This window comes from Neomonachus schauinslandi, chromosome 5 (genome assembly GCF_002201575.2).
Source record: "Neomonachus schauinslandi chromosome 5, ASM220157v2, whole genome shotgun sequence".
In the NCBI taxonomy this organism is placed as follows: domain Eukaryota; kingdom Metazoa; phylum Chordata; class Mammalia; order Carnivora; family Phocidae; genus Neomonachus; species Neomonachus schauinslandi.
Window position 1 is genome coordinate 48243469 of NC_058407.1, and position 137072 is coordinate 48380540.

General features: G+C 39.1%; 1 protein-coding gene and 1 pseudogene across 1 annotated transcript; both read right to left on the reverse strand.

Moving 5' to 3' along the window:
- Nucleotides 1-29990: 29990 nt before the first annotated feature.
- LOC110570507 (40S ribosomal protein SA-like) lies at nt 29991-118446 on the reverse strand. The gene is made up of 2 exons (XM_044914878.1): nt 118197-118446; nt 29991-30440 (listed from the first exon to the last, which is right to left on the reverse strand). The coding sequence occupies exons 1-2, from the start codon at nt 118444-118446 to the stop codon at nt 30040-30042; spliced, it is 651 nt and encodes a 216-aa protein (XP_044770813.1). The 3' UTR covers nt 29991-30039.
- On the reverse strand, nt 30581-30721 carry LOC123324996 (annotated as a pseudogene).
- Nucleotides 118447-137072: the final 18626 nt, after the last annotated feature.

Consider the following 137072-nt stretch of genomic DNA (forward strand, 5'->3'; position numbering starts at 1 on the left):
TATTTTTATTTCACAAACCTTTCTATCAGAAAAATACTGAAATAAAGATTTCTCGGAAATTTTTGATATGTTTCAAACATTTCGAAGCCATTTAATAGAACTTGGTGAAACTCAAATATTAAAATCTGGCTGTGTGCGTGTGTTATATGTCTTGTAGGCAGAATTTCCTCCTAAGATTTCAGTATGACATATGTGGGTTAGGTGGCTCATCACTTCTGTTTTCCAAATAATTCTTAGCTTTAGAAAATATCACTATAAGCACACAGCAGCCAATAGGTAAACTTTGTGAGCTGGATCGAAATGTCATCGCCAAGCTGGACTTTCCCAGGCTGAAGGCCCATGTGCTAAATAGAAACTTCAGTGTCTACCTGTGAAAAACATTTACGTGTCAGAATTGACTTTATATGTGGATGGGGTTGATAATTCTCTACAGGGTACTTACTTCCTTCAAAAAAATCATCTCTCTCCAACCACAAAGGAGCCATATACCATTGCATTATTCTTTTAAGAGTGTTAAAACGAATTAAATCATTATGATGTAGAGCACTAAATTAGGCATTACTGGATTATATACATTTTTTTAAACCACTTAGTACAAATGGCCACCCCAACCCTCAAACATATTCCAGACTCTTTGTAAAAGAAAGCTCTATTGTGTATTCCATATTCACAACCTTACCCATGAACACAATCCTGATTCCAACTCCTCCTCAGCATAAGCTTGTTACTCACTGGTGCTTCACGTCTTGGACTTGATCTTTGGTTCCATTTACCTGGTTGTAGCTTTGGCTCTATTTTCTCAGTCTTTCTGGTTCTCTACTTCCTGAAAGGTTTAAATTGTCTCTGGCCTTGTAGATAAATATCATTTCCAATCTCTTAGGCCCTGGGAAATTTTGTGTTCAGTAGTAGATGGAGCTTCTTCTGGATTACTCTGGCACAAGTAGGAATTAAACCCTACAAGAGGTCTCTGACCATCAGTCAGGGGAACAATGACTGTAGGTGGATGGTTTAAAGGAGACCAGCTCTTTGGAATAATGTTAAATATTGTATATTTCTGGCCATCACAATCAAGTCAGGACCAAGCACATCACATTACGGAATGCCATATTATTCTAGCGTCCTATCATTCAGCATGACATTTTGTTTCTGACAATGAACAATTAGCTTCATAGTACTTCAGTACACATCCAAGCCGGGTTCCCCACATTCCTCTGTGAGCCCTCCCCACCAAAATGTATTTTATCAAAAGACTGTTATTTATAAGAAGTCTATGTAGAGCAGCTTGTCGGAAATGGTACACCAAGACAATGACCATTACTGCAATACTGATTATTAATATTGACTTGTTTCGTATTTACAAAATACTTTGCTTTACATATTATTATTTGGTCTCCCTGATTCTAACCTTACTCTATGAAAATATGTTCTCAACAAAATAGACTGTTAAAACACAAATGATGGTATATCACTGTTCTGCTCTAGACCCTGCAGTGGCTTCCCAGGTACCTTTCCCAGGGATTGAAAATCCAAATCCTTAGGTTGACAATTCTCTGTGATACTTATTCTACCCCCCAAATCCTCCCTGTCTGCCTATAAAAGGGTCTCAAGTGCTTACCATTAGTATTGCCTGTTTAGTTCAGGCTCATTGGAACCAATTAAGTCAGATGATTTGGAACATATGCCCAGGCCTCATGATGATCTTCCTTTTACTGCTCAGATTTCTTCCCACTTCCCAGCTCATTCAGTCCAGCCACAGTGGCCTTCTTGCCCTTCTAGCACTGTACTTCTGGGATGAGCCCCACTTGGTCCTGAGCTATGGCATTTTTTCTGTATTGTCACATTCAACTTGCTAAAGTTTTGTTAAGGATTTTTACATCTGTGCTCCTGGGGAATATTGGTCTTTAGTTTTTATTACTGTCTTCGCCTGGTTTTGGTATTCGACTAACGCTAGTCTCAGAAAATGAGTTGGAAGGTATTTCCTCTTCTTCAGTTTTCTAGAAGAGTTTGTTTAGATATTCTCTCTTGCTTAAGTGCTTGCTAGAGTTCACCAGTGAATTTTCTTTGTGGAAAGGATTTTCATTCAACTTCTTTTTTTTTTTTTTTCTTTAGATTTTATTTATTTGACAGAGAGAGAGATACAGCGAGAGAGGGAACACAAGCAGCGGGAGTGGGAGAGGGAGAAGCAGGCTTCCCGCGGAGCAGGGAGCCCGATGCGGGGCTCGATCCCAGGACCCTGGGATCATGACCTGAGCCGAAGGCAGACGCTTAACGACTGAGCCACCCAGGCGCCCCTCATTCAACTTCTTTAACAGATTGCAGTTAAAAAGTAGATTGGGGAGGGTATGTGTTATAATGAGCAGTGGGTATTATATAAAACTGATGAATCACAGACCTGTACCCCTGAAATTTTTTTTTTACTCTTGTCTTTTTCTTAGAGTAAAAAGAAAAAAAAAAGAAAGAAATCTTAAAGCAGAAAAAAGTAGATTTAATTTCTTAATAGATACAGGGCTATTCAAAATCTAGTTCTTCCTTCCTGAATGAGCTATGGTAGCTCATGCTGTTCAATATACTTGTGCGTTTTATTAAAGTTGAGTTATTGGCATAAAGTTCTTCATAATATTTCTTTTTTTTTTTTTTAAAGAGTGCATGCAGATCTGCAATAAGGACAGGTGTAAGCAGGAGTTGATGATGGTGGGTTTTGTTCTAAGTATAATGAGAAGCCATTTGGGTGTTGAAATCAGGGAGGTAATGATATCTAACTTACTTTTAAAGATACCTCTGGTGGATACATGGAAAGTAGACTGTGGCAGGGCAAGAAAGGAAGCAATAAAAACCAGTCAGGAGACTATTGCAGTAGAGCAGACATAAGATGATGGTGGAACCTGGAGTCTGTAGTGGAGGTGGTAGGATGTGGAATTGGTAGAGTTGACTAAGGACCTGGATATAGGGTGTGAGGGAAATTGGTAGCCTACATGATTCCTAAGGTTTTGGCCAAAGTAACTGGTCAGTGGTGGTGCCATTTCCTGAAACGGAGGACAACTGTGGAAGGATTAGTCATGGGCTGAATTGTGTCTTTCCTCAACCCCACTTCCTGTGTTGAAAGCCAAATCCCAGTGTGACTATCTGTGGAGACAGGGGCTTTAAGGAGGAATTTAAGGTTAAATGAAGTCATAAAAGTGGGGCTGGAATCCAACAGGGCTAAGAGGAGGAAGACAAGAGTGATGTGTGTACATAGAGAAAAGGCGTGTGAGGGCACAGCAAGAAGGTGGTCACTTGCAAGCCAAGGAGAGGAATCTCAGGAGAAACCAACCATGCTGGCACCTTAGACTGCTAGTCTCCAGAACTGTGAGAAAGCAAAGTTCTGTTGTTAAAGCCTCCCAGCCTGTGGTATTTCACTGTGGCAGCAATACTACCCTAGCAAACCTAGCAAACAATACAGAAATGAAGATAGTGGGGGGGGGAGGAATAATCAAATTCTCTATTAGACATGTTGAGTTTGAAGTGTCTATTAGACTTCCAAGCAGAGAGGCTGAATAGGCAGGTGGATATATAAACTCAGGGAAGAGATGGAAGCTGGAGATGTAATGGAAAGATATTAGCATAAACATGATACTTATTATAGGGAGAACACATATACCCGGTTTCTGTGTTCCTATGAGGAACCTCCATTAGTGTCACAGTCCTGACTTCTCACTGTTTTTGGAGTCCCACTTCCCTAGGAGGAGTATTGACATAACTTGATTGGTGAGTTTGGGAAAAAGAAACAAATTTCATTAATTTTCTTGTATCTTTTTGGGATGTCTGCCTTCAGAGAGTATAAATTTTCTAATCTTCCAGGTTGTGAGTTTTTCAAGATGCAGTTTGCACTGGGAGAAGCCTGTGGTTATACAAATGTTCCTATGATTGAATGAGATAGTCAGCAAAATATTAGGAAGTCTAGTTACCCTGTGACTCAAGGGGAAAAATAGTTCTACAGAGTTCCAGGCAGAAGGACAAGAACCACCACATGCAATGGTTTAACAGAATTGAGCTTTGCCTGGAATTATGTTCTGCAATATAAATATATCAAAAACCAGTAATAGAGGTGACATTTTGATCTTTCTTTAACCCTATATCTATGCTAAAATTGATTGTGAACTTTAGGGTTCACTAGATAAAGTCACCTATCTAATGAATACCAATAGAGAAAATCATAGGGTCAAACATAGAAACTTGGGGCTTTCCAACAATTAGATGATGGGAGAGGAATCATTAAAGGAGATTGAGAAATTAAGGCTAGAAGAAACCAAGGGAGTGTAATGCTGGACACCAAGTGAAGAAAATATTTTAAGAAGGAAAGAACAGTCTTCTGTTTCAAAAGCTGCTGCTATGTTGACCTGAATGAGGGTTTATGAAATTGGTGGTATGACCATCTCCTCTCTTTCGATTTAATTTCGTGAAAAGAAGAGAAAAGCCATAACTCCAGCTGGCTTCACTGGAGGCAGGATATCAGCACAGCCTCCTACATTCAATCACTTAGTTAAACACCTCCCTCAAGAAGGGTGACCAGTCGTCCTGGTTTGTAGATCAGGGAGTGAGTAGTTTCCTGAGATGCAGGACTTTCAGTGCTAAAATAGGGAAAATCTGGGGTAAACTGGAATGAGTCGGTTAGCCTGTCTTCAAGTAACACCCCCTGCAAACACACAATTACACACATAATCATAATCATACCACTGTGGCTAACTATCTTGTACCTCTCAAGCTAAGCTATTCCGCTGAGAATGTATATTCTTCTTAGTAGCGATGTAGACATGGATTGGGGGAAAGAAAAAGGAAAAAGGAAAATTGCTGACCCATTCAATCACAGATAAGGACACTAGCAACAAGCCTACATGCAATTGTGTAAGATAAATACCATGGTCTCCTGACGTGAGGTGGTGGTAGGGAGGTGGATGAGAGAGCATGATGCCATACGATGTGGTTTCTCCTCAAAGGTGGGGGAGGTTTTTTTGGGCATGTAAGTAAATGGTAATCCGTTATCAGAGTAGGGAATAGGAGGAATAGGAGATTTGGGAGAGAAGAATGATGATTTTTGTTTTGAACATGTAAGGCTTGGAGTGCCTGGGGACCACTAGAGAGTGTAGTGCAGCAGAGTGTAGTTCTTAAGGGCATAGACTTGAGCCTTCCTGCTTGGATTCAAATCCTACGTCTTCACTCATGATTAGCTCTGGGACTTTGAATAGACTTAATCTACTGGACCTCAGCTTTCTCATATATAAAATGAGCAGAATAATGGTGGCTCTGCCTCATAAGGTGATGGTGAGGAACAGTCTCTGACACATAGTAAGCAATAGCTACTCTTCATAGACTGGAGGAGCTGGATCTATGGGAAAAGGGCTAATTAAAAAAAAACTGAGCTGGCAATACACCAATATGGACACTGAGAAATGAGATGCCCAAAAGAGATGAACAGGGCAGGTGGGAGATTGAAGAGAGAGAAAGAGAGAGAGAGAGAGTATGTTTGTGTGTGTGTGTGTGTGTGTGTGTGTGTGTGTGTAGGAGGAATAATAGTGGAAGGGCAGTTAGACAATTTATAAAACTTTAAAGGTGATTGTTAAAAAGATAGTATGTTGTATCGTGGTAATATATGAGGTATTTGTTTCTTGTCTCAATTTTCATTTGGAGTTTTTATCAATTCGCTGTTTCTTCAAAACAAACCTTGTCAAAATTTATTTTTTCTGCTCATAAATTGCTGTTTTAGCAGTTTGGGCAGGGCTCAGCTGGGTGATTCTTTTGCTGGTCTGCCTGGGGTCACTGATTTGGCTGCAGTCATCTGGCAGCACAACCGAGGCTGGAGGGCCTCCCTCACATGTCTTGAGGTTGGATCTACCTGTTGCCTGGGAATGGTCTCTTATCCTCATGGAGTCTGGCCCAGGATTCCTTATGTGGTGGTCTCAGGGCAGCAAGAGCCTGAGAGCAAAAGCTGAAAGGCCTTTTAAAGCCAAGGGTCTGAAGTCATTTGATGCCCCTTCTGCTTAAGTGAAGTCACAGGGCCATCTTATAGTCCAGGGGAGGGGAAATAGCCTCTATGTCTTAATGGGAGTGGTGACAAAGTTACATTGCAAGGAGGCACACACATAAGACTTGGAGGAATTGTTGTAGCCATCTTTGTAAACTTTGTAAACAGATCAGACAACGATCTGATGTGATGTTTTTCATGTCATTACTGAAGGTCTACCAAACAGGACCTCAGATGCATAACAATCTCCCTACCCCAGTTATGCCCAGAATAAGCCTTGTGCCTGATACATGAGGGTAAGTGATGGGTATGATAAGGGTAAGAATGAATAAAGGTACAGCTTGTTCTACAGTTTGTATTCTGATGTGATATTACCTATTGTGAAACTCTCCTTTCATGAGAATTTGGGTAGCTGGCCAAGTGGACAACAAGTGATCATAGGGATAGAACTAAAGAAGAGAGCATTCTGAGACCTGAGAGCTGGAGAGAAGCCAGTATATCTTCAATATTGGAGAAGTCAAAGTAGAAGCACAATGAGTAGACCCCAAAGAAACACAAAGTCTCAAAGGACCAGGACAGAATGGAGCAATACCTACAGCACTCACAGCTCAGCCCTACTTTCCAGTGGGGTTTGCTGTGGGGGCTAACAGGACCCAAAGGCACATGAGTACTTACTGCAGTGGTTGACAGGGGGACTTGGTACCAAACAACGGTGCCGGGCTAATGCTGCTCTGTTCTCTGCTCTGAAATCTTCTTGGGTCATTGAAGTCCTTCCTCCTCCTTCTTCTCACTGGCCAGTCACAGCTATGAGCTAACCAGAAAGTGAGAGAAGAGGTCACGGTTTCAGTAAGGAATGGGTATGTTTTCTATTTGGGGTGCTTCTTCTACTTACCACCACTGTATCTACTGTATTCACATTATCTTCAGATCCCAGTATGTGGCAGCACATTAGGATAAAGGCATTGCAGTGGGGGCAGAGGTCTAGGAAGCCATGTTGATGTCAAAGATGACCCTGGACTAGGATGGGTCACAAAATCTTGCAGAGATCATAGGAAGATTGTTACCCATATTTTTAAAAAGCCAAACCTTTCCTGATCCAATCTTGTCTGTAGTTCCTAGCGAGGGCCTCTGATTTTCATTTTTTTTCTGTTTTCCTTTTGGAATTTGCATTCAAGGAAAAAAAATATTGAGGGGTACATTAGAGCACAGTTCTGATGTCAGACTATCTGAGATCATACACTTACTGACTATATGAGTGTGGTAAAGATAACTAACCTTCCCATGCCTCAATTTTTTTCAGGTGTAAACTGGGGGCGATGACAGTAGCTACCTCATGTACTTGTTGTAATGAGTTAATGTAATTAAATGAGTTAATACATGTGCAGCTTTAGCAACAATGCTGAGCACATGGTTAGCATTCAAAAGGTCTTAGCTATTATTGTGACTGTTGTTTTGTTGGTTTTAATTTTTACATGCCATGTAAGCCATGATGATAAAATTACAGAAAGATACCCAAATATTCCCATCTTAAAAATGTTTGCAGTTAAATTGAGGAAATAAGGTATGCATACATAAAATATTTAAAGATGAGTTAAAAGGCCATGTTTGAGAAAAACACTTAGACTAATTACCCATACAAGTATTGAGGATGATGAGTATGGGGAAAGATGTTTAATAGGGGACCTACAACTTAAAAGGAGGGACCTTGAAGAAATGGTGTTTAGTTTGGGGTTCTGTGGGAGGATCACTGGCCAGCGTGGACAACCACATTCAATCTCCCAGCGCCCATCCCCTCAGGTCAAATGTGGCTGGTGGGGAAGTAGCATGCTCTTTTCTACTGCTCTCACTTGACTCTTCTGAAACATTCTTTCACTCCACTTTTTTGGGTGTGTGGGTCAAAAGTTCAGGAACTTGTCGCTCTCACATAGTACCAGATTGCTCCGGTTGAGTTGTATTTTTCATCGTGATTTCAGAAGTCGAGTTTTCCACAACACTCTATCAGCTTATCTTCAAGGGCATATGAAAGCTGATTTCAGGGAAAACAACGTTGGCCCTTCTTGGTGAAAAGTAAAGGCACTTCTTGAGCTTTGAACATTTTGTTTACTCCTCTGCTTACTTCACATACTTTGTCCAGATTCCATTATCTGGTGGAAATATATGCGTAATTCTATAATTGCCTTTCTTCGCACGTCTGAAATTTTATGTGGCAGTTTGTTAACAACTACAGTGTTTTAGTTTGGTCTTCCTTAGTGGTTGTAATCCTGTATTTCTATTTTTAGTCCAGTGACAACTTTTGGCCCTTCTCTCTTAAGATTTTAATATATTGGTGTATTTTGGTGTGTATTTTATTATATTGGTGAAAAAGAAAATCAAATGTTCCCTTATACTGTCTCCCTCAAAATCGGTCTCCCTCATACCTCTGCTCTTCACTTTAATCTACACACAACACTACACAAATTGTCTTGCTAAAGCACAGGTCCGAGGATATCCTTTCTTTTAAAAAACCCCCGATGACTTCTGTGGCACACAGAGTCAAGTCTGCGGTCCGTCATGTGACATTCAAGGCCTGCCAGAGCTTCTTCCAGCTCCCAGGCCTCCTTCACTCTTGCTGTTGTTCAGAGCCCACTCCCCCTTCGCTAACCCTGTGTGAAGGGAGTTCTCATGCCTCAGTGCCTTTGATCATGCAAATTCTTCTCACGACATTGGCCTTTCCTCTTCTCTTCCTGGAAATGTTCTGATCATGTTTCAAGGACTTTTCTAACTGGCCCCTCCAGCTCTAAACAATTGGTCTCCTTCTGGGTTTTCCAAGCTTTGGACTCTTACTTCTGCTGGTCATTACCTGTTGGTGGACTTCTGTCAGTAAAAGCCACAGTTTATTTAGAAGTGTTGAGATAGTTGGCTTCAGAGACTGACTGCCTTCTGAATCAATGTGAGTATTGGGAAACTCAAATTTTAAGACCTCTAAATTGTCCATTCCAGCCATTACATTTGTTGTCCATAGGCCCTCTAGATTCTGACTTTTATTAGAATTTTATTAGAATTTACCTAGAATTCTGATAACATCTAATGAGCAAGTTGGAAATTAAAGGCACTTGACCTAGTATGGGTGCCCCTTTGGTGTCTGGGGTTCAATTTACATTGTCTTCTTCAGGCCTCACTGAGTTCAGCCTCATTAGACCCACTTTTACAGACAAGGAAGCTCAGATTCTGAGAGTCCAGTGATGTGCTCCTGAAGTACATGGGGGCTGGGAAACGCAGTGGATATAGGCAAAGGTATCTGGAGACAGACTACATGGGTTTAGAGCTACACTTCTTGGGTTTGAGTCCTGGCTTTGCTGTTACCTAGCTTGTACCAGTTACTAAACCTTTCTGTGCCTCAGTTTCCTTCACTGGAAAATATGATAGTAGTATCTTCCTTGTGGGTTTTATTTTTCTTAAGTCACTGTATATAAAGCACATAAAACAGTGTGTGATGTGGTAAACACATATGAGTGTTAGTATTAGTATTATTATGAGCACAGAACTAAAAAGTGAATGAATCAGGATTTGGACAAGGTCTGTTTGGCTCCAAAAACTATCTGCTTGTACATGTCAAACTGCCTCCTGCTCTGTCCATTTGCCTTGAGATTAAAAGGTAGAGTGAAAAGTTCTTTCATCTTTTCTCTTAGGAATTCAAACTCTTTATCAAATTATTGTAGTTTAAAATGCATGACTAGTACCTCCTGCATACTTTCTGGAGATTGAAGGCTTTAGCAACCTTAGCATGAGAGAGACCAAATTCTGAAATTATTTTGGCTTAAAATGCACAACCAGTATGTCACACTTATTTTCTGGGGTTTGAAGACTCCAGAAGCATTAGCATAAAGGAGACCAAGTTGTGCTTCCATACAAGAGCATGGTAAAAACCATAGGTCCTACTACAAAGTTTGTTCCAGGGTGTTTTGCTACAGTATTAATATTGGTATCCGCCTACTGATATCTGGACTGTCTACACCAGACCACATGGTAAGAAGGGACTCAAACCAGACTGAGCGTGCTTGTTCCGGCACATGCAGTAGCAGCTCTCTCTCTACCTTCTTTCCCTCATTAAGGGGTGAAGGAAAGTTTTGTAAAGTTGTAGGAGTGTGTCTTCCTCCACACCCCCCTTCCCCCTTCTTCTGTTCCACAGAAAGGCATGGGCCCCACATTGCTCAGGAAGAACAAAGCAGAGGTGAGAGGTAGATAAGAAAGGTGTTATGTTTGGCATGACTGGTTTAGGCTTAAGGTTGGGCCTAAATAGACAGTTAGGGTGAATTTTTTATATCCCTTGGGTGTAACTTGCTGTGTCTGCATCCATATGGTACCATATAATTAAACAAGAGACTTAGTTTGTGAGATGCATTCCGTAAGAGTATCCTGCTTTTAATTTAGCTAAATTCATTTAAATCCAACAAACTTATTCTGGGCTTCGAGCCATGACATCAGACTAATTTCTGTGGGTATAAATTTGTATAAGATAAGGCCAGCTACTTCCAGGAGTCCTAAGTCTTTTTCAGAAAACAAATAAGTATAACTCTAATATGATGTGTTAAGTTTTGCGATCATGCAAGCAGGAGAAATGGCCTGGATGATTGGCTGGGGTCAGTGGTGGTAGGAGGAGTAGTCAAGGAAAGCTATACATGAAGAATATAGGAAATCATCACATGGAAAAAGAGATGAATCCATCAAGCAAAGGGCAGGGCAAGACCTTAGAGATGTGAAAACACTGGGTTTTGCTGATCTAAAAATGGTAGCTTGAAAGTGTTCCAAATGTTTTATAAGATGACCATTTTATGGCACCTATGAGGCAGGTTCTATTATTATTTTCATTTTATAGATGAAGAAACCAACTTGCCCAGTAATATAGCAGGGAAGTGACAAGACTTGAACAAGGCAAACCACCTCCAAAGAAAGATATGATGGTTAGCCATTAAACTTGACTACTATTCTTTATACAGCCTCTCTAGGTTGCCTCTTCTCAACAAGGGCTAGCCATCAGAATCACGAGGGAGATTTCTACAAATGTACAGATCTTGGCACTTCCCCCAGGGGGACATTTCATGCCTCTTCTTGGTAAATGGCTCTACTATTCTGCTAGTTGCTCAACTTTGAGCTTCAGAATAGTTCATGACACCTCTTCTTTTTTTGTTTTCCACCTTCCGTTCATCTCCAGATTTTCTCAATTTTCCACTGAAAATTTATCTTAAATTCTACCATTTGTGGGTCCACCTCCACTTTCAGCACCCAAATCCAAACTATCCAAACCAACTGTACTTTCATCTTCTCTTCTGTCCCCTGTCTAATCCATCCACTTCACAGCCACAGTGATTATATTATCCTCTGGCTCACAGTCTTCCAGTGGCCCCAGGTTGCCCTAGGGATTCATTCCAAACCTTCATGATGGTTTACAGGGCTCTGCATGGCTGAGCCCATGCCTGTTCTCTCAGTTTATTTCCTATCGCCCTTCCTCTTGTCCAGCCACATGGATGTTCTCTTACTTCCTCCACTGCAACAAGCTCATTTTCTACCTCAGCGTCTTCCCACATGCTGCTGTTCCTTCTGTGAGAACTTTTATTTATTTATTTATTTGTTTTTAGAGAGAGAGCATGCAGGAGGGAGGGGCAGAGGGAGAGGGAGAAAGAGAATCTTAAGCAGGCTCCACGCCTAGTGCGGGGCTGAACATGGGGCTCCATCTCAGGATGCTGAGATCATGACCTGAGCCGAAATCAAGAGTTGGATGCTTAACTGACTGAGCCACCCAGGCGCCCTGAGAACTATTATTTTCATACCTGGCTCCTTCTCAGGTTTCAGACCTTCCCTGACCCTCTTTGACAAAATGTCCTTTCTGTCATTTTCTTTCAGGACAAGCTGTTCTTTCATAGCACCAGATGATTACTTACTGAAATCAGTGTTACTAGCATAGGCTTAAAGGTCTATGAGGGTAGATATTGCACCTGCTGTATTCATCATTGTATACCTTCTACCTGGCCCAATGTCTGGACCAGAACCGATGCACAGTAGAGTTTTAATGAGTAGTGATGGACAAAATGGATTCAAAGCTGCGTGAGATTGGAAAAGAGGTCACTGCATTTAGCAAGAGGCCACTGGTAATGTTCACTTGGCTTCTTTCAGTTAAATGATGGGGAAGAAAACAAAGCTAGTGAATCCCGAAGTTGAATGAGGAAGCAGAAAGGAAATCAAGTTAATGTTATGTGGAGGAAATAATAATTACCATGTTCCAAACCTTGAACTTGGCACTAAGCATTTATTTAATCATTGCAGTATTTATTTATTTGGGGGGGTGGAGAGAGAGAGAGAGAGAGAACGAGCATGAAGGGGGTGGTGGGCAGAGAGAGAGGGAGAAGCAGACTCCCCGCTGAGCAGGGAGCCTGACATGGGGCTTGATCCCAGAACCCCAGGATCACAACCTGAGCTGAAGGCAGTTGCTTAACTAACAGCCACCCGGGTGCCCCTCATTGCAGTAACCTTATGAGCTTCTATTATTTCCATGTTTGGGACAAGGTAAAAAAATCTCAGAAAGGTTAAGTAATATGCCCAAGGTCACATATCAAAACCAGGGCCAGGCCTAATTTCAGAGTCCATGCTCCTGACCAATAAACCAATGGCTCTTGAGTGTGCAGAAGAATCATGGCAATGGGTGGCCTATTAAAACCACTATCATCAAGAAATTGAAATTCTGCTACTATCAAGAGAATGAAATTAAGTAGATCTCAGTGAGAATCTAGGAACAAGCATTTTGAGTGATTTTAAGGCAGGTTGACCTGGAGATTCTGCTCTATGGAGCATCACTCCATGCTACGCTTCACAAGAGAGTAGATTTTAGGTCACTTGCAGCTTCTGATCTAAGTTCTAGGATCTCTAAGACTTCATTTCATCTGTAATTGATAAAAATGTTTTCTAGGGCCCCTGGGTGGCACAGTCCATTGAGCAACCAACTCTTGGTTTCAGCTCAGGTCCTGATCTCAGGGTTGTGAGATTGAGCCCCGCATCTCCGTGCTCAGCAGGGAGTCTGCTTGAGATTTGCTCTCCTTCCTCTGCCCCTCCCACTTGTGATTTCTCTCAAAAATAAATAAATCCTTTTAAAAAAAAGTTTTCTCACAAGCTTTGGTGATTAAATGAGCTCGTTTGTGAGGTGCTAACATATAGTAGGTGCACAATAAATGTTGGCCCTCTCTCAGACTTTTCTTTCAGGAACTTTCCCTAGGTTAGGAATGGGAGAAATAGGCAGTAGTTTGAAGTTTTGCTAATTTCTGGGAAAGTTTTATTTTTCCCCCTGTTACCTCCATTTTATAGATAGAGAAATAGAGTCACAGAGTTAAGTAACTGGGCCCAAGGTCAGAGCAGATAAATAGCAGCCTTCCTAACTTCTGTGTGATGCTGGTGAAGAAATTAGACTTGGAGAGAAGTCTATAGTAAATGCTTATTGAATTGAATTTAAAATCTAGCTATTCTTTCTATGGCTTTTCTCTTAAAACAGAATATAATCTTCCCTTTCTTCTTTATTTGTTGACTTTTGTCTTTCACTCTTTTTAAATATATGTCCTTGTGTTTTTATTATAAACATCAAATTCTGTTTAGGAGACCACATAGTATTGACATCAAATAAATATAGTGTGTCAGGTAATAGGTGGACCATAAGCACAGTTAAGGTGAATTGTGGTGTGGATGCTTAGAATTTGTTAATAGAAGCTCTAATAACTCTAGAGCCTTCAAAGTAGCATGTGTGAGAAGAATGTGAAGCCTTTGCCCAGAAGGGTGGGATGACTTGCTTCTGGCTCCTTGCCTCACGCTGGGTGAGATCAGTAAGGACCCTGGTACCTTGTCTTGGGCCTTTCCCGCCCAAACCTCACCGATTCTATGCTTTGGCTTTTCTTCAATTTTTCTCTGGCTGTGCCTTTATCATGCAGAAGCCTGTGACTCCACTTCCCTCCTTCTGTGGATTTGCTTTTGGAGCATGAACACATATGCCAGAGTTGAAGCCTCTGCCTGCATGTCAGCTAAAAGCTTTAGGTCTGTCTGGCTTGCCTTAGATAAGAGTAAGAGTCCAGGATTTTTTTCATTTGATGTTTTGATCCCTTAGTTCTTATATCGGTGCTTTTCCTTTTAAGATTCACTTTGTTCTGACATGTTTCATATTTGGTCTTAGTGCCTGGGTTTTTAGATGCCCTTTATCTCAAAATCTGTTTGTATGGTGCACTAGAAATATGTATGTTCCTCTTGCTCTTTGTGCCATGAATAACCGTTAATCTGACTACTTGGGAATAGACTCCATTCTATTTTCCAAATTTACAGTAATTTAGTATCTGAGTCAGGGTTCTCCAGAGAAACCGAACCAATAGGAAGTATAGATACAGAAATTAGATATAGACTCATTTTAAGAAATTGGATCATGTGACTGTGGAGGCTTTGTGAGTTGAAAATCTGGGGGGCAAGGTTGGCAAACTGGAGACTCAGGGAAAGATTGCAGTTCGGATGTAAAGGCAGCCTGCTGGCAAGCCAGAAAGAGCCAGTACTGCGGTGAAGTCTAAAGGGTAGTCTACTGGCAGAATTCCTTCCTGCCCAGGGGAGGTCAGCCTTTTGTTCTATCCAGGTCTTCAACTGATTGGATGAGGCCCACCTTCACTAGGAGGGCAGTCTGTTTTACTCAAAGTCTACTGATTTAAATGCAAGTCTCTTCCACACATCCTCATAAAAGCATCCAGAGTAATGTTTGACTAAATATTTGGGCACTGTGGCCAGCCAAGTCAATACATAAAATGAATCATCATGAGCTTATTGTTTTTCAAACCGGTTTCAACAGAACACTATTATATATGTTAATAGATTGGCATGAAAAATAAAGGAGTTCAACGGTTAAATATATTTGTGACATGTCACCTACTGTACCTCCCTCTTGGAGTGTCCTATTGCACATTCATCTCTTAAAGACTTTGAGAATTCCTGAGGTTAGGAACATTGCTTATTTTGTGCACTGTTGCCCAAGGAAGGCAGGATAGCCCTGACTCTGTGGTGCTTCCCTTGGCAGCTGCCACCTCCACCAACACATTGGGGGGGGAAGTTGTTTCCCTAAAATTCCAAAACTTGAACCCTGGTTCTCAGACCTAAATTGCACAGAAATGTTTGTCTAAGTGCTAAAAATATGTGTTACCAACTAATCCAATGAAATAGGACCACCATTTTATGTTTGGCTGTCCATGGGCTTTCCAATAACTGCTAGGCAAATGCTTAACATGTCTGTGCTGTGGTGCGGTTGAGCTATCATGAGCAATGCTTGGTTATTCCAGTTCTGTTGTTTTCTCCTTTGATAGCACCTTCCCATTTTGTTTTCACTTCTCTGTCCCATGCCATTTCACCTCCCTCTTTTGCCACTGCATGTTTCTTCCCTATGCCTCAGGGAGCTCTAACCCAAATGAGTTCTACCACAGAAAGAGCAAAGGTTTTATTGTTTTTATTAATGCGTGCTGTTTTCCTTCTATACTTGGTGGCAAAGTCTTTTACTCTGTGCTATGTGCCAGTAGTTGTCTTTCCCTAATTAAACTACCCACAGGCTGGAATTATATTATGCACATGAAGTGATAATAGATATTGTTAGTGATGTATAAATATATGCTTGTTGAGTTTGATGGGGTTTGTAGAATTAAACCAGCTGGGAGAATCTAGACTTTCCACCTCCTCAAACCATGGGCTCAGGTTAGATACATGGCTTTGACAAGACTTACCTTGAAATGCTTTCTGGAGGAAGCTAGTTGCACGTGTTCTTCTCATTCCTTCCTTTCCCTTTATTTTAGGGAGATGTGGAGACGGCATTTCCTTGGTTTAGCATAGCCTCTTCCACCCCCCAATAATCTTTCCTGTTGAGATGGACACATATACACCTTTCCTCTGCCTGTCCAATGGTTGTCATGTACTGAACTCAAGGTGACTCCTCTGAATGCAGAGAACCTTGATGTTTGTCTCATGAAAGACCTTCCATCCCAGCTCTGTTCATTGACCTGGACGTTTCATTATGCATGAGGATAAGTCACCCAGCCCTGTGGTTCCTGATGGCTCCCATTTCTACACCATAGCAACCCACTCCTGTGATCAACCCTGCTTTGTAAACCACCTGGAACTCTTCTATCTCAGAAATTTAAAATCTTTCTCACTTATTATAGATTGTTTTTCTTGTACTAATTTTTCTTTTAAGAATGTAGATACTCCTAAGTGTTTTAAAACCTCAGCTGTTCTCAAAGGATCACTATTGTTCTTTCATTCTCCCTAATTCCAACCTCCTCCAGGATAGGTGAAGAAAGAACCATTGAAGACTTACAGTGGAGACATTGGAATGAAAATCCTCTGTGCGGTGGAAACCATTATTGATAGCAGTCTAGGAAGACGAGGCTCATGCCTTCCATTGCCTTCTCTTGCTCTGCCCCATTTTTGTCCCCAGGCTAGGAAAGGGTGGTGTGGTGCATGTTGTTCAGAGGCCTGAGGGTTGTAAGTAATAGATAAATAGAAGGGGTGAAGAGATCGTTTGGGGAGCTGGTTTGGGCCAGATCTAGGGCTGGTGCTGGCTGGTGCCAGGGCTAAGACAGAACAGGGCTCCCCGACACCAGAGCCTGAGAGTACGACACTGAAAGGAAGAAGCAAGAGGCTTGTGGCTTGTTAGTTTTTTGGATCAGGGCTTTCAGGGAGAGCTAGAAGCAAAGTATGTTTCCTTTTGGGTCATTCTATATAGTTCACCAGGGTTGAACCAAAGGCAAGGATTCAAGACTGACGCCTGGCTCTAGAATCAGGAGTATGCTACTTTGGGAGATTCTGGAGACAACCTAGCATAGTGGTTACGGTGTGGACTCTGGAGCCAGATAGTCCTATGTGACCTTGGGCAAAGATCTTTACCTCTCCTGGCCTCAGTTTCCTCCTTTGTAAAATGGAAATACAAGTAGTAATGAGTAGGGTATCATTAAGATATGTCAAGTGCCTTGGCCATTGTTGCTTTGCATTCTTTTTGTTCTCTTATGGTGGTGATGCATCCAAAGAAGGCAGGTGATAAATACTTGCTAAATGAGTTAAGCAGTGTTATTTGATTGAGAAGACTGACATAGACACAGAAAAATGTATGTGTGTGTGTGTTTGTTTGTGTTTAAAACAAGCATTGACCTTCAACATCTAACGTTTCCAAAGATATAATTGCTCTCACACCTTTAGTGGTCATGCAAACTACTTAGGGTCCCAGGTAGAGGTAATTGCCAGGGGGACATGACCAGAGTTGAAGCTCAAAGCCTCGTATATCAGGTACTCCCAGGATAGTCACTGTTGCAAGGGTCGGAAAAGAGAAGTTGGGGAAATCTGGATAAGTCTCAAGCTTTCCCCGAGAGATAAGTAGGTGGCAGTGGTTTCAACCCTTGGAGATTAGGAAATGGAAGCCATGGAGGTATGGGGCAATGCTATCAAAATCCACCACTCCAGGAGGATCAGCAAAAGGGCCTCACACAAGGCAAAGCATTTGTAAATCCATCTGTCCATCCTGGTAGGAGGCTGATACCCGCTTTCCCTGTTACTTCAAAAATATTACGGGGGCGCCTGGGTGGCTCAGTCGTTGGGCGTCTGCCTTCGGCTCGGGTCACAATCCCAGGGTCCTGGGATTGAGCCCCGCATCGGGCTCCCTGCTCAGCGGGGAGTCTGCTTCTCCCTCTCCCACTCCCCCTGCTTGTGTTCCCTCTCTCGCTGTGTCTCTCTCTGTCAAATAAATAAATAAAAAATCTTAAAAAAAAAAAAATTACGTCTTTAATTAATGTGACTTAAGACATTTGGCATGAAGAGTAAAGCCAATTAGAAAGAAATAAAAAGCAAAACAACCTGGAAACCACAATCTAGCGACTGGGGCTCAGGAGGCAGAAAAGAAATGTCAGAGTAGGATGTGCTACATTTCCACACTACACTGCTGACAGCAGGAGGCTGGCTTTTTTTTTTTTCCTTCTTCTTCTGATAAGTGAACACCCCCACATAAAGGAACATCAGACCTTTCCAAACTCAAAACAGATTGTTAGTTCTAACATTCCAGAGTAGCTGAAGGAGGCCTGTGACCCAAACAGGAAACAGGAAAGCAACAGCTCACTCTTGCATTGGAATCTGGTGTATAATCCTTGTCTATTAATCAAAACATCTCCTCTCCTGCCTTATAGACTGAGCAGGGGTGTGGCCAGCAGGGCAGAGATGAGTCTTGACTCCCACAAAGTTGAGCCACCTCTGATCCTCTCACTTCAGCCCATGGTACTGGTAGTGGAGGGAATCACAGCCAGTGAGTATCAGCTTGCTGTGGTCTGACCATCCTTTTGACACCAGCAGTCCTGAGTTCAGTCTGTTTTCCCCTCTCCACTTGAGTCTGTCTGCTCCTTAAGTGGGAAGTAAATAATAGAGACCATTACTGAAGAAAATCAAGGTTCTAATGCTACCAGTCCACTGCAGACAAAAAATATAAGGGCTGACATTTGGGACTTGTTGACTAGGGGGAATGTCATCTCAAGATCTATCCCATGATGCCTCTTTAATTCCACACCTTGAAATATGGGGTCTGTGGTGAAGCAGCTCCCTCTGCATTTTCAGGTTACTGGGGAGGAGTTACAGGGTATATGCAGCAGTGAGAAATGACAACCTTAGTTTCTGAGAGAGACCACAAGAGAAAGACTACATTTATAGTGGTGGTTAGACACTTTAAATTCTTAGTAACCAATTGTCAAATAATTGAACCACAACCCACATTTTGATTAAACTAGGTCAAATTTAAGTTTGTGTTGCTTGACTTTTGGTGAAATGGGCTGGTGTGGCAAAGAACCACCACAGAAGTGCTGCTCAAGTGAGCACACAGTGAGACTATGTATTTATTGTAAATGTGCTTCTAGTCATAACAGTTTCTGTTGTTACTGTACTTCAGGAAGCAAGTAAATGAACTGGGTTGCTATCACCTGGAAACTCTAAGGCTCCAAAGGCTATTCCCAAACTGATTGAGCTGCTTAACCTTCCTTTGCCTCAATTTCTTCATCTAAAAATGTGGGCATGATACTAAGAACCTACCTCCCAGGGATGGTATAAGGATTAAATGAGATAATACATTTAACACTTGACAGAGAACCAGGCACATAGTAAGAACCTAAATAAACAGTAGCTATTATCTGAGCCTAGGAAACTGTTACCATCCCCACTTTGCAGAGGTGGAAAGGAAGCTGAAATGCTCCAGTAATTTCCCAAGGACACCAGGGTAATAAATGAAATGATGCCATGAGGCTTGGCACATGGATGGTACCCCGAGTGTCCTTCCTACCTTTTCCCTAATATGTGGTCCAGCCAAGGTAAGCACTCAGAAGCAGGGAAACCTACAGAAGTGAGAACATTGACTACCATATTGTGAAATGAAGCACATGGGATGGAGGGCACTGGTTCCGATAGGTTTATCAGGTCAGCAAGAGTTCATCAAACTATAACAAGGCCTAAGAGGTAAACTTGGGTAGAACCAAGGCAATCAGATGGAGGGGGGTGTGTTCCGAGAAGCTTATTGGAGAGGACAGCACAAAAAGTGTGTGAGTGTGCCAAGAGGGTACAGGAAGTAGGATTTGAAATCAGATAAGTTGGAATATGATAGAGAAACCAAGAAGATGAGGCATGCAGGGCCATATTTTGCTCTTAGTTATTTTGATTAAGGTTATATTCTTCAGATTGGAATCTGAAGACCAGAAGACCATGGATATATTCTTGGGGCTTAGTGAAAATTAATTTTCTATAAAAGAAGTCTGTGTATAACTCAACTTTGAGAAATGCTGAACAAGGGCTGTTCTCTGCTTTTGGTAACTGCATTGGTTAGACAGCATCCTCACAGTAATCCAGACTTCAGAACCACTCTGTAAATTAATCCTTTCAATTATACAGAATTCAGCTTATCAATGATAGTGTTACTTGCTTCAGATGATAAGCAGTGCATAGCTCAGGTCCAGTTTTGGACCTGAGTGTTCATGGAGTTCCTTAGGTATGGTGGTACACATTTATATGTGGCAGAAGTTAAACCTAAAAATATTTCAAACAACCTGAATCTAAATATGTGATAACCAGATTATTATGTATCTCAGCTCTAGAGCTACACTACCAACATTTTCAATTCCATAATATTTTAAGGTTGCTTTCATTTTATTTTTAAATTAGAGTAATTTTTCTCTCTGTGAGCTTCAATTATTCTAATGTTGAAACACTTAATTCTTAGTTCAAACCACATCACATATTGCTTCCATAGTGTATCTCTACACATTGGATAGAATGATGATAAAACCCTAGGGATTGGGCAAGCCCCGGACGGACAAAGACTGGATCTCTGAATGACTGCATGGAAGATGCTTGCTAATGTGAACACTTGCCCAGGAACTTTTACAAGAGCAAGAAATGAACTTCTATTGTGTGAAGATTCTACCTTTTAAAACCTTCTCAATCCAATAATTCGGTTGGAATAATATATTCTGATTCTGTACATTTGATTTCTTAGCTCAAATAATAGGACATCTTGCTTCTTTGTCTTCCCAAACCAACAATACAGTTAGAATGAAATATTTATAACTATTGATAACAATAAATGCCAATCATTATTTTAATGAGTTTAAACATATTATCTCATTTCAATCTCCTAAGAATCTTAAGCTGTAGGATTTTCAAATCCTCATTTAAAAGATGAAGAACTGATAAGATTAAGGCACAGAGAAGGGAGATATTTTGCCTAAGATCAGACAACTGTCAAGGGGCTAAGTTTGGAAACTAGATTTTTTTTTTTTTTTTAAGAGAGCAAGAAGGCATGCAAGGGTGAAGGGTGGGTCAGAGGGAGAGTGAGAATCCTAAGCAGACACCCCGCTGAGCATGGAGCCTGACAAGGGACTCGATCTCAGGACCCTGAGTTCATGACCTGAGCCAAAATCGAGTCTGACACTTAACTGACTGAGCCACCCAAGCGCCCCTGGAAACTAGATTATTTTGACTCAAGAGTTATATTTTCTCCTGTAAATTTTCAATCATGTACTAGCTGCACATCCAAATTGCATGTGTACTTATGGCAGAGACTGCTTCCTGTACACTGAAATCCACTTCCTCCTGGCATAAGACCACACTGTATTTTCCTTTCTCCTTTGCAGTTAGGTATGGCCATGTGACTGAGTTGTCCTTAATAGAATGAGAGCAAAGGGAAAATTCATGCTACTTTCAGTCTGGTCCATTACAACTTCTCACATGGGCTCCCTCGTGCCCTCTGTCCTTCTGTCAGGTGGAAGCAAATGACAATGAAACCATAGGGTAGGGAGGATCCTACAAGGTGGAAAGAGTCTTGGTTACTGAATGATTTTATGGAGAGGAATTTCCCTACCAATCTCACTTTAAACCATTTTGTGAGCAAGAAATTAATTTCAGTTGTGTTAATCTGCTTACATTTTTGATATTTTCTTTAAAATTCAATGCATTCGACCCAGGGAATTCATGTATCTTCTCATGATTAGGATTCCAGGTCATCTATTTCCTTCCTTCCTTCCTTCCATCCAGCCATCTATCCATCTACCTACCAACCTACTAACCTACCTACCTTTCTACCTACCATAGCTAAATAGCTTTCCCCAAAGTAATTTCCTTCAATTTTCTTGTATAGATATGGAATATTTGCATTGTACAATTCCTTGGAAATAACACACAGCAATTATAACACAAGAATTTAACGGCTGCCCACGTGTTTTAGTGATTACTTTGGAACTGTGACTGATCCCCAAATCTTAAGGGAGCACAAAGAGTTCCAGATATGGTAAGGCCTCCCCCAGCTATTTTTGTAGTTTAAGATTGAGACCATGTTTTCTTATATTACTTTATCCTTTATTTATTTTTTTTTCTGATTGAAATTGACTATGGAAACACAACACAGTGATAAATTTGATCCTTTTATCAGATGCCTTGAACATTTATAATAGGATGATACTCTTATTTGTTAAGGGGAGTATATGAAGAAAGCCTTTGATATATCTAGATCCATTGATAATTAGTAGAAAAACATCATATGAAGATAGCTAATGTTTTATAGTGTGCTTACTGCATGGCAGGTACCCTTATAGGGACTTGGCATAAATTAAGTCCTTTAATCCTCAGAATGATCCTATGAGGTTAAGCCCTACCTTTATCCTTCTTTCATAATGAGGACATCAAGGCATGGAAGCATGAAGAAAGATGCCCAAATTGCATAGCAAGTAGGTGGTAGTGTTGGGATATGAACCCATGTAGCCTTTAACCATAACCACGTTGCCTATTTTAATAGGTAAGTATTAATTCTGTTGTGATTTTCCTTACCATTCTATAGGTATATTAGTTTTCTATTGCTTCATAACAAATTACCAGAGATTTTGGAACTTAAAATAATATATACTTATTATCTCAGTTTCCATGGGTCAGGTGTCCAGACTTGGCTTAGCTGGGTCTTTGCTTAGGGTATCACAATACCTGTAGTCAAGGTATTGGCCAGGTCAGGGGTCTCATCTGAGATTCAAATTCCTCTTTCCAGCTCACATAATTGTTGGAAGAATTCATTTCCTTGTAGTTGTAGAACTTATTATGGTGGCTTGCTTCTTCAAAACCAGGAAGAGAATCTCTTTGTGACCTCCTTGAAGTCCAAAATCCTTTTAAAGAGCTTCCAACTGATTAAGTCAGGTTCACTCAGGATAATCTCCTTTTGGATGAATTTGTCAACTAATTTGGGATCTAATTACATCTGCAAAATCCTTTCACTCCTGCCATATAATGTAACCTAATCAAAGATGTAACGGAATCATGCATGTAACACTAGGGGCATAGATCATGGGGGTCATTTTAGAATTCTGACTACCACAATGGCACAATGTCTGATCCCTTCTTTGGGTGAAGGAGATGGATAAGTAATACCATCATACAGTGAGATGATATCTCCATTAGAACTGACTCATCAGCTTCAGCTTATAAAAATATCAGGGGTTTGTTAAAAGTTTAATACATAAAATTTTCCTTCTTTAACCCCCTTCTAGAAGAACTCTTTTCACGCTAAAAGAAGGTTGATAATATACATAAATAACTTTTTTGAATTTATTATAAGTTTACCTTGACTAGTTCTCCAGGACATTTCTTAAAACCACCTAGTTACTTTTGTACTACGATCACCCATTGGATAAAAATGAAACTGCTTAGTGTGGCACACTAAGATCTCTCATACACTCACCAAACATACAGTGTTGCCTTCATTTCTTCTCACTCCCTTCTCCTCCCATCATTCTACTCCAAGTCCCTTTCATGCCTCTGGATCTTCACACATGATGTGCCTATATATGCTCAGTTTTATCTGGAGTACCTTTTATATCTCATTCCCACCCCATCCCCTACCACCAGTCTGCTGGTAAATTCTCTGGTTCTTCAAGACTTGGCTCAGATGTTATTTTTGTGTGTGTGAAACTTTCCCCAATTTCCAAGCTGAAAGATAAGAGTAAACGCTGCAGAAAAAGGATCTGAGTTCTAGCTTCAGCTGGAGGGTAGAAATGGGGGATAATACTGATCTGAACCCCTTCTGAAGGGTTCTTTCTCATTCTGGATTTAAATATGTTGTAGAAAGAAATACTTCAGAAGAAAATAAAATGAATTTAGGAAATCAAAGCTAAACTAAAAATATACATGTATACTCCTAACATGTTCTATCACTAAAGAGGTTGAGATATAAAATGTCAAATGTGCTCTGTAATGTCTGGGACTTCATTCTTTTCTAACTCTCCACTAAAAGGAACCCAAGCTCTTTGAAGACTAGGGGGACCTTTTACTCTTGTCTGAATGCAGAGTGGCTTTAAAAATACCTGGAGTAATGCTGACAACAGAGTCAGCTTTGAGGGATTTCCACTATCCAGCTCAAAACCATTTCAGTATAAAAAATTATTTATAAACAAGTTGAGTTCTTGATTCCATGAATCCATAATGATAATCAAAATGGGAAAAGATGAAGTTCACAAAAGACATTGTGATGTGAAAGAAGATTGAACATAATAGATATGCTTAATTTTTATTAATTTTAAGGGAATGGTTGTGTTGACATATGTGAGTGTTCTGTTTCTTTTATTGGATATATGGTCCTTTATTAAACATAAATATATACTTTTCCTGTATGTGGGCAAGGTAAAGAGAATTATGAGTAATCCCAGGAGTTCTGAAAAAGTAAGAGGTATACCAAGAATAAGAAAGATTGTGACCAGCAGTGTAGGAATACAAGTGTAGAAATTGAGGGTTGAAAGAAGATAGATTCACCATATTAATCAGAGTAAACACAATCTCTCATCTTCTAGGAAACAAAACCTCTTGGATGATTGGACTAATTATCAAGAGATGCTAACAAGGGGTCATAAGTTGATCATAATGCTAACAAATCATTCCAAAAGTATTTATAATAATGAAAGGACAACAGTGTGTTTTGCTGGCCAAGTAAACCTTTAAGAACATATCATTTCAGAAAAACATGACAGATTGCCAGAAACCGGAACAGTGTAAAAGATGTAAAAAAAAAAAAAAGAAAAGAAAAAGAAAGAAAGAAAGAAAGAAAGAAAGAGAAAGAAAGACAGAAAGAAGAAAGAAAGAAAGAAAGAAAGAAAGATGTGGTCTTGAAAAGACCCACTGACATTGTAAGTACCCTGTGACGCTAGAAAGAGGAGAGGGGGCAGACAGGGAAGGCAAAAATGGCCACTGGATAAAGTCTGAATCACTCTGGAAATTTCAACAAAGCCCCAGGTCTTTTGTTTTTTTTTTTTTTAATTTTTATTTATTTGACAGAGAGAGAGACAGTGAGAGAGGGAACACAAACAGGGGGAGTGGGTGAGGGAGAAGCAGGCTTCCTGCTGAGCAGGGAGCCTGATGCGGGATTTGATCTCAGGGTCTCTGGGATCATGTCCTGAGCCGAAGGCAGACGCTTAACAACTGAGCCACCCAGGCGCCCTGCCCCAGGTCTTGATTAAGGATTAATTGATCATAACCTGCAAACTGCAGCATTTGGTGTTCTGAGATAATATTTCTTTCTCTGTTGGTTAAAGGTTACTTTAACACTGGAAGGTATAAATTAATTGAGAAATATGAATAAGTGAGTCAATAATCTTTAATATGCTAAGTGAGGGTAAAACAATAACTACTTTAATCATTGTAATAATTTGTGTTCCACTTTTTCTATTAATCTACTTGTCTGCTCCTAATGTACAATATTATTTACTTATATATATATGTATACCTTAAGTATATTGCTTATCTGCCTCCTTTTTTCTCATCCTTTTCCCTTCTTGTCAAATATGAGAGCAAGGGTCATAGTCTGCTTTTTAAACTGCTGTATTGATGGATGACTGTATTTAATGTATACAACTTGATGTATTTGGAGGTAAATATACACCTGTGAAACCATTGCCACAATCAGTGCCATAAACTCCTACATCATCTCCAGAAGTTTCCTCCTGCCTCCTTTGTTTTGTTGTGGGTTTTTGGGTCAGTTTTGACCGCTGATGCATCCAAGAACCCAGCACAATACCTGTCACATAGTAGATGCTCACAAAATATTTATTGAGTGAACAATTCTCTTAAAGGTTCTTGTAAGTTGTGTTTTTAAGGTTTTTGAATCATTTAAGAAAAGTCAACTCACTAGACTTGTAACTATATTGAAATTTTAATCAGTGTCTTCTGTTTGAGCCTAACACAGATTGAAGGACATTTCCAAAGAGAGGGAGGGTATGAGTAGAAAATGGTTCTGTGTGTGTGTGTGTGTGTGTGTGTGTGTGTGTGTGTGTGTGTGTGACATGCTGTCTTATGGCTAATCTGGCAGGTAGAATTGTGTACTAGCATAGACTTCTTGAGAGGGCAAACCCTCTATGAAATATAGATCTATAACATTCCATTTCCTAGAGTTTTTATCCAGAAGGATATCAAGAGTGAGATAGAGCTCTTCATCCCTGGAGGGTGGGTCCAGGTTTATTTTCTCCATTTTTTGGCTGAGGAAACTGAAGCTTATATACAAGTTAGGTGTGACAGAGAGAATATTTTTGGAATCTCTCCAGATGCATCTTTCTTGGTGGGTGAACTAGCTTCTCTCTCTGCATCCTGTCCACTGCTATGACTTTAGAAAAAAAGACAAAATACCACCTCAGAAAGGATATAAAAAGAGAGGGTATGCAAAGAGGATATAAAAATAAGTTCCTTACAGGTAATGGGATATTTTTCCTTCCATGCTGTGGACTGCTGAGGAAGAAAGGAAGGAGAATCAGAGACGCAGTTTTTTTAGTATATGTATCCTGCTTAGAAAGTTCAAAGAAGAGTCCAATTTTTCCCCTATCACTGCTTGAAACTCTGGAGGAAAGAGCCTTTCAGACATGTGAAGTGATGGAATAATTGTGGCCTTGGCAAGTGGCTATATGGATGAGACAGAACTTTGACTTCTAGGGGTCTCTTATGCTTCAATGAGTGGATGTGTTGGCGCTTAGAAGACCAGAGAATTCGCAGAGGCCTGAGGATGCACAAATTGCTGCAGTGTGAGAAGACACATCAGAGGCAAATGGTCAGGACTAGAGTATGTGCCAGCATAATGTTCCAGTGGCCAGTGTGGACCCAGTGACACATCAGCTGGGAGGGGACCAAACCATTCACTGGGGATCAAGAGCGCCGTCATGCCTTGATCTTGCTGCCATGTGATCATATCAGCCCCATTCTCCCTATCTTTGGAAAGAGCAAAGGAAGAGAGGAAAGATTTAACATTTATCCAAAAGAAAATCATCATAGAAGAGTCCATTTAAAAGAGAAGAGACAATAATTCCTATTATTGGCAAGTTTAAAAGAGTGTTTTCCATCCCCTGGTACCCAGTTAGGTGGATGTTTATGAGGAAGAGTAAATCTATGATAGAAAATAAAGAAAGCTGCATATTCTTCATATATCTAGGTAGTATTTGATGTTTCCACCCCTGCTACCTGGGGGACATATTGAAGCCTACCCAGGTGTGAGGGTGTAACCTCAATCTCAACCTGGATCCTTAGGGTGAGGTTCTATCCAGTATACCCTAACATTCTATTCTTGGATGTCAGCAAAATCTGGCTGCACTACAAACAGTTGCTACATATAAACTAACTTAGCTTTGGATATTCCCCAAAACAGTATAATTCATGAGCACACAAATGAGTGACTGGGGATGGGAAAGTGAACTCTGTTAAGCTTATGGTATGGTCTCTTTCTCTCTGTCATGTCCAATATGGACTCATAGAGGTTAGTCAGATGCTCAAAGCAAAAGGGTAGTATCAATTTCCATGGGCTTCACACTGAGCAGGGCCTGGGCGGGGGGGCAAAATGTGATGAAGGCAGGTTTGCTTTTAAAACCCACTCAACTTCATTAAAGAAGAATTTGGTTCTCAAAGGTATCGCAGCAGTAAGAACAGTCAGAATTGGCAGATTCAAAAGATGATTTTCGTCTATCAGAGCTAGGGCTCAACACTCACATCTAAAGAGGAACACTAAATCTTATAATAAAAGACTGATTAAAAAGCTGAAGGTGATAAAGTAGGAATGAATAATGAGCTATATTAGCAAAAAATAGACCAGTAAATTTTAGGCAATGCAGAACATTTATATAATTATTTCTGGGACTATTCTGAAAAAATAAAAAAGAAACATTGCAATTATCTCAAACATGTTAGAATAATATAAAACATTCCAGATAATGCACAACCATCCTTCTTGATATATCACAAATACACAGTTTTTGGCTAAATTAGCCAAGAAAATTAGCTCTCTAGTTTGCTTTTACCTGTTTAGAGAGATTTGGAAGCATCGTGGGAGAAAAATGTGGTGCACTGGTATTTCAGCTGTACAAATGCAGTATTAGTCATGACCATCCTCAAACTAACATGGACTGTTTTAGATATAGAAATATCCTACTGATTCCAACTAACATGCACAGTTTCCCTCAAAATTGCTCATCTGTGAAATGAGCATGAGAGATTTTTATGCAATGTGGAGGAAGTGACCTCAGTATAATGACTGAGTGAGGTGCCATTTCATGCAGGGACCAGTTGGATTCAAGTCCATGCCTAAGATCACCTGCCCATTCAGACTGTTTCAGCACAACTATTAGCAGAATTGAAATAAGTTTTAAACCATTAAAATCAATAATTCATCACTTTTTCCATGTACGTGCCAATCAAAGAAAAAAGGGGGGGTTGGGGCTTAGGTGAGAAAGGAAATAGAAATAAGAAAGGGGGAAATGGGAGAATGATGGTAGGAGGAACAGGGAAATTTAAATTGTTTTTACTCCAAGTAATTTCTAACTTCAAGATCAAAATACCATATATTTGTAAGGAGATCTCATCAACCCAACATCAGTAGAATGAGCACTCATTTTGATTCATGGGGCTGGCCGGATGCTCGTGCATATGCACTCTCTCTGCATGCCCTCCGTGACCCACGATGTACACCTACTGGTCACAGTGAGGGGGTGGACCTGATTTACAGAGATGTTCACTGACCCATATGCAAATTGAACTCAAAGACCTTTTGGCCTCATTGATTCTGGACTAGCTCATCCCTCATTTTCTAGATTCCATTGCATTAGCCAGCCAATATTTTTCTTAAACATCACCAGGAGAGGAAACATCACAATTCATTACTGCCAGCCTTTTGCAATATTGAATGGAGTGTTTAACCTAAATCAGTAATGTAATTAATAAATGAATGTAGGTGAGCACTTTTGAGAACAAGGTTGAGGATTATATTCTTATAAAAAAAAGTGAGTTTTTCACTCCTAACCTCTTCTTGTCCTCATCTGCACATATGTTACTTGTCTTCTGAATGAGTTTATTTCTGGACGTGGCTAACTACAGATTGCAAACCATTAAATCAGAGAATCTCAGAAGCAAGTGGACTTTGTTGACCGTATTTCTTAATGTCATATGCCCTCTGGTGGTAAAATCAGGGGACTTGCTGTGGTTTTATTTGAGTTCTCCAAAGCAAAACATTTCATTAAAATGAAATTTAAAAAGCATTCATCCTAATTAGCTGCTTGTTGTAAATAAATATATTTTAAGAAACTAAAGCACGCTTCAGCATAAGCTGAGACTAAGAATGTGAAAAAAGCACAGAGTAGTGAAGGGTCTTATAGTTGACAAAACTGTCCTCACCCTTTTGGAGCAGCAGGGATTCCAGGCCTTTATCCTGTTCTCCAGTTCTTCACCTTCCTTTCTGAAATAGAGAAGAAAACTTCATAATTGCACATGAGTACTTGTCACATGTGGGCCAACACTTCTTTACTGCTAAATTACAGCTGATAACTTGGACAGAAAAGGAACTCCCTGACATCTGTTGCCTAGAACAATATATACATAAAATTAGACTGTAAGACAATCAATGACCATTGGGTACAATCACTAGGAGTTTATTCATAGAAAAATTATATCATTACTTAGATCATATCCTCTGAAAATATGAGTAATACTTGGAAAATTAAAATAATGAGTCAGAGAGAGGGAACATACTGATCTGTGGGAGAATTTATATAAAAAAATATCTTTCCAGGGTCACCTGGGTGGCTCAGTTGGTTAAGCGTCTGCCTTCGGCTCAGCTCATGATCCCAGGGTCCTGGGATGAGCCCCGGATCGGGCTCCCTGCTCAGCAGAGAGCTTGCTTCTCCCTCTCCCCCCGCCCAGCTTTAAAATATATCTTTAAAATATATATGTATTTTAAAAGAAAATCTTTAAAATATATGTGTATATCTTTCCATGTATATTTTTTAGCTTTTCATAAAGCAAATGTTTAACATTTTTATTTTGAGTGAAAATATCCTTTTACTTTGAAAGGGTGTCAGGTTATTCCTTTAAAAACAAAATTTTATATAACCATAGATGGCAGGATTTTATTTTATTTATTTATTTTTACAAACTTTATTTTCCGTCAACCTTTTCCATTTCTATTTCCATTTTGTTTGCCTTTGTGGAAGAGCAGCTTAAGACCACTCAGTGGTTGTTCCTACCCATTCAGTGGCCTGAGCAGTGGGAGCTGCAGACCAGTCTTCAGTGGCCGGCTGGGCGCTCCAGTTTTCAGTAGGGAACTGCTGAGTAGGCATCGAGGGCACCTGCATGCCTTCCGACCAGTCTGCGACTTCAGGCTGAGTAGCAGTGAACTCAGGAGCTGGAGCCGTCCATTCACCCTGAAATTCCTCCTTGGTCACAGCCTTTTCAGCAGCGGTCTGCTCTTCCTTTTCAATCTCTTCAGGATCTCTGTAGAAGTAGAGATCAGGCATGACCATCCATGGGTGTTCTCGGCAAATGGTGCCACGCATGCGCAGAACTTCCCTGGCCAGCATCCGCCACATCAGACCCACTGAGTGAGCTCCCTTTTTAGGACCTTATAGCAGGATTCATCAAGTTGCTTTGAAAATCGAAAAGGCCCAGTAACGTGTGAGGCCTAAGCAGTTAAGAAATATGGAGAAAAGAAAATACCATTTAAAAAAGGACTTCTCCTTAAAGCTGACACATTTGAATTATACTTGTAGCAAGAATTACTATCAAAGTCCACTCATTGGGCCAGAGACCTTTGTGGTCTTGCCCCTCGTGTAGCACACCACCTCACTTGTGAGTTCATCAGCCAGCCAGCAGCCTCAACTCCAAGCTCTAACAATGTGCAGGATGGCAGGATTTTAAAATGCTTTTTTTTCTTTAGTATTTTTTTTAATTTTTATCTTGAAATAGTTTCAGATTAATAATTTGCAACAGTGGTACAAAATATAGTATAAAATTTCCATATACCTTTTATTCAACTTCCCTAAATAGTAATATTTTACTTAAATACAGTACAATTTTCAAAATCAGGAAATTAACATTAATACTATACTATTAACTAATCTACATACATTATTCAACTTTTGCCAATTATCCCATAAATGCCCATTTTATGTCCAGGATCTAGATTATGATTAAATCAATAATGATTAAATTCATATTATACATATAAATGCCACAGAAGTGACATTGTAATTTTCTCAATTCATTGTATTTGGAGTCTATGATGTTGATGTAGCTTATTTCTGGTGATGTTAATTTTGATCACTTGGTTAAGGTAGTGTCTAATGGATTTCTGTACTATAAAGGGACTATTTTTCCCTTTGTATTTAATTAGTATCTTATAAAGAGATACTTTAAAACTATGTAAATACCCTGTACCTTATCCTATGTTAACCCACTAATTTCCAAATGAATTTTTTTATTTCCATCATTTTTTGACATTTATTAATTAAAATTTTGTAAAGAAGAGAGGTTTTCTTTTTTTCTCATATATATATATATATATACATAGAGAGAGAGAGAGAAAGAAAGAGAGACATAGATATTTATTTTATTCTGTATGTTCTAATCCTTTACTATCATTTATTTTGTTCTTCAAATTGACCCAGATTTGACCATTGGGAGTCTCTTCAAGTTGATTTCTGTGTCCTTTCAACATTGCCCATTATTTTTTTGAGCACATCTTTTTCCTGCACCACAAGATGTTTCAGGCTAATTTTATACTTTCCCTGCTCCAACCCTGGGGTCATTTTTCCAAGGATAACCCTAAAAATTAAAATAGTTACTTACGGTTATACTTTTTCTTATTTGTAACTCCTTTCTCTGACAGTAAGAAGTCTGCTTTTCATTATTCAAAGTTTATTTACTTGTTTGCACAGTCCTAAAAGATACATGAACTAGTTTCAGAATAACTAACTCATGCCCCTTTGGGGGGTGGAGGAAGTGAGTAACTAGTATACAATGGTTGTGTACATTTCCTTTTGTCTTTAGTCTTAAGACCACATAGTCAAAATACTGTTTTCAAACTTATTTAGGTTTACTCTTTTCTTCCCCAACCCCTTCAGGGTAGTGTAGTTTGTAATAGAGTTAGACTCATTTGTTATTATTTGTATGAATTTTGGGTTCTTCTCTCATCCTCTTTGATTTGAATCACTCATTTGTATTTTTGGTGGATGAAATATTATCATGGTTTCTAAGATTCAGAACTGTACAAAGAATTATACTCAAAGAACTGTTTCTTACCCTGTTGCCATCATCCCTTCCACCTCATGCCCCTCCCTCTTATTTCTATAAGTAAGTAATCTTTAGTTTCAGGTTATCTTTTTTGGGGGAGGCAGAAATGAGTAGATACATGTATATTTTATTTCTCTTTCTTTTATAAAAGATGGCACATAATAGGTACTCCTTTGCACTTGTCTTATTTCTACTTAATGTATCCTGGAAAACAGTCCATCTTAGTTCATAGAAATCCTCTTGTAGTTTTTTCTTCCTACAGCTGTGTAGATGTATGTAACTTATTTAACCACTCTCTTATATTTATTTTTTTTTATTTTTTATTTTTTATTTTTTTAGATTTTATTTATTTATTTGCATGAGAGAGAATGAGAGGGGGGAGGGTCAGAGGGAGAAGCAGACCCCCTGCCGAGCAGGGAGCCCGATGCGGGACTCGATCCTGGGACTCCAGGATCATGACCTGAGCCGAAGGCAGTCGCTTAACCAACCGAGCCACCCAGGCACCCTAACCACTCTCTTATATTTAGACATTTGCATTGTTTCCAATATTTGCAACAGTGAACAATGCTGTGATTAATAACCCATGCAAATATATTTTTGTATTATTGAAGGGGTATCTTCTGGATAAATTCTTTTTTTTTTTTTTTAAGATTTTATTTATTTATTTGACAGAGAGAGACACAGCAGGAGCAGGAGCACAAGCAGGGGGAGTGGGAGAGGAAGAAGCAGGCTTCCCGCAGAGCAGGGAGCCCGATGCGGGGCTCGATCCCAGGACCCCAGGATCATGACCTGAGCCGAAGGCAGACGCTTAACGACTGAGCCACCCAGGCGCCCCATCTTCTGGATAAATTCTTTTTATTTTATTTATTTATTTATTTATTTTTTTAAAGATTTTATTTATTTATTTGAGACAGAGAGAATGAGAGAGAGAGAGCACATGAGAGGGGGGAGGGTCAGAGGGAGAAGCAGGCTCCCCGCCGAGCAGGGAGCCCGATGCAGGACTCGATCCAGGGACTCCAGGATCATGACCTGAGCCGAAGGCAGTCGCTTAACCAACTGAGCCACCCAGGCGCCCTGGATAAATTCTTAAAAGTGGACTTGCTATGGATAAAACAAGACCTGTCTATATGCTGCCTACAAGAGAATCATTTGAGACCTAAAGACACATGCAGATTAAAAGTGAAGGGATAAGAAAACATTTATTATGTAAATGGAAGTGAAAAGAAAGCCAGGGTAACAATACATATGTTGGACAAAATAGACTCTAAAATAAACAAAACAGAGGATCATAGAGGAAGAGAGGGAAAAAATAAAACAAGATGAAACCAGAGAGGGAGACAAACCATAAGAGACTCTTAATCATAGGAAACAAACCGAGGGTTGCTCAGGGTTGAGCGGAGTGGAGGCATGAGGTAACTGGGTGATAGACATTAAGGAGGGCATGTGATATAATGAGCACTGGGTATTATATAAGGCTGATGGATCACAGACGTGTACCTCTGAAACCAATAATATATGTTAATTTAAAAAAATAGACTCCAAAACAAAGACTGTAATGAGACAAAGAAAGACACTATATAATCATAAAGGGAACAATCCAACAAAAAGATGTAACAATTATAAATATGTATGTGCCCATTATGGGAGCACCCAAATACATAAAGCAGCTAATAACAAGCATAAAATATTTGATACTAATACAATAATAGTAGGGTACTTTAACACCCCACTTAACATCAGTGGAGAGATCATCCTAACAGAAAATCAAAGTAACAGTGGCTTTCAATGGCACATTGGGCCAGATGACTCTAACAGATATATTCAGAATAGTCCATCCTAAAACAGTAGAATACACATTCTCTTCAAGTGCACATGGAACATTCTCCAGAATAGATTACATATTAGGCCACAACACAACTCTCAACAAATTCAAAAAGACTGAAGTCATACCATGCATCTTTTTCAACCACAGTAGTATGAAACTAGAAATCAATCACAAGAAAAAATCTGGAAAGAACACAAATACATGGAGGTTAAATAACATGCTACTAAACAATGAAAGAGTTGACCAAGAAATCAAAGAGGAAATAAAAAAGTACATGAAGACAAATGAAAATGAAAACACAATGACCTAAAATCTTAGGGATGCAGCAAAAGCTGTTCTAAGAGGGAAGTTTATAGCAATATAGGCCTACCTTAAGAAACAAAAAAATAATCTCAAATAACCTACCCTTATACCTAAAGGAGCTAGGAAAAGAAGAACAAACAAAATCCAAAATGAGCAGAAGGAAGGAAATAATAACAGAACAGAACAGAAATAAATAGTATAGAAACTATAAATAAATAAATAAATAAATAAATAAATAAATAAATAAATAAAAATAGAACAGATCAATGAAACCAGGAGCTGGTTCTTTGAGAAGATCAACAAAATTGATAAACATTTAGTCAGACTCATGAGAAAGAACGAGAACTCCAAATCAGAAATGAAAGAGGAGAAATAACTGACACCAGAGAAATACAAAGGATTATAAGAGAATACTATGAAAGGGCACCTGGGTGGCTCAGATGGTTAGGCGTCTGCCTTCAGCTCGGGTCATGATCCCAGGGTCCTGGGATCGAGTCCCGCATCGGGCTCCCTGCTCCTTGGGAGCCTGCTTCTCCCTCTGCTTCTCTCTCTCTCTCTGTCTCTCATGAATAAATAAATAAAATCTTTTAAAAAAAAAAAGAGAATACTATGAAAAATTATATGCCAAAACAAATTGGATAACCTAGAACAAATGGAAACATATAATCTCCCAAAACTGAATCAGGAAGAAATAGAACATTTGAACAGACTAATTACCAGCAATGAAATTAAATTAGTAATAAAAAAAAAAACTCCCAACAAATAAAAATCCACTACCAGATGGCTTCACAGGTAAATTCTACCAAACATATAAAGAAGAGTTAATGTCTATTCTCAAACTATTCCAAAAAATAGAAGAAGAAAGATAGTTTCCACATTAATTCCATAAGAACAACATTACCCTGATACCAAAACCAGATAAAGACACTACCAAAAATGAGAACCAAAGGCCAATATCTCTGATTTACATAGATGCAAATATCCTCAACAAAATAGTAGGAAACTGAATCCAACAATACATTTTAAAAAATCATTTACCATGATCAAGTGGGATTTATTCCTACGATGCAAGAGTGGTTCAGTATTTGCAAATCAATCAACATGATACATCACATCAACAGGACAAAGGATAAAAACCTTACGATTATCTCAGTAGATGCAGAAAAAGCATTTGACAAAGTGCAACATCCATCCCTGATAAAAACCCTCAACGCAATAGTTTTAAAGGGAACATACTTCAATGTAACAAAGGTCATATATGAAAAATCCACAGTGCACATCATAATGGGAAAAACTAAGAGCTTTCCCCCTAAGGTCTAGAACAAGACAAGGATATCCACTCACCACCTTTATTCAACATAGTATTGGAAGTCCTAGACATGGCAATCAGACACAAAACGAAATTAAAGGCATCCAAATTGGTAAGGAAAAAGTACAACTGACTATTTGCAGATGACATGATACTATATATAGAAAACTCTGGAAATTCCACCAAAAAACTTCTAGAACTGATAAATGAATTCAGTAAAGTCACAGGATATAAAATCAATATACAGAAATCTGCTGTATTTCTATACACAAATGATGAAGCAGCAGAAAGATAAATATGTGTTTTAGTAATCTAAATAAATTCAACCTTAAAACAAAACAAAAAAGCCCATTTACAGTTGCACCAAAAATAATAAAATATCTAGGAATAAACTTAACCAGAAAGTACAGAAAGATCTGTACTCTGGAAACTATAAAACATTGATGAAAAAAGTTGAAGATGACACAAAGAAGTGGAAAGACATTCTTTGCTCATGGATTAGAAGAACAAATGTTATTAAAGTGTCCATAATACTCAAAGCAATCTACAGATTTAATGCAATCCTTATCAAAATGCCAAGAGTATTTCTCACAGAACTAGAACAAATAATCCTAAAATTTATACAGAACCACAAAAGACTCCAAATAGCCAAAGCAATTTTGAAAACAAAAACAAAACTGGAGGTATCACAATCCCAGATTTCAAGATATGCTACAAAGCTGAGTAATCAAAACAGTAAGTAAGGTACTGGCACAAAAATAGGACACATAGATCAATGGAACAGAATGGAGAGCCCAGAAATAAAACCATGATTATATAGTCAATTAATCTTCAACAAAGGAGGCAAGAAAATGCAATGGGAAGAAGACAGTTTGTCTCTTCAACAAATGTGTGGGAAAATTGGACAGCCACATGCAAAGAATGAAACTGGACCACTTTCTTACACCGTATGAAAAAAGAAATTCGAAATGAACTAAGGACCTCTATGTGAGACTTGAAACCATAAAAATCCTAGAAGAGAGGATAGGCAGTAATTTCGCTGACTTCAGCTATAGGAACATTTTTCTAGATATGTCTCCTGAGGCAAGGGAAACAAAAGCAAAAACAAACTATTGGGACTACCTCTAAAAGCTGCACAGCAAAGAAAACAATCAACAAAACTAAAAGACAGCCTACTAAATGGGAGAAGTTATTTGTAAATGACACACCCAATAAAGGGTTAGTATTCAAAATATATAAAGAACTTATGAAAGTCAACACTGAAAAAACAAATCAATGAAAAAAATGAGCAAAAGACATTAACAGACATTTGTCCAAAGAAGACAATACAGATGACACATGAAAAGATGCTCAACACCACTAATCATCAGGGAAATACAAATCAAAACCACAATAAGGTATCACCTCACACCTGTCAGAATGGCTAAAATAAAAAACATAAGAAACAACAAGTGTTGGCGAAAATACGGAGAAAAAGGAACCCTTGTGCACTCTTGGTGGGAATGCAAACTGGTGCAGCCACTATGCAAAACAGTATGGAGTTTCCTCAAAAAATTAAGAATAGAACTACCCTATGATCCAGTAATTCCACTACTGAGTATTTACCCAAAGAATACAAGAACACTAATCAAAAAGATATATGCAGCCCTGTATTTATTATAGCATTATAATATGCTATGTTTATTATGTTTATTATAGCCAAATTATGGAAGCAGCCCAAGTGTCTACCAATAAATGAATGGATAAAGAAGGTGTGGTATATATACATACAATGGAATATTACTCAGCCATAAAAATGAATGAAATCTTCCATTTGCAACAACACGTATGGATCTAGAGAGTATAATGCTAAATGAAATAAATCAGAGAAAGACAAATACCATATGATTTCATTCATATGTGGAATTTAAGAAACAAAGAAAAAAAGAGATGAACCCAAACCAGACTCTTTAGAGAAGAAACTGATGGCCAACAGAGGAGAGGGGGGGTGGGGGGGAATGGGGGGAATAGATGATAAGAATTAAGGGTACACTTACCATGATGAACGCTGAGTAATGTATAGAATTGTTGAATCACTATATTGTACACCTGCAATAATATAATATTGTATGTTAACTATACTGGAATTAAATAAAAAAGTGGGCTTGCTGAGTCAAAGGGTAAATGTAGATGTAACTTCTTAGGTATTGCCAAATTTCCCTCCCAAAAACTTGTACTAGTTTGCATTCCTACCAGTAATGTATGAGAGTGCCTGTTTCTCTACAGAATGTGTTGTCATATTTTTAAATTGTTGCCAATCTGATAATTATATACCAGTATTGTTTTAATCTGTATTTCTCTAATTATGAATGAGGTTAAATACCTTTTCCTATATGCAGAGGTCATTTTTATAAGTTGTTTGTGAATTGCCTCCTCTTGCCTTTTCTCCATTTTAATGAGTTTTTAAAGATTCTTTTCCCCTCAGTTTTTAAGTTCATTATATATTAGCAATATTAGTATTCTATCTATATTTAGAGCTATGTTGTAAACACTTTTTCAAAGTTTGTTATCTTTGACTTTATTTATGATTTTTTTGTCATACAGGTAAATTTTTATTTTTATATAGCCGGTTTTCAATATTTAAAAAATTGCCTCTGAGTTTGCGTCCTAGTTAGGAAATCTTTTCTTACACCAAGGTTGAGAAGGAATTTACCTATTCACCTGTGTTTTCTTCTAGTAAATAACATTTTTTTTTTTTTTACATTTAGATCCCTGTTACATTTGGAGTTTATGCTCATGTATGGTGTGTGAAGTGTGATCTAATTTTATTTTATTCCAAATGGCTATCCTGCTGTCTCAGAACAATCTATTAAAGTTACAGTATTTTTCCTGGTAATTTGTGATGCCGCCTTTACCGTATACTCAATTTCCATATGGACCTGGGTCCATGTCTGGGTTTTCTTACCTGTTCTCTTTGTTGGTCTGTTCATGCACCAGTACCACACCATTTTAATTACAAAGACTATATAGCATATTTTATGTTGATAAGAGCTATTCCTTCTTCCCAGTCTTTCCTTTTCAGTGTATTCTTGGATTTTCTTGCATGTTTGTCTTTCCACATGATTTTTTAAAAATATTTTATTATGTTAATCACCATACATCATTAGTTTTTGATGTAGTGTTCCATGATTCATTGTTTGTGCGTAACACCCAGTGCTCCATGCAGAACGTGCCCTCTTTAATACCCATCACCAGGCTAACCCATCCTCCCACCCCCCTCCCCTCTAGAACCCTCAGTTTGTTTTTCAGAGTTCATTGTCTCTCATGGTTCATGTCCCCCTCCGATTTCTCCCCCTTCATTCTTCCCCTCCTGCTATCTTCTTCTTTTTTTTTTTTTTTAACATATATTGTATTATTTGTTTCAGAGGTACAGGTCTGTGATTCAACAGTCTTGCACAATTCACAGCACTCACCATAGCATATGGTGCCTTCCCAGTGTCTATCACCCAGCCACCCCAACCCTCCACTGCCCACCGCTCCAGCACCCCTCAGTTTGTTTCCTGAGATTAAGAATTCCTCATATCAGTGAGGTCATATGATACATGTCTTTCTCTGAATGACTTATTTCGCTCAGCATAACACCCTCCAGTTCCATCCACGTCATTGCAAATGGCAAGATCTCATTCCTTTTGATGGCTGCATAATATTCCATTGTGTGTGTGTGTGTGTATATATATATATATATATATATATATATATATATCTCACATCTTTATCCATTCATCTGTCGATGGACATCTTCACTCTTTCCACAGTTTGGCTATTCCACATGATTTTTAATATCAACTTGTCTACCTCCATAAGAAAGCTTATTTGTGTCTTTCTTGGGATTGTATTAAATTTTACATTAACTTAGAAAGAATGGTCAATTTATGATATTGAGTCATGCTACCCCAAAACTGGGAGTGTTGGGGTGCCTGGGTGGCTGAGTTGGTTAAAGCCTCCGATTTTTAATTTTTGGTTCAGGTCATGATCTCAGGGTCATGAGACTGGGTCCCGTGTTGGGCTCTGAACTGAGCGTGGAGCCTGCTTAAGATTCTTTCCCTTTCCCTCTGCCTCTCCTCCTCCAGCTTGCACACTCTCTCTCTTAAAAAACAAAAACAAAAACAAAAATGGAGTGTCTTTCCATTTGTCCAGCTCTCCTTCTATAGCTTTCAGGGGTGTTTTCCTCACATCGTTTTTGCACCTTTCCTTTTACATTTATTCCGGAGTATTTAATCTTCTTTGTTGTTAATGTAAATGAAGTTTTTCTATGATTATGTCTTCTCATCAGTTATTATATGTGCATATGAAAAATAATTTCTGAATGCATTGCTTTTATCCTGCTACCTTTAACTTATTTTATCATCTGAGTTCATGCCTTTTCTTGACTTCAGCCAGAAATAAATTTTTATTGTGATAAGCCTTTGAGATTTGGTTCATTTGTTACAGTAGTTAGCCAGTTTTGACTAATACAAGGCAGACATGATTTTAGTCCTATCTCGTAATAAAGAAACTGAGACCAGAGATATTGACAAATTTACCCAAAGTCACTTAGAGAGCAATGGGCAAAACTGGCCTTTTAATCAAGATCCTGTGCTATTAACCACTGCATAATACTCCCTCCTCAAGGTATGGGCTCCCCAAGTGTCTGTTAGTTTCTATTTGAAAAAGAGAAAAAGCAAGTTCATTCCTCATCCTCCTTTTCTTCATCTATTGTGACAGCCATATTAATTACAGGGAACTGAGTAGGAGTATGAGGAGGACTGATGATGAATGGATAATAGCACTAGACTGAATCAGCAAGCCACACAGATTTAAGAGAAAGGGAGTTTCATTGAACTTCACAGACTTCATATAGATAGAAAACTATACAAGATTTTTTGGCTACAAAATTCATAAAAGCTCAGTTCTGGTCCACTTTCCAATTTGCTTCCAGTGTACGAGTGTTATTTTACAAAAATGAAAATAGTTAAATCATTCCCCTTCATTAGATCTTTCAATGGATTCAGTTTGGTCTCAGAATAAAGGCAGAACTTCACATGGCCTGGACTTCAGTCTTCAGGCTTAGCTCCATGCCATGCTTTACCACACTGCTGCTCTAGTCATAGTAAAGTACCTGCAGTACTTCATCCTGCATCCCATCCAGAAGCCTCTTCTCCAGGAGGCCTTTCCTGATCCCTGCCTTGTATACCCCTTGCATGCCTTCTGTAGGGACTTGTTCTAACCTTTATCACATTGCGTTTTATCACTTAACTGTCTTCAAAAACTCTTGATGGTATGGACTATTTTAATTTTAGATTCTAGATCCCAGTGCCATGTCTTATGTAATAGGCACTTAATATGTTTGTTGACTGACTGACTGACTGAATAAATATTATTTTCTTACCTTTTTTGATTTCATGGCACACTCTTATCTCTTCTTTAGATAGTTTCTTCTTCTTGCATGGGAAATGATTTTCCTATATCCTCAGGATTGTCATCACTGTGAGCTGTGGACTTCTTCAAACTTTCAAGAGAAACCTCAAATCTGTGATCTGAGATTTTTTTTTAAAGAAAATAATCAACTGACATATTTTTTCCACTTTCTCTCCTGTCTGGGAATGATTTGTAGCTGTCATTGGGATGAATAATCCTTGGCCTTTTATAAAATGCAAACCTGAAAATGTTCTTTGAAATCTGATCGTGCCATTTCTAAAAGGCATCACTTTCTGTCAAAAGTCTGGTCCAGCTCTGGCAATTGGTATTTTACAAGTATCAGATGTATTCTCTGAACTATTTTTCTTTACCTATGGTGGTGATAAGAGCTAGTTTTTATTGAGCTCCATCTGTGTATTAGACACTCTTCTAAACATATGACATATAGATTACTTTATGCAGCAGATTTAATTTTTCACCATATTCTCATAGATGAAGCTGACGCATGCAGAGCTTAAGTAACTTGCCCAATAGTAATAAAAGGAACGGAGATTAGATTTTCAGGGGAGCCAAATCCAGAGTTTTATTCTAAAATTGCACTTTCTTTGTCTATACTTCACCCTACTATGTCTCCTAGAATCTGTAAGGTTGTTTGTGTGCTACATGTATGCCTATTATTATCTCCCCAATAAGATCTGAAGATCTTTCTTTAGAGGGAGTGCCTTAGCTCTTTAGCCTCTACAATATGTCATATAGTGCTAGACACATTGTGTGGCCATTTCATAAACACATGCTCAGTTGCTTTGAAAAGTTTATTTAAATTCACCCCCAGTCTTATGAAATTGTATATAGGGATTTTAACAAGTTAGGATAAAATAGCATATTTTAAAAATCTCTAAATTTGTTGATCTAAGAGATGAATTTATGATTATTATTATAATAGATGCAATAGGAACTGAAGAAGGGGGAAAGAGCCTCATGACATCATCCATCGACTGTCTCTCTTTCCTATCAGGCTTCTACATGAATGTAATGATGCTTTGATGAATATTAATGAAACTGAGTGCCCTGTGACCTATTTGCTTTGTATCAACACTGATTAATAAAGCATTAATTTAACTTCTCTTTCATAGCTTCCTCTCCTGAGGGTCACAATTGTTTTCTGAAGGAGTAGGAAGCTTGTTATTACTGTATGAAGGTCTAACTGAATTCTTCTTTACCCCAAGAACACTCTCAACTAAGCTTGTGTACTCCATCTCTACTATAATGATGCATGTCTTCCTCAACTGGAATGCCACCCAGTGCTTGGAAAGTTTAAATATTCCCCCATGCCACAGTGAATGGGGTTTTGGGAGGGCGTAGTGGTATCAACCATCAAGAAAATAATAACTTTTCACTACCAAGACCCTCTTTCCTTCACACAAATAGATCCCAGCAGACTACCAAACTTGCCTGTACATGTCTGAATTTGCTGAATGTTTGTTTACAGAATAGATCTGGTAAGCTACAATTCCATTATTCTCTTAAACCAATGTCAAACTCAAGAAAGCAAAAGGGAAAATAAGTGTATATATCACTGCCTCAAAGCTTCTACAGTATAAGATTAAGTCTTCCCAGAACTTTTGCCACATTATCTTTTTTATTAATAACTTCTTATTCTAATCATTTTGGATTATAAAAACAATACATGTTTTTGGTAGAACTATTGCAAATCAGAAATCCATTTTTAAGTGTTTACTAATTCATAATCTCTTCACTCAAAGATACCCACTGTTGATATTTTGGTATGTGTATATGTGTGTGTGTGTGTGTGTGTATACACATATATTTTACACATATTACATATATATATTGCCAATAACTCAACTTTATATTATGGACATTTTTTAGATCACTTAAGATTCTTCAGTGACTTTTTTAAAAAGGTTTTATAATGTCTGTCGATAACTGTATAATGTTCTATTTAATGATCTGACATTGCTGGATATTTTGATGCTTTCACTGAGTTGAACACCACCTTGTATGCTCTCTGAATAAGAGCGGAAAGTCAATCATGAGCTGCATAAATACAGAGGGAGATTTTCTAAAGGAAGGAAGCAACAACCTTCATCTTCCCAATAAAATCCTGGAATTAAAATATAAAGTTCTTTTTTTGTAAAAGGCCCCAGAACTCAGGTGCTTATCTGAGATTTTTTTCAAAATAATTCAAGTCCAGTGGAGCTCCGTTCATGTCTGAAATCCCTCACCACTGTGCAAGAGTAGGAAAGTGACAGGAGTACATCTTTATCAGACTTACAACAACTTCATTTTCTTAAGCCAAGCTGCGAATATCACAAATACAACCTTACATGCAGTGCTTTGTTTGGCTGCTCCCAGTGGTTACCAACTGGTGGAAGGACTTAAGAGAATGAAAATTGGAGACAAAATCAAGAGACATTTTCACAACCTTAGAACTGGCACAGCCATATCACCTCTACTTAGGCAAATAATTTACCTTTTCTGTTACTGTGTGAAGTAAACACCTGTTTTGAGATATATTTACCCAGAAAAAACTGGTGACTAATTTGTCGGCTAAAAGATCACAAACTAAAAGGAATTAGATTAGTCCTAAAAGAAATTAGATTGGGGGATGGAGCAAGAAAAATAAAAGAAAAACTTCACTTGAGTATTCTCTACAATGAAGCATACAAGGCTTTTATAGCATGGAAGAGCAAATTAAAATATATACTATTTTATACCTGTTAAACTGAAAAGGATTAAAATAATGAGTATGGGCAAAGATGTGGAGCAATGGAAACTCTCACACAGTGCTGGAAAATCACAGAGCAGTTATGTACAATCTTGTAAGCTAAAAGTATATATGCCCTTCAGTAGAGCTTAGGGAAAGCCAGAGAAAAATTAGGGTCTTTTTTAGTCTTGTCTTTTAACATAATGAGGTATAAATGAAGATGAAACTTCAAGGTGAGATGTCTTGCATCCTTGCTAAGGCTCAGGAGAAAGATTCTGGAGCACTGGCATACAAGGACAGAGCAGTGGGAACATCTTTCTCGGGCACAGGTAGTGAGGGGTGCATTGTCTATTGAGAACTTAAAAACAAATATAACCAACTAAAAGTCTGCTTGCTTATTATCATCCTGTGTCAACATTTCTAAATAGTATTCCTCCCTGAATAAAAGTCTAAGTTCTTTACAATTATCATGATTATTGTATATTTTTAAACTACCTCATCCTTTCAGTATCGTTGTTTTCTACATGGAAGTTAATTCAGAGAACTTTCAGTGATGTAGTCAATCCCTAATACTCAGCTGAATAATACCTCAGGGGATAATGGGATTGAAGGGAGGTTTTCTAGAACAGAGTATAGCCCACCAAATTGGTAGATAAAGGGAAGGAGTCAGTGGAAAGGGATGGATTAAAGAGAAGGGGTAGTATATAATTAATGCATCAAAATCTATAGGCTTTTATAGTTGTGGCTCCCTTTGGTGACTCTGGGCCTGACCCTGACTTTGCTTGACTAATGAGACAATAACACACGTGATGCAGACAGAGACTTGTAAAGTGATTGCACACAGAGGCTTGCTCCCTTTTGGCCCTTTGGAGGTGGGGGCAGGGTGGGGGGGGATTCTGCAATCACTAATATGTGAACAGGCCCTGGATGTTTCTGATGATGACACGTGGCCTAGCCACTTTTGTCACCCCAGTTGACATCAGGCCAATTTCCAGACATGTGAGTAGGGCTATTCTAGACCATCTAGTCCCAGATAGGTCTCCAGCTGGTCATGTGAGTGAGTACAGATACAATTAGCCAAACTGGCCCACACGAGCAGAAATATCCAGCCTACCTTTAGACTTGTGAGCAATGCTCTACGATTGTTGTTTTAAGCCACCAGGTTTTGAGGTGATTTGTTACACAGCAAATACAAAGTCCTTGAGTAGGTGAGTAAGGATGGGATAGAAGGCAGAGGCAGAAGAGACAGATTAGTCTTGGATATGACATCATATATACATATGGATGTTCAAATCCTGTCCCCCACCCAAACACACATACCCTTTCCCCACTTCCTATCAGGGTGAGGGAATAGAATGCAGGCAGCCTCTGAGCTGAAACTGCCTAAATTTAAATCCTGGCTTTGTTCTTTACTGGCTGAATGATCTTGGGCACACATCTTACTCATCTGTAAAATTGAGATGATAGTATTTACCTCACGACATTGTTGAAAAGATTAAGTGATATTATGTAGATAAGGGCCTGGATCATAATAAATGTTTTTTTTTAATTATGTTAATCACCATACATCATTAGTTTTTGACGTAGTGTTCCATGATTCATTGTTTGCATATAACACCCAGTGCTCCATGCAGAACGTGTCCTCTTTAATACCCATCACCAGGCTAACCCACCCCCCAACCCCCTCCCCTCTAGAACTCTCAGTTTGTTTTTCAGAGTCCATAGTCTCCCATGGTTTGTCTCCCCCTCTGATTTCCCCCCCTTCATTCTTCCCCTCCTGCTATCTTCTTTTTTTTTTTCTTTTAACATATAATGTATTATTTGTTTCAGAGGTACAGGTCTGTGATTCAACAGTCTTACACAATTCACAGCACTCACCATAGCACATACCCTCCCCAGTGTCTATCACCCAGCCACCCGATCCCTCCCACCCCCCACCACTCCAGCACCCCTCAGTTTGTTTCCTGAGATTAAGAATTCCTCATATCATTGAGGTCATAAATGTTTTAAATGTTAGCTAAGTAAGTACCTGGGTGAAGATACGGCATAAACTGGAGATGAAATGATAGGGAGAGTTGAGAAAGTATCACGGAACATCAAAATTTTCAAGGTTACAGGATGGTAAGATACCTTTAGAAAGTAAAAGAAAAAGATAGTAAAAGATACCTTTAGGAAGTAAAAGGTAGAACAGTAAGAATCTGAGGATTAAGAAGGTGATTATGGAGGAATTTTTAAAAATGGTTGAATAACAATGATAGTCTAATTAGAGTTAAAAAGAACTCTATATGGAAGGCACACTCAGCACAGTTCCAATTTTCTACAACAGGGCTCAGTCGCTTAGGAGTAGAATTAGGGAGAGCAAGGAATGGGATCGTTGAATAGCAGATGGACAAAGAAATGGGGTCGTAGGAGCTAATTCTAGTTGACTATACAGCCTGAGTTGGCCTGGAAGCAAGAGAGATCATAAAGGAACTGATTGTGAGAACAGAATGGGGTCAGAGAGCAAAGAGCAGGAGTCACGTAGACCTACTTGAAAGTAGGAAGCTGCCGCTTTCTTAGTTGTTGGGTAGTATCATTTTTACCCTTAGTGACTTGTTCCCTTGCCTAGAGCCAGTGGTCCCGTTAGCCTATGATTTTGCATGGTTTTTGTTCCAGAAGACATATTTTCTGCACTTTTTAAAGGAACACTAAACTATTTAAAAGAGAGCTCTGGTTTTAAAATCCAGCCAATCTTGAAGAATGTTGCTAGGGCTGATGTCAGAGTCTTTACTGCCTGAGCTCTCTTCTAGGATTTTTATGGTTTCAGGTCTCACATTTAGGTCTTTAACCCATTTTGAGTTTATGTTTGTGTATGTTGTAAGGAAGTGGTCCAGTTTCATTCTTTTGCATGTAGCTGACCCGTTTTGGTTGGAGCTAGAGAGTATAATGTTAAGCGAAATAAGTCAGTCTAAAAAAGACAAGTATCATATGATTTCACTCACATGGGGAATTTAAGAAACAAATAAGCAAAGGAAAAAAGAGAGAAACCAAGAAAGAGACTCTGAACTACAGAGAACAAACTAATGGTGGCCAGAGGGAAGGGGGTGAACTGGGTGATGGGAATTATGGAGCACAATGTTGTGATGAACACTGGGAGATGTATAGAACTGTTGAATCACTGTGTTTGTTGTCCACCTGAAACTAATATAACACTGTATATTAACTATATTAGAATTAAAATTAAAATTTAAGAAAATCCAGCCAATCTTGGTGGCTCTCCTCTGAGGATACTATGCCTATTAGAACATCTGTCTCAACTTACTAAACTTTTTCTACAAAGTTTTCTTTCTTTTCTACAATACTTTTCTACAAGTGACCTTTATTTTATTAACCTTGCGTGTTAAGGCAGCAAGAAACAAGATTTTATCTATAGTACTCAGATGTGCATCTGGCCATATTTGAACATCCTCTGAATCTAGCCATATTCGAGCATCCGCTTATCTGCTGAGTGAGCCTGGGGACTCTTGCCTCTCCTCTCTGCCTTTTTAGGTTCTGCCCCTTTTCCAGACGCAGCTCATGATCTCTGTCTGCAGAGTTCATCCCAGTTGTTCCAGGCCTTTTTAATGTCTTCCTTTTCAGAACCAGTATAGCCACTCATCTGACACTTAGCATGTGCTGTCTTCTATTCTAGGTTTTCTTAAAACCTAAGAATCAATACATTTTAAAGCCAGAAAAGGTTTCAGAGAATACCTAATCCAATTTTCTCATTTTGCTGATGAGAAACCCGGAGACATTTAGTAAGCAATAGAACCAAATAGAAGTGACTAGAACCCTGCCTGCCTTTGTTGTTATTTGTTGTTTTGCACCGTGTTATATGTGTGTCCAGAGAGGAAGTCAGGTTCCTCAGCACAAGGACTTCTTTGAATCGATAGCATTTACATGTTGAGATCCTCAATAGATATTCTCCCACAGTGACATGCTGCTTTACCAAACTATATGAGACAGCTGAAAGAGGAATAAATTCTTGTGTAGGAGAGATTTTGCAGTTAAAAAAAAAAAAATCATTGTTTTTCAAACTCTTAGATGTATAAAGTTTTCCAAATAAAATGTATTTGAAAGTTTTGGTTTGTTATATAAGATGTTCATGTGTTTCCATCTTTGTTATTACAAGCAAAAAGAAATTAACCAACCTTAGCTTTGTTCCTTTAATTTACTGCTAAGTGTGGTCTTCTAGGATGTATATGGACCAGTTCTCACCGGTGTAAGTTACAGACACTTGTCTGAATCCCAGAAGAGGAAAATTCTCCCATCCAGCCTTTTTGCCAGTTAACCAGAAGAAGCTTACCTTTGTGGTTATTGATCTTAATTTCATTGTGGAAAAAAAAGAGCATCAAAGAGTCAATTTAATAAACAAAAACATTTATGCAGTTTAACTTAATTTGATAACACGGTTGGACAAAAATGGAAAAAACAAAAGAAAATATAAAAATATAAATTGGGAGCTAAACAAATATTGTTACTAGAAATGACTAATTTCTCCAGTTTTGAATTTTAATTACAAATAATCAATCTATTACCCAAGATTATTCATTACCTATAATACATGACTTGTCATTCATTGCCTTGAACAACTTCTCTGAACCCATTTGAAAACTGAGTACAGAGCCTGCAATTTTTTTCCAAGTCCACCTCTGACCATGTTAAGAAGACATTACCCAGAATAGTTTAATCAAAGCTTACTGGGAACACTATCACAATTTAATCAATGTTCTTCATGCTCATTTCAAAATGGTGGCTCTGAAATCTCAGGACAAGCTTGTGAGCATCCCAAAATAGAAAAATTCTTCCAGTAATTCTTCCCCTGAGCTTAGTTGGGGGCATTACAGCCATCCAGTTCTCCTTCCTACTCTCTGCTTCACCTTCCTTCTTCCACTCCTTCCCTCACAACAGAGAAATGACAGACACCACCCACATGCAGTGAGTTCTCCTAATTCCACCCACAGGAGCCCAAAACATAAAGAAAACACATATATTTGTTTAAATATGTAACTTGCAGACAGCATTTTCACAGAAAAATATTCTCACCCTCTTGGTGCTAGTCCTCTGTGTATTTTTCTTCCAGACTTGTTCTTCTCCAAATGACGACAGTTTTTGCTGACATTTCTCTGAAAGTATATTCAAGACCTCGTTAAGAATCAGAAAAGCTACCTGAATTTGCAGGCAGCTTCCTGTTGGGCTCACGTTTTGCAGAATGCAAGCTTGGTGTGCAAAAGGTGGGCAAGGTGTTTGAGAAAACAGGAAGCACCTGTGAATGTGTGACTTTATTCCTGGAAGCAGAAGGCTCCCTCTGAGATGATTGTAGATGCTTCCTGCTGTTTCACCTATGAGCACTTTTGCAAAGCCTTTAAATACTTTAAAGACCAAGAATGGGCTTCCAGATGGCAAGATTATTTGGAAAGTCTGGCGCATCCACGGCCATGGTAGAAATCCACAGCTTTCCTATTTTTTTCCTATGCAGGGTTCTCTTTTTGCTGGGGATATTGATATGTCTGGAAATTAAAGTAGGTTTTAAAAAATTGTTGTTATTGTGGTAAAAACATAGGATGACATCTGCCCTTTTAACAAATTTTTAAGTGGAGTGTATAATATTGTTAACTCTAGACAGAATGGTGAAGAGCAGATCTCTAGAACTGTTTCATTTTGCATGACTGAAACTTTATCCCCATTTAGTAGCAACTCCCAGTTTCCCCTCCCCAGCCCCTGGCAACCACCATTCTACTTTCTGCTTCAATGAGTTTGACTATTTTAGGTAACTCATATTAACAGAATCATGCAATATTTGTCCTTCTGTGACTGGCTTATTTCACTTAGCATAATGTCTTCAATATTCATCCAAATAGTAGCATATGACGGGATTTCTTTCTTTTTTTATGGTTAATATTCCATCATGCATATATATTTTCTTTATCCATTTATCTGTCAGTGAATAAATAAATGTTCATTGGGTTGTTTCCACCTCTTGGCTATTGTGAATAATGTTGCAATAAATATGGGAGAGCACATATTCCTTCAAGATACTGATTTCATTTCTTTTGGATATGTACTCAGAAGTGGGAGGGCTGGATCATATGGTAGTTCTATCTTTAATTTTGTGAGGAATCTCCATGTTGTTTTCCATAGCAGCTGCACCATTTTGCATTCCCACCAACAGTTGCACAAGGGTTCCAATTTCTCCATAGCCTCACCAACACTTGTTATTTTCTATTTTGTTTTGATAATGGCTATCTTTGTCATTTTAGGCTGCTATAACAAAAATACCATGAACTGTGTGGCTTAAACAATAAACATTTATTTCTCTCAGTTCTGAAGGTTTAGAAGACCAAGATCAAGGCACTGGCAGATTTGTTCTCTGGTGAGAGCCCCCTTCCTGATTCACAGAAGGTTGTCTGGTCACTGTGTCCCCACATGGCAGAGAGAGAGAGATCTCTGGGCTCTTCATCCCCTTATAAGGGCACCAATTCAATCATGGGGGCTCCACTTCCATGACCTCATCCAAACCTAATTACTTCCCAAAGGCTCTGCCCTCAGATAGTATCACAACAAAGATTAGGCTTCAACATATGAATTTGGGGGGGGGGGAACACAAACATTTAGTTTATAGCAGTGGCCATCTTAATAGCTGTGGTGATATTTCATTGTGATTTTGATTGCATCTCCCTGATGATTAGTGATGTTGAGCATCTTTCATATGCTTGTTGGCCATTTATATGTTTTGTTTTTGAGAAATATCTGTTCAAGTCTTTCGCCCAATAACCTTTTTACCAGGTTATTGGGGGTTTTTTGTTTTGTTTTGTTTTGCTATTCAGTTATAGGAGTTCCTTAAATATATTGGAGATTAACCCCTTATCAGATACATGGTTGGCAAATATTTTCTCCCATTCTGTAGATGCCTTTTCACTCTATTGATTGTTGATTTTGCTGTGCAGAAGATTTTTAGTTTGATGTAATTCCATTCATCTATTTTTGCTTTTGTTGTTTTTCATCTCATTTCCAAAAAATCATTGCCAGGACCAATGTCATGGAGCTTTCCCCCTATGTTTTCTTCTAGGAGTTTTACAGTTTCAGGTCTAATGTTTAAGTCTTTAATCCATTTTGAGTTGATTTTTGTGTATGGTATAAGATAGTGGTCCAGTTTCATTCTTTTGCATGTGACTGTCCAATTTTCTCGACACCATTTGTTGAGGAGACTATCATTCTCCATTGTGTATTCTTGGCACCCTTGTTGAAGATCAGTTGACCATATGCATGTGTTTATTTTGGGGCTCTGTCTTCTGTTCAATTGTTCTACAAGTCTGTCTTTATGCCAGGACCATACTATTTTGATTACCATAGCTTTTTAATATGTTTTGAAATCAGAAAGCATGATGCCATCTTCGTTCCTTTTCAAGATTGTTTTGACTATTTAGGTTCCTTTTTGGTTCCATAACAATTTCAGAAGTCTTTTTTCTATATCTAAAAAATGCCACTGGGATTTTAATAGAGATTGCATTCAATCTGTAGATTGCTTTGAGTAGCATGGCCATTTAATAACTCTTCCAACTCATGAACACAGGATGTTTTGCCATTAATTTGTGTCTCTTAAATTTTATTTCAGCAGTATTTTACAGTTTTCAGTATATTAGTTTTTCATTTCCTTGGTTAAATTTGTTCCTAAGTATTTTATTTATTTTTTTGATGCTATTATAAGTGGGATTGTTTTCTTAATTTCATTTTTTGATTGTTCATTATTAGTATATAAAAATGCAACAGATTTTTGTATGTTAATTTTTTTATCCTGCAACTTTGCTGAATTTATTAGTTCTAACAGATTGTTTTTGGTGTAATCTTTACAGTTTTTTGCGCATAAGATCATGTCATATGCAGAAGTAATTTTGCTTCTTTATTTTCCAATTTAAATGTGTCTCATTTCTTTTTCTAGCCTAATTGTTTTGGCCACATCTTTCAGTACTATGTTGAATAAAAATGGCAGAAGTAGGCAACCTTGCCTTGAACTTGATCTTAGAAAAAAGCTTTCAGTTTTTCATTTGTGGGTATGATGATAGCTATGGGCTGTTTATATATGGTACTTTTATGTTGAGGTAAGTTCATGCTATTTGCAGTTTTTTTAGTGTTTTTCTCATGAAAAGGTGTTGAATTAGTCACATGATTTTTGTGTCTATTGAGATACTTTGTGTTTTTAAAACTTTGTTCTGTTAACGTGGTGTTTTACATTGATTAGTTTTTGTATGTTGAACTGTATTTGCATCCCAGGGATAAACCCCCTTTGGTCATGATATTATGATTCTTTTTAAGTGCTGTTGAATTTGATTTGCTAGTATTTTGTTCAGGATTTTACATCTATATTTATCAGGGACATTGGTCTGTAGTTAGCTTATAGTGTCGTCTGGCTTTGATATCAGGGTAATGCTGGCCTTATAAAGTTAGGTTGGAAACATTCCACCCTCTTCAGTTTTTTGGAAAACTTTGAGAAAGACTGATGTTAATTCTCCAAATGTTTGGTAGAATTCACCAGTGAACCCATCTGGTCCTGGGGTTTTTCTTTGTTGGGTGGTTTTCGATTACTGATTCAATCTCTTTACTAGTTGTAGATTCGTTCAGGTATTTTATTTACTTATGATTCAGTCTTGGTAGGTTATACATCTACGTATTTATCCATTTTTTCTCCATTATCCAATTCTTTGGTATATAATTATTCATAATAATCTCTTATAATCTTTTTTTATTTTGGTGGCATCAGTTTTAATGTCTCCTCTTTTATGTCTGATTTGTCTTCTCTCTTTTATCTGTAGTTAGTTTAGCTAAAGGTTTGTCAATTTTATTGATCTTTTCAAAAAGCCAACTCTTAGTTTTATTCTTTTCTATTTTCTGTTCATTTATTTCTGTTCTAATCTTGATTATTCCTTCTGCTAACTTTGGGCTTATTTTGTTCTTCTTTTTCTAGTACCTTGAGGTGTAGAGTTAGGTTGTTTATTTGAAATCATCTTTGTTAATGTAAGTATCACTATAAAATTTCCTCTTAGGACTCGTTTTGCTGCACCCCATAAGTTTTGGTGTGTTGTGTTTTTTTTTTTTTTAATTTGTCTCAATATATTTTCTAATTTCCTTTTTGATTTCTTCTTTTACCCATTGTTCAAGAATATGTTGTTTAATTTTCACATATTTATGACTACCAGTGTTCTTTCTGTTACTGATTTCATTTCATTCCACTGTGGTTGGAAAAGATTCTTGGCATAATTTCAATCTTTTTAAGTTTGTTTAGATTTGTTTGGTGACCTAACGTGTGGTCTATCCTGGAATATGTTTTGTGTGTGCTTGGAATGTGTATTTTGCTGCTGTTGAGTGAAGTGTACTGTTGCTAAGTCCATTTGGTCTATAGTGTTGTTCATGTACTCTGCTTCCTTATTGACCTTCTGTATGGATTTCTACACATTATTGAAAGTAGGGTATTGAAATCTTCTGTTATGGTGTTGCCGTCTATTTCTCCTTTCAGTTCTGTCAATATTAGCTTTATAGATTTAGGTGCTCTTATGTTGGGTGCTATATATTTATAATCATTACATCTTCCTAGTGATTTGACCCTTTTATATTTATATATTTGTCTCTTGTGACAGTTTTTAAAGTACATTTTGTCTGACCACCCCTTCTTTCTTTTGGTTAGTATTTGCATGGGATATCTTTTTCCATTTTTTACTTTCAGCCTATGTGTGTCCTTAAATCTAAAGTGAGTCTCTTGTGGGTAGCATATACTTTTGCTTTTTTAAAAACATCACTTCAGCCAATCTGTCTTTTGATTGGGGAGTTCAGTCCATTTATATTTCAAATAATTGTTGATAGGAAGAACTTATTATTGACATTTAAAAAATTATTTCCTGCCTCTCTTGTAGTTTCTGGCTACAGAATATGATAAGCTCCCTTCTATATACCTAGCCTCCAGATCACCAGTCTAGTTCTGGGACGCACCTTAGGAGAAGCAGTTTTGTCAGTGAGGAAAAAAAAAAAACAACCAGTGTGATAGAAGAAAGATTTATAAATCATGATATTATAAGGAAAGGTTGAAACCCTGAGAATATTTTGCCTGGAGAAAAAAAGTATTTGTGGAGTATTATAGTTGTCTTCAACGTGAAATTTGGGGTAGAATTTTAATTTTCCTATATACAGATCTTCCCTGACATATGATGGGGTTACATCCCAATAAACCCACTGTAAACTGAATGTATTCTAAGTCAAAAATGTATTTAATACACCTAAGCTACCAAATGTCATAGCTTAGCCTAGCTTACCTCAAACATACCCAGCATACTTACATTAGTCTACAGTTGGGCAGAATAATCTAACATAAAGCTTATTTTATAATGAAGTGTTGAATATCTCATGTAATTTATTGAGTACTGTGCTGAAAATGAAAAACAGAATGGTTGTAAGTGTGTTGGCTGTTTATCCTCATGATCGTGTGGCTCCCTGGGAGCTGCCTTGCCACCACTGCCCACAATCATGAGAGAATGTTGTATCACATATCGCTAGCCTGGGAAGAGTTCAAAATTGAAAATTCAAAGTATGGTTTCCATTGAATGTGTATTGTTTTTGCACCATCATCAAGTTGAAAAATTGTAAGTAGAAGCATCGTAAGTCAAGGACCATCTGTAGTTGCAAGTGTGAGTATTCAAGCAAATGGGCTGAATAAATAGGGGAATAGATTTTGGTTTAATATATGGGAGAAACTTCATTATCTCTCTGAAAATGGCAGGAACTACTTCTTGAGAGAATATGCTTCTTATCACTGGATGCTCCAAATGTTGAGAGCCACTTACAGATTTTGTAAGAAGAAACCATATATTAGATAAAAGGTTGAATTAAGTGGCTTCTAGGATTCCTTTTATCTCAGAGATTATGCTTCTAAGAATCATCACCTCAGATTTCTCAGTTTTCTAAATTATGCCTTTCCACACTTTGTTTAAATCAAGGCACACTTGTGATACAGAGCAATATGCACGCACTTGCTCCAATTGCAAGTTTTGCAAACCCCCAGCAGACGCAATTTGGATTCAGGCTGACCCCATGCTCCTCTTCTGCAATCAGATTCATATGCAAACCGTGGTATGCTAACAATGGAGCAACACACGGAGTTTCAGCTCCTCTTGGGGAATAGAGGACATGCCACCAAACAGGTGGCTTCAATTAATCGAGCTGCTACTGCCAGGGAAAACAGAAAGAAATAATCAAAGCACCAAGGAAATGATTACAGGTAGATGGGGTCAGTCTTGGAGTCCTCTGGAACACGGCCAGAGAACACAGTCCCACCAGGCCAGCACAGCAAAGATTAATTGAAAAGAAGAGCAGTAAAGCACTGTGTATTCTGTAGGTGTATCTGTGACAAAACTGACTTCCTTTTAAGCTTTAAAGCACAGTTAAAAAACAAAACAACAACAAAAAAACCCCAGGAACACAGAGAAAAAGGCTGCTATTTAATGAAATGGCAACAGAGATGTGCTGGAGGTAGTGACTTCCAAATTGTGAGTGAGCCTTAAAACCCTGAGCACAGTCCATCTGACCACATTCAGTCTGTTGCCAGTGTGTTTTGGAGCCTTCCTGTCTGCATGCCTGCTGGAGCCCACATCTGATTCATCTGCTGAAGTTAGCCTCCAATACCACCTCCCTCTTAAGTACGATGACAGCGGGAATGTTCTCTTAGCACAGGCCAGGAACAGGCTGTTTTGAAGGCATCATGAGTTGATTTTAAAAGAATGGGAAAGAATGGGAAAGAATGGTCAAGGAGGAGGACATACCAGAACATCTTTGGTTGGTCGCTGCTTTAATTCTGTTCATATTGATATAATCCTCTTCAGAACCTCTGGTCGCAGTAGCATTTCCAAAAATCATTTTTCCCCCCTCAGGGCAGATCCTATACAACCAAAGCACACAAGGGCATTGTCTTAGTCTGTTTGGGCTGGTCTTAACAAAATACCACAGACCGATAAACAACAGAAATTTATTTCTTACCGTGCTGGAGGCTGGAAGTCCAAGATCAAGGTGCCAGCACGGTCAGCTTCTGCTGACAGTCCTCATCCTGGTTCATAGCTGGTGCCCTCTCACTGTGTGGAAAAAGGCTATGGATCTCTCACATGGCAAAAAAAGAGGGATCTTTCTGGAGCCTCTTCATAAGGCACCAAACTCATTCAGTATCTCTCAAAGGCCCTACCTCCTAATACCATCATGTTGGGGCTAGGATTTCATCATACGAATGGGGGGACACAAACATCTAGCCCATAGTAAAGATGCTGACATGGGGGCTATGTTAGGCAATTCTGCCTGTCTCCCTTGAAAAATGAGAATTAAATCATTAATAAGCCATGACCCTACAAGCCTGTTATGCCAAGTAAGTACCTTCTCTGTTATTAATGATTAATATTACAAAAAGTCTGTGCACCTGTGAGTAAAATGCTTAGTTATCTTCCAAGTCAGATGGCTCCTCACTTAGTCTTCACTGTAAGTAAAGCTTGTGCTGCTGCAGAGGAAACATGGAGAGGCCCAGACCCCATTTGGTTAGCATGGCCACGAAGCCATGATAGGCACGCCCATGTTCTCAGGGGATCTCAGATGCAGTATTCCATTCCCATCTAATGTTCTTTTCATGGAACTCAGGTCGTCAGGATCATCCCTTTGTAAAACTGGATTTGCAAGCACAATTTCAGTTCTGGGATAGAAGAATTTCCAATCATTTGTATCAGGATACTTAGGAAAAGTAGAAAATAAAGATTGAGAATGGAAAATACAGGGAAGCAAGAAAGTTTCTGAGAATCAGAAGTTATGCAGGAGATTCAGGAAGATGAGAAAACATAAACTAGGCCTGAGTTGCCTATAGTCTGGTAACTTCTTTGAGGACAGAGGGAGCATGAAATTTAACCTGCAAGATATTGCCCAAATTAGAGATGACCCCTCTGTGAAGTAAAACTGACTTTTCTGTATTCTAATCACAATGAAAGGGGAGTTTCATGACACCATGAGACAGCAACCAAAGGGTTTGTTTGTTTTTCTGGCTTATTTCCTTGACCATTTATTTATTATAAAAGCAATGCTAAGCTAAAGCCAGATGTTATACCTCCTGTTTCCATCCTGGTTCAAAGGTGACATCTAACTACTCCCCCCGCCCCCAACCCGCCTCTTTTTTCCTAATAGAATCAAAGGAGGCAAACAGATACAGTCTCCAAAGGACTTTGCACTAGACATTCTGTCTGAATTTGTTATTTTCTCCTCCCTCAGTATGGTTCGTATTCTCAGAAGAGGCACTCAGATCTTGGGTAATTTCCTTAACGATAACAGATGATAGTCAGATCCTACTAATTTTATGAGCTTCTCAGGAGAAAGGAGAAAAGCATTACATGCAGAATATGAGGAGATCTTTAAGATCATAACGTAATGCTGTTTTATTTTCCAGTTATAGAAACCTACTACATGCCCATAGTGTAATATTTTGAAAATGTAGAAAAGCATAGAAGTAAATAAAAATTACCCATAGCTCCCTCATTTAAGAGGAGTCAGCCAGAGAGTTGAATCCTGCTCTGGGCCTTTTTCTGTATCCCCTTGAGCTAAGAATGGTTTTTACATATTTAAAGAGTTGTAAATCACCACCACCACCACCACCATAACACACACACACACACACACACAGAGAACATGAAGCAGAGGCCTTATGTGGCCCACAAATCCTAAAATATTTATTATATAGCTCTTTACAGAAAAACTTCTGCTCACCCTTGATTTAGAAATGTAATCACTATTATTTTGGTACCTTTTTTTCTAATCGCTATTGAGTACTTGTACAAATTTTTAAGAAAAAAAATCTGTGCTCTTATTCCGTATGGTTTTGTAGTTTGCTTTTTACCCCCACTTTAATATCACATCATGAGCATTTTCCCATATCACTAATTTTTTAAAAACCGATCCCATTTTAATTATACAAGCCAAACATTAATAACTACCTTTATGGACCAGGACTCTTAGCGGTTAGTCCTATTTCCCCTAGAATTCAAAAATTTCAAACTATGAACATCTGTTTATCTTTTAAAAATTATTTTTGGGTTAAAGTACATATAAAATTTACCATCTGAACCATGTTAAGTGTACAGTTCAGTGACACTAAGTACATTTGCCTGTTGTGCAGCCATCACGGCCCTGTGTCTCCAGAACTCTTTGTCTTGCAAAACTCAAACACCGTGTCAACTGAACAATAACTCTTCATTCTCTTCTCTCCTCTGAAAACATTTTTAATAGCTATATATTATTTATTTTGGTTTTATACTTTCTGGCTCTTTTCATTTGGTGTCTCTCTATCCGTGTTGGAAATGAAAGTTATTCTTTTGAGCCTTGCTTTTTGAGGTAATGAAAAGAAAGTAACACAAGTACAGAGCTGTCAACAGTGCTCATGGCAGCAAACTTTAAAAATGTGGTTTATGCTAAACGATCATTTATAATTCAACTAAAGGGTAGTTTGGGAGTTAATAGAAAATTTTAGAGATGTGGTTAAAATTCTGGCCCTGTAATATATTGACTGGAGGTTTAGGAATAGTTAACCACTCTGAGTCTCAATGTTATTAGCTGAAACCCAAGAGCAATAAAACTGATAGGGTTGGGCGCCTGGGTGGCTCAGTTGGTTAAGCGACTGCCTTCGGCTCAGGTCATGATCCTGGAGTCCCTGGATCGAGTCCCGCATCGGGCTTCCTGCTCGGCAGGGAGTCTGCTTCTCCCTCTGACCCTCCCCCCTCTCATGTGCTTGCTCTCTCTCATTCTCTCTCTCTCAAATAAATAAAATCTTTAAAAAAAAAAAAACAAAACTGATAGGGTTGATGTGATGTTGAAGTGAGATAAAGTATGTAAAAATCATTTAAAATAACATCATGTGATAAGACATTTGATATCAAACAAGGTAATCACTTATTGGAGAATGAAATATTTTAAATAGATATTTTTTTAGTAACAAGGTCATTACATTGAAATAATAAGGAGCAAAGGACAATTTCAGAAATGACTTTTTAGCCGCTCAGTTTTTCCCTGGAAATTTACTATTGTCCTGGGACTATCACATGGTTCAAAAGCTGAACACTTCTGCATGACATTTAATTAAAATGCAGCCTGAATATGCTATGTGAGGAATTTTAAATAGTCTTGCTCAATATAAAATATGCCCAATATCAGCATGTTATGTCCGTTTTTACTAATAGTTTCCCCTTCGAGATGAATACGACAGTCAATCTGTGAAAGAGATAGATTAGAATTTTGTAATTTTGAAATGCTTCTTAATATGCTATCTCTGTTTTGTGATAAATTTATCATTTCTGCCCATTCCATTTACAGTGGTTTAGGAGATAAATATCTCTTTAAAATATTGCCAAACTCTATAAACTTGAGTTCTCAAGTTTTCATGGACATAAAATAATCGAAAATTTTTTTTTCACAGGTACTATTCTTTGAAAGCTTCCTCTGGATAGACAAAGTAAAGTGAATATATATAAAGAAATTTTGTTAAATATTAAACATTTGCTAGACTGTTAATTATCCATATCAATTCCCACTGTTAATAAAGTGCACCAGATAATTGTACAACTCAACTGCTCTCTATGGCTTCTTGTTTCTACACAGCAATGTGGAAATTAGAATTCAGGAATCAGATGGTGACAAAGGCCATTCAGAGTTGCTAGGATTCCCCAGCAAAAGAGATGAAACTAAGTTTGTGGGTCATCAAGTTTCTATCATTTCTTTTAACAAAAAGTAAAAAAAAATATTATGAATATAAGCATATGTAAGTGAGTATTTATGAGTCTCCAAAAAGTAAGAGGTCACTGAAACTTCAGGCTCCTGGTAAATGCATCCCTGAGCAGGTAAATGCATCCCTGACTGAAAGGGGAGCTTTCTGTCCTAGGGAGCCTTTCTTTTCTTTCCACTTGTCTTCTGCCTTTCTCTTGCATTAGTGTAAAGAACCCAGATGGGCAGGGAATCTGGGTGGCTCAGTCTGTTAAGCATTGACTCTTGATTTTGGCTCAGGTCATGGTCTCAGGGTTATGAGATGGAGCCCCTCATAGGGCTCCACGCTGAGTGTGGAGCCTGCTTAGGATTTTCTCTCTCCCTCTGCCCCTCCCCCAACTGGCATGCACATGCTCTTTATCCAAAAAAAAAAAAGAATCCAGATGAGTGATACTGTAGAGATAAACGAATGTCATGTTTATGATCTTAAAGCTCAATAATGTGCTCATTGATGAGCTAGCTGTCCTGCTGAAGCAAATGTTTCTAAGATTTCAGGCTATGGTTGAGGAACAGAAGGCCAACTAAAAATTCACACCAAATTCACAAATAGAACTTGGATCCAAGAGACATTCCATGGTTTCTTTCAATGCAAATAGGAGAATCTGTCAGCCCACAGATTTACCACCATTCTTGAGCGACTTTCTTATACCACGTGCAAATGTGATGGTACTGGAAGAATATTAAAGTGACTGTTGGTAGCTTGCTGTATACATGCTTATGGTCTCTGTGAGGAGCATATCAGCTGACCTTTTTAGGAAAATCATGTTGGCTTGTTGGATGGATTAACTTCCACTCTCACTCTGAAGCAAAGGAGTTTCAGAGAGCTATTTGGGTGACAAATTGTACAGATAAGATGGCATTTCTTTTCTGTCTGGGTGACAATGTACTGAGTGGCAGTCTGATTGCATGATGATGGCTGAGAGGCTCTAAATAGCAGGCTATTCTCCTTTGAAACACATATAGCAGGCTTAGACATAAAATGACCAGAGTTATAGAAGCAAAAGAGAGGAGTTATATAAGCAAATGAGAGAACTTGTTAATGACTTTCAAAACATATATATATATATGTATATATATATATATATAAATTTTGCTGAAAGCTGTATTTTTTCAAAAAAATTCATTTATTAACTGTTAAGTTTTGGTGGTAGATATCCAAAATATGGATGTAAACCCATTCAGTATAAAAGTAGATTGCATTTGGGGAAAAATTTTATTTTGATTTTGATTCATTTTCGTAGTTCTTTCCAAGTAAATTCTGGCCTTCATAAATACCATTTTTTAAAAGTGTCATGTCACCATTCCATCAAAATCACCTGCCCAAACAGGACTTGGGGCTATGCTGGGCATTGTGGAAAGGAGGTGTCAAGCAAAAAAATAATAACAGTAAATTAAGCAGTTTGTCTTCCCACATTCTCTGTCTCCCCCATTAGCCTCATTATTTATTTCTCTTTCCTGGTGTTCATACTCCTCTAGCCCCCTCCCTGTCATCACTCTCCCCACCCCACCATGTTCTGCTATAGTGTCAGCCGATAAGGTATTCTGTCATCAAAGAGTAGGCCTAATTCTCCATTGTGATACTTAGTAATATTGCCTAAGCCTTTGCAATGTGAAAAATTAAAATATAGTGGAATGACAGGCAGTAGGACTTGAACTTGAGGAAAAGATTCCCTTAATTTCCTCTTAATGGAACCATGGAATTAGCTTCCTGCTTCCTCTCTAGTGAGTCTAACTCTAGAGAGCCTTTTGGAAGGGAAAAATCTAAGACAAAAAATAAAATAGATTCCACATTGACAGAAGTAGCCAGGCTCCAAGTCAACTAAAGAATTAGGCTTTCAGAATTGGAAGGGTCCCTAGGGTCAAAACCTGAATTTTCTTCATCATAAAATTGAGCCTTAGGGAGGGTAAATGAATTGTACACGATCACTCAACTCATGTGTTGGTAAATTTGGTACTAGAATTCAGGTCTCATAAAATTTCTAGTCCAATCCTCTTTTTATCAGCCATATATATCATGCCACCTCCAAAAAATATGTAAATCCAATGAAACATAAATGAAGTAGAGCATATCATAATGTTTTTATTTTTAGTATGTAATAACAATTATGAGACAAGAGAATCAAGTTTTATGAATGTATTGGGGAGAGGTGGAGAGACAGAGACAGAAGAGAAATGAATAAGCTTTAAAAACAGAATGGGGGAGAGGAGGAGCAAGATGGCAGAGGAGTAGGAGACTTAATTTTGTTTGGTCCCAGGAATTCAGCTAGATAGGGATCAAACCATTCTGAACACCTATGAACTCAACAGGAGATCAAAGAGAAGAATAGCAGCAACTCTCTGAACAGAAAAGCGACCACTTTCTGGAAGGTAGGACGTGCGCAGAAGTGAATCCGACGCGATATTCGGGAGGATAGACGGGGGAGGGAGCTTCCGTCCGCCACTTCTGGCAAGTGATAGAGCAGGGGAGCACAAAATCGGAACTTTTAGAAGTTGGCTCCGCTGAGGGACGTTGCTCCAGTGGCTAAGCGGGGGGTGGAACCCTCACTGGGACAGTGTGGTCTCAGGACCCTCGGGGTCACAGAAAGACCGGGGGTGCCTGAGTGTGGCAGAGCTCCCAGGTATCGGAGCAGAGAAGCTGGCTGCAGAGACGGAGCTGAGGTGCGGGCTCTCAGCTCGGGTTTGCCATAAACCGTGACCTGCGGCATAGTCGGGCCACTGCTCCTCCAGCAGGGACCCAACAAGCGGCAGATCTGGGGAGACTCCCCTTCCTCCCCCGGGAGGAGCGGTGCAGGAGCGCACCACAGGGATCTGCTGGATTTGGAGACTCCACACCAAGTTGGGTGCCAGAGATAGAAACACTTGGTCACACGCCCGGTAAGCACGGAGTGCAGCTGGAGACCGGTGAGACGGGAGTGACCAACTGCTTTTCTTTGGGGGTGCACTGAGGAGCGGGGCCCCGAGTTCTTAGCTCCTCCAGGGCGGAGACTGGGAGGCCGCCATTTTCACTCTCGTCCTCCAAAGCTGTACAGAAAGCTTGCAGGGAACAAAAGCTGCAAACCCAAGCAGATTACTTAGCCCCGACCCTCAAGGGCGGGGCAATTCCACCTCCGGCAAAGACATTTGGGGACCACGGCAACAGGCCTCTCCCCCAGAAGGTCAGCAACAACAGCCAGCCAAGACCAAGTTTACCGATAGATGAGAAAGGCAGAACTCCAGTGCTAGGGGAATACTGCACATAGAATTCATGGCTTTTTCCCCATGATTCTTTAGTCTTTCAAAGTTAATTTTTTAAATTTTCTATTTTTTTTTTGACTTTTTCTTTTTCCCATTTTCAACCAACATCTTATCAATCCCTTTTTTAAAAATCTTTTTTATTTTTCATTTTTAGGGTCATATTCTATCCCTTCATAGTAGCTAACCTTATTTTTGGTATATATATATAAGTTGTCTCTCTTTAAAATTTTGGGATACAGTTTCTTTTAACAGACCAGAATATACCCTAAATCTCCAGTGTATGGCTTTGTTCTAGTCTCCTGCCTGATCACATTCGCTCCCTTTTTTTTAAAATTTCTCTTTCTTTTTTTCAACCAACTTATTATCAATTCCTTCTATAAAATCTTTTATAATTTTCATCTTCACAGTCATATTCCATCCCTTCATCGCATCAACCCTTAATTTTGTACATATATAAGTTTTTCTTTCTTTAAAATTTTGGGAGGCAGTTTCTTCTAACAGACCAAAATACGCCCCAAATCTAGTGTGTGGCACTGATCTGTTCACCAGCCTGATCATATTTGATCATATTCTTTTTTTTTCTTTTTCTTTTTTTTTTCTTTTTTCTTTCTTTCCCTTTCTTTTCCCCCGGTTTCAGGTCTCTTCTGATTTGTTTAGTGTATATTTTTCTGGGGTCATTGTTACCCTGTTAGCATTTTGTTCTCTCATTCATCTCTTCTCCTCTGCACAAAATGACAAGTTGGAAAAAAATCACCTCAAAAAAAAAACCAAAAACAAACAAGAGGCAGTACTAACTGCCAGGGACCTAATCAATACGGACATTAGTAAGATGTTGGAACTAGAGTTCAGAATGACGATTATAAAGATACTAGCTGGGCTTGAAAAAAAAACATGGAAGATATTAGAAAAAAACCTTTCTGGAGAAATAAAAGAACTAAAATCTAACCAAGTTGAAATCAAAAAGGCTATTAAAGGGGTACAATCAAAAACGGAGGCTCTAACTGCTAGGATACATGAGGCAGAAGAGAGAATTAGTGATATAGAAGACCAAATGATGGAAAATAGAGAAACTGAGAAAAAGAGAGCTAAATAACTACTGGATCACGAGGGCATTCGAGAGATAAGTGATACCATAAGATGAAACAATATTAGAATAATTGGGATCCCAGAAGAAGAAGAAAGAGAGAGAGGAGCAGAAGGTATATTGGAGCAAATTATAGCAGAGAACTTCCCTAATTTGGAGAAGGAAACAGGCATCAAAATCCAGGAGGCACAGAGAACCCCCCTCAAAATCAATAAAAATAGGTCAACACCCCAACATCTAATAGTAAAACTTACGAGTCTCAGAGACAAAGAGAAAATCCTGAAAGCAGCTTGGGACAAGAGGTCTGTGACCTACAATGGTAGAAACATTAGATTGGCAACAGACCCATCCTACAATGGTAGAAACATTAGATTGGCAACAGACCTGGCAGGCCAGAAAGGACTGGCATGATATATTGAGAGCACTAAATGAGAAAAATATGAAGCCAAGAATACTATATCCAGCTAGGCTGTCATTGAAAATAGAAGGAGAGATAAAAAGCTTCCAGGACAAACAAAAACTAAAGGAATTTGCAAAAACGAAACCAGCCCTACAAGAAATATTGAAAGGGGTCCTCTAAGCAAAGAGAGAGTCTAAAAGTAACATAGACCAGAAAGGAACACAAACAATATACAATAACAGTCACCTTACAGGCAATACAGTGACACTAAATTCATATCTTTCAATAGTTACCCTGAGTGTATGGGGTGCCTGGGTGGCTCAGTTGGTTAAGTGACTGCCTTCGGCTCAGGTCATGATCCTGGAGTCCCTGGATCGAGTCCCGCATTGGGCTCCCTGCTTGGCAGGGAGCCTGCTTCTCCCTCTGACCCTCCCCCCTCTCATGTGCTCTCTGTCTCTCTCATTCTCTCTGTCTCAGATAAATACATAAAATCTTAAAAAAAAAAAAAAAAGTTACCCTGAATGTAAATGGGCTAAATGCCCCAATCAAAAAACACAGGGTATCAGATTGGATAAAAAAACAAGACCCATCGATGTGCTGTCTGCAAGAGACTCATTTTAGACCCAAAGACACCCCCAGATTGAAAGTGAGGGGGTGGAAAACCAAAAGAAAGCCGGGGAGGCAATCCTCATATCAGACAAATAGATTTTAAACCAAAGACTATAATAAGAGATGAGGAAAGACACTATATCCTACTTAAAGGGTCTATCCAACAAGAAGATCTAACAATTGTAAATATCTATGCCCCTAACATGGGAGCAGCCAATTATATAAGCCAATTAATAACAAAAGTGAAGAAAGACATCAGCAACAATACAATAATAGTAGGGGACTTTAACACCCCCCTCACTGAAATGGACAGATCATCCAAGCAAAAAATCAACAAGGAAATAAAAACTTTAAATGACACACTGGACCAAATAGACTTCACAGATATATTCAGAACATTCCATCCCAAAGCAACAGAATACACATTCTTCTCTACTGCCCATGGATCATTCTCCAGAATAGATCACATCTTGGGTCACAAATCAGATCTCAACCAGTACCAAAAGATTGGGATCATTCCCTGCATGTTTTTGGACCACAATGCTTTGAAACTAGAACTGAATCATAAGAGGAAAGTTGGAAAGAACTCAAATACATGGAGGCTAAAGAGCATTCTACTAAAGAATGAATGGGTCAACCAGGAAATTAAAGAAGAATTAAAAAAATTCATGGAAACCAATGAAAATGAAAACACAACTGTTCAAAATCTTTGGGATGCAGCAAAGGCAGTCCTAAGAGGAAACTATATAGCAATACAAGCCTTCTCAAGAAACATAAAGGTCTCAAATACACAACCTAACCCTACACCTCGGGGAGCTGGAGAAAAAACAGCAAATAAAGCCTAAACCCAGCAGGAGAAGAGAAATAATAAAGATCAGAGCAGAAATCAATGAAATAGAAACCAAAAGAACAGTAGAACAGATCCACAAAACTAGGAGCTGGTTCTTTGAAAGAATCAATAAGACTGATAAACCCCTGGCCAGACTTATCAAAAAGAAAAGAAAAATGACCCAAATAAATAAAATCATGAATGAAAGAGGAGAGATCACAACCAACCAGCAAAGAAATACAAACAATTATAAGAACATATGATGAGCAACTATATGCCAGCAAATTAGAGAATCTGGAAGAAATGGATGCATTCCTAGAGATGTATCAACTACCAAAACTGGACCAGAAAGAAATAGAAAACCTGAACAGACCTATAACCACTAAGGAAATTGAAGCAGTCATCAAAAATCTCCCAACAAACAAGAGCCCAGGGCCAGATGGCTTCCCAGGGGAATTCTACCAAACATTTAAAGAAGAATTAATACCTATTCTTCTGAAACTGTTCCAAAAAACAGAAATGGAAGGAAAACTACCAAACTCATTTTATGAGGCCAGCATTACCTTGATCCCCAAACCAGACAAAGACCCCATCAAAAAGGAGAATTACAGACCAATATCCCTGATGAACATGGATGCAAAAATTCTCACCAAAATACTAGCCAATAGGATCCAACAGTACATTAAAAGGATTATTCACCACGACCCTGTGGGATTTATTCCTGGGCTGCAAGTTTGGTTCAACATCCGCAAATCAATCAGTGTGACACAATACATTAGTAAAAGAAAGAACAAGAACCATATGATCCTCTCAATAGATGCAGAAAAAGCATTTGACAAAGTACAGCATCCTTTCTTGATCAAAACTCTTCAGAGTATAGGGATAGAAGGTACATACCTCAATATCATAAAAGCCATCTATGAAAAACCCACAGCCAATATCATTCTCAATGGGGAAAAACTGAGAGCCTTCCCCCTAAGGTCAGGAACACGGCAGGGATGTCCACTATCACCCCTGCTATTCAACATAGTACTAGAAGTCCTAGCCACAGCAATCAGACAACAAAAAGAAATAAAAGGCATCCGAATCGGCAAAGAAGAAGTCAAAGTCTCACTGTTTGCAGATGATATGATACTTTATGTGGAAAACCCAAAAGACTCCACCCCAAAACTGCTAGAACTCATACAGGAATTCAGTAAAGTGGCAGGATATAAAATCAATGCACAGAAATCAGTGGCATTTCTATACACCAACAACAAGACCGAAGAAAGAGAAATTAAGGAGTCGATCCCATTTACAATTGCACCCAAAACCGTAAGATACCTAGGAATAAATCTAACCAAAGAGGCAAAAGATCTGTACTCAGAAAACTATAAAATACTCATGAAAGAAATCGAGGAAGACACAACTGGGAAAACGTTCCATGCTCGTGGATTGGAAGAACAAATACTATGAAGGTGTCAATGCTACCTAGAGTAATCTACACATGTAATGCAATCCCTATCAAAATACCATCCACTTTTTTCAAAGAAATGGAACAAATAATCCTAAAATTTGTATGGAACCAGAAAAGTCCTCGAATAGCCAGAGGAATGTTGAAAAAGAAAAGCACCATTCTGGACTTCCAGCTGTATTACAAAGCTGTCATCATCAAGACAGTATGGTACTGGCACAAAAACAGACACATAGATCAATGGCACAGAATAGACAACCCAGAAATGGACCCTCAACTCTATGGTCAACTCATCTTTGACAAAGCAGGAAAGAATGTCCAATGGAAAAAAGACAGTCTCTTCAACAAATGGTGTTGGGAAAATTGGACAGCCACATGGAGAAGAATGAAACTGGACCATTTCCTTATACCACACACAAAAATAGACTCAAAATGGTTGAAAGACCTAAATGTGAGACAGGAGTCCATCAAAATCCTTGAGGAGAACAGAGGCAGCAACCTCTTTGACCTCAGCCACAGCAACTTCTTCCTAGAAACATCACCAAAGGCAAGAGAGCAAGGGCAAAAATGAACTATTGGGACTTCGTCAAGATAAAAAGCTTTTGCACAGCAAAGGAAACAGTCAACAAAACCGAAAGACAACCGACAGAATGGGAGAAGATATTTGCAAATGACATATCAGATAAAGGGCTAGTATCCAAAATCTATAAAGAACTTATTAAACTCAACACCCAGAGAACAAATGATCCAATCAAGAAATGGGCAGAAGACATGAACAGACATTTTTCCAAAGAAGACATCCAAATGGCCAACACACACACGAAAAAGTGCTCAACATCGCTCGGCATCAGGGAAATCCAAATCAAAACCTCAATGAGATACCACCTCACACCAGTCAGAATGGGTAAAATTAACAAGTCAGGAAAGGACAGATGTTGGCGAGGATGCGGAGAAAGGGGAACCTTCCCACACTGTTGGTGGGAATGCAAGCTGGTGCAGCCACTTTGGAAAACAGTATGGAGTTTCCTCAAAAAGTTGAAAATAGAGCTACCCTACGACCCAGCAATTGCACTACTGGATATTTACCCCAAAGATACAAATGTAGGGATCCAAAGGGGTACGTGCACCCCGATGTTTATAGCAGCAATGTCCACAATAGCCAAACTATGGAAAGAGCTAAGATGTCCATCAACAGATGAATGGATAAAGAAGATATGTTATACATATACAATGGAATGTTATGCAGCCATCAAAAAAAGAAACACACCAAAATCTTGTCATTTGCAACAACGTGGATGGAACTAGAGGGTATTATGCTAAGCCAAATAAGTCAATCAGAGAAAGACAAGTATCATATGATCTCACTGATATGAGGAATTCTTAATCTCAGGAAAGAAACTGAGGGTTGCTGGAGTGGTGGGGGGTGGGAGGGAAGGGGTGGCTGGGTGATAGACACTGGGGAGGGTATGTGCTATGGTGAGCACTGTGAATTGTGTAAGACTGTTGAAAAAAAAAAAAGTAGGAAAGGAAAAATGAAGGGGGGAAATCGGAGGGGGAGACGAATCATGAGAGAATATGGACTCTGAGAAACAAACTGAGGGTTCTAGAGGGGAGGGGGTGGGGAGATGGGTTAACCTGGTGATGGGTATTAAAGAGGGCACGTATTGAATGGAGCACTGGGTGTTATATGCCAACAATGAATCATGGAACACTACATCAAAAACTAATGATGTAATGTATGATGATTAACATAACATAACAAAATAAAATTAAAAAAAGAAAAAACAGAATAGGGTGGTCCTTCCTGAAACCAGGGCGGGAGGGTTTTGTAGGGAACATGAGAGTGGATACAGATGGAGGATGAAATTGTCTCTTCACCTGTAACTCAAATCTCAATCATCTTTCCTACTTTTATCAAGGTAAGTCAAGCTCATATCCAAAGGTCATGTTCAATTCATGTCTTTTCCATTTTATCATCAGCGTAAGTGAAAGAAGACAATAATCAATGACTTTTAGTTGGGGCACATTTATGAGCTTTTATCAGAGAAGGAAAAGTTTGACTAGACCTAGACTTGGTGTTAGCAAGGAGACAATTTTTCTGTCAGGTGCTTCTAAAATATTTCTTATAGAGACCAATGCAGTGAATGTAATCATTAACTCAATACCTATTTGCCTGGAACAGCAGCTCAATACTTATAGCAGATGCCATTGGTGCCCCATCCATATCTCCTAGACCTTTAGTGCATGCTAACTGGACTTCCAGCCACCAGTTCCTGCATGTCTATTCCTGAGGGCTTTTTATGACTGCTAAGGCTTCATTTGCCTCCATATGGTAGATAGAGGTACCAAGCAATTAGTACTCCCTGGGAGCAGCCATCAACTAATGAACAATAGGAATTGATGTATAAGTACCCTTGCTTCATTACCCTTGAGGCATAGTTTCCTTTTGGTTTGTAAAATTTCCCACAGTGGTTGCTGGGTTGATAATGCAAACTTTATTGGTGCCTTCTGTTCTCGTTCTGTGTGTCTCACCTCCCTAACCTTACTGATGTTTCTTTCGGCTCTGAAATGACCTATTTGCACCCTAATCCTAGTCTCAGACTCTACTTTTGAGAAAACCCAAATGGAAACATCAGAATGCTCACTATATTAGCAGTGGGGTCTCACAACAAGGAGACCCCACTGCTAATTCTCTCTCTTCAGGAGAATCCACCTACGTCAGACATACAGTTGCAGGAAGCCTAGTTTCAGTAACTTTTTTAAAAATCAGGGTTTACTTTGTTGAGGGTTTTTATCATGAATGGATGTTGTACTTTGTCAAATGCTTTTTCTGCATCTATTAAAAGGATCATATGGTTCTTATCCTTTCTTTTATTAATGTGATGTATCATGTTGATTGATTTGTGAATATGGAAGCATCCTTGCAGCCCAGGAATAAATCCCACTTGATGGTGGTGAATGATTCTTTTAATGCACTGTTGGATTCAATTTGCTAGTATTTTATTGACAATTTTTGCATCCATGTTTATCGGGGATATTGGCCTGTAGTTCTTTTTAGTGGAGTCTTTGTCTGGTTTTGGTATCAGGGTAATGCTTTTCTATAGACCAATAATGAAGCAGCAGGAAGAGAAATCAAGAAATGAATCCCATTTATAATTGCACCAAAACCCATAAGGTACCTAGGAATAGCCCTAACCAGAGAGGTAAAAGATCTGTACTCTGAAAACTATAACACACTGATGAGGAAATTGAAGATGACACAAAGAAATGGAAAAACATTCCATGCTTATGGATTGGAAGAACAAATATTATTAAAATATCTGTATTAACCAAAGCGATCTACACATTTAATGCAATCTCTATCAAAATGCCATGAGCATTTTTCACGGAGCTAAAATAAGCCATCCTAAAATTTGTATGGAACCACAGAAGACCCTGAATAGCCAAAGCAATCTTGAAAAAGAAAAGGAAAGCTGGAGGCATCACAGTTCTAGACTTAGAGTTATATTAAAAAGTTATAGTGATCATGGGGTGCCTGGGGGGCTTAGTTGTTAAGCGTCTGCCTTTGGCTCAGGGCATGATCCCAGGGTTCTGGGATCAAGCCCTGCATCGGGCTCCCTGCTCCACGGGAAGCCTGCTTCTTCCTCTCCTACTCCCCCTGCTTGTGTTCCCTCTCTTGCTGTGTCTCTCTCTCTGTCAAATAAATAAATAAAATCTTAAAAAAAAAAAGCTGTAGTGACCAAGACAGTATGGTACTGGCACAAAAATAAACACATAGATCAATAGAATAGAATAGAAAATCCATAAATGAACCCACAACTATATGGTCAACTAATCTTCAACAAAGCAGGAAAGAATATCCAATGGAAAAAAGAGTCTTTCTCTTTTTTTTAATTTAATTTTATTATGTTATGTTAGTCACCATACATTACATCATTAGTTTTTGATGTAGTGTTCCACAATTCATTGTTTGTGTATAACACCCAGTGCTCCATTCAATATGTGCCCTCCTTAATACCCATCACCGGGCTAACCCATCCGCCCCCCCCCGCCAACCCTCAGTTTGTTTCTCAGAGTCTGTAGTCTCTCATGGTTCGTCACCCCCTCTGATTCCCCCCCTTCATTTTTTCCTTCCTACTATCTTCTTCTTCTTTTTTTTTTTTTAACATATAATATATTATTTGTTTCAGAGGTACAGGTCTGTGATTCAACAGTCTTACACAATTCACAGCACTCCCCAGCGCTCCCCAGTGTCCATCACCAAGCCACCGCATCCCTCCCACCCCCCACCACTCCAGCAACCTTCAGTTTGTTTCTTGAGATTTTTTTTTTCAGGTATGAGAGGAGGACAGAATTCTAAACAATAGAGCTTCTTAGAAGAAACTTGTTAAATGAAAATGAAGGCTGAAAACATAAGAACAAAATTTGGGTTTCTGTTTAGTTACCATGAAAGTGTCCTTGCAAAGATGTCTGTAAGAAGCCCCCTTGGGTAAAGGAGAGTCTCATCAACAAAGTGTTGGGAAAACTGGATATCTACATGTAAAAGAATGAAATTGGACCCTTATTTTACACTGTACACTAAAACCAACTCAAAATGGATTAAAGACTTCAACATTAGACCAGAAACTATAAAACTCCTACAAGAAAACAGGAAATTTTATGAGATTGATCTTGGGAATATTTTCATGAATAGAACACCAAAAACACAGGCCACAAAAACAGAAATAGACATCAAACTAAAAATCTTCTTCACAGCAAAGGAAATAATCAACAGAGTGAAAAGGCAGCCTACAGAATTGAAGAAAATATTTCCAAACCATATATCTGATAAGGAGTTAATTTCCAAAATATATAAGGAACCCCTAAACTCAATAGCAACAACAACAAACAAAACAACCCTCTCCCCACCCCATGGAATTAAAAATTTGGCTAAGAATTTGAATAGACACTTCCTCAGAGAAAACATAAAAATAACCAACAGGTATATGAAAAGATGCCCAACATCACTAATCATCAGGGAAATTCAAGTCAGAACCACAATGAAGTATCACCTTGCACAATTAAGATAGCTATTTTTAAAAAAGATTTTATTTATTTATTTATTTATTTGGAGCATGAGCAGGGGGAGGGGAAGGGGGGGGAGAGAGAAAATCCCAAGCAGACTCCTTGCTGAGGTTGGAGCCCGATGCAGGGCTCGATCCCAGGGCCCTGAGATCATGACCTGAGCCAAAATCAAGAGTTGGATGCTTAACCAACTGAGCCACCCCATATTAAGATAGCTATTATGAAAAAATCAAAAGACAAGTGTTGGCAAGGATGTGGAGAAATGAAAACACTGTACACTATTGGTGGGCACGCAAAATGATTCAGCTGCTATGGAAAAAATTATGGAGGTTCCTAAAAAATTTAGAACTAGAATTACCCCATGATGCAGTCATCCTTCTTCAGGGTATTGTCCAAAAGAATTGAAATCAGGTTGTTGAAGAGATATTAGCACTCGGATACATACTGCAGCATTATTCACAAGAACTAAGATGTGAAACAACCTAAATAAATGTCCATCAACAGATGAATGGCTAAAGAAAATGTGGTATATACATATGATGAAATACTATTTAGCCTTAAGAGAGAAGGACGTTCTGTGGTATGTGACAACATGGATGGACCTTGAGGACATTTTGCTAACTGAAATAAGCCAGACACTGAAAGACAAATATTGCATGATTTCACTTATTTGGAGTATCAAAAATAGTCAAATTCATAATCAAAGACTACAATGGTGGTTACCAGAGACCGGGAAGTGAGGAAAATGGGAGTTACTACTCAACAGGCATAAGGTTGTAGCTAAGCAAGATGGATAAACTGCAGGTATCTGCTCTACAACATTGTAACTTTAGTCAACAATAATGTATACTTAACATATATTAGGAAGGTAGATGTTAAGTAATTTTACCACAATAAAATTTTTAAAAATTGAAAAAGAGAAGTTCCCTTGGAAAAGCTGGATGTAACATTGGATACTGTCTCCTGTGGAATATAAGCATTAATCTTAAAATATTGCATGCTAATGTGTTGTCAGAGGACAGTGTATTCAATTTGGCATCTGAAAGTTCCAAAGAAATATATAATATATATTCTTTTTAGGAGGCAAGAATCTCAAACATTACCTCTTTCTTTTTTTTTTTTAAAGATTTTATTTATTTATTTGAGAGAGAGAATGAGATAGCATGAGAGGGGGGAGGGTCAGAGAGAGAGGCAGACTCCCTGCTGAGCAGGGAGCCCGACGTGGGACTCGATCCCGGGACTCCAGGATCATGACCTGAGCCGAAGGCAGTCGCTTAACCAACTGAGCCACCCAGGAGCCCAAACATTACCTCTTTCTTTCCACTGGCCAAGGAGAAATGAACAAATCAATGACTCTGTTAGACATCTAATCTTAAGATAAACTTTACAAGATACTTTCTTTCTACGAAAACAAAACATACTTGTCCTAAGCAGAATGAACCCCATCAAGAGCCAGAACTGGGGACTTTTGCCAATCAGATGGTGAACTGGAAGGGTCATTCCTGTTTCCTAGAGAATCATACAGAACAATTTAAGGAATTAAATATAAATGGAAACTCACAAAAGCCAGTTAACCTAAACTAGAATCTGTTCTGCTCCATGAAACTTTATGAAGCAGATGTAGTTAATTCTGATAATTCCATATCTTATAGCTTTGAAAGCCTTTGATTCCTCTTGGAAAATCAAAAGTAATCCAGAAAAATCCTAGGCTCTATTGTTATAGGCCAAGCATTGTCAAGGGTGCCTCAGATGAATTAACTCTTGATCTTCCAAACAATCCAAAAAAAATGAGTGCTTTTATTATCATCCCTATTTACAGATGGGGAAATGGAGTCACACAAAGGTTTAAGGTACGTGCCCAGGATTGCATAGCAACTCTACATGGCAGAAGCAGGATTCAATCCCAGGCCTTCTAATTCTGAAGCTGACATTTTTAACCACCTTCACTACATGGAAGATTATTGGTCAGTGTCCTAACTGTATTAACTGACCTGGTGTGTCATTACCCCATAAATACATGAAGAATTGGAAGGGAGATCCTTTTAAAAATTAACTTGACATAAATTACTGATTTTGTAAGAAACCTGTGTCAGTTATGAGTCTTAACGGTAATTGTGTTACTGCAGAAGTAATACATCTCCATATTTTATTAAATAATGAATCTCTACCAGAATAGTTTAAAAGGTCATCAAAATATGACTCTCCTAGAATCCCTATAATCTTGTTGCTTCAACCTCACCAATTCCCTGAGACGTTAATGAAAATAACTTTGATAAGCTAAGCCCTGCAGATGATCATGTTCTGAAGAGCAGTGTGTCTGGTCAGCTGGTCTTACAAGACTTTGATATTAACTGCTGTTCTATCATCAGAGAAATGTTATCTATTAACAAAAAAGCAGTGCTTTAAAAAATTCTGGAATAGTTATTTTGGTATACAATATGGTACATCATAAAAGTTTTTGCTAGGAGAAAATTATAGTTAAAATAGGGCAACTTCATTCTTCCCTGTTAGAACAGTGAAATCAAGATGTATCAACTGAGTAATGTCCAATAGCCTGGGATCTCAGAAAAGGAGGAGGAAGAGCAGTAGAATGACAAAGAGAACTAAGGAAGGATTCTAGATGGATTAATTGATACTTTCATGTATATGTTATTTTAAAATATTATTTCTTCAGATGAACATTAGGGAAAAAAAAGAGAGAGGTAAACCATAAAACAGACTCTTAACTATAGAGAACAAACTGAGGGTTGCTGGAGGGGAGGTGAATAGGGGATGTGCTACCTGGGTGATGGGCATTAAGGAGGGCACTTGTGATGAGCACTGGGTGTTGTATGTAAGTGATGAATCACTGAATTTTACTCCTGAAACTAATATGTTAACTACCTAGAATTTTTTTTTTTTAAAGATTTTATTCATTTATTTGAGACAGAGAGCACATGAGAGGGGGGAGGGTCAGAGGGAGAAGCAGACTCCCTGCCGAGCAGGGAGCCGGATGCGGGACTCGATCCCGGGACTCCAGGATCATGACCTGAGCCGAAGGCAGTCGCTTAACCAGCTGAGCCACCCAGGCGCCCTAACTACCTAGAATTTAAATAAAAACTTAAAAAAATAAAAGATAAATAAAATTACATAAAAATAATAAATATTGTTTCTTAATATGAACCCCTTTTTTGATAGTTTGATGCATATTTTCTTTATCTTTGGGCCCTACTCAACTCAATAAGGGTAAAAATATAGAAGCATTTCCTTAAAAACAGAAGATAGGGTCTTTTATCTCAATCCATGGGTGGACTTCCATTAGTGAATAATCCTATTCCAATCAGTAAAATAGGACATGTTATAAATCAAATATTCCAAAACTAAAATCATTATTTGTGAAGATGTCCTATAACTTTTACCTGGTATACAGATAATCAGTCAGCCACTGATTCAGCAAATATTTATTAATTATCTATCATAGCTTGGGTACTCTTTTAGGCACTGCGGAGGTAGCGGTAGATGAAATAAAGTCCCTGCTGTCACAGAACTTACAGTCTAGTTGGGTGGGGATTGCCAGTCCACATATAAACAAGTAAACGTGTGTGTCTGGTGGTGACAAGTGCTAGAAAGGAAAAACCAGCAGAGTGGAAGTGGCATAGCTGGGAAAGGCCTTTCTGATAAGATGACAAGGAGCAAATGATGTCATTTGGTTTCCGTGGTGTACGTTTTGAAAATAGCCTTAGAGACTCTACCAAGCAGTGTCACTACTTAACACTAGGCAATACTATGGGTGCTTTATTGGGATTTTATGTAGTCAGAGTGGTTGTCTACCTCTATTTCCCTTAAAGTTTTCTAGGCTAAAATTATGAACATGATATAAAACTCTATGGCTTTGATTTCTTATTCATCTCTGGCTTACAGTGGACTCAGTAAATGTTTCCTAGGACCTGACATGTAGATATTAACTTTATTCACCTCCAAATAAAGTTAAGAAACCACCTGCCTTAGAGGTTGTCCTCATAAGCACTTCTGTATTTTCAAGAGGATCTCAGCTCTGCTCCAGCTCAATTTGCTATGAAGTCTTATTTAGTTGACAAATAAGAATAGCTGCATTGTGGATACTTGTCAAGGAATAAAACTTAGAACACTAATAAAAAAAAAATAAAGATAAGAACTAACAGTGCTGAGTACTTACAGGCATGGTGATGTGTTAAGCATTTTATGTCTGTTTCTTTCACTTCATTATTACAGCCACCCTGTGAGATAGGTCCTTTTAACAGCCTCTGCAGGTGAAGAAATGGAGAGGCAGTGCCAATTTCTGAAGGTCAGACAGCTAGCCGGTAGCTGCACGGGACCCAGACCAAGGTCTGCGAGCTCAGCCCTGTCCACTTCCGGTGCACGGTTTTCCTCTTTCCTTCCTATTTGCTACTTCTAATTATGTGATCCTGATAGAACTCTCCTAAAATTTTCTTTGACTAAGGTAGGGCAAAAATAAATAAAATGTCTACTCTACAGGTTTTTCTTATTTGTCCTCTGGGAGACTTCTTGGTCTGTGATCAGAATATTCCTCTAATAATCTGTTGCCTTGTCTAGTTTCCCTTTCCCAGCTACTGCTGACCCCTGCTTCCCACCCTTCTGCCTGCTCCCTCATCTACTCTGCCCTATTCTTTATGCCATCCCCAGCCTATTTTCTGGAGTATAACTATTTAAGAACCCTGATAGTTCAACGTTGTCCAGCTTTTGGTGAACATATTGACAGTCTTTGACTTCCTGTACAAGAATTTTAAGCCCTGCCTTAATCTACCAGGATCTGGAAAATTTTACCATTTTTACATATCCAGAGATGTCTACACCAAAGATGTAAGGCTATCAGGGAACTCAATGGAGCAAGATACCCCCTGAAAGCATAAAGTTAGGCAATTTTATAGGAGCTTTATTGGGATTTTATTTTTTTATTTACTCCTTTCTTTTCTTTGACCTTGTCCCTTAAAATTGTATTCACTTAAATTGATATGCCTGGATATGTATATGTATATCAAGGTTTTCATAATAAAATATTCCAATTGATTAAACATTTTAAAGATGTAAAATAGCAGTGGAATTTCATGAGATATTTGAATAATAGATGAATAGAAATATCTTAGAATGAAAATATAATATGAATTTGGTTATTACTACTGATTCTTATAGAAGTTGTTTTGAATATAAGCGCAGATTCTGGAAACATGATGACCAACCTAAATGCCTCTCCCTTCCCCTCTATTCCCAGTCCCGTCTAACTATAGGATCTGAGTGAGAGGTCTTGGGCTCTAGTGAGATGCCCCTCAGGAAGCTGGTGTGGGGCTTTCTCCTTGAGAGTAAAGCTAGAGGCTAAGCCCCTACTGCGGAGCCCCAAGGCAAGACGAGAACCAGGATTCCCTGAGGAATGAGTGTATCCCACTGGCAATGGGTCCATAAGAGTACATCTGTTCTCAAGAATCCCTAAAAAGTACAAAGAACCCTGAGCAGTTGGGCTGGATCCGTACTGTATGAGGATGTAACAGAGTGGAGGGGCTTCCTTCTAGCTTTTTCCTCTGCCCCCGAGGCCCCCAGAGTTAGAAAATGCTTCGCCTTCTACTGGGGGACTACCACCACTTATGGTACTGGAGACATCAGACCAGAGTCTCAGTGAGCCAACAACAGAAAAGACAAGAATACAGCTATGTGGTACCATCATTCAGAGAAAGACCAAACCAAAGAGGTTGGTGCCCAGAGAAATGGCACTCCTGAGTACCTTCGGGGAGAGAGCTGTGAGCCTACTCCAGAGGTTTTCTGGAGTTGAAAAAACCAAACGTGATTTTCAAACAAAAAAACCCAATAGGTGAATTGAAGAAAATACGGATTCTGTTGAATGACAAGAAATGCCAAGTAAAAGAAATCACTCAAAGAACAGAACAAAAATATAGAGATGGAAGATGATGATGGGAAGACACGAATGGGTCCAGAGATTTAGTGTGTGAATAATAGGTTGTCCCCAAAGAGACAGGTGGAAAAGATGGGTGAGAGGCAATAATTTTATAGATAATAGAGAAAAACTTTCCTAGAATGAAGGCAAACATGAGTTTGTAGTTTGAAAGAAGAGGGGCGCCTGGGTGGCTCAGTCGTTGAGCGTCTGCCTTCGGCTTAGGTCATGTTCCCAGGGTCCTGGGATCGAGCCCCTGCATTGGGCTCCCTGCTCAGCAGGAAGCCTGCTTCTCCCTCTCCCACTCCCCCTGCTTGTGTTCCCTCTCTCGCTGTGTCTCTCTCTGTCAAATAAATAAAATCTTAAAAAAAAAAAATAAGATACTTAATTCCAAACAGTTTGGTAAGAGGAAAAAAAAAACAGTATACCTGAGCATATTACAGTAAAATTCTTGAACTATAAGCATGAAAAGAAAAATGCTCATGCTTCCAGATAGAAAAAAACAAAACACCCCCCAAAAGAGAAAGAACTGAACAGTTTTTAGTGAAACAGCACATCATCAAGCTTAACAACCTAAAAGTCCAGTTCTGATTTCTGTTTCCTCCATTTACTTGCCTGAATTACCTTGAGTGAGTTACTTACCTGTATTTCTGTTTGCTCACATGTAGAATAATGATAGTGATCAGACTTAATCCATGAGATTTTTCTGAGGTTTAAATTAACCAATAATTAATTGATGTGCTGTGCTTAGAACGGTGCCTGGCCCAGAGTAGCAATGCTTGTGATTGCTGTCATTGCTCCATTATCTCAAAGCTGCAAGTCAGAGGCAGAAGAAAATCATCGGCAGCAAAAAGGACAAATTTCAGAGATCCTATACCCAGTTAGTTGTTCTCTGTTTTAGTGACCAGATGTCTGTCACTAGTAAGAGTTGAGAAAATATATCACCACCTACCCCATCTGAGGAATTTTGAAACATGCATGTTTCTTACCTTAGAGGAATATGAAGAAGAGAGGAAATAGAGACCTCCTTCATCTTACACCTCACCTGGACCCTAAGGTTTACGGCATCCCTTAGATCACAGACAGACCAAAAATAAATTTATCAAAGGACATTTGGATACCCCTAAATCTAGATAGCCCTGGATGTTGAGAGCTAGTGCTCATAGCTGGCACAGTACAAACCACCACTGTAAATATTTACTCTTGAGGGGAGCAATGTCCAGGGAAATGCTTCTCCAGAGCTTTTCCAGTGCATGGAGGATATAAGCAACACAGGTACTTACGTCAGAAAAGAAAATTTAATTTCTCAGATCCTTCCTCTCAGATAACATGAATGAAATAGCTCTTCCATACTGAAGTGTCATTTTCCACTAGCACCGAGGGTCTATTTTTTCTTGTTTCTCTTCCTGTTCCAAATTCTGGCACAAGAAATACTAAAAAATTAGCATGCTATTTGCAACATTTGCACATTGCAGCTGAGGAATATTTTTCAGAATTAACAATGCAAATAACTTCTTAATTTGCACATATGTAGATTAGACATAATATGAAGGAAGCATATATATATTGAAATCATTGATACTAGATGGATACTGAATACTAAAATTGGGCATAGTTTTAGTTTTGTAAGAAGACAGAATAAGATTTGTTAAATGTTTAAAATTATATCAAAATTTAGCCTTTTAAACATGAGTTTGATTCAAAACTTTCATTTATTATAAATTCTATTTTATTTTTCACTTTAGTAGATAAATATATTTGAAGAAAAATTTTTAAATGTTTTAGATTATTTTCAATTATTTTAATTTTTAATGAAATTATATTCAGTTTTTATATTTGTGATTAAATTACATTTTATTTTTGGTTGCTTAGGTTCTTGTATTATTATAAGAACATAATTTTTGGGCACCTGGGTGGCTTAGTTGGTTAAACGTCTGCCTTCAGCTCAGGTCATGATCCCAGGGTCCTGGCATCGAGCCCCGCATTCCCTGCTCGCGGGGAGCCTGCTTCTCCCACTGCCCCTCCTCCCTGCTTGTGCTCTCTCTCTCTCAGATAAATAAAATCTTAAAAAAACCCAAACAAACCCATAGACTTACCTACACTTTTTGATTTTGTCATTTTGCAGGTATATATTTCCAACATTGGAACAAACAGCATATTTTATTTAACAGTTTGTTAACTTGATTTATAACTTTCATATATTTATACATAAGGTATGTGGGCATCCATTTGTCCTCCTGTCGCAATGTCCCACAAACATTTAGAGTAGGCTTAGTAGTGAACAATGAAACTCACTTAAATCCACATAGATGGTAGATTATCTGGGAGCATAGTATTAGTACCAAGAACTCTTAAATTTTGAAGGGAAAGCTTCAAGGAAAATTCCAATAAGAGCATGCATGGAACTATAACAATTAAACCCAGGAGTCGGTCTTTGGGAAAGAAGGAAAAAGTGAAGTTATCCAAAAAAAGTTTCATCTTATAGGAGTCTTGAGGAAGAAGCAGGGAATAATATTTGGTATCTTATTTTCAAACATGTAGGGAAATTTGAATCTGATTATGAAAGATAGGGATGGAAATATTTATTTAATTAAAGATAGAGTTTATACACACACGCAGAGGGAGAGGGCTTTAAAAAGCACACCTGTGAAGAACATGCCCTGTTCATCAGATTTTATGTCACAAGCAATCTAATAGTTAAATATATACAGAAGAAGAATTACAAATGCAAGGAGCACACAACAAAAACACAATTACAACAGCAATCTTCAATATATCTTATTCGGAACAAGCTCTAACAGCCCCAAATAAGTAACAATATAGAATATGTTGATTTATCAAGAAACTCAAATATGTGACATTTGTTACTATGTTTATGAAACTTCAATAAAAATTGCACATTCACTTGACCATAAAGAAAATCTTAATGTAGGTTTTAACGTACATGTTATTGGCCATGGTTCTGATCATATTCACTTAGGTGGGAAACAAGTATTTAAAAGGTTACCAAAAAATCTCTAGTACTTGGAAATACGCATATTCCTGGATAACCTTCATATCAAAGAAGAAGTCAACAATGAAGTTAAAGTCTATCTATATAGCAATTAGTGAAAAAATGAGATTCTGCAATAACCCAAGAATGTAGAAAGTTAAAGTGGTTCCAGGTTTGTAGTACTACCTGGCTTCTAGCAGAAACAGACACTCTCTGGTGGAAAATATATCCACTTTAGGCCTGCAGGGTTCCTACATAATAAAACAAATAAGGGGTAGCAATAAAAGATTGCCAAGCTTACAAGGAAGCAAGGCACCATAAGAGATATTTAATGGAAACTGCAAATAGCAGATTTAGACCTCTGAGAACTTCAGATTTTGAAGCTTATGGAATACTTGAAAAAATAAAGATAAAATCATAAAAATAAACAACAGAAAACTTCTTTGTAGCAAAATAGAATGCTATACATGAATAAATATTTGTTAAAATAAAAAAACACAGGGTAAGAGTTAACCTGCAAATTAGATACAATTGAAAAATTAGTGAACTAAAAAAAAATCAGAATAAATTATCCAGAATACAACACAATGAGACAAAGATATTATATTAAAAAGAAGGTAAAAGCTATGGCATATAGAATGGTAAATTTTAACATACCTAATCAGTCTCAGAGGAAAAGAATAAAATAAAGAAGAAGAATATTTAAAGGGAACATGGCTGTTCAGAGATTTACTCAGGATAAATAAGAAATATACATCCAGACATATCATAATGAAACAGATTATTATCAAAACTAAAGAACAGAGAGAAAAGAGCAATCACCACAAGGGAGCAAGAATCAGACCAAAAGCAACTGTTAGCAACAACAGGAGCCAGAAGCCAGTTGAATAATGTCTTTAAAATGTTGAGAGGAAATAACTGTCAACCTAGAATAGTATATTCATCAAAACTCTCTTTTAAGAATGAAGGTGAGGGGCACCTGGCTGGCTTAGTCGGTGGAGAATGCAACTCTTGATATCGGGGTTGTGAGTTCGAACCCCATGTTGGCTGTTGAGATTACTTAAAAATAAAATCTAAAAAAAAATAAAATAAAGGTGAAATAAATATATTTTCATATAACAAAAACTGAGTTTTATCATCAGCAGACCTTTATGAAAACCCCTTATAAAATGTGTACTCCAGAAAGAAAATGATCTCAGAGGGAATGTCTGGGATAGAAGGAAAGAGGATGAACAAAGATCATGATGAATATAGATGTAAATCTAAAACAAATATTGCATGTTAATTTGACAAATTAAAATGCAAACCTCAAGTACCAGACAGGAAGAGTAAATTAATTGGAAATGGAGGGAGAAGATTGAAGTGTTTCAAGATTCTTGCTTTACTTAGGAAGCAGAGTAACGTAGTGTTTAATTTTAGACCTGAAGTTAAATATGTATTTGATGACCCACTGAAAACATAAGGTGAAACAAATGGAAATAGACTGTATAATTTCCTGATCATACACAGAAAATGGCAAAAAAAAAAAAAAAAGACAAGTGGGGGGAGGGTGGCATGGGGTGGGAAATCAAATCCTACAAAAAGCAGGATGCATAGAAATCAAGGGCAAAAGGATAGAAACAAGCCCAATCCAATATTAATTGTCATAAGAAATATCATAAAACATGGTAGCCAGTTTAAAGAAAAGCTATATTCGATTAAAAATATTCAGATATAAATTATTTTATAAGGGACACAGCATGTTCTTATAGTGTCAACTGAGTTTCCTCAGGAGCACATACAAGGAAGGAATCAGATGTGCAGAGATTTATTGGGGGGAAATGCCTATGAAAGATTTAGAAAGAGGGAGTAGGAGCATAAGGAGAGAGCTTTCAGACAGCCAGACAGCAAGGCAGGTTTGACACAGGTCAAGGGAGAAGAGGGGAGAGAGGAGAGTTGGATAGGAAGAGCCTCAGACAACAGCACAGTTCTGAGAAAGCTCAGTCAGACCAATGCCATGCATGGCCAAGATGGACCATTAGAATGATCCCATTGAGCTTCAGTGGCCACTCTCTATGCCCCCTGCTGCTCTCATCATTGGCTGAGAGCATCCCTGGTGAAGCCTGTCCTCTGTGGGAATGCTGTGGTGGAGCTGAAAGTCTGGCCAGCAGAGCTTGTCCGTAACTGCTTCCTGGCCCCAGGCAGGCTCTCTTGCAGGGAGAGTGAGCACTGCACTGTCGTGCTTGCCACACAAAAATGTGAGACTGGTATGATGGGAAAAGATACACAGAGCTAAGACTAGCAGCAAAAATAAGGTGAGCTATCTACCTTAAGGAAAAAAAAAAAAAGACAAAAGACAATCTTTATGAAAGTTAATCAGTCTCATTACTTTCTTGCTTACCCACCTTGTCAGCAGAAAGGGCCTAGAAATCAAGATACTACAATAGCAATGAGCACACCAGATTTTGGTGACTAAATGCCATTCCCCATTAGGAGAAAGTTGAGCTCCTTGGTACAATATTCGATCCTAAGGAAAAGTACAAGATGAGGCTCTGAATGTAGAGCATCATGAAAAAATAATGGGGATATGTCAAAATGATCTAGGAGCCAGCCTGAAGGGGAGGGGAGTTCCTGGATTACATCCTTACTTCTTCTCTCTGGGAGAAACTCTCAGTTCTCTGTGGAGCCTGGCACTATTTTCTGAAAAATTCTTTATATTAAAAAGTACTCTCCGGCCCATCTGTAGTGGGCCTCAGGAATTATTCAAGGGGTCTGTAGAGGTTTTGCTGTTTATGTTTTGCCCATGGAAGTTTGGGATTCCAAGTCCATTAAATACTCAGTGGACTAAGTGGTTTCTTGGGCAGTAAAGATCCCCCAGTAATAGTGTAGACTTCTGATCCCTTCGTTTCTAGTCAGTCTACATATCAAGAATCACATCCCAAACTCATTGTCTGAAGGTAGGGTCATATGACTGCTTAATCTCTTTCCTGTCCCCGTGTGCCTACCTTTCAACTTGATGGTGTCAGCTTTGGCGGCATTCAAAAGAGTAGGCTTTGGGTGGCTTTCAATAGCCTTTGCTTATTTTTGCCAGGGGACTGACTCGCTGTACTTAACTGAACAACCTCTGTTTCTCACAGGTTTTATTTTTCAGTTTTTCACTTCTTAGATTCTAGAGGAGTTCACTTTTTCATCTTTCTGATTTCCAACTGTGATTTCAAATCAGCCAATTTTCATGTAAGGTTGTTTGTTGTTTGTTTTGTGATACCTTGCTCAAAGGAGCAAGAAAAGCCACCACACATGAATACTCTTTACAGCCACTCCTCTTAATGACATAGGCTCACTAAGCATACAGTCTGTCTGAGTTATGACAGGTGGCAATTTCACCAAATATTTATCCTCTGTATAGTATTGGGTTCCACATTTTCCAGTCTGTGTTTATCTATTTCCTCACTGCCTACACTTGACCCCTAAGCCAGTGTAACTTGTTTTTTGTTGTTGTTGTAGTAAGCGCTCTCTGTTTAGGTGCAACTTTCTATATTAATTGGAATAGCCCTACCTACTGTAACATACAGACCTTACCTGTTGGTTATGCCTGCCTAACATAATGGTTCAGTGAGTGCCCTGGTTGGTAGGCAGTTTTCCTTTACATAGTAAGTAATTCAGGGACTTAGATTCCTTCCATCTTATGTCTCTAGAGCCTTGGTTTCCTCACCTTCAACCAATGTAAGGGAAAGGAGATCATGAAACCTGGAAGAGACACACCTCACTCAGCTCACATTCCATTGGTGAGAAGTGGTCATATAATCCCTGCGTGAATGACAACTCCACATTCCGAAAGAAGAAGCACAAATTGTATGTGGAGAGATGGCTTTCTCTCGCACTGTTTACAATAAATCCTGCAAACCCTTTGGTTAAACTTAGACAATCAGCTGCACAAACCTTGACTTGCTTGTCTGCCTTCACTCCCAACACTGGTCAAATTATCCTTGTTTTTTGTATAGTGAAGTCAAATCTCTAATGTAAAAACTGACACTTTTAAGTGTAAGGCTGTGCTTCTGTTAAACCTCATCGTGGCTGCAGCATCTCTATTAAGATGGAAATAGTTTAAGGAACGTATTTTATTGAAGTAAACTCCATGACAGTAGAAATAATGCAATTGGTGTTTAACTGTGCTTTTTAGGCTTCTCTTTCTACTTTGTTGTGTTGTTCTGTTGTGCCTCTTCAGAATAATTTGTTCTCTGGGCTCTCAAGTCTTAAAACACTCCCCCATTTCTCAGAGAGGTAGTGTAACAGTGAGTAGGCACGTTATGGATTGAATTGGGTTCACCAAAAAGATATGTTGAAGTCCTAACCACCATCTTCTCAAAATGTGACCTTATTTAGAAGTAAAGTCATTTCAGATGTAATTAGTCAAGATGAGATCATTAGAGCAGGTCTTACCCCAAATGACTGGTGTCTTTACCAAAAGAGAAAAGGTGAAGACAGACATACAAGAAAACAGCCTAGTGACGATGGGGTGAGGCAGCTGCAAGCCAAGGACTCACCAGAAGCTAGGAAGAGGGAAAGAAGGATTCCACCCAAAGTCTCAGTGGGAACATGGCCCTGCTAACGCCTTCCTTTGGGACTTCTAGCATCCAGAACTGTGAGAGAATAGATTTCTGTCTTTGTGAGCCCCCAGTTGTGGTATTTTGTTATGGCAGCCCTGGGAACTGATAAGGGTACAAGGTTGGGGATTAAGCAGATCTGGGGTTGAATATCATTTTTCTCACTTGCCATCTCTGTGGTTCTGGGCAAGATGCTTTACCTCTCAGAGACTATTCCCTCAACTATAACACGGGGGAGAATAATATCTACCTCTCAGAACTGTTAGGAGAGTTTTTAAAATCTTTTGTATTAGTCCTGACGCACCAAATTCTGAGTTAAGGGGAAATTATTGTGGCACATTGTTTGATGGCATCTTGAGCGGCAGAAGTATTTGGATATTCTTCCCGATATCACTGCTGCAGCTTTAAAGCTAACAAAGAATTTTTTCTGCACAGTATGTATTTGTACATCCAGATATCTCTGTATTTTATCATTCAGACAGCAATAGCTCCATGCACAGACAAAATGATCTTTTTGTCTTTGGCTCCAGAGCAGGTAGAATCTTCCACGTGACAGGATCAAGAAGGGTACAGTGATGTAGTTGATGCATTAATTGGAGAATTAGTTATTGAGTACTTAGCATAGTCCTTGGCACTATGTCAAGTCCAAGTAATGCAACAGGGGAAAAGGTAACATCCTCTTACAGATAGTTTACAGGAAATGTCAGGTGATAGGTCTTTTGAGGACAGTACAATGAGAGGCCAGGGAACTCATACCAGGGACATCTATACTAGTCTGGGGGAACCAGGAAAGGCTTCCTGGAGAAGATGCTCCCTCAGCTGGGCCCCCAGGTGTGAGTACTAATTATTCAGATGAATGGGGAGTTTTGGGGGCACAGGTACTCCAAGCAGAGGGAGCAGACGAGGCTCAAAAGTCCTGTAATGGGCTAGCTTCCTAGTGATTTCTCAACAACACCTAAGAATAGTTCTGTGGTCATATTTGTATGTTCTTGTGTATTTGGCGATATAATTCCCTTAGACTTGGAAACTTTCGTTCTTCTAAGGCAACTGAGTGTTCCCTTACAATCTTGTCATCTATTCTGGTGTTTAATTTACTCCTAAAAATACTTTTACTAGAGTTTTTCAGTTGAAAAAGCATCCTTCTGAATAAAATAAAATGAGCAGTACATCCCTTTTGCCTTTACTATGTTGTTAACAGGATTCTCTCTTGCCTAAGCAGTGGACTTATTCCTCCTTTGTTTCTTTTATTTTCCAAATATAGCCTTTAAAAATCATCCCCCTTTTTTTTTTCTTTAGCAGTTTTCTTAAGCCTCGATTCATGATGTGCCTCAATTTTCTGAAAGCTACTTTTAAAAAAAGATTTTATTTATTTATTTATTTATTTATTTATTTATTTATTTATTTAAGAGAGAGCGCATGATTGGGGGTGGGGAGGTGGGGGGAGGGGCAGAGGCAGAGAATCTCAAATGGACTCTGCACTAAGTGAGGAGCCCCACATGAGGCTTTATCTCAGCGCTCATGAGATCATGACCTGGGCAGAAACCAAGAGTCAGACTAACCAACTGAGCCACCCAGGCACCCCTGAAAGCTACTTTTATAGGTTGCTTTTTCTTGTTTGCTTTTGTGTGAGAAGAATCCGAGTGCTGAGAGCTTCCTCCTAACTTCCCCCGAAGGAGTGCAGGGACAGGTGAGCTTTCCCTCCCTAAGCCAGTTGAGAGTACCTGCAAAAACATCAAACCAAACTGAAACAGAACAAAAAACCTTTTAACATTTGGCATGTGATCTGTAGCAAGCTGCTCTTTAGACTTGAGGATGGGGCGGTGTTGAGAATGGTCCACATGTCCAGATGCTGGTGAACCTGCCATGGATCACATGGAAGGGGATGGCTGTTTTGTCTTCAAAAGACCTTTTCTCAAGACACTGCTGATTTGTGCAAGTTGACCTCAAGAGAGAGGGACTCCCAGTGACCTGGGGCTTAGAGAAGTGGTAAGATCTAGCAGAGGAGTTGTAGCCCACATCAAGGAAACTGTAGGTGAGAGATCACCAGCAATGTGAGCCCTAAAGAGCCCACAAAATTACACGGTGGAGAAAAAGTCAACATTTGGCATTGCCACATCCAGAGAGCACCAATAACAGACCTCATCCGAACCAATCAACTAAGAAGTTTTTGCCCCATACCTCCTCTCCTTCCTTCAAGTCTAACTCTCAAGAAACTAAGTGCAGATGAGTGAATGGGGATAAAAAGTGGGAGAACAAGATGAATAAATGAAGAGGAAGCAGCCAGGTGTAGTAGGGGCAGCTAGCGGTCCACGACAGATTGTGCTCCCTGCCATAAGTATAGCATGCAGGGAAGTGACTATCCACCGTGGGGTTAGCTTTCCTAAAGTCAATGCCCTTTGCATGCAGATGGGGGCGTGGACTGAGTTCTGCCCGGTGGAATGTGGATGAAAGTGATGTATGTTACTTGCTACCCTGGCCCACATTAACCTTCTATAAAATCGTCCATGTTCTCTCTTCCCCCTTCTATTAGCTGGATATTGATAACCAGGATATAGTAGACACTATAAATGCCTTACTCCTGTGCCGTTAGCCTTTAATATCTAAGTGTACACCAACCTATATTCCAGTGGTATGCACCTAAGTCTCTTTGCCTAAAGGCTTTGTCTAGCTGCTGGAACCTTCTTTGCCCATATATATGGAAGGCTGGGAATGCCAGGGAATTAGCACCCCCCCCCAATCCTAAACCAATGACTTTTTGGAGTTAGTGGATAAATACCCCAGCTTCCTTCTCCTTGGGTGAGATAACATTGAGGCAGATATTCTCCACTGTTTCCCAGCAGGATTAAGCTCTAGTTGCCCTCACTTATAACTTATGCAACCCTTATTGTTTTGTCTCCTTTCCCTATCTCACTTCCCTACCCTGTGGTATTGGCTGTGGTTGCCTCCGAAATAAAAACCACTTTTATTTAAATCCTTATTTCAGGATCTGCTTCTGGGGAAACCCAAACTAAGACCAGGACACCTTTGGAATCCCTATTACTGAAGATAGCTGAGCCTCAGACGTCTTGGATCCTTGAATAACTACCCCCGCCAACGCCACATTGCCCCTCCCCACCACAGCTGATTCTACTTCTTATGAGCAAAACCTAAATGCTCATTCTGTTAAGCCACTGATGTTTCAGGATCTATCTGTTAGAGAATCTCAAACATGCTACGTATGCCCCGCTTCCCCTTTGGCAGGTTTCCAAACATAAAGCAGATCCAGACCTGGGAAAGGAAGATGTTTTAAATTGGATGAGAGTGTGAAATCTTCATATTACTCTGGCTGGATTTTTTTTATCGTGTTGAAAATTAAACGTAAGATTTATTATCTGAGAGTGGCCAAGATTTCATCCAGGACTGGGGAAGAACAAGTTGAAAGAAAAGGTTTAAAAAAAATTAAGTTGCTCTGTGCTTGCATCCCATAAGTTCAGCTCTTCCAACAAACTGGTTATAAGTCACGTATATTTATTTGAGTCAGTGGAAGTAGCTGTACTGAGAGCTCAGTGTGAGCTAACAAAACAATATAAAAATATTTTTGCTTGGCAAGTGAAACATTGCTATACATTTAATTGTATTAGTTTTCCACTGGATCATTCATTGAAAGATATATATATATATATATATATAAACTTTATTCCATCTGTGATATTAACCTACCATCTTATTAGCCTACCATCTTATTTTACTTATATGGAGAGAAAGAAATGTTAGTTATGAACTTTGAGTTTGGAAGTTTTTATGAAAAATTTTAAGCCTCCTATTTCCTCCTCCCTACCACCCTAAGCCTGGTACCTAGATAGCTGTGTCTTTCTAGGTCTTTTTGTCTAAAAGCTTTGAAACAAGTGCTTAGCTGTCAACTTCCCTTTACTTTCTGGGCACAGTCTCCTGTTTAACACATGGTCCATGCTTTTTTGTTCCTTCCCCAACCCTTCATCTCATTATTAAGGCAGGGACCCCAAGGTCATGAATAGATCAGTCCTGTGGGGTCCCACTTTCCTGTAAAGGGAATTAAGACAGTAAATGGCAGCAAGAGAACAAACTGGAACAGGTTCTGAGTGCTCATGAAAAAAAACAAAGCAAAAATAGCTATGGTTCATGAATGCAAAATAACAGAATGGCAAAGTTCAAAATGGAAGCCAACAGTTTCAGTCTTAGTTTTACACTAAATATTTTTGTATCACAAAAAGCCACCTTCAAATTAAGTGAGACGTCATTTTCTCTACAGGGTGAGATTAAAAATCTAAATTTCTTTGGATTAATAAAAATATATTCCATTTATTGAGCATTTACTACATGCCAGGTATTGTTCAAAGCACTATGTATATTCTAATGCATTGTATCCTCACAACACATTCTGTTAGGCAAGGACTCTTCTGATATCCATTTTACAGGTAAGAAACTGAGGAATTGAGAGGACAAGAAAATTGTTCCAAGTCACACTGCTCTGAAGTTTTGGAGTCTTGATTTAAATTCAGGCAGGTTGGGGGGGCGCCTGTGTGGCTCAGTCTGTAAAACATCTGCCTTCAGCTCAGGTCATGGTCCCAGGGTCCTTGCTTGGCGGGGAGCCTGCTTCTCCCTCTTCCTTTGCCTGCCACTCCCCCTGCTTGTTTTCTCTCTCTGTCAATTAAATAAATAAAATCTTTAAAATTAATTAATTAATTAATCAGTTAACTCAGACAGGCTGGCTGCTGAGCTGTGGGATTAACTCTGGCATTAACCACTCCTGCTTGTTGAGCCCCCACACGGTGCCCGACTCCGGGCCAGGCCTCACCTTGATTTAACCCTCACGACAGTCTTCAAGATAGCATTCTCAATTCACAGTGTAAGGTACAAAGGCTCAGAGGTTAAGAAACTTGCCAAGTCTATATTTATAATCTGATCCCCAAACACTCCTCCTTAACCTTAGGGTAAACATATAATTTATTGTCTAATGTCCAGGGCAGCTCTAAGAGTGAAGAGGGACATTATTACCAGTGACACTGGCACAGTAGGAATAAGCCAGGACTCTCCCAAGGGCAGGGCAGTGTATGGTCGCCCTCCATGCTGCCCACCTGACCAGCTGGTGATACTCTACCTCAAACCCTGGACCAGTTCTTCAGAATGACAAGAGACAGAAAAGTGTTTCTCTCCCCAGTGTTTTGTGAACTGGTATCGCCCTTCTCCGACCTTCTCCCTACATGTTCATATCCTCTTTGGAAACCCCGTTCCACCAACTTCCTCTTCTCTAACTTCAAGTCTTTGGAGAAGAAAGACCACAATTAGGTTTTATAAATGTATTTTCTTCAAGTGCGAAATGACCGTTTTTTTGAGACTTGGGGAAAATAACATCTTTTCAACTAACAGAACAGAGCTGAGCAAAATGGGAGGAGAGCACAGCGAGGACTAATAATTTAAAGAGAAATGTATAGGTCTGCTGATCTCATGACTAAGAAGTAATTTGCTGTCTGCGGCTTCAGGGGCAAAGGAAATAGTGCTCAAAGCCAGCTGAGCATGGGACTCTCCTCTGGCATGAACAGCAATGCAGATGCCCAAGTCTTGTCCCAGACTTGCTGAGTCCATTTTAGAGGGTGAACTGTCCAGTGTCTGTCCCTTTTTAGTGCCTCACCAGGGCATCGAATTCACAGCCAGGGAGAACAAATTAAGTCCCCCTGACCCCAACAGCCCTTTCTTACATGGAGCAGGCATATTAACATTCATCTTGCACCATTAGAGTTACCAAACAATTCATCCTGGGTTTTCTTCAACATGTTTTTTAATCAATTAATTAATTAATTATTTTTCTTCAACGTATTTTAGATGAAACTTTTTTTGGTTGTTTTTCTGATCTAAAATAGTCAGACCTTATCTTTCAGATCTGTTTAAGAAGTTTGTGCAATCTTTGATGATTCCTTTCTTTTATTCTCCAACACCTCTTCATCCTTTACATCTTCTAATACATATGTACATACACATGTATATATGTATATGTATGTATATGTGTGAAATGATGGTTTATTGGAGCTTTGGAGAAAATAACATCCTTTCAATTCGTAATGGGAGGATGTATGCATATATGCATATACATATATATAGATAATCCAGGTGAATACTTATATATAATACATATATATAATTTTATACACCCACACACACACACACTAATTTCCTCTTGAAATTGGAAAGACCTCTTGAAATTGTCTTTGATTTTTGTTTAAGTATCTGGTAAAACAATTTTGAAAAGATCTGTTAATATTTTTTTAACCATAGGACTATTTTGTTTTGTTTCCCACTGATGCTTTTTCCCAACAAGTCATTATGAAAAATTTAAAGCATCCATCATAGTTGGAAGAATTTTAAAGGAAACATATAGGTATGCACCATCTAGATTCTACTGTAGACAGTTTACTGGCAACATTTTATATCTATTCATCTGTCATTCCACCCATGATCTTCTAATCCATCTTATTTTTGATGCATTTCATAGTATATTTACACATTGACTTTAATAAATGTTATTGCTATTACTAATGTTAATGGTGACAAAATATTTCAACTGCATAGTGTCATTCAGTTAAGCAAGTCTTCATTCAAAATTACTCTATAGGAAAAGATACCACAAGTTAGATTCCCTCCTGAGGAAAATACAACAATATTATCTTTTGCTGGTAAGGAAATTTAAGGGTTAGCATTAAATATCTATGTAATGTAATGTGTATGTTTATTTTAACATTTAATTACTTTTATAACAACTTGAAAATGTTAACTTTTTGGCCAAAAATATTAATAAATGATTACTAACTTGGCCGGTATCATTTAGGATAAAGCATCAAGTGAAAGTAAGACTGTTAAGTATTAGCATGCATCTGATTTTTGTTCTTGTGCCTTAAATGTTGAAAATATAAGGAACAGATGGTTTTCATTAAATAAGGACCTTTGGTATTGGTTTTATTTAAGGACACCAGACAATGGTTCTCTTCTCACCCAAATATTTCCCACATCTGCCTGAAATCCACTCTCGTTTCATGGCTTTTGGGGGAGATTCTGTAAAAATGCTAAGACTCTTCAATGCCAAGAACTTCCCTGCTTTCCTTGGTCCTTCTGGACAATCTGACCAGGATAGGAAGACCAACAGATGCCACATGCCACCAACAGGTGGAAGGTAGAGTTAGTCTTGCTGCCTGGTATTTTGGTGTCTTGGAAATACTCAGCTTCACCCAGGTGCCCACAAAATCAGCCTTTTGCCAGCTCCCGTGTACTTGGTGTCCATATGGACTGGATTGTCACACTAATTTTCTGCCTCTTTCTCCAGTTTCTTAAATCCCAAGTTGGCTTGATGAGGTGGGGAGGGCAGTACTGATTCCTGTCTATCCCTTACTTGTTCCTCTATGTCAATTGGCCAAACCCTTGGTTTCATAATCTCATTTCACTTTGGAGATGCCACTTAATATAGATATATCTCACTTAAATCGTGACCCAAGTACTAGTGTGAACCTAAGGACAGCTTATGTTTGGATTTCCTTCCATCCTGTTCCCCCAGCCACTGGATTAGATTCCCTGCATACACATGCTGATAGCTACTTTGAATGGGGCTTGTGTTTGGGATAGTAGAGATTAAGCTTCTGGTTGCTACCCCTCTGGGAGCCAATCCCTGTATCATAACCTAAATGATCTTTGTTCCTCCCTTCTGTTTTGATCATAGGAAGGTCTAGACCAACTTAACCTGTTTGGCACACCAAGGGTGCGAGAGCACGAATGCTGCAGTCAAGCAGTGTTGTGTTCAAATTTCGGCTCTGCCACTTATGACTGTGACATTTTGCCAGTGCTTTAATCTCCCTAAATTTCAGTTTCTTCATGTGGAAAATGAGGCTACCATAATACCTTCCTCATTGCATGTTCATGACTTTTTACAAAGATAAATGTTTGAAAAGTAATATATTATGGTATATAGTAAGTTCAAGAAACGGAAGCTTAAAACAAAAGTTGAAAGTACCAATATTATTCCAGACACTTAAAGCCATTTCCAAAATAAAGTGAGTTCTAAATAAATAAGTAACTTAAAAATGTATTTTTATTCATTACTATTTTTTGACACGTTGCTACGCAAACATTATTCAGACACCTGACAAAGCTCTGTGAAGATAGTATATGGGAGAATTATGGACTCTAAAAATGGAATAAGTGTCTTTTAGTCCTTCCTATTCTCTTCCCCCTACAGTTCACTAACCATTTGCTCAATCTTTTAGTCATTTATTTGTTCATCCAAAAATATTTTGTACTAGGCACTGTGCCAGGATAGGCAGAAAAGCTGAGGTGAGGCATGATGAGACCCACAGGTTATGTTAAGGAGCTGGACTCTTCCTGAAGGTGACAGAGAGCCATTAAAGAAACTTGCTCATGGAAAGACCTTCTTTGTATCTGCATATTAAGAGCACCACTCAGGTGACAATGTGGAGGATGGATCTGTAGGATCAAGGGCAGCAACAGGGAGACCACCAGGCCTCATGTGTGACAACACACAGTGTGCTGGTGAAGGCCATGTGTCTTTCCACGGCTTGGGATGCCCTTCCCATGGCCCTTTCTCACCCTCTCCTCTCCCCCAGGGAGCCTCCCCAAAATAAGCCAAGTTGTCATGCTCTGTACACTCCAGAACTCTGTGCTTAGTATTTACTAGAATATATCAAAATGATCTATTTTCCTGTTTGACTTTCGCACCAGATTATAAACACTTTGGGGGTAGGATCTGTATCTTAGTCATCATTGTATTCCCACAGCCCATCTTATACACAGTGCATACTAGATGCTCACTCAATATTCACTTAATAGCTACATAGGCTGGACTGGTAGGTGAAGGCTACATTGAATGGTTCTATAGGTAGAGGTCATGAATTAATAGACAAGACAGATACAATGATAAATATTATAAGTACAATAACTGGGTTATTTTATGAATGAGAATGAACAGCTGGGTAGGAGAAATTAGGGAAGGATTCCCAAAGGAGGTGATAGCCTCTGCATCTTGAAGGTGAATGGCAGTGTATTAAGTGGTCACACGGTGTAAGACTTCAGACAGAAGAAAGAGGGCAGACAAGGAACAGATGAGTGAAGACTGACTGGCCAGTGTCCTGCCTGGAACTGGGGAGCAAGGAGCCCATGAGGCATTCAGGCATGCTCTGTTCAACACCATCTTGGGATTCCACCTTCAAGGGGCAAGGAGTTCTTTAGGTTTCAGATAAATTTCCTATTGGCCCAGAGTTAAAGGGACTCAGCTTGTAGGTGGTAAGTCCTATTCTTGGAAAGGGAGCTGGACCATAAAAAGCAGGGGAAGACCACTGCTCAATTAGCTGCTCTAAAATCATGTTACAGGTTAAGGGCTCCCTGGTTTGCATTCTTAAAAATCTGTTTTAGTTTTTAAACTTGAATCCAGTCCTTCAGCATTATTTCTGTTCTCTGTGTTTTCTCAAAGATATATGGCATTGGTTTCTCATGTGATTTCCCTGAGAACCCTTGGATGAAATATGTCTAGGATTGGCATCTTCAACTCATTTAGAGCTGTCCCATGCATTCACACTTTCTTCTAGAAGTTTTGTTACATTTTTATTTTTTAAATTAATTTTATTATTAGGGGTGACTGGGTTAGTCACTGACCCCTGGGTCAGTCGGTTAAGAGTGCCTTTGGCTCAGGTCATGACCCTAGGGTCCTGGGATCCAGCCCTGTGTTGGGCTCCCTGCTCAGCAGGGAGTCTACTTCTCCCTTTCCCTTTGCCCCTCCCCCTGCTCATGCCCCCCCCCTCTCTTGCTCTCAATAAATAAAATCTTAAATTTTTTATTATTATACTTATTTCCTTTTTTATTACTTGGGTAGATTGGTTTTCTGATAATATATGCTAGGGTAGTAGATCACTGCTTTATATTTTAGAGCAACACTCAATGTTGCTCTAAATGGGATTAATATTCACATCTGAAAGGATCATTTAGTGGAAAAACCAAGGTGACACAATAAGGTGAATAAAGAAGGGATGAGGGGGATGGGCGCCTGGGTGGCTCAGTTGGTTAAGAAGGGATGAGGGGATCAGAAATTGAGAAGTGGACAATAATTTTTTTTTTTAAAGATTTTATTTATTTATTTGACAGAGAGAGAGATAGCGAGAGCAGGAACACAAGCAGGGGGAGTGGGAGAGCGAGAAGCAGGCTTCCTGCCGAGCAGGGAGCCCGATGTGGGACTCGATCCCAGGACCCTGGGATCATGACCTGAGCCGAAGGCAGACGCTTAACGACTGAGTCACCCAGGCACCCGAGAAGTGGACAATTATTTAAAACATTATAATTTATGAAAATAAGAACTCTTTTTGTTTAAAAAATTCTAACTTTGTATGTATATTGGACTTCAAAATCATCCTAAATGTGTTTATCTTATACTTTCAAATCTGAGTAAAAAAGACAAAAATGAAGTATTAATTGACCCTTTCTCCTTCAGACTGCCACAGGTTCTCATTACATCTTCTGCATCAAGAGGTGGGCTTACCTTTCTTTTTATTTCTTGATATGAATGCAGCCAAAAACATACATACATACATACATACATACATACATACATACATACATGCCCTCCTGGCTGTTCTTGCCTCCTCGGCAATTCCAACACACCTTTTCAACCAACCATTTCTTTCTCTTTCTCCCTTTCTCTTGTCTTGCCTTTCTTTTTCTCTTTTTTCTTGCTCTAAGCATTTGCTTTTCGGGTCAAATTGCTTGTGTAGATTTGCTTTAGTATTATGTATTAGTTAGGGTTCTCCAGAGAAACAAAACCATTTCATAATGTATATTTCAATGTACATATATATGAAAAGATTTATTATGGAGAATTGGCTCACACAGTCATGGAAGCTGAGAAGTCCCACAACTTGCTGTCTGCAAGCTGGAGGCCCAGAAAAGCCAGTGGTATAATTTCAGTTTGAGAACCAGGGGTGCCAAAGGTATAAATCCTAGTCCAAGGGCAAGATAGCAATGTCCCAGCTCAAGCAGACAGGCAGGAAGCAGAAGGGCTAATTTCTCCTTCCTCTGCCTTTTTGTTCTATTCAGTTCCTCAAGGAATGGTGACCATTCATATGGGAGAGAGCAATCTACCTTACTGAGTCAGTCAGTCCTCTGATTCAAACGCTAATCTCTGAACCTGCCTCACAGACACACTCAGAAATCAGGTTTAATATGGGCATCTATTGGTCCAATCAAGTTGACACATAAAATTAACCATCACATTTCAGTAGAGTGAGATGAGTTGAAGAGAGAAGTTGGAATATGAGAGCTGTTTTGGACCAAAGTATGAAGATTAAAGAGGAGCAAACTTCAGTTACAATAGCCTTTGGTTCCAGCCTCTGCCACTAGGTGTCACTAAGTAATCTAATTAAATACCAATTTATGACTCCAACAAATAAGACACTGAACTAAATGAGGCAGAAATAAAAATTAAGGTCATGTGGCCTAAATAAAATCCTGTAGATTATCGATAACAGCTATTTCAAAACAGCAGGATGAGTCCCTGGAATATGAACTGGAAAGTTCATGAATTAACAAGATCACGTGAGAGGGCTTAGTCTTTATTGGGGAAAATGAATAAATCCTTTATAGTTTATGTGCTCTTCCTTTTTTCTCTCCTATTAAATTGGACATCCTGCTGCTTGCATTTTCATGAGCATAATTAGATTTTATGTGGCCTAAACGTTTTGGCCGGGCTGTTAGCATCTGCTAAGGCAACTGTACTTCCCTTGATCCTTTATTCGTTCAGATATTTTATTGTTAAACTTTGTTAAAGACTGTTTTTGAGGGTACTGACCTGAACTACCTAAAAAGCAAACTTGATCAACGTAACACCTGTCCTTAGGAATGTCCTATTTATCTTTCAAGATTCAGGTCAAGTGTTTTCTAGTTTGTCAAGCCTGGTCCCCACGCAGCACTCTGTTTCCTTTGCCCCGTGGCATAGCTGCATATTCTTCCATGAAGCATTTTTCACCTTATCTGGTCATTATTTGTTTATGGATCCATCTTCTCTCCAGACTGTGAGATCCCTAAGGATGGAGGCCAGCTCCACAAAAACTCAGGGCTGCTGCCCTGCCCCTTGGCTTCCAGCTCCAAGGTAGAGATACTATGTCGCGCTAATGCGGTGCAGGATAAGTCAGTAGGCAATTACAGAGTCCTCTAAGCACTTCCCTAGAATTTTCTCCAGTGTCATTTCAGCAAGCAATAAAACGGGTTGTGTGTGTGTGCTGTGTTTTATAATGCTATGTGCTTAGAAAGAATAATTCAGGGCTCACTAAATTAATGTGAAAAGAGGTTTTTGGGTTGTTTGGGACTTTTTTTGGATGATGTCTTCAAATATTTGTAAAAGGAGTTGCTTATTATTCATCCATTGCCAATCCATTTACAAACAGTTACACAGCATTGAAGAGGGGATTGTATTTATAAGGGATACTAAATCAGTATTTAGCTCAAGGGGAAGTTTTTAAGCAAATCACTTCATTTTTTCTTTCTAAGAGAAGTAATGAGATTGGGAAACATTTTCTTAAAGAAGTTAATGGACTAGCAAATTCAAACAAATATTTCAAAATGTTACAAGTAGTTATGTTTAAATTTTCTATAATATCTTAACTTTATAAAATAAGTATGAACTACTTTAAGAAACTTATAGTGAAAGGTAGCACACATTTATTTAATGCTTCTTCTGTGCCTGGTACTATGCATGACTGATGTCTCTTCCTCCAGAAGCTTACACTTGGTGGAGCCATGTATACAATGAATCTAAATATAATTTGCTAAGAGCCAGGAACCAAGAGATTTGATTAATCCCTAAGGGAGGGTGAGATCGTCAGGGAGGTTTCAGAGAGAGACATGACATTTGAACTCGAATGTTACCATCTGTGAAGTCAGGAAGCTTTACAGTTTATACTTCATGGCTTAGTTAAATTGAGGCACTAAGGGATTTGGGCAATATTTACAGAGTGTTTAAAAGCCTAGGTTTGTAAAATTTTACTAACTGATCAGCTGTATCTTTTAATCTACTTTAATGATAAAGTTATGAGAGTAAATCAAGATGACTGTTTTCTGTCATATTGACATCACTCGAACATATTAGGTTTCAAGCGTCCTTCAAAATCATCAGCAAGGCTGTTAAAATACAGGTTCCTCCCAAATTTACTGAATCCAAACCTCCTGAGTATGGAGAGGCGATGTGTTTTTAACAAGGCTTCCTTGTGATGCTGGTAGAAGTACCACTACATAAGCAACTTGGCAAGTTAGAGGTAAAACTTGGCTTTGTAGGGCAAGCTACGGTCTCTAATTTTATCTTCTGATCTGCTAATGAATGTTCTTCTTGAGGAGAGATAAGGAAACTTAGCATTTATTTGGTATTCTACTCTTTGTTCTAGGGCAGCATCTTGATCATTTTTTTCAAAAATTGCAATACCAAGACCCCAGTTTTAGAGATGAGAAAACTGAATGTTTAGAAAAGTTAAGAAATTTGATTAGGGCCACGCATCTAGTAAGTGGTGAAACCAGTAATAAATTTGGGGACCCCTGTTCTTTGCCCCCCTTGAGTATATCCAGTTTATCTCAGCCCCAGAGGGATCAATTTTTAAAAACCATTTCCTACAAGGTAACTATTTAAGTCATTTCCATTAAGAAGAAAAGATGATGGTGATTTTCTCTCTCCTGTGCTCTGACCTGGCTGCTGACAACTTAATTTCCAGAGAAGGAGAGCACCAAGTTCTGTAACTGACAATCTCTTCCACCTCCATCCAGACCTCAGGCCTTTCCCGAACATTCCTGAGTCAGAACTGAAATATGGACAAACCTAAATCAGTTGTGGAAAAATCTAAACTTAGCACTCAACCATGTCTTGTAGTTGGTGTTAGGGAGTTCACTTCAGCATGCATTTTGGAGGTGGGACATCTCTTAAGAATAATCAATTTGCTGATATAACAGATTGATTACATTTGTACAAATCACTCCTTTTGCAAATGGACAATTAGGATTTAACCAAATGCAAAGTAGAAAATGGACACACTTAATCCTTTACTTTGGCTAGTTAACTTATTATACCCGAGGGCGATCTTGGATGTAACCAGGATGAAGCTTGGGAGCACTAATTCTTGCTGACCTCTGAAGTGTTAACCCCAGGGCCTGAGATAGGTCAGCCAAGTTCAACCCTAGATGATCCCAGGGACTAAAGACACAGAAATTCTGATCTTCACGCTACAGGGGCATTGAAGGCATCAGAGATGGGTAGCACTGTAATTTCTGTTTTATTTTGTTTGTTTTTATTTATATTGACAATTGTGGTTTCTGGGGACCCTGAAGTACAAGAAAGCAGGGCTTTCATTGTTATTCCTTTAATAAGGAGAACCCTCAGTTCAAAAGCAGATACTCTTAAAAACACCCACGCTCATGGTTATGGAAAACCAACAAGAGTAATTAATACAACTTTAAGAAGTGGCAACTGAATTTTCTTAAAATTAAATTCTTTTTAGACAGATTTAAGTGTTTGTGTCATTTTGAAAAAGGAGATAAATATCATCCATTATGGATCATAAACTTTTTTTGCCTTGGCTTTTGCCCACTTCAAAATGGGCCAGTTTTTGCATATTTGTAAGTATATGTATACACCTCTCTTCCAGGAACAATTTAACGTGTCTGTGCTAATAGAGTTGCAGGGCCATGTCCCCTTGCTTCTGGGACAATGGTCACAGGGGGTCCCACTGCCTCGTCCAGAGGATACCAGCAGAAGTTCTCTGCTGTATTTCTTCCCAGAAACATTTGTTATTCCTGTTTATAATATGATTCATCATTTTCTTGAAAAGGATAACCAATAGCTCTAGCTTTAACAGTGGTTTTCAGCTTTATATTTATGAAAGCTGCTATTGCAGTAGCCAGAGAAGCTGAGTTAGCTGGCACCTAAAGAGACTCCCCTCAGCGTGCCATGCCGGCGAGATAAACCAGCTGACTGTGTAACAACAGAAATCCCCCTACATGAACAGTTCAAGAGCTGGCAGAGGTGGTGGGATTTTTCTGGGCAGCGTCCCAGATGGCCTGTCCTGTCTGGTCTGTCTCTCTCCCATTGTTTTCTGAAGCTTAACCTCCACACCAATGTCTCATACTATGATGGACTGCTCAGCCTGTAAGTAATTTTGAGAGTTAACTTAGTGATAGGACTCAGAGGAAATGCTGAGCCCCATCTATACTTTACGAAATGTCCTTGTATGGGAACAGACTTGGGTTATTAATTTTTTACAGTGGGAGCTCAGTAGAGTTGGACTGCATTCACACACACACACACACACACACACACACACACACACGGTGCTTGACTGGAAGATACAGTTGCAAATGGGAGCATTTTCCTCCCCTAATCATGTTCCTTTCTTTGTGTTTGCCCCTGAAAAATGGGTCCATTTTTGCACATGGGTGGGTGTGTGTGTGTGTGTGTAACAGGGTGATAGTCCTATTTTATTCAGAGATATCCCTCTGTTTTCTACTTATCTTTAGATCACAGGGGAAGGAAAGTTTGCCAGTTCTTTTGCTCTCTCATGGATACACTGGGGACTGAGTCTTCTCTTTCCATCTTTTTTTTTTTTTAAAGATTTTATTTATTTATCTGTCAGAGAGAGAGAGAGCACAAGCAGGGAGAGTGACAGGCAGAGGGAGAAGCAGGCTCCCTGCTGAGTAAGGAGCCTGATGCGGGACTCAGTCCCAGGACCCTAATGATCTGAACCAAAGGCAGATGCTTAACTGACTGAGTCACACAGGTGCCCCTCTCTTTCCATCTTCTACTCTTATCTCCCCATGGGATGAGATGTGATTAGTCTGATTGGTCCCTGGGACTAATCAGTCATTCTCCACTTGTTCCCTACTAATATGCTGTGACCTGTATGATTTTATTTGGGCCAGCCTATGTTGAGGTAATAGACCACACATCCCAACTTCCCTTGTGGCTAGAAGTGGCCAATGGGAGATAGGCAGAAGTTGTGTGGAGCTCCCCTGGGAGCCTCTGGTTCAGCTGGAAGGAGTATCCTTTGTTTCGGCCCCTTTTTCTTTCCTCCTTCCTGGAACATTGATGGAATGTTTAAAGCTATAGCAGCTATCTTACAAACTCAAGGTGACCTTGAAAATAGAAGCTGTAAGCTAAGGATGTGGAGTTGAAAATAGATCCTCAGTCCCCAGTGATTGTGGAGCACATTATCAGTACTGGCTTACCTATCTTCACACTTACTTGGGAGGAAGAAAAGTAAACTTGTATCTTTTTCACCACTGTTACTTGGATTTTTGTTCAATGCAGAACCTAATCTGTTGCAAAAAAGTATGTAAGTCACCTAATCAGAAATAGCTCCACCCTGCCTCTTTTTCTCCACCTTTTCCCTCCCACTTTATACCCCTCCGCCCCCAATTTTTGTTCTGGTTTTAGCTTCTCATCTCCAACTAATAAACCCTGTCCTTGACCTGCTTAAAACACGAGAACTGGAAGCACAGAGGATGTCTACCATCACTGAATGTAGGTGTTCAGCATTTGTAAACCCTAGAGTCCCATGTGCTTTTAGGTATCCAGGATGGCAGCAGGATCTTATCTCTTGATAATCACTTCCATTTCCATAAGGAAGAGCAATTAAAGAGAGATCAAGAAGGGTGGATATTTCCTTTATATTATTTCTAAAAGGGTAGTGTTGGTGGAAATTCATCTGTAGGATAAGAGGGGAATGCAGGAGGAAGAGAAAATATCCCCAAAGACACAAATCCTCAACTTCATCACGTATGTTTCAATTTCTACATCAGTCTTGGCCTGTCTGTCATTTCTACTTCTCTAGGTTTTTAAAGGAAGGAAAGGACTGGAGTGAAGAGCTGGGTCACTGGGTCCAGCGCCTTTCAGCCCAGCGTGCCACCCAGCTTTAGGTCTCCTTCAGCTGGTGGCTCTGAGGATGAGCGAGGGGATGCAGGAAGCAGGCAGGAAGCAAGCACTACTCAGCGATGGTGCGCGTGCTCTCTCCCATGTGCGTCTGGGTATCAGTGGGGGGCAGGGGTGCACAAAGGGCTCTGTGGGGAGAATATGCCATGGTCCTGTCTCCTTGCATTTTATAGTGAATTAAGGAAAGGCAGTTATGGTCTGCGATGGCTGTTTGGAACTCAGGATTCAAGGCACAGCTCTTCCCAGACTGCCCTCCCTTTTATAGAAGGTTAAGCTAACAATGTTTACTATCTAGAATAGGGTAAGGTACCCTTTCCTTATTTCAGTATCTTATTCTCGCTGTCTGCTGTCTTAAACGAAATCTGAAAGAAGAGGATTAAGAACCTTTTCATTGCACCAAAAGTGATTTGAACAACACCTCATAAGCATCATTTTCCTTCCCAGCCAGTTGAAAAATGTTCTGTGTTATTTTCTAGAAGAGTCATCAGAGTTGAGAATTTTGTCAAGATTGTCTATATTTTGAAAACAGAATTGAATATTCAGGATGCCATGATGACTAGAGTAATAACTTAGAGCTTAAATCTCAGAGCAGTTCATGTGTGTGCACATGTGCATGCATGTGTGTGCATGTGTGTATGCGTGTGCGCATGCATGTATGTGTGTGCACGCATACATATGTGCATGCACTCATGTGTGTGTGTGTGTGTGTGTGTATGCATGTGTGCCGGGGAGGGGGGAGTGGGTGTCTCAGGCTTTGCCCTCAACAGTGATCCCCTTAAAGCCAAGGTGCATCACAGGGGCCACTCCCTGGCTGTGAGAAATGAATACCTGCCCATATGTTTGAGATTCCGCTCCCACATTGTGACTCTATTTAAAGCTACCCAGTGTTCGGTGTTGCCTGTATTCATTGCCTTGTGTTTGTATGTCACCTTTTGCTGGAAAACACAGGCTTTTCAAAAAAATACTCTGGTCTTATCACAAGCGTGGGTGGCAGGTGTTGTTTCTTTCTTCCTCCAGGGGAGGAAAATGCAGAAGCAGAAAGGAGTTACGTGACTCATGCAGGCTCACTAAAGCCTTTGTAAAACGTCACTCCCATTTACTTTCAGTGTAATGAAGTATAATGTGTTAAATCAGCAGTAGATTTTTCTTTCAGATAACTTATTGAAATCTAAATCCCATGTCATAAATTCACCCTTTTAAGTATACAGCTTGGTTTTTAACAGTTACAAAGTTGTGCAGCTATAACCACTATCTAATTCCAGAACATTGTTATCAACTTCAAAAAGAAACCCCATCCTCATTAGCAGCTGATCCCCTTACCCCCCTTCTCCTCCAGCCCCCCAGCAACCACTGATCTACTTTATGTCTCTGTGGGTCTGCCTATTCTGAACATTTCTTGTAAACTGAATCATACAATATGTGGCCTTTTGTGTCTGGTTTCTTTCACTTAGCATGCTATTTTCAAAGTGAATACTTCATTTCTTTTTATGGCTGAATAATATACCATTGGATGGGGATATACCACACTCTGTTTATCCATTCATTAGTTGATGGACCTTTGGGTTGTTTCCACTTTGGGGCTGTTATGAATAATGCCTTTGTGAACATTTATGTACAAGTTTTTGTGTGGACATCATTTTCGATTCTCTTGAGCCTATACCTGGGAGCAGAATTACTGAGTCATATGGTAACTCTGTGCTTAACTTTGTGAGGAATTCTCAAACTGTTTTTGCAGAGAAGCTGTACCTTTACACCCCCACAGCACTGCGTGAGGGTCTCCGGTTTCTCTGCATCTTTGCCCACATTTGGTTTTGTCTCTCATTGTGATTATAGCCATCCTAGTCAGTGTGGTCGCTATTGATTTTTAAGCAATAACAAAAAGATATGCAGGCAGAGACATTGGGTCACTTTCTAAGCCAGGAGAGTGGGTTATGTGGCCCGTGGAACAGAAACCCCTTTCCTCGCTAGACTTCTGTCTTTCTTCTAGCGTCTGCACTTAACAGAAGAGAGAAGAAGCTGCTGGAGGCCTCGCCTCCTCTCTTTCTTCCCAGTGTACATGGAAGCTTCTCCAATTTTAACTTCCAACTCTCTACAGAAACTCTTCTGCTGTTAACACTCAACTTAATGTATTTACTATAATCATCTTCTTCAGCTGTTCTGGAATATTCTTTACTTCCCCATTTGATGTGTTACTCATATTAATAGTGAAGCTAAATACCCCATATACCGATAGTATTTATTATACATGGTATTATTTAATCTTTATAACATCCCTGTGATGCATGTTGTCATTGTCCTAGAAGTTTGGGACATGAGGAAATTGAAGGTGAAGAGTATAAGGTCAATTTTCTTGGACACATGGCTAACGGTGATAAAGTAGGACTGACTAGAGAGGGATGTAATGTCAGCCTCATCTACCCTGGGATTTATTTCTTCTTGGCCTTTTCTCGGGCTCTGAAAGTCTGGAAGGCTCCCTCACACTGGAAAATCCTGAAAAGTGATTTCTTCTTCCCTTCTCCCTCAAATGCCACAATAACCCTGGAGGGAATTATAGAGCTAAGTAGGCTTGGGATGACTTAGTTTTATTTAATTATAATTTTAATTATTCCATTAGGCTACTTATGTCTCTGGAGTCATTTCTCCTTCTCAGATATTTTCTGATAATTAGAAAATAAATTTATAACTATTTTCTTCATGATTTTAAGCAAGGTCCTATCATTTGGGCCAAATTAAGCTTGGGGTAATTTCTTCGCTTGGCAGATGAGAATAATCAAGTCTAACTCTGTACACACAGCCCAACTATCATAACTTTCCTTGCTTATGAAGCAGAAGCCAGCATTGTCACTTCATACCAGGTGAAGGATGGTTCTTGCTGAAACAAGATAATCCCTCCCGCCCCCCAATACACACACATTCTGTGCTTTGGCTGGTTTGTAAAAGGCATTATCAGAATACATCTAGTAACAATGCTAGAGTGGACTCTGACTTTTTGATGGCAAGACTGCCATTAAAAGGGAAAAGAGAATGCAAATCTCAACATTGCATCAGAAATAGAAGCAGCAAAGGAGCCTCTATTTTTGAAGCTCTATTTAAATTGAACTAGTATCTCTCTTTGGATATTGAGTTTTGAGTCATGTATTTTTTATATAGTTTAAAACACCCAAATGAAAAACCCAGAGAGGGACCAAATATCTGAAAACTGTAGACATTATTTTGCATGGGCCTTGAGCACTCATTTTCCATTGCGTGCCCCTTCTCCTTCTCATCTTTGAGCCCTCCTACCCGCAAAACCAGGTATCAGTCCTCTTCTCAGTGATGGGATAGGGGGTAAAATGTTTTTTACACTTCTTCCCTGGCAGGGGAGTGTGTAAGGTTTATATGTGGGTGTTTGCATGTGTGTGTGTGTTTGAAGATCTTCAGGAAAAGACTAAAGAGTAACTGTAGGGAATGATGGCAAATTAATTTTAATTAATGTGCTGTAGTAAAGCCCACCGCTGAGAACTCTTCACCTGTAGGTTGTCATCAGTAACACTCGATTCATTACATAGGCAAACAGGAGCGCAAAGTGAGTCCATTGAATTTTGTTAAAAAGTCATTTAACTCAGGGTTTTACTCAGGTTCTATTTCTTTAAAAAAAATTCTCCCCTTTAATTCTAGTTCCTGATAACTTTCGGAGGAAATGTATTTCTGAGTTGCAAGAATCTTTTCCTGGAGATTTTTTTCCGGCCGCACTCATTCTCTGATGCGAATTGTCCGTGACTGAAATTTGGGTGATTCTTACCACTGGCACAGTTTTAAAATAAAATGGGCCCGAACTGTTTTCTATTTAAAAAAATTAAATTAGCATACATTGAGACAGTTTGGGGTATATTCAGTTTCGAGTACAACCTTGTTGTATTTGTTATTAAAATACACCAAAAATGCCCCACCAGCCAGGCTCTGTGTTCTTCCTCGTGCCTCCACTTGGACGTGGCTTCACACTGACTGCTCCCAGCACTTCCAGTCTGCCCCTTGTCCGCGCTTCAGTAATCTCGGAGGCAGCCAATTCCACCGACACCAAGTCAGAGAACCCGAGCTCTATCGTTTGTTTCTGCTACAACTCCCGGTACATTATTTGACGACTCTGAGGTAATTTCTTCTTCTATAAAAGTGGGGAAATGCTTGATGTTTATTATTATCATGAGGCCTTTAATCTAATTTTCTATACAAAGCTCTACTATCATAATTCATTTAGAATCAATGGCGGCTTGAAAAATTAAATATACCTGTAATTTCCCTCTGGTCATTGCCCTCATGCCCCATCTCCACCACGTTCACCATTGATATCAATATTTGTCAGTATTTAAACAAATTATAATGATCTTTCCCTCACCAAGGGTTTTTACTATTTTTGTGGTTCATTATTGACATTTTTTTGCTTCATATCATTTTTGGAAGTCGTGAGTAATGAACAAAATGAGTATCGATACATCCTTATGAAACAAATCGGCCACTTTGTTTCAGGAGAAGGGTGCTGGAACACTCAACAGGGTTTCTCAAAGGATCCCTGGGAAAAATGTATGGGCAAGATTGCTCCAGGACATCACTGAGAGGCTAATCCCCACGGCAAGAACCCAATTTCCTTGGATCTGTGGGACTCACAGAAGTATCAGGAAGGTCTCTGAGACTACTTGACTAGGGCTGAGAGTGCCTGCTAAGAAGGATGGCCACCCTAAGAGGCAGAAGATGCCCTGGGAGGAGCCAGAAGGTGTCCTGCTGGCATAGGACACAGTAGCCAGCAAGACTGGGGAAGGGCAATGTGTGTGGCTCAGGCCAAGCTGACCGTGGAAGGCCTGTAGTGAGGATTGAAAGCTCATTGCCCCAACAAAAGCGATGCTGCCACTTAACTCTAGTATAGAATTATTTCAGCCACCTAAAGTAACAACATTCCTCGTCGGTCACTAAGACCCTGTAAAGCATTTCATTCCTAGCAAGTGGTATGAACCTAGTAAATGTTTGATGAATTTACTCATTCCTTTACTCATTCAAAAATATTTATGAAACTCCTATTATAGGCCCAACAGTGTTTTAGCTTTGTAAGGGTACAGTAATGAACTAGATAGGTCAGTGCCTGCAATCCTAGTGTTTATATCCCAGGAGAAAGAGCCAGACAATAAACAGGTAAAGAAACAAGCAGGAGAATATCAGATATTGATAAATGCTGTGAAGACTTATCTAGAGTGATATTTTCAATAGAGTGGTCAGCCGAGTGGTTTGAGGTCTGAGTCATGAAAATTAGCTATCTATTCTGAGATCTATGCAAAAGGAACTTTAACTGAATTCAATAACATATGTTTGCTGATTTGTTCTATCTCTTAAGTAAACCTCATCCTAATATACCGTAGTCATAAAACTTCATTCAAAATAGTTATTAAACATGCTCTGTATTTCAAACAGTGTGTTGGTGCTAGGGATATAAAAGTAAAAGCATGGCACCTGCTTTCAAGGACTTGACATTCTGGTGTGGAGAGCCAGAGGTATGAACAGCTATAATAAAAAGTGAGAATTGCCATGATGGAGTCATGGTCAGTATTCCATGGGGGGACTTGTTGACGAAGTGCCTTTACTGTAATTGAAATAGCAAGGCTAGCTGTGAGTTGGGAGAAAATTCTCCATGGGTCTCTCATTTTCTACATGCTTTGTCAACAGAGAGACCTTTGCTTTATTATTATTATTTTTCATCATGATAATTATACTCTTTAATCCCCATCACCTATTTCCCCCATCCTCTCACCCATCTCCCATCTGGTAACCATTAGTTTGTTTCCTATAGTTAAGAGTCTGTTTCTTGGTTTTTCTCTCTCCTTTTTTTCCCTTTGCTCATTTGTTTTTTTTCTTAATTCCACATATGAGTGAAATCATATGGTATTTGTCTTTCTCTGAGTGACTTATTTTGCTTAGCATTATTCTGTCTAGCTCTATTTATGTTGTTGCAAATGGCAAGATTTCATTCTTTTTTACAGTTAAATAATATTCCATTATATATGTATGTATAGCACATCTTCTTTATCCATTTCATTCTTTTTTACAGCTAAATAATATTCCATTATATATAATCTTCTTTATCCTCTCATCTATCAGTGGATACTTGGGCTGCTTCCACAGTTTGGTTATTGTAAATAATGCTGCGGTAAACATAGGGGTGCCTGTATCCCTTTGAATTAGTGTTTTTGTATTTGGGTAAATACCCAGTAGTGTCTGGATCTAGGATAGTTCTATTTTTAATTTTTTGAGGAAACTCCATACTGTTTTCCACAGTAGCTGCACCAGTTTGCATCCCCGCCAGTGGTGCACAAGGGTTCCTTTTTTCTCCACATCCTCGCGAAAACTTGTTTTTTGTGGTTTTGATTTTAGCCATTCTGACAGGTGTGGGGTAATATCTTATTGTATTTGGATTTGCATTTCCCTGATGATGAGTGATGTTGAGCCTTTGATTGAACCTTGAACTGTCTTTCAAGGATGTTTGCATAGCTAGCAAACACCTCGGAGGTTAGAGATGTTTTCTCCCTCCAGGGTAGAGAGATTTGTTCCTTACTAGGATATTAAAGAAAATGTTTCCTTCCAAGGCAACGGTTGGGCAGGTTTCCTTGCTGCCTCTTTAAAAGATTGGTGTTTCCTGAACTGGAGTCTCCTCGATTGTGATGCAGACCCACTGTGTGTGCAGCATCTACGTGGACTGTTCCATGTTGCTCTCTAGGATTTAGAGGCCAAGAAGAACCAAAGGAACATGAAGTTTATGCTGTCTGCTGTGCCATGAGTCATAAAGCCCTTTGTCTTTGACTTTAGAGTCTTGTCTCTTCTGCAAGAATCCATGTCACTGTGACAAGCTACCTTGTTAGTTTGGAAATGGGTAAAATTAGTAGTTCTTGACATGGTGGCAATATGTAAATTATTTATTTTTTTTAGCCTTTTCATCTTTCCTACAACACTATTTATGCTTTCTGAGTTTTAATTTTCTCATTTGTAAGTTTGGGATGAAAATCCTTACTTCAAAAAATCATTGTAAGGCTCAAATTCGATGTCATATAAGTGGCAGAGACTGTTGGCTATTTTTTCTTTCTCTTATACCATAGAAACTTCGTAGTGTACCAGTTGTCACCAGATTAAGGAAAACTACATATTCCAGCCTCCCTTGTACATAGGTATGATCAAGCAATCAAGTTCTGGTCAATGGGATATGAGCAGAAGTTATAAGTGCAACTTTCAGATGATGTTCTTGAAAGGGAGAATTCCCTCCCCTGGCCCTCTCTCCTTCCTATTGACTGGAATGTAGACATAGAGATGAGACATCTTGGGCCACATGGATGGGAAAACACCCTGCATGTAGTAGAGGAATAAGATAGAAGGAACCTGGGTCTCTAGCTTTTTGGAGAAACCATTCTAATCCCAGACTGCTAATGTACAGACTGTTATGTGGAAGAAAAATAAATTTCTGTTTTGTTCGAGCCACTGCCATTTGGTATCTCCATCGGAGCAATGAACCCGTACCTTAATTAGTGGAGGAGTGAGAACAGGGATGCGTTAGAAAGATCCTGCTGGTGATGGCGTAGAGGAGAGAATATGGGCAAGGAAACTGGAAGAAGGGAGACCACCCAGCTACCCAGTTGTGTGTCTCTTTCTCAAAGATTTTGACTGTTGGCAAGTCTTGCCTGGCCTGTGGATTTTTACAAGAATGTTGAATTCCATAGACAAATAAATTAGAGACACACTGAGTCAAAGTTAAACATGATTCTTCATGATAGGTATGACAAGTGTTTTCAGCATTAAAGAATTCTATGCCTCTTTAAAAGGGCTGAAGATACAATGTTCCTCAAACTTACTTGAAAATGAGCCCTTTCATCATAAAACTTTAGCATCCATGACTACGAATGTTCTAGAGAACACAGGGAAACATGATCCAGTGCCTGTTAGACCTAACGGCATCTATCCTGCCCTGTAGAAATTTTAAATCTGAGATGACATCCAAATATCAATAGTCCACAAGGCATTTCACAAAGAAGGATGTTTGTTAGATACAAGAACCAAATAAACATGTGCACATGCACACATAGCCCTTTCCACGATTGGAGATACAACAAATACCATTAGGTATCGATCTTCCTCTGCCCAGGGTTAAGCTTTCAGTTTTGTTCCAAGGTATGAACGAATAGGACAAGAAGGGAAAAGGATACAAGGCACTGGTTTGACTGCACTCGGGAAGATCTTCATGAGGAAAGTTCTTGCCCAAACCTAAATCGCTTAAATACTAATTCTCATGGCAAGAGATTAGACTGCATGGTAGATGACCTCCTTGCTCTGGGAATTCATGACACTCCAAGAGGCAAAATGAACGGAGGCAGAGCAGAGCATGTAAAATCAGAATCCTGTGACTTTGGCCTGGGGAGTGTTTGCTCTGGCAGAAGGCATTTTCCATGAGTAACTGAGTCCTATATAGCTCTTATGGGATCAAATGGCAGTATAAATTGGATCAACAGTTAACATCCTAATTCTCTTCCATGACCAATGTGAGGAAAAGTAACTCTATTTCAACGCTTCATTGAAAAATACTTTGTGCAGAGTCCTTGGGGGAAAATTTTTTCTAATCACAATCCCAGGCCAAATATCTCTACAGTTTTCTCAACAGTACAGCTAATCCTCTGTGCCGCCAAAACTCGGTTTTCTTTCATTAATTTGACCCACACTGGCAAAGGAGTTCTTAGGTACAGAGGAAACACACACAGAGGTGTCACACCACACTTGACATTGTGACTGTGGTGACAGGGTTTTCTCCAGCTGTCGGTTTCAGAAGTCTTTCGTTTTGTTTGATACTGCGCAGCTCTGTGGTGAGAAGTGGCAGCCAAGTGTTCTATCCTTTGTAACATCTTCATTAGTAACAGTAGTAACAAATTACCTGGAGGAAAGAGGGGCCCTGTAAATGGTAAATGTTGTAAGCAAGGGTCTTTATGTAAATATCTTCTATTACTTCCCCCAACTGGACTTGAATTCTTGAGTGGTAGGAGTTCTGAATGCTGGAAAGGTAGGGAGAAGCTTCCATGTCTTCTCTGCGTGTTGATCACATAAGACATCCAATATTCATGCACAGTTTCCTCATTTTCTTCTCTGGGCTGGGTCATTATCTGCCTAACAAACCCCCAAACAAGTACAAATTGTGTCTCTGGGTCTATACAATGAGAAGGTGACTTCTTTTCAAGGGCCATGGAGAAATTCTCAACATCGAAGAGAGTCTCTTTTGGGAAATTAATAGCAAGATTTCTCAACACTCAATGGGACACTAGTTCTGTGGTATGATAATATGCATAGTAAAAACTTAAGGGTTTCTTGATCAAATCTTAATTTGGAGAACAGCACTTTATGTAAAAATAATCAGGTTTCTTTTTTTGTTTCTGGAGCCTTTAGTAAGATGATGCATATTGTGAAATTTCAAAGGAAAAAGAAAATAGTTTCCTGAGTTTATTTCATCCAAGAAGTCTTTGCTATGGGCCTAGATAGTTCCACAAACATCGATTTTTGGAAAAGGCTAATGGAATCAGCTAATCATCAGCTTTCATGTCTAAGGAGCACGTACCAACCAAAAACTAAAGGTTTTCAGGAAAGGCCCAGTAACCTGGCACTATGACCATAGTCCACATTCTTGGTGAGGAGGTTAGGCCTAATGATGTTTTAGCAGAGCAATAATTTAATGCTTGGGACTATGAAGAACCTAGCAGTAAGGGTTGCTCAAAGACCTGTGGCAGAGATGGGCTGTGGGATTTGTGCCATTCCTGCCTCACTGGTGGGAATTCTCCCTTCTCTCCTCTTTAAGAAAAAAATGCAAACGGGCAAGGGAGTCTTCACTTGATATCTTGGATTTATTGCATTTGGAAAAATGTGACATGCAGTTAAATGTCCTTTTGGGTACAAGGTCAACCAGAACTAATGTTTTGAAAATATAAAATGAATGTGATAGACAGCTTAGCATAGTGATTAAGAATATGCTAAGAATAAGAATATTAAGATTATTCTAGGGGTGCCTAGCTGGCTCAGTTGGTAGAGCACAGGACTCTTGACCTTGGGGCTATAAGTTCGAACCCCACATTGGGTGTACAGATTACCTAAAAATAAGATCTTTAAAAAAAGGGAGAGAGAGGGGCACCTGGGTAGCTCAGTCATTAAGCGTCTGCCTTCGGCTCAGGTCATGATCCCAGGGTCCTGGGGTCCGGCCTCACATCGGGCTCCCCGCTCAGTGGGAAGCCTGCTTCTCCCTCTCCCACTCCCCATGCTTGTGTTCCCTCTCTTGCTGTGTCTCTCTCTGTCAAATAAATAAATAAATAAATAAATAAATAAATAAATAAATAAGAGAGAGAGAGAGAAAGAGATATGTATTCCAGAGCCAACCTGTCTCAGTTTGAGCTTAAGCTCTGTGCCCTTGGGGCAAGTTGTTTATCTGCTCTATGCCTCAGCTTAAAATGGGAATGATAATAGTACCCACTTCAGGATACTCAACTTGTCATAGGATGAAATGAATTCATATTTGAAAAGCTCTTAGAATAGTGTTTGATATTTAATAAATGTTTATTACATTTAAAAATATTTTAAAATGTGTTTTTCACTTTCTCTCTTATACGTCATGATACTCAAATCATTTCAGTCTAGCCCCGTGTATGTCTTTCAGGTTCCTTTTATCCTCCTCATAAAAGCAAAATTGCTTTCTTTCCACAATTGCAAGCTTAATAAGGAAGACACACCTCAGTGTGTCCTCAGAGCTAGGTCTAAGTGACTGTGTGGGGGAGAGTTCTCACCCACCCCTACTTGCAGCCAACAGGAGGCCATGAGTGAGAAGTGACACTTTTCTTGTTAAATCATCAGTGTGTAAGGTGTTTCTGTTTCAGCAGAGAATGTTATTATTTACCTAATAAATACAAACGAAGATTGATTAGACTCCCTAGCTCACACTACCCAAAACCCAAGAGGGACTGGGGTAGCTTGCAGAATGCCAGTTTATTCATTCAAATTGACAAGTGTATCTGTCAGACAGACCAGGAAGGCTCCCATTGGTGTGATGCGGGCCTTCTCTCCCTGTCAGACTCCCCGAGAGCCAAACTTAATCCAAAGTCACTTTACCTGCTCGCCACAAGTGACTAGAAACACATGGAGTTCATACAGTACACATTCTTCATCTGTATGGGGGTCAGAGAGGAATGAGAATATCGTTTGGTAAGCATGAAAGCAGATCAAGAGCGATGAGATGAAACAAGGTTTAATGGCAAAGAGCTAGGGTATTCGGAAGCATCCATCTCTTAAGATCACTTTCCTAATGTGACTACAAAGATTTCAAGCCTGATAAAGATTCCCTATTTGAGAGTTCTTAGATCAGTCCCACCACTTCTTGTTTCTCCTTTTCATGCTTTCATACAGATGCTTCTTTTCCACCTCCATCCCCACTGGAAGGACATATTCTCTCACTAGCTGTGTCCACATGTGTAATCAGGGTACCATTCTGTCTCTCCTCACACTGTGTTCATTTAAAGTCCCTTAGATTGCAGTTGGAGAAACCTTTTTAAGGCTTCTAAAGAGGACCAGCAGCTGACACCATCTTAGTACTGCGATATAGAGAGGAATAAGCTGGGCACTTGCCTTCTAGGGGCTGGCATCCCAGTAAGGGACACAGACAGGTAAGCACATAACACCGAGGCTACACTGTGGTGTAAGTACAACCATAGGAGCAGGTACAAGAAACAGCTAGAGCATGCAGGAAAGCATGATTAACTCTTCTTGGTCCATGGGCATAAAAGGAAGTGAAGGAAGGCTTCCTGTAGGAGGTGATAATTGAGCTGGAACAGGGATAGAGTGTTCCAGAAAGGGGGGAATAACATAACTAAGGAAAAAGGCATAGCATGGTATGAGCTGTCCAGGAAACTAAAGGAGTTAGTTACTTGGTGGGGTGTGTCAGGGGGGCATATGAGAGGAAGGACTGAAGTGGTCCTGAGGGGGTAGGCAGTTGTTTTTGCCATGAGAGGCCTTTTAATGAAGAACACCAGTGTATTAGTTCACTAGGCCTGCTGGGACAAAGTACCACGAACTAGGTGGCTCACCAGAAATTTATTATCTCACTCCTCTGGAGGCCAGAGGTCCAGGAGCAAGGTATCAACAGAGTTGGTTACTTCTGAGGCTCACGAGTGACAGTCTGTTCCAGGCCTCTCTCCTTGCGTCTGCGGCGATTTCCTTGGCTTGTAGAAGCGTCACCCGGATCTCTGCCTTCATCTTTATGTCACGTTGACGCTCTCCCTGTGTGTGTCTGTGTTCACATTTCTTCTATGACACCAAATTCAGTCCTATTGAATTAGGGCCTACATTATGCCCTCACTTTAACTTGCTTATCTCTGTAAAGGCCCGATCTCCAAGTAAGGCCACATTCTGAGGTACTGAGGGTTAGACATTCAACAGAGAATTTTGGAGGAAGATACAATTCAACCCATAACAACCTGCGTTTAAAAGACAACTAAAGAAAAAGAACTACAGGGGGATCAACCAGGAAAGTAGGAAGAGAATACAGTGTCTGGGAAGAGCAGGAGATGGGAGTGTCTGCAAAGCTGATTGCTCCTTGAGGGCAAGTAATTGGAGGCACAAATCCCAGCTCTGACTTTTGCACTTCACTCATGTGCTTCTCACGTTTCTCATTGCAAGATAGGGGTAATACTTCTTCCCCACAGGGTGGCTGTGGGGATTAAATGTGATTACGTACATAAATTCCAAGCACACAGTGGGCATTCATGCATGCATACGTAAATAGTAATATAAAAAGTCACACTATTGTGACCTCTTTAATGTCCACAGGCTACATAATGCCAAAGGGGTTCTAGACTGTTATCAATTTACTCCCTAGATGCACTACATCATTTAAAAGCTGACACCTTGGGGGGCTGCTCTTGTCTCCTTCTGTGTGTAGAGCTCATTAAATTCCATATTTGCTTCATGTGACCGAAAACCTGTGGGAACATACAAGTACAAAGAGTGTGAATTATGGCTGTGAAACAGGATTTCAAAATATTCCCCTCTTGTAATTTCTGTGGAAATTAAACATCTGCTTTGACACCTCATGAATCTTTCTCCAGGTTGTTTGGTTTGAATTTCACATGGTGACTGATCTGCCCAGGGTTGCCAAACAAAAAACTGCCTTGCTCTGTGCATCAGGCCGACGGCATCTCCGAAAGGTGAGTTCCCTTTCCTTGGTCATTCCTACCACCGAAGAGATACCAAGATCCTTCATCTAGCATAGTGTCTGCTTTTTTTTTTTTCTCCAGTACAGTTGAGAACGAGTTTAGATGCCACAAAAGCTCTCTTGAGAGTGTATATTCTATATTCGTGGCACATTCGGATGATGCTTCAAAGGAGCATCTATATCATGACTTAGTTGCTTTAACACAACTTAATTTCCCAGACCTGTGTCTGGCTCTCAAAGTGTCCCAGGCTCCAGGCCCCCCTTGCACTACTGATACTTTGCTGGTATGGTTAAGAAGCCATGAAAAGGAGCCTTATTCCCTCTGGTGAAATTAATTTGAGCATTATTTCTGAAAGACACAAATATTCTGAACATGTCCATTGTCTAAACATTTGTGAGATATGGCACTCCATATAATTTTTTTCTTTCAAAACAACTTCACCATATTTTCTGTCAGTCCTTACCCTTTTTGTTGGGAGAGTAGAACTACTCTTTTGCTTTGCTCATCCTCACCTCCTCCAGGCATATTTACAAGCAGCTTGCTTGGAACAAAAGGAAAAGTCCCAGGTGCTGCCAATCATCCTCAGTTACCCACATCACTGCTGCTATTTGTAATATGCTGGAGAAGACCAAGATGCATGGAGAAAATCTTTCATGTTGGCCTCTTCAGCTGTGGGCTTCTGAGTCATGGAACATCAGGCCAAAGAAATGCATCAGTCAGCATTGATCTGTTTCTTCTATCTCTTGCTCTGTTTCTCTCCCCCCACTCCTCCTCAGTGAGGCCGTCATCCCTCTCGTATGGATTCTTGTAATGGCCTTGGAAGGATCTCTCCTCCATGTCAACATCGTTGTTAACATAAACTCTTAAGGCCCAGCACTTCCCTGGGCTTCTGGACCCTCATTGGTCTCCATTGCCCTCAGAATAAAGTCCATACCCTTACATCTCTCTCAAGGTCCTTCACATCTGTCTCCAGACTATAATCTCACACTCTTATTCCTTGACAATCTTCCATATAGCACTTGCTTTAGCTAGACAGAATTGCTTTTGCATAGACACATGTACCATGGTGGTTGCTTTACTCATTCTCTCCCCTCTGAGTGGAATGCAGGACCCTATCACTCTCAGGACTCAGCCTACCTCTTCCATAAAGGCTTTCATGAGAGCTTTACTCAGGGGTGCCCCCTATGAATTCCTGTAGCCCCATCTCTCTGCCTTCCTGAGGGCTCATATTGCTTTCTACTTGATATCACGTTTATTTGTGTATCTGCTCAGCTCCGATGTGTCTGACTGATGACCCCAAAGTATCTGACACAGCTTCTGACACACACAGCAAGCAGCTTATGAATGTCTGGGAGGCAAGCAGTGAGATAGACATGGGGGCAAGGAAGACTCACAAGAGATTCTTCCAGCATCTCAGCAGATTTTTACATATAGTAGCTGCTGAGTTTTCTCAGCTGAAATTAATATGGAAACAGGAGTTTAGAGAGCAAATTACTTTCATATGAATTCAGACTTGCAGCTAATAAATGAAGTGAAAACCTCAAAAATCTTCATTGCATATTGTCTAGTCAGGCACAACTTCAACCACACTTTCATAAGCAACATTTCCATGCAGATCTGCCAGATAATTTACCCCCCTGTGACAGCCGTCTTTTGCTTTCTCTCATATATTCTTAGCACAGTCCCCATGGTAATAAAATTTTACTCAGAAAGCAAGACGAGTGTGTGGAGGAAGGAGGGAGGTGAGCAATGTTTTTCCGTCGGACTTGTTCTGCTGTTGCTTCAAGTTCATGGCTTACATTTTACCTTGGTTTTGATAAACAAATTGTTATCAACTGTCTTGTTTTCTGGAAGCTCCGCTGAAATGCATTTGACAGCAGCTCATAGCTCTTGGTGTTCTCGTTTCCAGAAATCGACTCTTATTTGGGACTTCATGATTTTTTCCATGGAAGGCAGAGGGGCCTCATTTAGTTTGTATTCCTTTCTGTGAACAACTAGGTTTCTAAGGAGAGAGTTGGCTAATGAGAGCAGCAAATCGAAGCAGGCACCCTGGGTTCTGTGTTACGCACATGTGTCTCTGTGTATGGTTCACTTGTGTGCACATGTGCGTATATGTATGTGTACATGTGTGCGTGTAAAAGAAAGAGAGAGAAACTGAGAGACAGAAAGGAAAGGAGAAAACAAAGGCTTTGGGGCATCCTTTAAATTGGACCATATCCACCATCGTGCCGCCTAACTTTAGAATCCGTCATGGGAAGGCACTAGGTGGAGGTTGTTTTAACCTGGTGGTGAGCTCTGAGGCGTGAACACAGTGAAGGAGGAAGAAAACGGTTGGAGATGCTTGCAGCGGGTTGGCGGTCTGAGGTGCCCACGCCCACTCCCACGCCAGGTGCCTCCAGCTTTACGCCTGCTGACGCGCTGGCCCCAGAGCTGGGGCAGCGGCAGAAAGGGCATTTGTGAAGCTGCTAAACGCTTGTTCCTTTGCCAGTTGGTAGTATGTGTGTCCTGCACGTTGCACGAGAGAATTACCATCGTCCAAAATTTAGTAGAGCTGCAAAGGATTTGGTCACGTGTGCTCACCTAAATGTTGAATATACCACTGCCTGATATGAGGAAGCCATCAGCTCTTTAGTCAAGTGCCCTGCAAAGTTTAGAAAACACTAAATCTATTTCATTTCAAATGGCATGAAGCAATTTTTGTTTGTTTGTTTGCTTGTTTTGCGTGAAGTTTTGTAACTGAAGTCTTGAGAATCATGTCTAAGATTAATTGGTGACAGTGATGGAGGTGTGAGTGTGGCGTTCTGTCTAAGATATTTACAAAAGAGAGTTTTGTACATTTTTAAAAACACGATAGCTAAAACTAAGCTAATGGTGTTAGCTTAAAATTAGAAGGCTGGAATTAAAGATGCATATGGGAAAGACAGAGCTTATCACTCACATATCTTCAGTCTCAAGCATCTAGATGCCAACATTTTAAAATATAAGAAAAAAAAAAGTGGTGCAAAGTGATTCTTTCCTTTAGGTGTCATTTTCCCCAAAAAAGATTTGTAATGAATGCAACAACTGTGTTGTTTTTTTTTTTTAAAAATAAGCCCTTAAAAGGTATATTTTTCTTAAAAGTATCATATTTTATACAATTGCTCTAGCATTTTGGAATTATTGCATATCAAATATCTCATTTTGTCCTTACAAAATTGTCTAAGACAGATTTTCCCATCCCCATTTGACGTCAAGGAAACAGATGCCAGGTAGTAAGAAAGATAGGGCTAGATTCTAGATGTTTTGATTCCCCATTTGGTGTTATTTTTGCTAGCTCATAAAAGAAAGGAAAAAGAAATGGTAATAGCTGAAAAGTCCTGGCAGAGGTCCACATTTCCCAAGTGTGGGTAAGATGCTACTGATAGCTTAGGGGTTCAAGTTCAAATTCTTTCTCTTCTTTTAGATCATTTTCTGGTGATAGTTTTGGTAGTCTAACATAGTGATAAATAACTTTTTAAAATTTAAAATTCCTTTAATAAAGCAGCAAAAGAAATTATTTTTACAAATAAACTTTTACATAAATAAATCTCAGCTACACTTTGGGACTTACTGGATAATACTAATTGATAATAAGTTATTATCAATCATAGCTTAATTTAGCCCTCATATTTTCTCCAGATTTTTATTAGAATTTCCCTTCTTAGTCTACTTCTTTTAAGAATTGTTTATTTGCTCAAGAGAGAGAGCAAGAGAGTGAGTGGGGGGAGGGGCAGAGGAGAAGGAGAGAGATTCTCAAGCAGACTCTGTGCTGAGTGAGGAGCTAGACGCAGGGCTCGATCTTAGGGCCCTGAGATCATGATCTGAATTGAAACTAAGTGTCAGGCACCTAACCGACTGAGCCACCCAGGTGCACCCTCTTAGTCTATTATTGATTCAAATGGAGCATTCTCCTTTCTAAGGTAGCCTAAGTCTCTTATACTTGAGGTCACTTTAGTTTTAAGTTTCTTCTTAAGATATACCAATGTGTTAGATTGGCAAAACTCTGAAATGGTAAGTTGATGAGTCTGTTCGTTTTCTTTTTTGTTGTTCATTTGGATTTTCTCTTTTTTTTAATCTTCTCATTTTTTTACAATGGGAACATATTGTACTTTTATGACAGGAAGATATTTTTAATACCATTTTAGATAAATGAAGTTATAAAAAGGAAAGAGTAAGGGAGGAAAAAAGAAAGAGGGGGAAAAGAAAGAGACAAAAAAGAAGGAAAGGTAGGAAGGAAAAAAAGAAAAGAGGGAAGTAAAGAAAGAGAGGAGGGAGGAAGAAAGGAAGGAAGAGAGAGAGAAAAAGAAGAAAAGGAAGGAGAAGAGAAGAGAAGAGAAAATAAGAAAAAGACTAGCCCAGGCCTTGGGAAGTACATTGTTGGGTGGCTATGATTATCTCGTTAAGGTCACAGGGCCAGACCACACCCTTATGTGAAAGTCATGTTCCATAAAGGAACACATGTTCCCACTGTCAGCCATCTTGGGAAGAAGCTAATTCTGGATCTGAACATGGGGTTAAGTTGAACCTAAACTGTAAGGTGTGGAAATGTCTAGAGGGTTCTGATGGCCAATGGTTGAGGTCGTCCCTATCACAGAAGGAAGGACGCTGGCTGTGAGCTGGTCTCCATAGAGTCACCACATCTAGTAGCAACTGAAGGCTGGAATGTGCAGAAGCCCCTCAGCTGGGCTAGATTGAGTATATATTCCCTACGGACTGGTGTCCCCGAAGAGCAGTGATGTCACAAGGATGGTGGGCTTTGAGACACAGTGAAGTGGCAAGATAGGAGCCAGCATGGAGACACTGGACAGGGAGGGAGCTGGCCTGTTCCTGGGACTGCAGGACACTTGCCCGGAAAACCTGCCAGGAGACCCCTGGAGGCAGCTAGTTCCTGGACTTAAGCTTATGGGGGTGAGGGTTGGGGGCTCACATTCTGACAAGTTAGATATAAAAAGTGTAACATTTTGTCATGCTTCAGACTTGTGCCACCTGGGACATTAAGTGGTGGGGAATAGACATGGATAAAAAGACCGGATGAAAGGAAATGCATCAAAATGTGGAATAGAAATACATATAAGTTGTTGAATGCTAAGCAATTTCTTTTTTCTTCTTTTTTTCCCTGTAATTTCCAAGTCATGTGCAATTTCTTCCACAATTAAAATAGCAGCATCTTATAAAAGTTATCTGTTACGTTTGGTCTTAGCCCCCTAGGCACTGTTCAATCTTGGTGACATTGCAGCCTCTCCTAGTCCTGCGGTACATGGAATCATTCCTATTATTCCATTCTGTGAATCATTCCTTTGTCTGCTCTCAGATACCTGCTTCTAACCTGATACCCAGCAAGCTCCAAGGCCTTCGGAGCCCCCCTTTCCCCCTTCTACACAGAAGAACAAGGAAGACTAAAGTATCCTATCTATATACTCAGAAGAGGCAAAGCTGGTTGTTATTTTGTAAAACAATCAGGAAGTAACTGTTGACTGTGCCTTCAAAGAATCTAGAAACATCTTAACTTACACAGCATATTTTCAGGATTCAGTAAATATTTGTTGAACGAACAGGGTAATCAATCAATACGTTAATTCTCTAATTCTCTCTACATGGTAGATACTTACTTAGAATTTGAATATTGATTCTTTTTTAAAAATTTTATTATGTTATGTTAGTCACCATACATCAATAGTTTTTGATGTAGTGATCCGTGCTTCATTGTTTTCATATAACACCCAGTGCTCCATGCAGTATGTGCCCTCCTTAATACGCATCACTAGGCTAACCCATCCCCCCACCCCCTCCCCTTTAACACCCTCAGTTTGTTTCTCAGAGTCCATAGTCTCTCATGGTTCATCTCTCCCTCCGATTTCCCCCCCTTCATTTTTCCCTTCCTTCTAATGTCCTCCATGCTATTCCTTATGTTCTAGAAATAAGTGAAACCATATGATAATTGACTTTCTCTGCTTGACTTATTTCACTTAGCATGATCTCCTCCAGTCCCATCCATGTTGATGTAAAAGTTGGGTATTCGTTCCTTCTGATGGCTGAGTAATATTCCATTGTATATATGGACCACATCTTCTTTATCCATTCATCTGTTCAAGGGCATCTTGATGCTTTCCACAGTTTGACTATTGTGGACATTGCTGCTATGAACATTGGAGTGCATATGGCCCTTCTTTTCACTGCATCTGTGTCTTTGGGGTAAATACCCAGTAGTACAATTGCTGGGTCATAAGGTAGCTCTATTTTTAATTTTTTTGAGGAAACTCCACACTGTTTTCCAAAGTGCTTGGCTGTACCAACTTGCATTCCCACCAACAGTGTAAGAGGGTTCCCCTTTCTCCACAACCTCTCCAACATTTGTTGTTTCTTGCCCTGTCAATTTTTGCCATTCTAACTGGTGTAAGGTGGTGTCTCAGTGTGGTTTTGATTTGAATTTCCCTGATGGCTAATGATGATGAACATTTTTTCATGTGTCTGTTAGCCATTTATATGTCTTCTTTGGAGAAGTGTCTGTTCATGTCTTCTGCCCATTTTTTGACTTGGTTATTTGTTTTTTGGGTGTTGAGTTTGAGAAGTTCTTTATAGATCTTGGATACCAGCCCTTTATCTGTGGTGTCATTTGCAAATATCTTCTCCCATTCTGTGGGTTGCCTCTTTGTTTTGTTGACTGTTTCCTTTGCTGTGCAGAAGCTTTTTATCTTGATGAAGCCCCAAAAGTTCATTTTTGCTTTTGTTTCGCTAGCCTGTGGAGATGAATCTTTTTTTTTTTAATTCTTATGTTAATCCCCATACATTACATCATTAGTTCTAGATGTAGTGTTCCATGATTCATTGTTTGTGCATAACACCCAGTGCTCCATGCAGAATGTGCCCTCCTCAATACCCATCACCAGGCTAACCCATCCTCCCACCCCCCTCCCCTCTAGAACCCTCAGTTTGTTTTTCAGAGTCCATCATCTCTCATGGTTCATCTACCCCTCCGATTTCCCGTTTCATTCTTCCCCTCCTGCTACCTTCTTCTTCTTCTTTTTTTTCCTTAACATATATTGCATTATTTGTTTCAGAGGTAGAGATCTGAGATCTGTGGAGATGAATCTTAAAAGAAGTTGCTGTGGCCGATGTCAAAAAGCTTACTGCTTATGTTCTCCTCTAGGATTTTGATGGATTCCTGTCTCACATTGAGGCCTTTCATCCATTTTGAGTTTATCTTTGTGTATGATGTTAGGGAATGGTCGAGTTTCATTCTTCTGTATATAGCTATCCAATTTTCCCAGCACCATTTATTGAAGAGACTGTCTTTATTCCATTGCATATTTTTTCCTGCTTTGTCAAAGATTATTTGACCATAGAGTTGAGGGTCTATATCTGGGTTCTCTATTCTGTTCCATTGGTTGATATGTCTGTTTTTGTGCCAGTACCATGCTGTCTTGGTGATCACTGCTTTGTAATATAGCTTGAAATTGGGCAACCTGATGCCCCCAGCTTTGTTTTTCTTTTTCAACATTTCCTTGGCGATTCGGGGTCTTTTCTGATTCCATACAAATTTTAGGATTGTCTGTTCCAGCACTTTGAAAAATGTCATTGGAATTTTGATCGGGATGGCATTAAAGGAATAGATTGCTCTGGGTAGCATAGACATTTTAATAATGTTTGTTCTTCCGATCCATGAGCATGGAATGTTTTTCCATCTTCTTGTGTCTTCTTCAGTTTCTTTCTTGAGTGTTCTGTAGTTCCTAGAGTATAGATCCTTTACCTCTTTGGTTAGGTTTATTCCAAGGTATCTTGTGGTTTTTGGTGCTATTGTAAATGGAATAGTTTCTCTAATTTCTCTTTCTACAGTTGCATTGCTAGTGTATAAGAAAGCAATTGATTTCTGTGCATTGATTTTGTATCCTGCCACATTACTGAATTGCTCTATGAGTTCTAGTAATTTGGGGGTGGAGTCTTTTGGATTTTCCACATAATGTATCATGTCATCTGCGAAGAGAGAGAGTTTGACTTCTTCTTTGCCAGTTTGAATACTTTATATTTCTTTTTGTTGTCTGATTGCTGTTGCTAGGACTTCTAGTACTATGTTGAACAACAGTGGTGAGAGTGGGCATCCTTGTCGTGTTCCTGATCTTAAGGGAAAGGCTCTCAGCTTTTCCTCATTGAGGTTGATATTCACTGTGGGTTTTTCATAGGTGGATTTTATGAACTTGAGGAATGTTCCCTCTATCCCTATACTCTGAAGAGTCTTAATCAGGAAAGGATGCTGTATTTTGTCAAATGCTTTTTCTGCATCAGTTGAGAGGACCATACGGTTCTTCTCTCTCCTCTTATTAATGTGTTATATCACACTGACTGATTTGCGAATTGTTGAACAACCCTTGCATCCCGGGGATAAATCCCACTTGGTCGTGGTGGATGATCCTTTTAATGTATTGTTAGATCCTATTAGCTAGGATCTTGTTGTGAATTTTGGAATCCATATTTATCAGGGATATTGGTCTGAAATTCTCCTTTTTGATGGGGTCTTTTCCCCCAGGGAATCCATCAGGACCTGGACTCTTGTTTTTTGGGAGGTTTTTGATCACTGCTTCAATTTCGTTACTGGTTATTGACCTATTCAGGTTGTCAATTTCTTCCTGTTTCAGTCCTGAGCTCTGAATGACACACTGGACCAGATGGACCTCATAGATATTTACAGAACATTCCACCCTAAAACAACAGAATACTCATTCTTCTCGAGCACACATGGAACTTTCTCCAGAATTTGAATATTGATTTCTTAGCAATAACTATTCATTCTTAAAAATTTTCAGTACTATAGATGGAGGCTCACCAAAAAAGCTTCCTGAAAGACATATCCTATGTTACGGATTTATGCTCTCCAATATGGTAGCCAGTAGTCACATTAAAATGTGGGTAGAATGCATTAAGATGTTGTAAAAGTAAAGTACGCACTGGGTTTTGAGTGATCTTATTAAGAATGTTTTTAATTTTGGTTACATATTGAAATGATAGTACTTTGGATATATTAGGTCAAGTTGAATATAATATTAAAATTTGTTTCATTGGCTTCTTTTTATTTTTTTAAAATATGGCTGCCAGAAAATTTTAAATTACACATATGGCTCATAATATTTCTATTGGATAGCATTATTTATAGCACAAACATCTTTAAAGGGAGGAGGATTTACCACACAGTTTTAATGTGATTTTATTGTTGTACTGAACATCTTTCTCATTCTTCTGCTATAGGTTCTACTGAAAATCCTCATTTCTTTTTTTGGTAATGTAATGATTACTTGAAAGAAAGAAAGAAATAATAAGGCCAGGCAGCAATGCCATATATATTGACTATGGAACGTGAAATAAGTTAGAAGTTCAGGCACTAAAAGTAAAAGAATTTTGTTTAGGGAGCCTGGTGGGACGGTAGTGAGCCCATGGGAGCAGAGAACATTGAGTATGTGAACTGTCCTGAGCCTCTGAACATATTTCCAGAAGGGACGGACTCTTATTAAGAAAGATTATTGCAAGCTGGTGTTGTGGAGTATTGTCTTTTCAGGTATGAATTCACCATTTGGTATCTGAAAATCCTACAGATCTCTCTTCAGGTAAGATGGACCCTCTGTAGTTGAGATACTTTTCAGAAATCCCGATCTTAACCTAACTGTCAAAACCTTGATTAAAAATGAATGATATTTGCAAACTGCCAAAGAAAATACTACCTGTCCATCTGATAACATTCTGATCAGTAACTGTAACATATTTGGAACACATAAGCCCACTGCCCCATCCAAATGTCTTCACTTAACCACAGTTACAGACTGATCTCAGTTCTTTTAATCAAGACTTGACATAAGAAATGGCCATTTGAAACACACGCAAAATGTTTTTGCAAAACAGATATTGTCCATCTCAGAGTCTCTGCGGTTAGGATCCATATGAATAATTTGCTCCTTGATTTTAGAACCTGTAAAAAAAGTTGTTCTCAACTTAAAAACTCATCTTTCCTTTTACTAGATAAAGAGGTCCCGTGACACTGCTCTTTTACCTTGGGTAATTATGAGCTCGGAATCAATTAGTACTTGATTGTGGTAATAGCTTAATTCTGGTTCTTGATAAAATTATATTTCTCTAGCCTCTTCTCACTCTTTTTTTTATTTGAAATACGCTGGGTACATAATTATAGTGGTGGCTCTTATAGGGTGGAGGTTTGTGTTCAGGTATCCCGGCATGAGAAGTAATCACTCACCCTCTACCCCTAATCCAACCACATGTGATCCCAGGGAAAGCTTTCACTCTGTCCTCAGTTGGGGTTTTGCCATGTACTGATTTTTTCTGATGGAATATGTAGGGGGACATCAGAAGCCAGACTGAGTAAAGATATAACATATTAAGAAGAGTCTGAATATACTCTATCCCTAGAAGAAAATAACTCTCTCTAGACTAGTGAAACAAATGAGGAAGAATTATCAAGTGAGAAAAGCAACAGTTATAAAATCTTGAATTAAAGGCTCAGTTGTATAGCAGAGTTGTGTCCTAGTACTTTATGTAAATCCTTACTAATCTACAAGGACCTATGTGATTGATTTTTAACCTACCTCTCCAGCATTATCCTGCCTCCCTTCTGCTTATTCGGTGCTACAGGTATACTGACCTTTATGTTCTTCAACTGTGCCAACCTTATCCCTGCCTCAGGGCCTTTGCACTAGCCATGGCTTCTACTTGAAACACTTTCACCACATCTTTATACGTCTGGCTCTTTGTTCTTATTCAAGTTTCAGCTCAGGCAACACTTAATGAGAGAGACCTTTTCAGAACAACCCATTTGAAGAAGCCCTTGTACCTTTAATCCCTCTCTATCACATCAGAGGTTCTATCTGATGTGTAGACATCAGATAGATGTGCAACATGATGATCTGATACATATATTTTATTCATTGTCCTCCTCACTACCTAAAATCACACTTGTTCATGTCCACTCTTTAGAATGAAAGCTACCTGAGATTAGAGATGTTGTTTGTCTCATTCACATCTCTATCCTCAGCACTAGGAGTGCTAGGCATATAGAAAGTTCTCAATAAATATTTCTTGTTAATTCATTCATTTACATATTCATTAGTGTCTTGGGTCAGGTCCCCCATGAAGCAGACTTTCAGATGGATCGTTTATTGACAGGAGCCTTTGGGATCAACACCTGTGAGCAGGGAAGGCTGTAGGATTGGAGAGAGGGCAGAGCTGGCTTGTGATCTAGTCACAGCAAAGCTTCAGTCAGTCCCACAGGGAACTGGAGTTGGGATAGCCCTTCAGGGTCATCCCACCTTGAGGTAAGAGTGCTGGTTCTCTATACCTCTGGAAAGGGGACAAAACCTTGGGCTGTTCAGCTCTCCTCAGTCAGGGCAATTCCTGGAATGAGACCCAGCTGGGAGCTCCCAGCCCCCAGCACCCGGTCCTGAAGGGGGGTGGGGAATCCGGGCCGCACACCCCATCAGCCACTACATCTCAACACCTCCTGCGAGCCAAGAATGGATCTAGATGCTGGTGACACAACAGTGAACTGAGGGAACATAGATCCCTGGTCTCGCACAGCTTACATTTTAGTAGATGGATGACTCGGTCAATCTGTCACCTGTGTCTACATTGTGTCCTCACTCTGAGAGCACACTTTTAGAATTGCAAACCGTTGAAGGACCTCAATGCTTCAGGGGCATAATAAAGAGGGAGAACCCCTGAGTCCTTTGATGGAAACTAGCATAAACCAATATCCCTAGAACAGTGAGAGCGTCATTGAGAGATGTTCTCCCGACATCCGTCCCTCCAGCCTCTTTTCCATTGTCTCCTTGTTGCAGAGGGAGGTCCTAGGGGCCCCAGGGCTTCACACTATCTCCATACACAAAACCTACCTTTTTTATTTTATTTTTTTTTATTTTATTTATTTTTTTTTAAAGATTTTATTTATTTATTTGACAGAGAGAGACACAGCGAGAGAGGGAACACAAGTAGGGGGAGTGGGAGAGGGAGAAGCAGGCTTCCCGCGGAGCAGGGAGCCCGATGCGGGGCTCGATCCCAGGACCCTGGGATCATGACCTGAGCCGAAGGCAGACGCTCAACGACTGAGCCACCCAGGTGCCCCCCCAAACCTACCTTTTTGTAAATCCATATTTTATCTTCTTTTCATTTGTCCTTTACTCAAACTTTTGATTTATATATCTATTCTGTCTACCTACATACAATATACATATTTTCAGACATCCTGGGCTTTGGAGTTCTTTCCTTTCATTTCTATAATATGCTTGAGTTCTCTCTTTTTCTGAGAAACTCATTTTAAAACTTGTGTGCCACAGAACACTGGTTCTAAGAGATGCCATGGGAAAAAAGAAGGAAGAATCTTAGGTCCAACATGTCTACTTCTTGGATAATCACAATCTACATAAGGCTCTGGAAAGTCCTGCAGAAAAGAAATGTATTTTAATTTGGACTACTGTTTCTCAAACTTATTTTACCACAGTGCTTACGCCCATAACTTTTTGTTGGTTTTGGTGGTGGTTGTGTTCATTTTGTAGCACATCTCTCAATATCCCTAGAACAGTGAGAGCATCATTGAGAGATGCTCTCCCCATATCTATCCCTCTGGCTTCTCTTCCATTGTCTTCTTTTGGCCCATTGTATCATGCAATCTCTCTTCTTAGCCTCTGCCACTCCAATTGATATGTCATCATGCTACAAGATGGAACCTTATTCTTAAGATAGAGTTTCCTCACAGCTCATGGAAATAGGGAATAAAATAGTGCTTACCAGGGGCTGAGGGGTAGGAGAATGGGGAGATGTTGGTCAAAAGTTGAAACTTTTGGCTATAAGATGAATACATTCTGGAGAGCTAACCTACAGCATGCTACCATGAACAATACTGTATTATATACTTGAAAATTTTCAAGAGAGCAGTCTTTAACATTATTACTATAAAAATTGCAATTATATGAGGAGATGGAGGTATTAACTAACCCTATGGTGGGGAACATTTCACAATATATATATGTATCAGATCATCATGTTGCACACCTTAAACTTACATATGTCATATGTCAATAATATCTCAGTAAAGCTGGGGGGAAAATATACAGTTTATTCAGTTACTTTCCTTGTTCATGAGGCTCTGTGTTGCCTGACCCATCACATATAAATACCATAGCCTGACATTCCAAACTTTCGATCAAACTCCACAGTCTTCACTATTATAACTCATGTCTGTCAGTCTAATTTGTGTGTGTTGTTTGTCCCAACACATGGTTGACTTATTTCTTTCTTTGCATATATTATATCTCCTACCTCTCTCTGGCAGATTATGTCTTACTTTCCTTAAGGTTCATTTCAAAATTCACCTCCTGCAGAATCTTTTTTCTGTCCCAGCATAATTCTATTTTATCTCTTTAATGCAGCAACACTTAGGTAATCCTGGGCAAGAGGGTTTACTGGGAATACTGGGAGATATAACTGAATGGGAATAGTTCCTGGCACATAGCAGGTGCTGCTTTTAAGCCCCTTCTATGTAAATGACTTATACTAAATATTATGCATTGTAGCAACAACAACAAAAAGATACATGCATACTTTGCCATTAATAAACCCAATTCATGGTGTACTGAAGTTAGAAGGGGGAAAAAGAGATTATCTGGTCCCATCATCTCATTTTCAAGATGAGCTAATGGAAGCATGATGACATTAACTGAATTGTCTAAGGTCACATTTGTGGCTGAGTTGGAACAAAAGTTCAGGCTACTTGATTCTTAACCCAGTGCACTTTTCACTTCGCCAAGCTAGCTGTTTCGGTCACCAGCTGTCCGTGTGAACAAATTGCCACCCACACCATTACATGAGATTTGCCAGATGACAAGAACTTGAGGTTTTCATAAAAAGGTAGAGAACACTTTGGGCCATGGCATAAGGAAGGAGCTAGGGACAGTGAAGCCTCAAAGCAAAGGGCTGGGAAGATCTGGAAAGGTGGAGGTTGTGGGGTGAGGTAGGACAGTCATTTAATTTGGCAGAAATCAAAAGAAGCAAGTGTTGAGAAAGGAGAGAGTATAAGGTGTATTCAGCAGGAGATGCACAGACAACCTGGGGGAAGATAAGAAATAAGACTAAAAGCAGCCTGTTCTGTCTGTGTGCCTTGGGCACCTCCTAACGTGTCAGGAAATGATGCTTTCATTTCTCTCACCAGAATTCATAATGGGAAGCCTGAAAAGAGTTCTATAATGGCAGCACTAAACATTTTCTAAAGGCACAGAAGGAGTCCTCGGTTTACTCCATGCTGCTGTTCACAAAGGGGCCTGCTGTGTTGTTTTATTTTCCAAGAACCAGAGGCGGGCTTCCCCACCCCACTCCTAACGTGGCCACCATGCACTCTTTTCTCTTACTGTGAATACTCACGTGAGATCCTTACAGCTATTTTAGGGACTTTGGGTAAATGGGCCTTCCTGAATAATGCTTGGGCTTCTCAAATTCTTAAAATTAGCTTCTGGTTGCAACTTTTAGGATGCAGTGCCTGCTAGTAATTAAATTCTGATAATAGCCAAGAATGGAAGCATTCCAGGAAAGCAAAGCTCTGCAGAGGTGAACTGCGCATGGGCATTGCAAGTGTGACCTGTCGCACGTTCATTTGGCAGGCACCCTCGGGCTCCATGACTGCCACGGAGCATGAATGCATGGGCACTGAGGGATGCTATCAGGGATACCAAATGTTGTCAACACGCAATGGTGTCCCATCAGCAGGGAAATCCTGAGGCAATCCAAAATCATTTATCCACACGTGCCTCAAAGCCAATGTGAGAAATTCGTTTCCTAAGTGGGAAATTACTATTCTGTGTTGTTGTTCCCAGACAAAGCCCCTTCTTGTATAATGCCAGATGACAAATGGTGCAGCTGCTCTTCTATTGGATGCGTAGACAGAACAGCCAAAGAGGGGCAGTTGCTACATTTACCATACGTAATCCCTATCCAATGGGCTTAGAGAACTGCTTTATTTTTTATGTGTCATAAATCAGATGACATGGGAAAGTCATTTTTAAAATAGTCCCTGCATGGTAGTGAATAAATTCATTCATCTCAAGAGGCCAAGTGTTCATTTCAATTAGAAAAAAAAATCAAGACAAAACTATCACCGCCTTGTGTGTGGTGTTAGGAGAAGGTATGGCATTTGAATGTGAGTGCTGAGAGAGTTGGAATTCTAGAAAAATAAGGCATTTTAAGTAATACATGAAGAAGAGGTCAAGGTCCAGTATACTGGTCCTTAATGGTCCTTAATACTTAGTAATACAAGAGTGGGAGATTCACACTCTCTGTTTTCCATTTTCTGGATGACTCTGATCATTCATATAAGATCCATAGATTAGAAAACTAAGGACCAAACACATTGTCCCAGCTCTCCCTGTGTGGACCCTTGATATAGGCCAAGGTTCCAGCCAACGTTCTCATGGCTTTCTCATTGTGAACAAATACTTCTTGGTTGCTGTTATTGCTGACTCTTCTAGGTCTAGGACACAGTCATAATAAACTCCCATCCTCTCATTCATGTAACAGGTTCTTATTAAATCAGCCCTGTTGTGTGGGGATTCCAACAACTGATTTCCTATCTTGTGCCTCTGTGCTTGGGTACCTGTGTTCGTTTGCTGGTTACTAATGACTTCTTTTGTGGCTGAGATTTAGTTTTTCCCTCCTACTCATTTCAGAGATAGGAGAACTTCCCCAAAACTCAGATTGCCTGATGGAAGCCCACAATCTTCTCTTGGGTCTCTCTAGGATCTCCGTCTGTGGTCTAATACTTTGGTCTCATCTGATTCTCTTCCATCTTTGTAGGGCCTCCTGGGTCAGGCTCTATCTGACTGATTCCCTTCATCCACCAAACCTCAGTTTTAATGACCGAGATTGTAGGACACAAATACTTCCTTTGTTGTAACTGTTATTCCTAAACATTCTTTAGCTTTAGCTATCACCTTACGACTTTCAATGTTTATTTGTTCAGCCAAAAACATTTATGATTTCTATTTTGTGCCAGGAACTAAAGCTGGTACCAAAAAAATAATAAGACGTGGTTCTTCCCTTGAACAAGCTCAGTCTGAGGTAACATTCTGGATGATCATATCTGATGCTTGCATAACACTTTAATGTTCACAAAGAACTTGCATATATGATTTCTTGACCATTATGCTTTAAGCTACAGATTAATTGACTCATCATATTCAAAACCACAACTATTCCAAAGGAGTCATGAAACTAGCTTTCCCATGATGTAATTCAAATTCATACTGGAGAGAAACCTTATAAAGGTAATGAATGTGGGAAAGCCTTCAGCCAGAATCATCACCTTTTCCAACATGCAAGAATTTGTACAGGGGAGAAATGCTATAAATGTTTCATTGCTTGAGCAAACTGGTTTCTTGACCTATATTAGCTGGTGGATTTTCTATTTAAAGAGCCTCATTTCAGGGCCATTTGGGGTTTTAATACCAGGTTCATCTCTTTTACATTGAGAGATTGCAATTTGCTTTTGAAATATGATTTATATAAGTAGCTTAGCACAATCAAAATTATTAAACCTGCAGAAAGCCTGATGGGATCACATAATGTTATTATTTTTTGTACATTTTGGTGAAAGCCAACAGATTGAATATCGCTATAATCAGATAAGGCATAGCCATATCACTGGAAAGTATGAAAACAACTAAAAATGTTTTGTTGTCTTTTTGGTCAACTGAAAGACATACTTTTGAGATTTTCAAGAAATGGGGGTCAGTGACATCCAGTGCCAAATCCAAGAAGGTGTGATGGCAGCATCACTTTATGGAGCTACATTTTTTAAAATTCAAATACCCCAGGCTCTTATTTACTTTTAGATAATTTGCTATAATTACAGGGTAAGTTGCCTGCCAGGTGCAGGTTAGTGCCATGTATGTATATATATAGCCTTGAGCTCAGCAGGTGGATGAGAAAGAGGAAAACAGGGAAACCAAGATCAAAATATTTACTGCATCTTGGCAACCTGGGTATGCTCAGACCCCTGAGATGACTTTGAAGTTGGTTCTTCAAAAGCTAGAGAGATATAATTGGCTTCTAAATAGATGCACTTATAAGAGCAACTTGAGTTGTCAGTCATAATCATAAATCCCATTGTTTTGATATGTATGTTAAAGTTCAAAATGTTGCAATCATCCAATAAATTATTTTAAAATCCATCTACTCCTTTGCAATTCAGTCTTTAAAGTGAGAGTTAGAATAAATGTTTATGAAATAGCCTTTACCTTAACAAGTACCTTAAAAGAAGGGGCCTCTGCAAAAGCATAATCTTCGGGTAAAAGAATCAAGAATTTGGGTATTGGATGATGCCACTGTACATGGGAGTTTCAATGTAAAACTATTCTCCCTCCATCCCCGCCCCCAAAGTAAAGCTGTTTCAAATGAATGTCTGGAGATGTGAGCAGAGTGCTGTGCCTAGTCACATATGGCAATTCTGTGTCAGAACATGTGTTTAATTGCACACAGCATGTTCCTAGGCACTATTCTTTGTTCCCTTCTGTCTTATTATTACAATCTTAAGACAAAGGGATGAGTTAAAGAAACTAACCTTAAGGATTATTTCTTATATCCCAGCTGTTGACATTCATGTTAAAATATGTTGTCCTTCTAATCATTATAGAGATCGTGTCGTGGAGGTATGAGACTCTCCTTCTCCATCTTGACTGTTGTGGTGAGTGCTGCAGCACACAGGCAGTGTTGGTTTTTCTACCCACCAGCAATAACCATTAGAAAATGCAATTTTTTAAAAAAAGAACTCCACTCACAGGGGCCACACAACTATAAAGTACTCAAGAATCAACTAAAATATACCAGAACTTTATAGAGAAGACTATAAAAGTATACTGAAGGAAATGAGAGAATGTTTGGATAAATGGAAACAAGAGTTACAAATGTAAGGACTCAATATTATAACGATAAAAGTTCCCAAAGGTATCTTCAAATACAATGCATTCCCAATCAAAATTCCCACAACATTTGTCATAGAAGAGTGTATGTGCAAAAATTGCAAAGATGATTTTCAAAATAGGATATTATGAAGTATTATAATGAAGATAATGTAATTGTGGCTTAAAATTAGATAAATAGAAACATGGAACAGACTAGAGGGTCCAGATGGGTGCACATATATTTAGTTACATATATGATTTTGTTAGAAAAACAATAAGAGTTTCAACTCCCTGTGGAAGGGATGAACAGCTCAGTAATGGTGTTGAGATAACTGATAATCCATTCACAAAAATAAATTTTTGATGGATTGAAGAACTGTGTCTTTCTATGTGTATGTGTCTGTGCACATGTGAGCTACACACATTTACCCTGAAAAGTATTTAAATGTGTGCACAGGGAGGCTTATACAGGGAGATTCATGACATGATCATTTTAATAATGAAATAGCAGGAAAAATATCCATTATTTCTAGAATTGTGAAACAAACTGATACACCCAAATACAGAATGCCATGCAATATATAAAAGAATGAAGTGCACTCATATGTAATCACATTGAAAGATTGCAGAATCAGAGAAAATTACAGCCTATTCTCTCTTCTAGGATTTTTATGCTTTCAGGTCCTACATTTAGGTCTATAATCCACTTTGATTTCATTTTTGTGGATGGTGTTAAAAGGTGGTCCAATTTCATTTTTTTGCATGTAGCTGTCCAGTTTTCCCAGCACCATTTATTGAGGAGACTGTCTTTTCCCCATTGTATATTCTTGTCTCCTTTATCATAGATTAATTGATGATATAATCAGGACTTTATTTGCGGGCTCTCTATTCTCTTGCATTGATCTATGTGTCTGTTTTTGTGCCAGTACCTTCCTTACTGTTTTGATTACTCAGCTTTGTAGCGTATCTTGAAATCTGGGATTGTGATACCTCCAGCTTTGTTCTCCTTTCTCAAGTTTGCTTTGGCTATTTGGGGTCTTCTCTGGTTATTGAGAGTGTAAATTGGTTCAGCAAGCACTGTAGAAAACAGTATGGAGATTCCTCAAAAAATTAAAAATAGAATTACCATATGATCCAATAATTCCACTATTGGGTATTTGCCCAAAGAAGATGAAAACACTAATTTAAAAAGATATATGCTTCCCGATGCTTATTGCAGCATTATTTACAATATCCAAGGTATGGAAGCAACCTAAGTGTCCGTCAATAAACTAATAGATAAGGAAGATGTGATATACATATCATGTATATATGTGTGTATATATATGTATGTATGTGTATATATATGTATATGTATGTGTGTGTGTGTGTGTATATAATGGAATATTACATAGCCATGAAAAGGATGAGATTCATGCCATTTGAGACAAACATGGATGGACTTAGAGGGTATTATGCTAAGTGAAATTAGTCAGACTGAGAAAGACTAGTATCATATGATTTCACTCATAAGTGGAATCTTAAAAAAAAGAAAACAAATGTATAATAAAACAAAAGCAGAATCAGACCTATAAATACAGAGAATAGACTGATAGTTGCCAGAGGGAAAGGGGGTGGGGTTGGGCAAAATGGGTGAAGAGGAGTGGGAGATACAGGCTTCCAGTTATGGAATGAGTAAGTCATGTGGGAATAAAAGGTACAACATAATGAGAGTAGAACACAAGTTATAGGAAATGTTGAAGGAAATGTTCTATCATTTATATAAATCAATTTAATATATATCCATATACATCCATGTGAAGCAAGTAAATGTTTTAATATATATTATATAAATGTTTTAATATTTATTAATATATATTTTATGTATATAAATAATTGATAATTGACTACAATGTTTTCTTTCCTTTGGGGAGTGGACTGATCAGGGTTTTCAAGGCTGACTGGCAGAAAATTACTTTGTGCATCAAGTATTACATAAGGAGGCTATATTGTTTGTTCTTAAGTTTCCTAGGCAGAGTAATGAGAGGAGCGGACCTTATCAATCTCAGAAGAACCTTTGGAAATTAAAAGGTCAAGACATTGAGGGCTAATGAATGAAAGGAGTTATGGAGGCTAAAAATCCACTAATTTTCCATTACTTTCAGGTTAAATATTTGGGAAATATGAATATGAGGGGCAAGAAGAAAAGAAGAAAGTCTAAGCATTTAATCATATTCCTGAAAGGACCATAGATTGCTTTGGCATAATCATTCACAATCTATTTTCCTATGGGATTAGGACATGTATTAGTCTAATATTTAGAGAGAAGGCCAATTTCCATCTAAAGATGGAATCACACAAGTACACACAGTATACTGTTTAGATGGGTCACAGAAGTATACAGAGGGGTTATACAAAGCCTCTTTTGTTCTCCGAATAAGTGTCAACTAATGCTTCGCCCAATGCATATGGTCAGAACATATTTTCTGATTGGCTGGAACCACATCTTTAGGTTAACATAAAGAGTTAAGATTCAGGAGTTATCTCCCCAACTACATAAGGACTAAAGAGAAGCCTGAACCCACCCCACCCTTCCACGTGATACATCACAGAAATTCTGATCCTATAGCATTCTCTTACTTGAATAATGTGAACTGCTATATATGGTGAGAAACATAGTTAAGAACTTCTGATGTCCTGTTCAATATTTATATGTTGTATAGATCTCACTGTTAAACTCATCCACTCAGTGGAGGCATTTGTCAGCTCTCCCGGTTAACCTTTGGGGAAGCTGATCCCTGAAAGGAAAGGAGTAAGAAAAATTGTAGCTCTGACATTCCAGATAAATAAGCTCCTAGCAGTTGAAAACCACTGAAGTTATACTCTGAAATACGGATCTGTCTTGAAGACTTAACTGCTGGATTGAGAAATGAACAAATACTGAAATACACTTAATCCTTCTCAAAAAACACCCAGTTTTAACAGCCATCTTTGGATCTTGTAGTGAGAAAACTTTAAAAATTTCAAGAAGTGCAAGGGGCGCCTGGGTGGCTCAGTTGGTTAAGCGACTGCCTTCGGCTCAGGTCATGATCCTGGAGTCCCTGGATCGAGTCCCGCATCGGGCTCCCTGCTCGGCAGGGAGTCTGCTTCTCCCTCTGACCCTCCCCCCTCTCATGTGCTCTCTCTCATTCTCTCTGTCTCAAATAAATAAATAAAATCTTTAAA

What these genes read in the sequence shown, in the direction of transcription:
- LOC110570507 (XM_044914878.1), bottom strand. Translation starts at nt 118,446, where the DNA reads ATGGTAATTCTCTCGTGCAACGTGCAGGACACACATACTACCAACTGG. An exon ending in GCCTCAGAGCTCACCACCAG is followed by an intron (nt 30,441 to 118,196) that starts GTTAAAACAACC and finishes TCCTGCTATAAG; the next exon opens with GTCCTAAAAAGGGAGCTCAC.